Source organism: Lactuca serriola, chromosome 8, assembly GCF_051521515.1.
Source record: "Lactuca serriola cultivar US96UC23 chromosome 8, Lser_US96UC23_V15, whole genome shotgun sequence".
In the NCBI taxonomy this organism is placed as follows: Eukaryota; Viridiplantae; Streptophyta; class Magnoliopsida; order Asterales; family Asteraceae; genus Lactuca; species Lactuca serriola.
Window position 1 is genome coordinate 256,194,071 of NC_136415.1, and position 122,745 is coordinate 256,316,815.

At 37.0% G+C, this 122,745-nt stretch overlaps 1 protein-coding gene and 1 long non-coding RNA gene across 3 annotated transcripts; one reads left to right on the top strand and one right to left on the bottom strand.

Moving 5' to 3' along the window:
* Positions 1-41,788: 41,788 nt before the first annotated feature.
* On the bottom strand, positions 41,789-92,877 carry LOC145066210 (LEAF RUST 10 DISEASE-RESISTANCE LOCUS RECEPTOR-LIKE PROTEIN KINASE-like 2.1). 2 transcript variants are annotated; one of them, XM_079013421.1, is made up of 4 exons: positions 92,286-92,877; positions 91,995-92,201; positions 43,348-43,374; positions 41,789-43,162 (listed from the first exon to the last, which is right to left on the bottom strand). In XM_079013421.1, the coding sequence occupies exons 1-4, from the start codon at positions 92,806-92,808 to the stop codon at positions 42,009-42,011; spliced, it is 1,911 nt and encodes a 636-aa protein (XP_078869547.1). In that variant the 5' UTR covers positions 92,809-92,877; the 3' UTR covers positions 41,789-42,008. The 2 variants fall into 2 exon arrangements, with proteins under 2 accessions (XP_078869547.1, XP_078869545.1); XM_079013419.1 differs by having other exon boundaries at positions 41,790-43,162; positions 91,995-92,875.
* A 25,062-nt stretch (positions 92,878-117,939) lies between these two features.
* LOC145070658 (uncharacterized) lies at positions 117,940-119,654 on the top strand. The gene is made up of 3 exons (XR_013690029.1): positions 117,940-118,246; positions 118,348-118,640; positions 119,356-119,654. It is a non-coding gene; the product is annotated as an uncharacterized LOC145070658 (long non-coding RNA).
* The last annotated feature ends 3,091 nt before the right edge of the window (positions 119,655-122,745 follow it).

The window sequence follows — 122,745 nt, forward strand, 5'->3', positions numbered from 1 at the left end:
TAGTTTTTTATTTTTCATTTGCTAATGCATTATTAGATTCTAAACTATAATTTGATTTGTTTTCACAGAAGTTGATGCTTGACAAACGGACTACAAAATTGAAATTGATTCTTAACAACATTCTTCTTTTAGAATGTATTAGTGTCTTTGTTAGATTTTGATATTTTTTTCCCAATTTGAAAGTTTTTTTTAGTTTTATTCTTTAACAATAAATGTAATTCCTAACAATTGTTTCCCATATTCTATAAGAATTAATGTAATTTTTGTTTTTATTCTTCAATTGATGGTTCAAGAATTTGTTATTCTACATGAAGTTTTTAAAGTCACGATCAAAAAATAGGTTCAAGAATATTTATATTATTTTATGGTTCAAGAATATTTTTATTTTTGAATATACTCATAAACATATTCGGTCAGAATGTCCAAATTAAACGAATTATATGATAAAATCGGATTTTTTAAATTAACAGAATCTATGATCCCTTAAAACATGCAATTTTCCTTTATTAAATCTATATTAATTGACTAAAATACCATTGTAATTAAATTAGATGGTATTTTTCAATTATATTTAATTCAATAATATGTATTAATCACTTTCTTAAAATAAGTAAAATGATTGGCCCACAATCATTACTACATTCATAAATTAATTAGTTAGAATACAATAACCTAAGCCTATATATATATATATATATATATATATATATATATATATATATATATATATATATATATATATATATATATACACACACTAGTTTATAACCCGTGAGAAACACGGTTATAAAATTAATTAAATTTTCATATTAAAAAATTAAAATTATTAATCAGTTATTTTAAATAAATTATTACTTAAGAGATATTTTTTTGTTATATAAAATTATAATTGTTGATTTAAATAAATACTTGAAGTTATATCACCTTATAATCTGTATTAATTTTATTTTATTTTTCAATCTAATGTTATGAATTGAATATAATTAGAGTGGAAAATTTAAAATATAAAATTTAAAATTTAAAATGGATAACCAATTATTAATTAGTGTAATTATAGTGGAAATTAAAAATTGAAATTTAAATTGGATAATTAATAGGTTGACAAATGACATAATTTGTGATATATAACATTAATGAGGAACTCTAATTATATGACACTTGTCAATAGGAGATTAAACGTATTCTTTTATTAGAATAGGGATATATATATATATATATATATATATATATATATATATATATAAGAAATATTCCATTAATTTAATTAAAAGCAATTACATAGCTAAAAACCATATTAAATGAAAACAACACAAAATAAGACTAGTTGTAATATTTTTTATGTTATCCGATGTAGTCCTCAAAAACATATTGAGCTTGTTTCCAAAGAGAAAATCGATGTTTTTTGTTAAAAATTTTATATTGCGACTTTTTGTTTTTTTTTCATGCTCTTTGCTTCTCCTCGAGCTTGCTTTTTCTTCTCCAATTTCTCATTTTCAAAATTCAAACGATTTTTGAAATTCAAATTATAAATTCAAAACTACTAGGTAAATTTTGAATTTCATCTCCTCATCCGATTCCCGATGTATTCATCGAAAACCCTCTATTTTTCACCTTATCTCGATCCATCTGGCGAACTACCTCTTCAAGTTCGAGTTCACCCTCTTCATTCAAAACAAGCCCAAAATGTGCATTTGATGAAGTAGTGTAACTTGTCTTGGAAATTTTGGTTCTTTTCGAACCACATTCTTTGCTACCATACTTTTTTACAAGGTTGTCAAGATCGAGATTCGACGTAGCATCCTTTTTGGGTTTGAAAGATTGGGATCGTAATATCAAGATCAGGATCGTAAGATCCACAAAATAAAACATAATTATAATTTATAATTTTAAAGCATAAAAAAATTGATAAGTTTTAAAATAAACTAGAAGATCGATTAGATCTTTGTAATAGGTAGTGCGAAGAACATAAAACAATAAACAAAACAAGATTGAATCACAATGTGTCGAATGATTAAATCAAACAATCCTCAGCAGAGCTCGACTAAGAACTTCCGTTGTAGAGGATTTAGGGTTACAAGAACGATAATAAACTTCTAAATAATGCTCTGATCAATCTGTTCTATCGTTACTATCGTTAACCTAAGATGCATGCAAGCACCTATATTTATAATAAACCCTACTATACTCACGGATGGACAGGCCCATACCGGAGATACAAAACTGGACTAACTAACGAGCCCAATAGACGCAACATACAAAACACGACCCAATAATCTCCCCCTTTGCGTCAAATTGGAGCGAGACTACTTCTTCTTCTTGCTTGGGCCAGCAGCGGGAACTTTCTTCGTGGTATCAAACAGACGAGAGATTAGCGCAAGTATCGTCTGTCTGAACCGAATGTACCAATGTATCATGTCATCGAAGTACTTGACATCATCCGCTGTGTTTTGCTTGCATCTGTGGATGATCCCCAAAACATGCTCTAAGCAAGCAGTAGTGTATAGATGTTTGTCAGCCAAGGCAAAAAGACATTTCTGTCCTTCGTTCCTGGTGAACATGACCGAATTCCTTCTCGAGTCAATTTTCCCCATCTGCATTTGTTGAGATCACTGGCTGAGCCAACAGGAGATATTGTTGGTTTCTTCTTAAATACGCTCGCTATCTCCTGATCTATCAGTGCAACTTCCATGATGTAGCACACGAGCATCCTTTTGAAATGGTCAATTATCGGACCGTATTCAGCTTCGTTAGTGAGTAGGATGTTGTGCAAGGTTATCCAATCATGGGGATTGAGGTTCGGAAGATCTGCAAGAGAAATGGCATGTTCGGTTTTGGCAGATCCCCGAAGTATCTTGAACCGAATATTGATGAAGTTCCCTTCACTGTACGACTTCAAGACCCGGACGTTGACAATTTTCTGAGCTCTGCAAGTCTGATACTGAGGTTGAGCGGCCTTCAGATAAAAATTGATCAAGTCCCGATCAACCTGTGGATGAGGATGAGGGAACTCTGCAACGTTGGAGAAGGCGTGCAAGATGAACGCCTTTCGGGTCAGAGGCATGTCGAACTGAGAGTCGACAGTGTTGGAACAATCAAGTGAGATTACAGGTTCCATCCATAAGATACTCGGAGTTTCGATGGCTTCTTTTATCATCCTCTCGAGAGTCCAGGTAGGAAAAAGAGTTTTCCTACTCTCAAGAAGGTTGTGGGCTTCCTTCTGTTTTCTTTCAGCTTCTTCAGCTTCTCTAGCCACACGAGCACTGATATCAGCCGCATTGTTTCGACTTTTTCGCTTCAACAGCTCAGCGATAGTCTCTTTGTCTTCATCTTCATCCTCCTCAGCAATCTTCTTGCCTTTATCTTTCACACCAGAACCGGAGGCTTGGCCTGCTGGAGGAGGTTCGGTTGTGTGAGTTGCCTTTGAGGAAGGAGGTGGTTGAGACATTGACTCCTTCTCTCCCCCTTGTTTCGGAATGGACACGAAATCAAGTAGCCCTTCGATTTTGCTCAGCAGGGCAAGGGCGGGAGCGAGCTTCTCTGCAAGGTCGCGTCTCACAGTGTAGTTTAGGATGGGATCATGTGCTTCGAGGATGTTGGAGATGGCAGAGTGGACATCCGAAACACACGAATTTATCACCTCCCTTTCGGACCGAAGAGAGTCAATCTCTTGTTGAGAGTTGGAGAGTTGAACACTCTTGACCTTCAGAGCGGTGGTCTTCCTGGCTAGAACATCCATGAGAGAGTTCTCGGCAACCAAATCTTCTTGTAGCTTCGAGAGACGCTCGTCAATGGTTGCGCGAAATGCTGAGTTGTCGTCTGAAAACGTTTGACGAAATGAAGCGAAGGACTTCAACTCAATGGAGACAGATGTTGTCAACTGTTGAACAATTGGTTCCAACGTAGTCTTAGCAACATTTGCACTCTCCTGTAAAGACTTTAACAGGGCAGAGGCATCAGAAAATAGTTTATCGACTTTTTCGGTCGCAGCCTGACAGGCTTTTGTTGAGGCTTCGATAGCGTAGGTTGCAGAAGCAATGGAATCTTGCTGAGCCTTGGAGAAAGCATCAACAATCTTTTGAACTGCATCTTCAGAAAGTGATGACTGAGAAGTGGAAGAGGAAGCGATGAGCAAGTCAATCTTGTCATGGAGCTCCTTGAGATGTTTCTTTGTAACCGGAGCGTCATTATCATCATCGCTCTGTACTTGAAACGGACTATAGTAGACCGAGTCAAACGTCATATTCTCCCCACCAAGGAGTGGTTCTTCTCCCTCTGAAGCATGACTAGGAGAAGGTGGTGGTGGTGAAGCTGGTGGTGCAGTAGTATGGGTAGGTTCGGGTTGGGTTGTTTCGGGTGTTGGTGTGGGGGTAGGTTCGGGTGCTTTTGTGGTTTCGGGTGCTTGAGTGGTTTTGGGTGCATCAGTATGAACCCCCGTATCAGATACGTTGGCTCTAACATTTGCAGTGGATGTTGTGGTTGCGTCGGTGAATATTGGTGGTGGTATTGGGATTGAAGTGGGTGGTATTGAAGTAGTGGAAGTTATGGGGGGAATAGAAAAAGGAATGGTTTTAGGTGGAGAGAGAATTGGAGAAGTAGAAGCATGAACTTCTGGGGTAGGAGATCTGGGTGGAGTGTTGCCTCGTGGAGAGTCGTCAGAATCCGAACTCTCACCCTCAGACTCACTTGAGGAGGAAGCGATGATCAGTTTTCGCTTCGGCTGAGTTTTTCGTCGCTTTTGTTGCGGAGACTGAGCAGCCTTGGTTGGTTTCCTCTTCTTTGGAGATGGGCCTTTAGCTCCTTTTGCCACCTGTTTCCCCTTATCAGCCTTCTTGCCTCTTGGAGCAGGCTTGTCGGCGTCATGAATGGACTTCAACATATTCGGAGTGAGATCCCTCGGACCAGAACGCTTGAATTCTTTGTATGTCCTGATAATCCGACTATCAGCAGGAACATCGCCATACATAGTTTCCGGAATGGAACCGTTGAACGGAAACTTGGAAGCGTCCTAGACAATGATCTTCGTGGTATGGAATGTACAAATTGAAGACATTGGAGCACCAGTGACAATGGGGACGTGGTAATTGTCCATCACCCATTTCGTGATCAGAGTCCAGAACCTAGCGTATGAAATCTCTGAATACCTGGAAGTAGAGGAGAGACTCTGGATGAGTTGTTGCCATAGAACAGACCAATAATCTACGTTGATGCCATTGTAGATACCATACATTATGGATAAAAATAACCGACTGGCACCATCAGATCCAGCACTTCTTTCAGATAACCCTTTGAATAGAACAGTGAACATCCCTTTCCACTGTGGAGGTAGGCACGACTTTTTGAACTTCGTGACTGTAGTAAGCACCTCCGTATAACCCATGTTATAAAACATGTTGAACAAGTGCCCCATTGGAATCGTTTCAGGGTTAACCCTCGTAGAATCAGGTTCAAACCCTAACAGCGAGCAAAACCTTTGCTTTGAAATTGATGCCTTGTGCTGAAAAACATCAAAGAAGATTCTGTCAACGACCTTGTCATAGTGAGTAGTCGCAAAGATTTGCGACAAGAACTCCATCGGAACAGATTCAGCTCTTGTAAGTGCAGGAGCGATCGGAGAAAACTTCAAGCACTCGATAATGGCGAACATGAAGGAGTCGTAAGACTGAGGGGTTAAGTCGATGATTAGGCTTTGTTGTGGGCGAATGGGCAAAATGTGGGATGTTGCATGAACGGAAGATGAATCTGCCATTGTTTGAAGAAAGTGGAGAAGATGATGAACAGGAAAGGTTTAAGGAATTTTTGCTCTCTAGGAATTTTAATTGCGGTAAAGAGGTAAACAAAGGATTATGTTGCCTTTTATACTGGGGGTTAAGGAGAGAGAAAGATCTTCCCAAATCTTCGATTGAAAATCGAAGGGTTTTTCGGAGTTGACTGATGCGTGACAGTTGAGGTTGCCGATGATCACACATGAGAGAGAATGTCAGACCCCTAAGAACACGCCTCCCATCATGCGCCATTTGGATACGAACCGGTTCAGATTCACACGCGCCCCTCTTGCGCCATTTGGAGATGAGACGGTTCCGATTCGCACGCTTTCCCTTTTAGCGCCGTTTGAAATCAAATCGATTAGACTCCCGCCTGAGTCAGCAAGTCGTCACCTTATCCCTTTAAATTGTAACGACATCTTTTGAAGAATACTCCCACGTGGATTAAAATCAACCACAACCTTTAATCAACCATTAATCCAATGAAAATGCCTGTAATTAATAGATCCTGAATTTTGGAAAATCAAAGATTTTCGTGCTAAGGGTGTAAAAGAAAAGAAATAAAGCAATACTTTTAGGGAAAAAAATGTGATGTCAATAAAGACACGAAACAAATGATCCCGGGCACGAATCTCTTTCTTCAAAGTCAAGAGAGACCTTAAAGTGTTTCTGTGGTTTCCCTTTGAATAACGATCAAACACTTATTAAGAAGTGTTGAAAGGCTTCTTTTAACTAGGCTTATTAGGGTGGCTTGCGCTTCGATTCAAAAGTCCTAATCTTGACATAAGATAGAAAGTGAACGAAGTACTTGTGAGACCGGTGTAGTCTGTTGAACAAGTAGGTTGGGAATAATTTAATTTGGCTAGGAATATGAAATCTCAAAAAAAAAAAATTTAAAACTGGATCCCAAGGGAAGAAATGTTATTGGTTTTAACAATTTCATAGGAATCACACAAAAGAAAACTTTGAGATTTCATGAAGATACGTCCGTCAATTCAATAGTGAAAACTAGAGCAAATTAATTGTTCACCGTCAATTCGTATTGGGTATTGAATTTTGGGTTTCACTTAGCTCGTAGTGGCACGAAACTAAGATCATGAACACAGTAATTGTGTAACCATAAACGTCAGTGGTAATTTCTGAGAGTCTCAAGGGTTACGTTTGTGAAACGAGTGTGATGGAGAAATGTAATGTAGATGGTGTAAGAAATCAAAGTACCTCTGCTGTGAAAAATAGGACGAAGCAGAAAACTCTTATCTCATGTGAGAAGAGAGTTAGGTAGCTCATGATTAGAATAAATGTGATATCCTAATTGGGAAGACAAGGTTTGTGTATACCAAGTCATTAAGGCTATTATTCAGAATCAGGTGAGGCTTTGGACACATACAACAGTATGCTTCTAGGGACACTTAGCTAATTCAAAAATTTCCCCATAAACGAGCATACAAATAAAATTAAAGCCAAAAAGTAAATAAAGAACAAAATATTTTTGGAGTTTTTGAAGTTATAAAGAAAATATTTTTGGAATTTTTGATAATAAAAAAAATAAAAAAGAAATAATTAAAAATAAGACATAATAAAAAAAATACTAAAAAAAACTTGGAACCGAACCCGAGCGTTCGGTTTATTTCGGTTGTGAAAAACTTTGGAACCGAACCCGAGCGTTTGGTCTATTTCGGGTGAGAAATTTTTTTGGAACCGAACCCGAGCGTTCGGTATATTTCGGTTACCAAAGAAAATAGGTTTAAAAAGAGAATAACTTTGACAATAAGATAAATGAATTTAGAACAAATATACATAAGATCTACAACCAAGAAAACTACCTTTGATTGATGAGCGAAAAGCAGATTATTCAACCGAACCCGAGCGTTCGGTTCATTTCGGTACACTAGTACAAGACCCGAACCCGAACGTTCGGTCTATTTCGCTTCTTACTTTTGAGTTTGAGAGGTAATTTTTGGTACTGACTCCGATTCCATCATACCTAGCCCTTGTAGAATTTTGTTGAACGATGCTTCAGGAAGAGCTTTAGTGAAGATGTCAGCCAGTTGATCAGTGGTTCGAACAAAATGAATTTCGACGTTCTCATCTTCCACATGATCTTTAATGAAGTGATACCTCAGTGCTATGTGCTTAGTTTTGGAGTGTTGCACTGGGTTATGACAGATCCTAATTGCACTTTCAGAGTCACAATATAGTGGGATCTTTTTCATATTGAGTCCATAGTCCCTGAGTTGACTTTGGATCCAAATCACTTGAGAAGTACAAGAGGCAGCTGCAATATATTCTGCTTCAGCTGTAGACAAAGACACACAAGTTTGTTTCTTTGATTGCCAGCTGACCAACTTCCCGTCAAGGAATTGGCAGCCTCCTGTGGTGCTTTTCCTGTCTAGTCCACAACCTCCAAGGTCTGCATCTGAGTAGGCTTGAACGAAGAAGCCTGAGTTGGATGGATACCATAGGCCTAAAGAGGTAGTTCGCTTGAGATATCGGAGTATGTTCTTCACTGCAAGCATATGAGGTTCACGTGGATTCGCCTGAAATCTAGCACAGTAACAAACAGAGAACATTATATCAGGCCTGCTAGCAGTGAGATACATCAGAGAACCGATCATCTGGCGATATAGCGTAATATCAACTGCTGGCTTATCCAAGGATGGAGTGAGCTTGGTGCCGAACGCCATTGGAACTTTAACCTTTGAATCTCCCATCATGCCAAATTTTGCAAGGAGAGTCTTCGTGTAAGCTTCCTGTTTAATAAAGATGCCTTCTGGTCCCTGTCTGGTATTTAAACCAAGGAAAAAGTTAATTGGACCCATTGAGCTCATTTCAAATTTAGTCTCCATCAGCTTTCTGAATTCAGCCGTTAAGCTAGGATTCGTTGAGCCAAAGATGATATCATCGACATATATTTGAACAATCATAAGGTGGTTACCTTCCTTCTTACGAAAGAAGGTTGGGTCAACCGAGCCTTGTTTGAATTTGGACATCTTTAAAAACTTGGTTAGCGTTTCATACCAGGCTCTCGAAGCTTGTTTCAGTCCATATACGGCTTTGTCCAAAATGTAACAATGATTGGGGTACCTTTCATTTACGAATCCAGGAGGTTGCTCCACGTACACCGTTTCTTCAAGTTCTCCATTTAGAAATGCGCACTTGACATCCATTTGGTAGACCTCAAAGTTTTTGTGTGCAGCATAGGCAAGAAATATTCTAACGGATTCCAGCCTGGCTATAGGAGCAAAAGTTTCTTCATAGTCAATGCCTTCCTCCTGACAGTATCCTTTCACAACCAGACGGGCTTTGTTTCGTATCACGTTGGCTTCCTTGTCCATCTTATTTCTGAAGACCCATTTGAGACCAACAACTGAGGCATCTTGAGGAGTTGGAATGAGGCACCAAACTTTATTCCTTTCGAATTCATTCAGTTCGTCTTGCATAGCTTGAACCCAATCAGAGTGATCAAGAGCAGTGTTAACTGTCTTTGGTTCAACTTTTGAGACGAAGGAGTTAAACATACAGAATTCTACTTTTGAAAATAAGGAAGTTTGTTTTGCCTTAAGTTGTGATCGGGTCAGAACCTTTTCAGAGATATTACCGACAACCTGGGAGACAGGATGATCTCTGGTCCATTTGACAAGAGGAGGGTAATTTGGATCATAGGATGGATCCAATTCAGCGTTTACCATCTCTTCTAGTTCGGATTGACTGTCATCGTCATAAAGCATATCGACATTCTCCCCCTCGATAGATAAGCTTTCAGGTGTGTCTTGAGTTTCCGGAGCTACAGGGGTTTTGGGCGGTGTCGAGTGTTCGGGTGTTGATGCACCTTCGGGTGTTGTAGCACTTTCGGGTGTTGAAGTACCTTCAGGTGTTGTAGCACTTTCGGGTGTTGAAGTACCTTCGGCTGCTGCTGTTCGTTCGGGATTAGCTTGAGAACTGTTCTCCCCCTCAACATGTGAGCTCGGCTGTGATGAAGAAGATGGATCCTCCCCCTCAACTGAAGCATCGTGCTGTGGAGGTACGTTGGAACTTGATCCTCCTTCGTTCATTCGATTGGCAGCATCTTCGAAGAGTTGTTTCAGTTGATCTACTTTGTTGTCTGCTGCACTGACTTCCGAGAGAGTAGCCTTCTCTGGTTCATCGAATAACTCGACAAACTTCTCAAATAGGTTTGCGATCGAGGATGTGACTTGGCTTGTTTGAGAAAAGATTTCTCCAACTGTGTCTTCGTTGGCCTTTAGCTTTTTGACATAGCTATCATCAAAAGTCACGTAATAAGTCTCTTTTATTTTCCTCGAGCACTTGTTTAATACCCTGTACGCTTTAGAAGTGAGAGAATAGCCCAGAAATATCCCTTTGTCGGCTTTGACATCGAACTTGTTACGATGTTCTTTGGAATTGAAGATGAAGCACCGTGATCCGAACACATGGAAAAATTTGACATTTGGCTTCCTGTTGTTGATGATCTCATAAGAAGTGAGAGTGAATCGCTTATTGAGATATGACCTGTTCTGCGTAAAACAAGCTGCAGCAATAGCATCAGCCCAAAAATATAAAGGTAAAGAAGCAAAACTTAGCATGGTTCGGGCCGCCTCACACAAAGATCGGTTTCGTCTTTCGACAATTCCGTTTTGGTGAGGGGTGTAGGGAGCTAAGAATTCTTCGAATTCTTTATTTTTGAACTCCAGACCATTGTCGCTCCTGATGTTGCGAACAACTTTCTTCAGCTGTACTTCAACCTGCTTGATGAACACCTTTAGCTTGAGAGTCGCTTCAGATTTATGTTTCAGAAAGAACACCCATGTAAAACGCGAAAAGTCATCAACAATGACAAGAATGTACTTGCTACCGCCAATGCTTTCGATAGATGATGGACCACACAAATCAATGTGAATTAACTCTAGTGGTTCAACAACTTTAGTGTTTATAATTGATGGGTGACTTTGACGACTCTGCTTCCCCATTTCACATGCAACACACAAATGTTCTTGATTGTACTTGAGAAATGGAAGACCTCGAACATGACCTCCAGTGAAAAGTTTGTTGATGTCCTTAAAGTTGAGATGAGAGAGCCTTCAGTGCCACAGCCAGCTTTCGTCAGATTGTGCTTTGGATAACAGGCAGATAGCTGGATTCCCTTTGATGGGTTTGAGGTTTAGGGGAAACATTTCGCCTTTGCACTCTGATTTGAGAATAAATCTTTTCGTTTTCTTCTCAATTATTTCCGAACCCTCATCATCGAATGAGACCTTGAGACCAGTACCTCCAACAAGCTGAGATACACTGATGAGGTTGTGCTGTAGTCCTTCAACGTATGCAACCTTCCTAATCGTAAAATACCATTTGTTATCATTCCATAGCCTTTTATTGTGCCGAATGAGTTGTTCCCGAACTTGACATTTCCACCATTTGAAAGAGACCGAAATTCCCTCAGCTCTTCCTTCCTTCCTGTCATGTGACGTGAGCAGCCACTGTCAATATACCATTCTTCGTCAAACTGCTCGTCACTGATAACCTGCAAAAATTAAGCAGATTTAGGAACCCAAAGTTTCTTGGGTCCACGTGAGCCTTTCACAGGAACAAGAGTAGTAAGAGAGATGTCAACAAGATATGTTCTTTTTGTTAACGTTGTTTCATCTTTCCTTTTAATGGTGAAAACCTTAATTTTATTGGGATTTGTTGCTTTCAGTTTGGATTCTGGTTTAGGTATTTGGACTTTGGGATGATTTTGATTTGTTTCAACTGATGAAACCTTTGATTTTCCTTTCAGATCTGTTGATGATTTAGGTTTTTGAGTGCGAACAGAATTGAATTTAGAATGTGGTTGAGAGGAATTAGAAGAATTAGTAGAAGAAGAACGAGAGAATTTAGACTGAGATGTTTTCTTGACTTGAGGTTCTAAGTGACCCTTTTGTTTTTGATCATTAGTGGGACCGAACCTAGAACTTTGGTTGCTTTTGCTCTCAGAACCGAACTTATGCTTTCGGTAGCTTGTGTTTTCTGAACCGAACCTTTGCCTTCGGTTGTCATAATTTTTAGAACCGAACGTATCCTTTCGGTTGTTATGACCTTCAGAATCGAACTTCTCCCTTCGGTTGTTATTACTCTCTTGTGATCTAACAATACTTCTCTTTGACTTTAAATTTCTGTCATGATAAGAGAAATGGGCGTTTTGAGATTGCCAAAACTGTTTTCTTTCAGAGAGATTCTTCTTGTATCTCTGATTCCTTTGCTGTTTTTGGTTTTTCACCTGCTTCGGCTGACGATGGATATTCGCTTTTTGTTTTTGTTTTCTGTCAGCTGGTTCACTTTGAATCAATGATGTATCGGTTGAAGGGGTGACTTCTTTTGCAGAAACGGGTTTTTCTTCAGGAACATCTTTCGTACCACTGGTACTTGGCACGTCGAAGCTACCAGGCTTGTTCAAAGGCTCTGGCACATATCTGCCTTTGGTTTTCCATGATGTCCTTTCTGATAGACCAACAGTTTCGTCAGCATTGTCGATAGGGGCTGACCAGAAGAACTCATCACAACCATCAGCATTATCTTCGTTTACAATGGCTGTGAGTTCGGCTGTCTGATGTTCTGTTATGCCTGTGACCTTATACACCTGATTTGGAGTTGTTCTCACTTTTTGGTATACAACAGTCTTTTCTTCAAGGATCGGGGACTTTTGTTGGGACAGACGAACAAACACCACAGAATTTTCTGAAATAAGATTTTTGTGGTTTTTGGGTTCGCTCTTGAAAAACTCTGAGCAGTCAACTATGTCCTCTACAGAAATTTCACTCATATCATCGTCCTCATTAAGCTCAGATGCATTTTCAACATCAATTTTATTTTCTGAGCTCAAGTTGGCATTCAATGAGTCAAACTTTTGTATGGTTTCGGTTCTTAGTTTTAGTTTATCATTTTCATCCAAAAGATTTTTCAGTATGTCCTTATGGTCCTTGGACTTTATGAAAGATTCGATTTTGTCTAGACCATACATATATGTCGGATTAACATCCTCAGACGAAACTACACTTTCACAATTATATGCTTCAGCGTCAATTTCATCCTCCTTAAACTCAAGGAAGGGTAAAATCATACGATGAATCGTTTGTCCTATTTCACAATCCAAATGAAGCTGAGTGATATTAGTGTAAAGACGTTTAGCAATCAAACAAAAAACATTTCTCTGTTTTAAAAGCTTTAAATTGTCTCTTTGCAAATAAATGTTTTCATCTTTTGTTTTGATTAACTCCGACTCCTTCAGTTCGATCCACATCCTCCGTTCCTCACTCTTCGAAGACACCCTGCTTAATTGGTCAGTTAGGTTAGAATTGGTGACTCGAGTTTGAGTTAAACTACTGTCTAGATGAGAGATTCTTGAATTAACACTTTTTAATTCTTTTTCGTATGAGCATTGTGGGACTTTGAATGAAACAAAAACGGATTGTACCTTCTTGATCAGTTCATCAAGCTCGTTGAACTGCACGCTGAGAGGTTTTGCTGTGAAGCACAAGTCCTCTCGCTCCTTTGTGTCTTCATTCCCACCATCTGTGTTGTATCCCCTCAACTGAGATACATCTGACACCATCAAACACTTTCCACCGCTCCCTTCACCTTTCGCAACATAAGCCTTTCCATGAGATGCCTTCCTGACTTCATCATCCTCAGAATCGGTTGACCAGACCTCCACGCCACCGAACTCATCATCCGCTACCGAACCCTGCACAATTAAAGCATTCATAGAAGGGTTAGCAGTAGATTTCTTTCTCTTGATCTCTTCCAGCTTTTTCAACAACACAGCTTCTTCATCTTTCTCCTCATCCTTTTCTGCCATTTTCTTGAGGACATAATCTTTTGCATAGTAGTTCTTTCCTCCACAATAATAGCAGCTCACACCTGAATCTCCTTCAGCTTTCGGTTCCTTCTTTGGTTCTTCTGCCTTCGGTTCTTCCCTGACCTTTTCAGAACTATAATTTCCCTGCCAATTTCGGTTCTTATTGGTAGGAAACCTTTTCTTGATGAACCTCTTGGGGTTTGACACCATCATTGCATAGTCTTAAGAGGTAAGGTCATAGTCCTCCAAGTTGAGGTCTTCATCTTCCATCACCCCTTTGCTTTTAGACAGAAGAGCCAATGATCCCAAGCTAGAAACCACATTTTTCTCCTGCAAGACAATCTTTTCTTGGGATTTCAAAATCCCTACCAGTTTTGCCAATGAGTAAGATTTGAATTGCTCATGTGCTTTAACAGTGGACACAACAGCTCTCCACTCAGATCTAAGACCGTTTAAAAACATAACCTTTTGTTCAATCAACTTCCTTTCAATATCATGTTTAATCATCTTGCTAAGAAGATGATTGAAGCGATCGAACGTTTGAGTTACAGTTTCTTCGAGACCCTGCTTGAATTCACCAAACTCGGACAAGAGTAAGGTTTGAATGGAATGCTCGAGATCTTTGTCTGTGGAATATAACTCTCGCAGCCTATCCCATATTTCTTTAGCAGTGCTGAACGAACTCACCAACCTGAAAGTATCAGATTGAAGAGCGAATCTGATCAGTCTCAATGCTTTAATATTGCACTGAAACTTATCTTTTTCGTCTTGGGCAATATCTTTAACGTCTTTCAATAGATCATTATACTCTTTCTGAGTTTTAATGATCCTTGAAGTTGCTGAATGAGCGAATGGTCCAGACACGATGGCTTCCCAGATGAGATATCCGTTGTCCTCAGATCCAATAACATAATCTTCAAAGTGATGTGCCCAGACTTCGTAATCCTGGGCGTAAAGGATGGTAATCTTCGTCGTTGATCCAATGCTGTTTGAGATGTTAATGGGATTTGATTGTGACTCGTCCATGCTAGATCGAATAACCTGTTTAAAAGATCAGACTTGTAATGTATTAAATTAGGGAAAAACGAATAAATGCTGAGTTACATCAATTATGGGATGACGGCTCAATAAATATTGATTAATGCGGAATAACCCTAATCGCAACCTTTTTCACAGAAAAGATGTGTATAAATTAAACAGCCTCCAGCTCTGATACCAATTGATAAGTTTTAAAATAAACTAGAAGATCGATTAGATCTTTGTAACAGGTAGTGCGAAGAACATAAAACAATAAACAAAACAAGATTGAATCACAATGTGTCGAATGATTAAATCAAACAATCCTCAGCAGAGCTCGACTAAGAACTTCCGTTGTAGAGGATTTAGGGTTACAAGAACGATAATAAACTTTTGAATAATGCTCTGATCAATCTGTTCTATCGTTACTATCGTTAACCTAAGATGCATGCAAACACCTATATTTATAATAAACCCTACTATAATCACGGATGGACAGGCCCATACCGGAGATACAAAAACAGACTAACTAATGAGCCCAATAGACGCAACATACAAAACACGACCCAACAAAAATATTTCAAACATTCGAATTTTCTTTCAAAAGACGTAAAATAGTAAAAAAAAAATTCATGTGCAAAAGAAAATAATAATAAATCAAGCGAAGGTAGGATCAGATTGGATCCCGATCCTATGATCCTACTATAACATCCATAAAATTTCATAAAATTTAAACTTCTCAAAACAACCCTTTTTCTATAGAAGTGTTTACAAAAACTGTTGTTCCCAAAACATTATTTAAAAATCAGAATCTCTTTCAACATAGTTTTTCAAAACATTCACATTATCAGAGTTTCCCAAAAATCATAAGTCCAAAATGCGAGGATGTGTACTGTCACGCCTTCACCTTTCCTCGATCCACTGAAGTACCTAAAACCATAAACCAAAACTATAAGCACAAAGTTTAGTGAGTTCCCCCAAAGTACCAATACCCAAACAAAAAACATATACAAATAACAATATGCATACAAAGCCTTCAGCATGTCTGGACCGCCTTACCGGGCCTACAACCTATCCAGACTACTCCCGAGCCTTTATTATGACTAGACCGCCTCGTTGGGCCTACAACCTATCTAGACTACTCGTCGGGCCTTTGGCCTGATTGGACCACCTCGCATGCCTTCAGTCTATCTGGGCCGCCCTGGGTCTATTGGCCTTTAGCACAAAGCAGGACCGCCTCAACCCAACCACAAGCACACACATGTCAACATATACATAACAATTAAACACATAACCAATCATCAGGCAAACAAACAAAATCTTATAGATCACTAAGCATGACATCATCCTATCTACCATGATACAGATCTAACAGATCATAACATCATAGCAACATCATATCTACCAGGATACCGATTTAACAGATCACCACAACATGGCAACATCCTATCTACCAGGATACCGATCTAACAAATCACTACAACATGTAAGCATATGATAAACATGATAATAATACAAAATGGCTGGCATTAGTGCCTTCGACCCATAAGCACAGTGAGAAAGACTCACCTCAAATGCAGAAGCTCCACGAAAGAAGGTCCTTAACTGCTGCCCTGCCGACATCCGAGCTATCAAAACCAATAACACACCCAATCAGAAATTGGATCCTACACCATAATCTATAATCCATACTTGGGGTAAAATGACCATTTTACCCCTGACCCAACATACACCAAAACTGAGGCCCAAAACCAAAAGATCCATAAAGGCCCACTAATGGCCAAAATTTCAGAATTGGGCCCAACCCCATATGGGTCTTATCCTAAGCCCATATTTCCTTAAATCCAAATCAAGTTATCACAAACACCCCTCGGGACAAACTTGGTCAAAGACATAAATCAAAAGTCAAATTCAATGGTCCAAATTGACCCAACTCGTCGAGTTGTCCTTTGACTCGTCGAGTTCTCCATCAATCTGCACAGATCGAGAAAAACCAAGTCAACTCGCTGAGTTCCTCTATCAATCTGAAAATGTCGGGAAAACTGAGCCAACTCGCCGAGTTTATCCAACAAACTTGCCGAGTTCACCAGAAACCTACCTCTTAACACAGTAAGCACTAAATCGGTTGGAACATGACTCCAAAACATAGTTCTGACTTCCTTGAGCTGGAAAACCACGTAAAGTTGCCAACTTTACGTTCATACATGTCTAAATGAAGCTCTTAAGCTTTGAATGGACTTAATAATTTATTTAATGCATGCATGACACCAAAATTCTCACAATGTTTGCACCATTAAGCTCAAAGGCACCAAAACCAACCCAAATCTAGAAGAACAACCCCCAAAATGACTTTACTCCATCATCATCCCCCAAAATAGGCCAAAACACCAAAAAAAACCCAAAATAAGGAGATGTAATCAAATATTAAGCAAGGTTAGGACTTTATACCCAATTTGTACTAGAAATGGAGCAACGAACCTAGATCTGAACGCTCCTACACGAACCACCACTTTGCACCATGCTTTTCTTCCTTTAATAATCTTCAAACACACTAAAACATACCCACCATGAGCTCACAACACTCAAGGAGGATCTAGGGTTTCAAGATTAGGGTTAGGGCTATGGAGCCTGGAAATAAGGCCAACACCTGGGACTTAAGGTGTTTAAATAGGGTGCAATACCCTAAAATTAGGGTTTCCTTCTGGGAGGCTAACTCACCGAGTTGAGGATCCTCAACTCGTCGAGTCTCATTAAATTTCACTGTCAATCCTACTTCTACTCATCGCGTTAAGGCTCCTCAACTTGTCGTGTAGACCCATTAAATCCTATGATTCTTCATCTTCAACTCATCGAGTTGGATTCACCAACTCGCCGAGTTTAACTTGAAATTAGCATAATTCCACAATTAACCTTCTAGATTACGGGTGTTACAACTCTCCCTACTTAAATTAGATCCCATCCTCGAAATCACTCCTTATTAATACTCATATCAAAATGACCAACCTAATGATCATAAATGGAAATTCTACGCCTAAGACAATCTTCCCATGGCAACCGGAACCCGAACCGAAACTTCCATCCCGAAGACAACAGTCAAAACCTCAGCCCATGCAAACCGCTTTTACCCTTCTAAGACCTGAAATCTGTAATGGTCTGACTCCCCAACAGACCACCCACACTGAAGCAACTCCATGCCAAGCTCTCGACGAATAACATACCAACCATAACACTTCCAACTCTGATCATACAATGGTCTATCCTAATCTACCTAAACCTTTCCTAAAATAGTTCTTCAAGCTCGATGAAGAACGAATCCTCAATCCTTTGAATACTAACCAATCTTACTTCTCTTGAGATCCGCAACCTAAAGTCTTAATGGTCTGACTCCCTGACACACCTCCCCCACCAAACTGTCACCAAGCCAACCTCATAGACTCTCACACCAAAAAAAAATGCTTCCAACACCTGATCACATTGTTGCTTTAAAGGGAAGCAAAGTCACTAACCATATATAAAGATAGTTCACTCATACTTGATAGAAGGCTCATATAATCCTTCGAGTAGAAGATTCATTCCTGGAATGGTTAGACCTAGATGAGAGCTGCGCAATAGGGTCAAATCAATTATTCTGAGATTATCTAATCCCATTACGACTGACTTATCATTTATGAAACACCCAAACTCTCCACGCATGCACGAAATCCCACGTCACTAATACAACCCGAAACACTGATACTGCTCAAAACACTGATGCTAGGAGCCTGGAACCTCATTACTAGCCCAACCTTCACAAACGCAGAACCATCCATTTGAATCTACCTCTAGTTCCTAACAGGGGCATGACCAGAACCATGAAGAATGATCCTCGAGACACACTGACCGCAAATCTTATCCAAAAACCAAAACATATAAAGAACCCAAAATCTTAACACCCTTGAATCTTTTCTATGACATTACCAACCACTACTTTGACCTACTAAAACACAACTAGGCACTAGTTTTAATATTAATAAAACCTAACTAATTTAACCTACTAAAACACAAATAGGCAGTGTACCTAGTCACGTAATAATAAAGTAAAGTAAGTAGGGTGTCGAACTCAGGAAACGAAAATTTCAACAAGAAAATAACTACTAGTAATTAAACTAAAGAAAATAAACTATGAAATGAGAGTTTTTATCTATTTTAGCAAGTTCAGAAAAACTTAAATATCAACTAAACATTTAACTAAGGTTATTTTAAACTAAAGCAAGCAAACAGAAAACCATTTTAAACTAGGATTAAAAAGCACTTTCGTTTAGCTCTGAGTCACCTTTACCGTATGGTTGATTTCTAATACAATTGATTATTTATGTGGTTATGAAATTATGAATTTATTAGTCATCTTGTTCCGATTTCGTAGTGTTTGATCAATTCATGAACTACTATTATAATAGTCATGCAACTAGTGGACACTAAATTGATTTTAAAAATATTTGTACTATGAATGAAAAGATCTAATGATTAACTATCTATGAATCACATAATATGGATAATTAATGCTCTCTAACACAATCATAATTACTAACTATTACCACCTAATTCTAGGATTTGTTTAATCACTAGATCTAGTACTTCAACGATCATAAATAACTAGATACCAAGTTCATGCGATTAGAATGGTCATCTAACTACACAAAACTTGTAGAATAAGTAATAAAGATTAGAACTTTAACATGCTAAGATATCGATCTATCAAACACAAGTAAAAACCAACATAAATTAATCCATAAAACACAAAACTTGTCACCCCAGACCTGCCGGTATAACTGTAGCTAACAGTTTAGGTGCAGGATTGTCAATCTCGTATAGATCTATACACAAGTATCACGCTTTCCCTCCAAGAGATTATGGTTTATAATACAGGACTTGAAATGCATACTAGAGAGTACGTTGAAGTTGAATATCTCATAACACTTAGTATAAATTGATTTACGATATTGAAGTCTTTGTATCGCTTCAGATGAAAGTATTTCGTTTTTCATGATGTTTACGTAAGAATGTGTGAATAACTCGCAAAACTATACCCATTATAGTTTTTCTGAAAATATGTTCCATTTGGTGAAAACAACTTGGTGAAATACTAACCTTTTACATAAAGTAAAATGCTGATATTGAATAATGATAAGATAGAAGTTGTATTTTTATATCTATATAAATCGATACGTTTTCTTGTATTGTACTTGTATCCCCCCCTAAAGCATGAAAAGACTTGAAAAGTAGGGGTATGAACTCACTTGTTCAGTTTGGAGAGAGCGGGACTAGAGTCGAGCAGAACTTCAACTGCAGAAAGTTGCGTCTTCGAGCTACTCGGGGATCTCGGTAGCGTAGAACCTTTGTCAGGGGCTCGGGTGTGGAACCGAGGGTGTCAGGATGGCCTCTGGTGCTTACAAGTGTGTGAGAGTGAGTGAGAGTTTGAGAAAAGTGTGCCAAAATCCAGAGTTCATGCTCTCTATTTATAGGGCTGAAGGCGTGAGTATGCTGGGCGTACCACCGGAGTACGCTGGGCGTACTTCGGTTACGCTGGGCGTAACTTTGCGTCATGGCTTACGACTCGGGTCTAGCTAGGCATAGAGCTTGCAGCCGATGGGACTCGACCCTGCACCTGAGTACGCTGGGCGTACTCTTGAATTACGTTGGGCGTAATCCCGACTTCAATCTTCTACATTCCGTAACTTTTGCGTACGGGCTCTGTTTTTCGGGTTCTTTATATTCATGCGTAGGTGAGACTATGCTCTACAACTTTCATTTAGACTCCGTCGGCTAGTTTTGAATTCATTTTTAATACTATGTTTTTAATAGACCGGGACTGCTAAAGTCCGTTAAAAATTCATAGTTTCTTTATCCGATGTCTGTTTTCGTTTGTCTTTTTATCATCTTACTCCTGTTGTGGAGACCTTCAACTCTTGTTTAGGTTGTGTTAGCTAAATATCGTTCGATCTTCAATTCGGGTTTTTAGCTCTCTACTGTTGTTACGAAACTTAGAAAATTCGTAACTTATTCATACGAGGTCCAATTTGGGTGATGTTTTTATGCACGTTCACACTTTAACGTAATCTACGATTTTTGTTTAGATACTTAAGGCTAAAATGCATTTTATTGAAATTTCTCTTTTTACGTTTAATAATGTCTTACCGGGTGTGTCATGAATATTTGAGTGGTCATAATCTTTTCATTATAACTCGGTTTTGAATGTTCTTTATGTTTTTGGAAACCTTGGCACGATATCTATCATTTGATGCATCCCAAATTTAGATTTTTGAACATTTTATTTTTGAGGTTAATTCCGTTGATTCCAAATAGTTTCGTTGTATTTGACTTTTGAGTGTTACATTGCTTTGGAAAACTATAGGGTTGTCACACATTATGAAAACATTTCCATATGTGCCGTATGACAACTCATTCTTAATAGAATCCTATCTATTTATAATAATGCCAATATGTTCCATTCAATACTTTACTTCCAACTGCCATCTAGCGACAAATCCTTAGCGAACCTTAGATTGTCCTTGATAGTTGTTTAATTATTTTAGTCGTATCCGGTTCTGGTCCTTTTTTCCCTCTTAATACCCTAGGCATTTGGAAAATAAGAACTGTCGAATTTTACATCATATGTAATTGATCCTATACCCGAAGCGTATGAGATACGATACATAATGTCTTTCATAAAGAGATGATATTTTACCAGTCTCTTGCTATAATATTGCCATATATATACAATTCCCTTATGTTGAACCTTTTCAATATAACATTCATATATATCCATGACTAAGTTTGATTAAAATTTCTTGATCTAAGCTCTTAGACTTGAACTGAAGTGTAAGTTCCTCTCCCATAAATATAGTAAAACAACTTCTTAACCTCTGCAACTTGGCGAATTGAAACTTTTTTTTTTCTATAATTAATATTCCTAACTCACAATACATAATAATCATGCTCCTACTAACATGATAATTATTTCCTTACTAGCATAACACTTATGCTCCCACTAGATTTGACATGTATTCAGAAATCAATTGGACTTCTAGAAATCAATACTTATTGACTTTCATTACCAAAGTTCATATTTCTGATACGAGATGCTTTGATAAGTCTTTATCTAAGTTTCTTAAACTCATACACATATCCTTAGATAACTTATATGTGTATCTGAACTAATTCAGAACTTAAAACAATAAGTACCAAATGTTTAGACTAATTGCCAAATCTCATAATTCGAACTATGAAGAGGGATGCTGTAATCATAATCGAATTTAAGAATGCAATTTACATAATGATGTTTCCTTAAAATCTTCTTAGTGAAAGAGTTTCCTCACAATCATTTTCATGAAGCAGAGAGAAACCTTATGACACTAAGATTTTATGGTGTATATGTTCCTATCCATGTGAATTTGTCATAACCATGATCGCAAGACAATGTTTGTGATAAATCCAAACTCATATGGACTGAACTTGTTCAATCTTTATTTCTTGCTGCCTGGCAGCACAAGGGCTTACCATGTCTTCTAGACCAGTCAGACAACTCATCAATACAGATCAGTGAACTTTCATTGATCTAGGTGCATTGCCTTTATGCATTTGAATGAGAACTCTTAGGACTCCCATGCATTGTCAACTCTACTGGAATGACATAGAAACAAGAATATGTTAACACAATAGGTTACAAACCTCAATTCGTGTGCTAGTGATAAACAATAGGTTTACTCTTGATTAGTTCTTGAAGCTTTTCAAGTTCATTCAGACTCCCACAGACCTCTTGACATATAAGATTCTCTTGTCAAGAAATATTCCTTGACAAACAAATATTCAATAGTTAGTACGGGTTCTTATCAAGACAAACACTTCACACAATTGGTCTTAGTTGGTCTTTGACTTATCCAAGACATCACAACTTACCAATTTCAAATGTACAAAAGTAAGAACCTTTTCTACTCCACATTTGATGAGTGTTATAAATCTTCTTAAGATGATGTCACTCAAATCACAATCTTCGAGTACGACTCTAAGACTTGATTTTGGAACGAAATATGATTCACCTTTTGATTTAATCATTCAATAATTTTCGATTCCTCTTCTTAGCCATAGTAGTGCACTAAGGTGTTCTTAGAGGATCACTTATGACATGGTTTCATAATCATAAGTTAGTCATAAAACACGATACTTAAGTAGTCTCCCTTCTTTTCAGATTGGAGAAACTTTTATCTTTCTGCCTAATTGATTCTTCTTATTCGTTCTGCTTTACATTGGGACCTTTTCAATGATTCAAAATTGCACTTAATCTTGTAAGAATAACCATATTTACTAAACCATTAGCAAATCATGATGAATATTCTTATCGTTCTTTGTGGTGGACTTGACCTAGTGCACAACAATGTATACTAGATCCCCTAGTCCTTCACTTGACTCACATACATTTGTGAACAAGGAATTAGTCTCAATTTACCAATTATGAAGGTTCTCATTCATAACACAACACAAGTCACACGATTCCAAGTTTCTGTCCAATTGAAACTTGGGTGATGAGAATCATTCCCTAATTGGTAAATTTTTGACACTACCATAAATAACATACTAAGAATCACATCTATTTTCAATATTGCTAACAATAGAAACATACAAACATCAATTTTCACAAAATTCATTGCAAGGATATATATAAATAAGACAAAAATGAAAATTTATTTTATTTATAAAAACGTGTAAAATACTTGTCATTATAACACAATTACATATGAAAACTATGTTATTGAAATGGTCCTAAGCAATCTATCATAACTCCTATGCAGCAGCTCAAAAATCTGATCATTGAACCATGCGATCGAAATCCATCTCTTCGCGATCAGACTCAACATACCTTTCCTTTAAGCTTCCTTTCTTTTCTTCGATCCTACAAAACATAAAAATGCAATCTTATCACATCATGTATTAAGAATCTTCATATAGGAACTTAATAGAGTTAGATAGTGAATTTACCTGAAGTAGAGTCAGACATCTTGACTTTTCCATCCTTGTGATCTTTCAGGTAAATATGGAAGCTTAGCATCCAATGCCCCTTCTCTTGGCAGTAGATACAAATGGACTCTTTTGGAACAATACATGGGGCAATCTAAGATTCATCATTTCTCTTTACCATCCTGTCAAACAGTTTGACCATGGCCAATCCCTTTCCATTGGGAAGAGAAGACTTTTCTGGACTTCCAATGTTGCCATTGTCAATGTACATGGAAGTTTGGGAGGTTGATCTACCAGTCAAATTTGCTTTACCAGTACGCTAAATCATTGTTGATTCAGCAGCAATAAGCAAATAGGTAAGATCAATGAGGGTCAAATCGTGGTCCATCATATAGTAATCTTTAATGAACTCACTATATGATTCGGAAAGTGATTGAAGAACCAAGTCAACAGCCAGCTTTCTTGATACATCGACACCTAACATCCCCAACTTGTCAGTATGCAACTTCATATCCAAGACGTGAGCACATATAGAATTTCTTTCTTCGTATTTGCTTTCCAATAGGGCTTGAGTGACCTTGAACTTTTCAAGTCTTCAAACATGTGGGTCAGGGAGAACTATTGGAGAATGTGGAGGAAGTGAAGCATGATTTTCGTTTCCATGATCCAATCGCAGAACATCATATTCATGTGGAAAGTTTTTCTAAAGGATTCGGGAAGACCATAGTTGTTAGATTTTGACATCTACAAAACGGGAGAAATTCAAGTTAGTTGATTCAACCCTTAATATAACACCCAAAGGAAATATTAAGGCTACAACCCAACACAATATTCAACAACTCAGAAGAGGGATGTCGTAATCCAGCTACAGAATATTTGAAGGTAGGTAAATGACAATTTACCAATTTTTACCATTAACACAAAATTTGAAAAAAATTAGGTTTTAAATAATTGAAACTCCTAGATCTTTTGACATTCATTGAACTTTTCAATGGCATGTTTAGTCTCGATTATACCCTTCAAGTTTGTGATTGGGATACCGAGGATCACAAACAAGGTGTGCGTAACCATGCAAATTAGATTAGTACTCTCGAAGACGTTTATCACCTGATGAATGTGTCGGTTAACCACACATGCTCCATTGATCAATGATAATCTTTGAGCTTCCTATTTCCATCCTTCATTGGTCCCATATTTGTGTGTCGGGTTGTTAGATTAGTGTCAAAGTCCATAACTATTTTGGTATGCACTTGACCCGATTATGAGCATGGTCCTTTTAGGTTGTCTTCACCATAGCAATATGTAGGATGAATTAAGGAGGGAAAGGTTTAATTATGATTTATTAATATATTAAAAGAATAATATATTAAAGGAGAAACCATAACGTTTAATTAATATTAATCAAACATTAATTAAGAATTAATTTTGTGGCTAAAAGAGATTAATTAAAGTTAAGGGACTTATTGTGTAATTATAAGATAATTACATAGATGGGCTTATGGACTCCATAGAAGGTGGAGTGGTTGAATTCTATGGGGAAACCCATTAGAAATCATCCAACGCTTCTAAAGAAGGAGTCCATGGGCTGCTTAGGGCTTAAGCAGTCAAATTAGGGTTTCCTTTTTAGATAACCCTAATTGTGTAACAGCCCGGAATTCCAGATATTGCTATAATTATCATTTTGGGTGTTTTAAGAGGGGACTCGGCGAGTTGGAGCTCAGACTCGCCGAGTAGGATCGCAGATCGGGTCGCGGGTTCGCGACTGGACTCGGCGAGTCGGCGCTGTTTAGCGAAAACCCTAACCGTTCAGGTTTGGGACGTATAAAAGGGACTTATTGGCCGTCATTGTTCATTTTAGCCTTCTGAGAGGAACCCTAAATCGATTATGTGCATCTGGAGCAAGGTTTAAAGGCCATTGGTGATTTTGAAGGAGTGGTTGTGCAAGGAAGAGAAGGGCTTGGCTAAAGGAACAGCAAGAGAGTCACGTTCTGAGGATTGGGGACACAGAGAGTACATCATCCAGGTAAGAATTCGAGTATACTCTGCTATGGTGATGTGTTTAGAGAATTAGGGTTTATGGAACCCCTTTTGTGGCTAGATTGAATGTTACCCTCGTCCCCCAAGCGATTGTAACCCTGTATTGGGACCTTTGGAGGTCCAGAATGTCCCATGCCTGTGCATTTCGGGAATTGATGAAGGTTTTGTATTGCAATCCTTATGCCTTAGGTCAATATGTAAATTATAAGTCTTGGGGTGTATCATGAGCACCAAAATGAGGACCTTACATGATGGACCAGTCTAGGAAGGCCAGACCTATGAATGGTCGGAGCAGTTCTGACCTTAGGAAGCAGTTTGAGCGGTTGCATGGCATGGACTCGCCGAGTCCGATGAACAGACTCGGCGAGTAGCTTGAAGAATAACTGGGACTCGTCGAGTTGTTCTTCAGACTCGGCGAGTTGAGTCGGGGTGGCCCCGTGACTCTTCCAGGAGGAACTCGTCGAGTCAAGGGGGGATACTCGGCGAGTTAGATCGCGGATTGAGTGAAGTTCTGAGTATGGGGACTCGGCGAGTCATAGGGTTGACTCGGCGAGTAGGGTCAGTCAAGGGTTGACTTTGACCTTGTCTTTGACCAAGGGTTGACCAGTGGTTCCAGGGGTATTTTGGTAATTGTTGATTACTGTTTGAGTTCAATGCATTGGTGGCTGTCCAGAGGTGGAGATCGTATCAGTGATCGGAGCAGCTTGAGCTACCTGTTCAGTCGGCAGTTTCGAGGTGAGTTATCCTCACTATATCGCTAGGGTTTATGGCACCAAGGCTGACCCTTTTGTCGGATGGAAATCCGGGTAGTTGTCATTGCATGTTATGGGCTGGAAGGCATTGCTATGTGGACCGGAAGGTCATGGCCTGGAAAGGCGTATGTATGCATTCAGTATGTTGACTGATTCGTAGGGTAATGTTATGCTAGTGACCGGCTAGACCGGTATCTTGATTAGAGTAATGCTACGTTATGTGATCTGTTGATCAATTGCTAACTGTGAACTGTTATATGATTATGTGTTATGCGTATGATTGCTAGATCTGGGGTGTGACCCGGTATGCAGGGTCGTTCTATGATTTGTTATGTTATGTATGCGTTTTATGCTATGGGCCGGAAGGCAATATGTTATGGGCCGGAAGGCAATATGTTATGGGCCGGAAGGCAATATGTTATGGGCCGAAAGGCAATATGTATGGACCGGAAGGTCGTGGCCTGGAAGGGCGTATATGTGGTTGGTATATTGGGGGTATCTCACTAAGCTTTCGGGCTTACAGTTGTGGTTTTATGTTTTCAGGTTCTCAGGAGTCTGTGACAAGGCAAAGGCGTGATCGTACCGTTCCCCGCGTTGGTGTTTTATGATATGAACCTGGGAAAATACTCTGTTTAAATATGTATTGAAAACCTTTTTGTAACAACGTTATTAAAATGAGTGGTTTTTGAAAAGTTTTAATTGTTTTGAAATTTTGGGCGTTACAAGTTGGTATCAGAGCCTTGGTTTGAGTGAATTGGGGAAACATTCGTGTGACCCCAGTCTCAAATCGAGGAGGATTTTAAAAAGAGAAATTAAAATGGTTTTCAAATTAAGTAAAAGGAGGATGCGGAGGTACGATCAGCCAGAGCCAGTAAGTAACCCCAAGATACCATACATGATATTTGTTTTATTTGAGCTTGATGGAACAGCATGCTAGAGTTAGGCTAGGGATCTTCAGGAATTCATGATATTGTTGCCTGATTTGTGATGCCTGTAGCCTAGGGTCCCTTATGGGAGATTCTCAGTGTTTCTTTAGTGGTGAGGGTTGATAGTTGTTATGCATGTTCTCTAGGGTATTGTGGTAGTACTTCATACAAATATGGGTAGGTGTGGAAGGTAGTATGGGCCCGTACTACTGAAAGCACAGGACCCATACGCGTATCAGGGAAACCATGATCTCTAGGGTAGGGTTGCGAGAGTTGGATCCCAGGATTGTAGGAAGTGTTTGGGATTTGGTATGGTGTTTTCGGTATGGAGATTTCGAGGCATGATGATAGTGGATCCGGATCAGGATCGGGAGCTGGAGAGCGAGTTCCGGGTGGATCGGTACCGTCTGAGGTTATCGATCAGACGAGCACGAACGAGTTGGACGCGAAGGTTCGCGAGATCCTGCGTGATGAGGTTGCTGCATTGTTACGGGCTGAGTTGCCGGAATTGTTTGGGTCGATCAGGACCGCCATGGTTGAGTAGTTTGATGAGCGATATGCGGCTCTCGCAGAGACGGCTTCCGCGGCGGCTACAACGGCTGTAGCAGCGACAAAGGGAAGACCTAACCGGGGTTTTCAGTATCGGGACTTCTATTATACGAAGCCTCCCACATTCGATGGAGTTCAGGACCCGATTGTTGCTATGAGATGGTTATCAGACATGGAGGGGTGTTTCTCCACGAGTTTATGCCCTGCTGATCAGAGGGTGAGGTGTGCTCTGAACCTATTGAGGCTCGGGGCGAAGGATTGGTGGAGATTGACCACGGGGTCATATTTCGATGCGCAGGGGGCTGCGGTTTCAGGGGATCGGTTCAGAGAGATGTTCAGTACTCGCTATGTTCCGCGAGATGAGAGGGGGAGATTGGATCGGGAGTTCCTTGGGCTGAAGCAGGATTCGGAGTCGGTGACTGAGATCACCAGGATGTTTATTGAGAGGGCGATGTTTTGCCCTGGGTTCGCTTCGGAGCAGGCTCAGATGTCCCGATATCTGAGTATGCTCAAGGGGGATATCAGACAGTTCGTGTCTGCGCAGAGGTGCGAGACCTTGTTGGAGTTGCAGGAGGCCGCCATGTGGCGTGAGTTTGAGGTTGAGTTGCAGTTGCGTGAGCTGAGGCAGGCCCCGATGCAGTCGCAGCCGGCGCCGAAACGGTCCAGGACCGTTGATGTTAGAGTGGGGGATCGGAGCGGCCACACTTGTGGAAAGTGTGGGAGGGGTCACACCGGAGTTTGCTGGTCCGGTGGTGCATGCCGCAAGTGCGGAAAGGAGGGGCACTATGCGCGGGATTGTCGGCAGTCAGTGCCGATTCGGGATGTGAGGATTTGTTATCATTGTCGGCAGGTTGGACATTTGAGGGTCAACTGTCCACGGCTTTCTGTAGGACCGGTGTAGGCTCTAGCACCGGCCACCTTGAGGAGTTCAGGAGGAGGACAGGATGGAGCGGAGCCCCAAGGGCTCAGAGTCGTGCTTATCAGCTTGCGGCAGAGGGAGACGGAACAGTGCCGGAGGCAGCTGCGGGTATGATGCCTTCTTGATGTCTTGATTATCTCGCGTTGATTGTGGCGTATTGTTTGTGCTGGTATCTTGTGTGGATTTCGATGCGGTATTCGTTATTTCGCGGGTTTGGCATGGTTATGGATTGGTGTTTCAGGTTTTCGCTTTGGCATTCGTTGTTCCCTGATGGTTTGGTATGGTTACAGTTGGTGTTTTGGTGCCGGTATCCTTGTGAGGTTTTCGATGCGATATTCATCCTTTTGCAGGTTGTGGGTTTGGTTATGGGTTATTGTTTGGGAATTCCGTTGGTTATCATTCGTGAGGATTGATAGTGGAGATGCGGCACTGAGTTGAATGTCGGGTAGCATCTGCAGTCGTGGAGTGGATGATTGAAAGACCGGATTCTTTTGAGCGGATTGATCAAGGGGAAGATGTGTTTTGCTGAGGGTTGCTTATGCTTGCGGGAAGCAGTCAGTGTGTAAGCGTTCTCTTTGTGCGGGGTTGTTCTTGAAGGTTGTTAATGGCGATCGGTGGCTGTTAGTCAGTGCTTTAAGTGGGGGAGAATTGGAGAATTCTCCGGGAGATCGATGAGTATGTGAGGGTGCTTAGCTGTTGGGATTCAACAGTGTTCTGTCAGCTCAGAGTATAGGCTGACAAGAGCGAGTGTCGGGTATGCGGGCGGGATACAGACCTAGGGCATTTGATTGTAGAGGCCTGGGAGCAGACCGGGATCAAGTTGAGTAGGTAATCGGGATTATGCGATTAGAGTATTTATATGCTTGATGTACGTGATGGGTTGTACTGCATTAATCCCACGGGATTTATGTTGTGCATGTTTCTAGAGTTGGAACCGGAAGGTTCCCAGAGTTAGAACCTGAGGGTTCACAGAGTTTGGGTGTACGGACCCACAGGGATATAGCCTCGAGTGGCTAGTGTGTGTTATGAGAGTTGGTCCAGTCATGCTGGGGACTCTGATGGTATTGTTGGATCAGTTTGAGATTTCGGATTTGATATGTTGCAGTGTGATTACATTGGAAGGTCTGGCCCCGGGTTAGTGATTTTGTTTAGTTGAGGTAGTGATTTGGTGGAGTGGAGAGAGTGCATGGGCTTGAGAGCCCTGCAATAAGAGCCAGAGTATGTGAATAGCGGTTACGCAAAAAGGGTGGTGTCGCTCGGGGCGAGCACCGTGGCACCGGTTGGAGTGGCATTATGGCCAAGAGGGTTCCTTGGAAAAGGAAAAGAGAAAGGTGTGTAACTCCGAAGGGAGTGCAAGTTCACGAAAGTGAAAGCTGCAGAGCAGAGTTATGGTTAGAGTATTTCGAGTATGGCCTTGAGCATCGTGTTCGCGACAGCGAAGTAGGAACCCATCCGGTTTGGGATGTCTGTTGAGGCTCAGAAGGGATGCAGGGGGAGAGAGAATCTTAAATTCTTAGTGTGATTCTGATCAGATTATAGGGTGGATGTAGTGGTTCATCTTGGGAGATGTCCGAGGATATCATCAGTGTATCGGGTCTTCCAACCTGCGGGCGTTGGGGCTAGTTCAGCATGTGTATGTGATTGCAAGAGGAGAACTCGTGAGAGTTTCTCTGAGAGTAAGAATGGGTCTCTCAGTCGGTCCGGAATGGACAAAGTGGGCTTTGGATCAGGGATCCGGTGGTTCATGGTTTCCTAACCCTTATGGGTCAAGTGATCGTTGAGATTTAGAGCAGAGTTGCATCTTGGGTAACTCTCGGTTCCAGAGAGTGATGGGCGGTACAGAGATCGTGCTTCAGTCGACAGAGCAGATTCAGCAAGTTAGACAGAGGTTATTGACCGCCCAGAGCCGACAGAGAAGTTATGCAGATAGACGCCGGTCTGAGCTTGAGTTTCAGGTCGGCGACTTCGTACTCCTGAAGGTCTCTCCTTGGAAAGGAGTGATTCGATTCAGGAAGAGGGGCAAGTTGGGGCCCCGGTATATTGGGCCTTTTCATGTGATTGCGAGGGTAGGCCGAGTGGCCTACCGTTTGGAATTGCCAGCGGATTTGAGACAAACCCACGACATTTTTCATGTGTCACAATTGAGAAAGTGTATAGCTGATGAGTCGGCAGTGGTCCCATTAGAAGACATTCAGGTGGATACGAGCCTGAATTATGCCGAGAGACCAGTGGCCATCAGAGATCGGAAGACCAAGGTTCTGAGGAATAAAGAGATACCTCTGGTGTTAGTTCAGTGGCAGCACCGGAAGGGATCGGAAATGACCTGGGAGCCGGAGCGTGAGATGTGGGAGCAGCATCCGGAGCTATTTTCAAAGTGAGACTTCGAGGGCGAAGTCTAGTCCTAGTGGGGGAGAGTTGTAACAGCCCGGAATTCCAGATATTGCTATAATTATGATTTTGGATGTTTTAAGAGGGGACTCGGCGAGTTGGAGCTCAGACTCGCCGAGTAGGATCGCAGATCGGGTCGCGGGTTCGCGACTGGACTCGACGAGTCCGGATATGGACTCGGCGAGTCGGCGCTGTTTAGCGAAAACCCTAACCGTTCAGGTTTGGGACGTATAAAAGGGACTTATTGGCCGTCATTGTTCATTTTAGCCTTCTGAGAGGAACCCTAAATCGATTGTGTGCATCTGGAGCAAGGTTTAAAGGCCATTGGTGATTTTGAAGGAGTGGTTGTGCAAGGAAGAGAAGGGCTTGGCTAAAGGAACAGCAAGAGAGTCACGTTCTGAGGATTGGGGACACAGAGAGTACATCATCCAGGTAAGAATTCGAGTATACTCTGCTATGGTGATGTGTTTAGAGAATTAGGGTTTATGGAACCCCTTTTGTGGCTAGATTGAATGTTACCCTGGTCCCCCAAGCGATTGTAACCCTGTATTGGGACCTTTGGAGGTCCAGAATGTCCCATGCCTGTGCATTTCGGGAATTGATGAAGGTTTTGGATTGGAATCCTTATGCCTTAGGTCAATATGTAAATTATAAGTCTTGGGGTGTATCATGAGCACCAAAATAAGGACCTTACGTGATGGACCAGTCTAGGAAGGCCAGACATATGAATGGTCGGAGCAGTTCTGACCTTAGGAAGCAGTTTGAGCGGTTGCATGGCATGGACTCGCCGAGTCCGATGAACAGACTCGGCGAGTAGCTTGAAGAATAACTGGGACTCGTCGAGTTGTTCTTCAGACTCGGCGAGTTGAGTCGGGGTGGCCCCGTGACTCTTCCAGGAGGAACTCGTCGAGTCAAGGGGGGATACTCGGCGAGTTAGATCGCGGATTGAGTGAAGTTCTGAGTATGGGGACTCGGCGAGTCATAGGGTTGACTCGGCGAGTAGGGTCAGTCAAGGGTTGACTTTGACCTTGTCTTTGACCAAGGGTTGACCAGTGGTTCCAGGGGTATTTTGGTAATTGTTGATTACTGTTTGAGTTCAGTGCATTGGTGGCTGTCCAGAGGTGGAGATCGTATCAGTGATCGGAGCAGCTTGAGCTACCTGTTCAGTCGGCAGTTTCGAGGTGAGTTATCCTCACTATATCGCTAGGGTTTATGGCACCAAGGCTGACCCTTTTGTCGGATGGAAATCCGGGTAGTTGTCATTGCATGTTATGGGCTGGAAGGCATTGCTATGTGGACCGGAAGGTCATGGCCTGGAAAGGCGTATGTATGCATTCAGTATGTTGACTGATTCGTAGGGTAATGTTATGCTAGTGACCGGCTAGACCGGTATCTTGATTAGAGTAATGCTACGTTATGTGATCTGTTGATCAATTGCTAACTGTGAACTGTTATATGATTATGTGTTATGCGTATGATTGCTAGATCTGGGGTGTGACCCGGTATGCAGGGTCGTTCTATGATTTGTTATGTTATGTATGCGTTTTATGCTATGGGCCGGAAGGCAATATGTTATGGGCCGGAAGGCAATATGTTATGGGCCGAAAGGCAATATGTATGGACCGGAAGGTCGTGGCCTGGAAGGGCGTATATGTGGTTGGTATATTGGGGGTATCTCACTAAGCTTTCGGGCTTACAGTTGTGGTTTTATGTTTTCAGGTTCTCAGGAGTCTGTGACAAGGCAAAGGCGTGATCGTACCGTTCCTCGCGTTGGTGTTTTATGATATGAACCTGGGAAAATACTCTGTTTAAATATGTATTGAAAACCTTTTTGTAACAACGTTATTAAAATGAGTGGTTTTTGAAAAGTTTTAATTGTTTTGAAATTTTGGGCGTTACAAATTGCCTACCTATTTAAGGATCCCCTAAACCCCAAAAACGTGGAGAATGATTTCCTTAGGGTTTCTGGACGATTTTGGGTGCTCCTCTCTCGTCTCTCATCATCCAAGTTGCTTAGTGGTGTTTGTGACTCCATTAGAGGTGCAACACTTGAAGCACCAAACTTTCTAAAGCCAAGGATTGATTGTTATTGCTATATAACAATCAAAGGTAAGATCTAAAACCTAATTTCAGTTATAGTTTCTTAGATCTAGGGTTTATGGCTTTGGATAATCAATTGCATGTTCATTAGATAAACTAGATCCAAAGCTATTAGGGTTTGTATGTACACCATAGGATTGATGTATTGCTCAAAACCCATCAGTGGTATCAGAGCCTAGGGCTGGTTGTTGATGAATTGATGCTTATTTGATAGTTTATTGGCTAAAATATCATTTTTTGCACCTTCTGCTTGACTGACTCGGCGAATCTGTAGGTGAACTCGACGAGTTAGGCTGACTCGGCGAGTCCAGTCTCTGACTCGGTGAGTCCAAGGATCTAGCAGCGATTTTTGGCGATTTTCTTGCTTTTTTGGCTTGGGATACTTACCATAAACGTTTTTAATTAATAAAATCCGATTTTTATTGATTTTTGGTGAATATCTTTACTAAAATAGAAGATAATTATCAATTAATCAAATAGTTATTGCCTTATAAGATAACCTTTCATTATTTGAGTTATTTGATGAATTATCTTGCAAGAAATTTAATTAGGTCAATTTTAGATAATTACCAATTATTTGTTTAAATTAATTATTTGTAATTTGGTCTAGATAGTTTTGAAAAGTTTCAAAACTTGCCCTCAAGTTTTGGAATTTAAAATTTGATTAAAAAGTTTAATTTTGAAATATTAAATTCTAAAACCCTAGTAATTTAAAAAGTTCAAATCACACCCTTATGGTTTTATTAATTAATTAAAGTGTATAATTAATAGAGATTCAGTAAACCCATAAACTTTTGGTTTATATTAACTAAATTAAAAGTATAATTTATTAAATTAGATCACCTTATATTTTAAAAGTGTAAAATACACCCTATATTATATATAACATTAAAAGTCTAATATTATATATATATATATATATATATATATATATATATATATGTATGAGCAAACAGTCAGTCTTACCGTTAGTAGGCCTCATTCACGAAGCTGGTCTATAAAGGGTGTTTAAGGAAATTGCCTATAAAATGGCGATTGAATGGGTATCCACTCTTACCCATCGCATTCTTGACAAGTGGAGGGTCGTTAGCCGAACGGGTAGGATAGGACAGAAACCTTCCATTATAAGTATAATGAAGTACAAAGTAACTACATGCTTTTACAAATTCCCAAATCTAGTTACTTTAGGCAAAATGTGAAATTGTATGCTAATCCATGGAATGACAATTTGTACCCTTGCCGAGACGTTAGTGGAGCGTGTGTGGTTAACCGGAACACTAACTTGGGTTTGGCATTGGTGCGAAGGGTGGCTCGATGTTTGTCGTAGATCAATGGAGCGTGTGTGGCTAACTGGCACATTGATTAGGTGATAGTAGCATTGAGTGCACCACGTAAATTCGTATGGTTATTCACACCTTGTTTGTGATCCTCGGTATCCCAGTCGCAAACTTGAAGGTAATAATCAAGATTAAACATGTCATTGAAAAATTTATTTAAAACTTAAACTTCATTTTCATTTATCATGGTGGAAATTGGTAAATCATCATTTACCTACCTTCAAATATTCTGCAACTAGATTACGGCATCCCTCTTCTAGGTTGTAGATTACGACATCCTCTTTATGGTGGAAATTGGTAAATCGTCATTTACCTACCTTCAAATATTCTGCAACTATTTGGTGTGTACTTGACCCGATTATGAGCATGGTCCTTTTGGGTTGCCTTCACCATAGCAATATGTAGGATGAATTAAGGAGGGAAAGGTTTAATTATGATTTATTAATATATTATAAGAATAATATATTAAAGGAGAAATCATAATGTTTAATTAATATTAGTCAATAATTAATTAAGAATTAATTTTGTGGCTAAAAGAGATTAATTAAACTTAAGGGAATTATTGTGTAATTATAAGATAATTACATAGATGGGCTTATGGACTCCATAGAAGGTGGAGTGGACGAATTCTATGGGGAAACCCATTAGAAATCGTCCAAGGCTTCTAAAGAAGGAGTCCATGGGCTGCTTAGGGCTTAAGCAATCAAATTAGGGTTTTCCTTGTTAGATAACCCTAATTGCCTACCTATTTAAGGAGCCCTTAAGCCCCAAAAACGTGGAGAATGATTTCCTTAGGGTTTCTAGACGATTTTGGGTGTTCCTCTCTCTTCTCTCATCATCCAAGTTTCTTAGTGGTGTTTATGACTCCATTAGAGGTGCGACACTTGAAGCACCAAACTTTCTGAAGCCAAGGATTGATTGTTATTGCTACATAACAATCAAAGGTAAGATCTAAACCCTAATTTCAGTTATAGCTTCTTAGATCTAGGGTTTATGGCTTTGGGTAATCAATTGCATGTTCATTAGACAAACTAGATCTAAAGCTATTAGGGTTTGCATGTACACCATAGGATTGATGTATTGCTCAAAACCCATCACAGTTAACCACACACGCTCCACCAATGACCAATAAGGTGCAATGTGTAATTTCATGGACTAACACCAAATTCAAATTTTTCCTAAAGTAACTAAGATTTGGGAATTTATAAAACTGTTTAGTTACTTCGTACTTGATTATACTTATAATGGAAGGTTGTGTCCTATCCTACCCATTCGGCTAACGACCCTCCACTAGTCAAGAGTGCGATGGGTAAGAGTGGATACCCAATGACGGTCATTTTACAGGCCGCTTTCTTAAACACCCCTTATAGACCAGCTTCATGAATGAGACCTACTAACAGTAAGACTGACCTTTTACTTATACATATAATATATTAAACTTTTAATTTTATATAGTATAAGAGTGTATGTTAAACAATTAAAATACTAGGGTTTTTTTTTAATTTTATTAAAATTTTCAAAAATTAAAACCATTTAATTTAAAATTTTAAAATAAAAAAAAAACTTTTGCTTTAATAATTATTCAAAAAATTAAACAATTAATTTAAATTATTAAATCTTAAAGGATTATTCATTAAATTAAATAATTAATTTAACCTAATCCGTTTATCCCCTAGATTTCGAAAATTTTGGGAAGGGATATTTCAAAATCTTTAATTATCCATTTAAACAATTAATAAAATAATTTCCAAAGATAACATTATCCTAATCCCTAAAATTTTCAAATCTAATCTTGGTGAGGAAGGTAGTTTCAAAAACCCTAGGGTTTACCAACCCTAAAATCGAAAATATGGGGCCAAGGAAAAGGTTCAAGAAACCCTAACAAATTTCGAAAACTAGGGTTTTAAAACCCTAATTTAAAAAATCCAATGCCTAGGGTTTATTTTCCATAAACCCTAATTTTTCAAATTCATACTTTTGTATCAAATCAAATTGAAAAAAACAACCCAAAGCTCTGATACCACTGTTGGGTTTTATACATAACAAATAATCATATGTGCGCATGCAATCCTAATTTGAGGATCTATGTTTTCACTATTAGATATAGAAGCATTGGACACAAAAATAGAAACCTTAGGATACACATGTAATTTTCGAAATTAACATATAATTAGGATTACGAGACATACATTTATTGTTATATTGTAATAACAATCAAATCCTTGAAGACCTTGAACTTTGGTAGCAAGCGCCACAAGTGTCGCGCCTCTAATAGTTCACAAACAAACCTAGCAACCAAGGATCACTATAGAGAGAGAGAGAGAGAGAGAGAGAGGAGAAGTGAAAATTCGGCTCTAAGCCTTTATTGGAGTGCATGGGACGAAATTTAACCCTATAGGGGTTTATATGGTTGATAAGGAAGGTTTAGGACAAGCAGGTGTATCTTAGAAAACCCTAATTCTTTAACTTCCTTCCTAAGGCTTCCATGGCACCCTTAGAGCCCAAGGAAACCCTAGGACACTCTAGATTTTGTTCCGAACCTCTAAGGGAGGTTCTATAATAATCAATGCTCAACTTTTGAACATCGTCACCTTTAGTCCCTCCAGGTTCAATTACTTCCTTTAATACTAAAATTAATTCCAAATTAATTTGAGATTAAATATTTATTAAACAATATCATTTCTAATTAATATATTATATCCATAATATAGGGGTGTTGAACGAGTAATTTTTTCGGGTTTCGGGTAATTCGGGTCGGGTAATTCAGGTTTTTCATGTTAGAAAAATTACCCATTACCCTACCCAAACTAAATTCGGGTAATTCGGGTTTGGATAATTCGGGTATCGGGTCGGGTTTGGATAATTCGGGTATTACCCGAAATATATGATTTTTTTTTAATTTCACCTAAAAATAAATTTAATGAAATAAATACGTCGTGCTTTATTAGTCTTGTTTATATAAACAAACGAGACATAAACGAAGTTACTCAAGCTTTGAACATTGAGATTTTCTAGTCAATAATACATGAGATATCAAGTAATTTTTTAACGACTTAATCTAATCTAATAAGATGTTAAAAAAACAAATACCTAAAGATCTTAATTTAAAAGTTTAAAATATTTAAGATAAATGTAGCCATAAGTTTTTCCATGTTTTAAAGTTTCGTCAAGATAATGAGTTTGTTAGTTATAATAAAAACTATAATCTAGAAAACAGTTAAGTTTTAAAGAACGTGATGATATATAAAAATTACTTTTAATATTGTTAGTGTTGTATTGTCATAATAAATATATTTATGTTTTACAATAATGATAGTTAGTTTAAGCGTGATCAAATACCTGCTATATAGTACAAGCTCTACAAAAAAAAAATAATAATAATTTGGGTATACTCGAAACCCAAAAAATGTAGCCTTTACCGAGCCGAAAAAAAATCGGGTAACCCGATTACCCGGAAAAATTTACCCGATACCCGATTTACCCGATACCCGAAAAAATCGGGCGGGTAATTCGAGTATCGGGTATTTTCGACAGGGCTACCATAATATATTAATAAATCATTTATCTTGATTTCAAATTAATTTATTAACCAAGTAATAAATTAATAATTCATTCTTCTCTCTCCAACAATTATCCTATTCAATTGTCAGGTTTGAAGGCAACCCAAAACGACATTGCTACTATCAATTAAAGTACATACCAATTATAGTTATGGGCTTAAACACCTAATCCAACAAATAGCTGGTGGTGATGGGGTGGTGGTAGTGTATGGTGTTTTGGTGGGTGATGGGGTGGTGTTGGTAGGTTTTAGTGATAGGTAGTATAGGTGGGTGGTGGTGGTTGGTGGTAGGTAGTGGAAGTCTTGTTGGGTTATGGGTGGGGATGGTTGTGGTGGGTGGCGGAGATGGGTGGTCAAGGCGGCTGGTGGTGATGGGTGGTGGTGGGGTGGATGGGTGAGGTTGGTGGTGGTGGTGGTGTTGTGGTAATAATAGGTAGTGGAGGTGGATGGTAGTGATGGGGGTAGGTGCGTAGGGTTGGTTGTAATAGGTGGTGTGGGTGGGTGGTGGTAGTGGCGGGTGGTGGTGATTGTTGTGAGTGGGTGGTAAAGGTGGGTGAGTGATGGTTGAGGTATGTGGTGGGGGTGCTAGTGGTGGGTATTAGGTCGTGGCTTTGGTGGGTCGTGGGTAGAGGTGATGGTGGCCGGTGGTGGTCATGGATGGTGGTGTTGGGTGGTGGAGGCGGGTGGTGGTGGCGGGCAGTGGGTGGTAGTGGAGGTGGGTGGGTGGTGGTTGTGGTGAGTGGTATGGGATGGTAGTGGGTGGTGGTGATTGTGGTGGTTGGTGGTTTTAGTAGGTGGTGGTGGTGATGGGTGGTGGTGGTTGATAGTGATTATGGCGGGTGGTGGTGGTGGTTTAAAGAGATTGGTAGTGGTGGTGGTTGGTCGCCATGGTTAGTGGTGATGATGTTGGGTGGTGGTTTTTCTGGATAGTAGGTGGGGGTGGTGGTGATGGGTGGTGGAGATAGATGGCGGTGATGGGTGGTGGTGGTGTTGTTGTTCATATGGTGAGTGGTGTTGGTTAGTGGGTTTTTTTAATTTTTTTTACTTATTATTTTTATTTATATTAATATTATTTGATGATTTTAATTTAAAAAGTGTGTGGTCCAAATTGTTCTCAAATGTTCTCGCAATAAGAAATGTTCTCGATTGAACGCTACACACACACATACACACACACACACACACACACATATATATATATATATATATATATATATATATCCAGATCTACTCACACTACATACATTCTTCCATGGTTATTTTCTTTCTCATCTCAAACTTGAAGAACACACAAACATTACTACCAGTTAGCCACTTGCAACCACCCTTGACTGCCTTTGCCTCCTACCGTCGGCGAACCGCCGCCGCCTCCTACCTCCGACGAACCACCGCCCTCAGATCCATAAGTTCCAGTTGGCACCAGATCTACAATTTCAGCTTCAGATCTACGATTTTCCTCTTCGGATCTACAATTTCAGCTTCAGATCTATGATTTCTCTCTTCAGATCTACAATTTTCGTCTTCAGATCTACTATTTTCGACTTCAGATCTTCGATTTTCTCCTCCGAATTATGAGCTCCGGCAACCGGTGATAACCACCACCTTCCTCCATCATTGTCGATCGCCATTTGGTTTCAGACCTGAAGTTAAGAAGTTGTTTCAGCTTCACTTTCTCTATCTAAAACACAAAGCATATCAAATCTGGTGCAATTTGGTTAGATCTGATAGTCGACCTTATCACTACCGACCACCACCTAATATCAGCTATTGTGCTTCGTTGGAACAACGAAAAACGTCACACTCTGCTCTGAAGTCCAGATCTAGTTCATCTCCAGGTCTTCGACATCCAGATTTGATGGAATATAAGAAAACTTCTCCGATTTGCTTCGCCGAAACAATAGATCTGACGGAAATTACCGCCAACAAATATGACATCCATATCTCATATTACCACCATCGATGTGACTCTACCTCTACAACAACTGACGTCGCACCATTGTTTTTGTTGCCTACCATCAATGCTCATGGATCTAAAGCAAGGGAACAATCTCTGGATATATGATGCATTGAAGGTGTTTGATGAAACGCTTCATCAAAAACAAGGTATGTTTTTAAACATTGAATAATATGAATAAGTTTCTGAACTAGTTTCTTAAGCTGGGAATAAGCGTTTTTTTTAATTTATTTATTTATTTATAATTGTTAAGTTGTTAATGCATGGATTTTATACATATATGATTGTTTCAACTAGAAAAAAAAATTAAGGTGTAAATGCATGATTTTTTATAAGTCTTAAGTTGTGAATACATGATTTTTTGTAAGTATTAATTTGTGAATGTATGATTTTTTATGAGTTTTAGTTGTGATTAAATGAATTTTTTATAAGTTTTAAGCAGTATATGTATGAATTTTTATAAGTTTTAATGTGAATTTAAATGTTTTTTTTATTATATTAGTATTTTCTCAAATAATACGAATTTATGTTTTTTAAGTTATGAATTGTGATGAATGTGTGACGTGAGTGTGTGAACTATAATCTAATATAACCTCCAAGCCCCAAACATCATCAGATGTAATTTTAAACCTATAAATATATTCTATTAAACTGTGAATTTGTGTATTAAATTATGAATTAAATGTATTAAGTTGTGAAATGAGTATATTAAGCTGTTAATTTTTTTTATGGATTTTATTTTTTCTTCTAAAATATAAGATGAAAGAAGCATTATATATAGATTTTATTTTCTCTAATTTTGAATAACATGTAAAATTTTAATTGTGGATATTATATAAATTAAAATTTGAAAGAAAAACATGCCTACATATCTGAATGTGTAAATATAACTACTAAGTACATAATATGGATGTGAATATATAGTTATTGTGTATTAAACTTTGAATTTAATATATTAAGCTGTTAATTTTGTGTATTGATTGTGTTAAGCTGTAATTTGATTAAATTAAATTGTGATTTTTTTTTTTTTTATGAATTTTATGTTAAAATATAAATATTTGTATTGATTTTCTTGTGAGTATTTTTTTTGTAAAGTAAATATGTAAGAATGTATTAGTTTTTATAATTGTTGCATTAAACTCTAAATTAGTGAATTAATATGTTTATTAAATTATGAATATAGTATTAAGCTAACAATGCATGATTTTATATACAAATTTGGTTTGAAAGAAATGATGGTTACAACGTTGACATAGATGGATGGTGCTGATATGTGGTAGTTGGTAGTGGTGGTAGAGTTTGGGGTTGGCTTTTCTAAATTAATGAATTAGTGATATTATGATTGTGTTAAATTGTGAATTTTGTTTACTAAACTATGAATGGATTGTATTAAATTTTATATTTTGTATAATTTTTGTGTTAAAACATGAATGTATGAATTAAAATATTAGAATGCAAAAATTATAATTTCACCCTTTACATACCAAAAATACAAAAAAAAAATCCGGATTTTAACATGTTTATTTACTTATAAAATTGGGTTCTTAGGATTACAACGATTAATTATAGATTTAATTAAAGCATGCTAAATAAAATTAAATATAACGTCCTACTTTTTTTCTTCATTAAAAGCCGATCCTTACATAAAAGTATAAAACTGAGAAGGATAAAATATGTTTTATAACCACCAAGTCTACAAATTGGACTAGAGAATAAAATTAAAAAGAACCAAAGATAAATGGCTTAATAACCTCTCAAAAAGTCTTTGAACAAAAGCTTACATTGTCAGAAGATATATCAATACCTAAAAATAAGAAATTTTTCATCAAACTTTATATCTTCGAAAAATATGAAACCATCATGCATGCAATGAGTGCGTTAGTATTTCATACTTCTTTTATACTACAGTGATCCATACTGACGTCCTCTGATGTGTTACATGTGGTGGCTTGTGATCGTGGAAGAGAAGAAAAGAATGGTTTTGGTGGAATTTCCAGTGACTCCATGTTTCCTTCTAACATTTCTATCACTCCATTGATGGATGGCCTTTGTTTCGGATCAGTTTGTATGCACCATAAGCCGACTATTGTCATTTTTCTAGCATAATCATTTTCCTCTATAGTTGTCAAACCATCTAATAAGATTTCATCTTTCTTCAGACGGTTGTAAATCCAATGAGGGAAATATATCTCACTCGTATGCCCAGAACCAACACCAGCATCAACATTTTTCCTTCCCCCAACTATTTCTAGTATTAACATCCCATAACTATAGACATCCGATTTATGGGAGACACCTCCGAAGTTTCTATTAACAACTTCAGGGGCAATATACCCAATAGTGCCTCTAGCCTCTAACATAGATACGATACTGTCTTTCCTAGAGTATAATTTTGCAAGCCCAAAATCTGCTATCTTGGGACAAAAGTCTTCATCCAGGAGGATATTATGTGGCTTTATGTCAAGATGCAAAATTCGAGTGTTGCAGCCACGATGCAAGTAGTCAAGGCCTCGTGCAATTCCAAGGGCTATCTCATATAACTTGTCTACACCTATGGGTTTGCTTGTATTTGGACAGACACGACCATATATAAACTTTTCTAACGATCCATTTGGCATGAACTCATATAGGAGAGCTCCTTTTTGATGCTCAAAACAAAATCCCAGAAGAGTAACAATGTTAACATGAGATGTCCTACCAATGCTTGCAACTTCGTTTATGAATTCTTGCCCAGATGCTTTTGATGAGTTCAAAACTTTTACAGCCACAAGACGTCCATCTGAAAGTTTCCCTTTAAACACAGTACCGAAACCTCCTTGTCCTAATTTAACTTCAAATGAGTTTGTCATGTCGTTAATATCAGCATATGTGTATCTTTTTGCACTCAACGATCCATATTGTATGACAAAGGCCTCAATGCTATTCTCGTCCGCAGTTGGATGATTAGATAAGACAACACAATTGCTTCTTAGTGAGGATTTCATACTGCAAATGCACATCAACACAATTGATAGTGATATTGCCGATAGAATTCCTAGAACTGCAAACAAAGAAAAAGTTACTGCCACAGAAATAGCCTTGAAAAAAAATTCTAATATTAATATTTATCACAAAATGCAACCATTGTCTTCGTTTTCCTTATCGCATTTAATTAAAGGAAACCTCCAATCACCACAACCTTTGGAAATTCAAATCAAATTATAACAGATAAGAGGATAAACGTACTCATTATCTTAACCCAAACGCCGGACCCTGCAATACCAACAAAAACTTGTATTAAATCTTGCTTACTACGATAGCCATGAAATATAGGAATCTTGAGTACACTAACCTTCTAATGAGCTTTTGAAAAAAAATAACCATTTTATTCAGTTCAACGATCACTTACTCCAAAATGCTCTATTTTGGATTTGATTTTCAAATTCCAAGAGGGTTTTTTTTTTTTTTCTTTCCAAAGAAAACTCTATACTTATATCTGAAATATCAATTTCGAAGTGTTTAATATCACCGTTTTTCAATCAAATTTATGATTTTACTCCTCTAATATTGAATATAATTCACATTTACTATTATCTGTTTAACTTTTGGGTTGTATTTAAGTAAAACACAATTTTTTTTCTCGAATTTTCGGAATTGACCATTGGATTTCAAACTTGTTTTTGAAATTATAAAGTTTTTTTTTCGAACTCCGAAATTTCTGTTCGGAAGCCAAAATGTTGGTTCGGAATCCAGAATGTTGGTTCGAAGTTCCAAAATGTTAGTTCAAAATGTACATTTTTGTCAGAAAAATATTTTTTATCTCGGTATGGAGTACTCATTCTGGATTAAGTGGTTATTTTTGTCGAAAACAATTTTTTTGGTTATTTGTTTTCAAATACACATTAAATTATTGTTAGATTCCTCAATTTCTCTTAAATGTAAGTTTCTTGATTCATTTTAGATGGTTTTAACTTACCTTTCAGAGGTTAAATTTTTAGATAGGTTTCATGTACGACTAGTCTATCCTCTCTCATTGACGCCTAAACTATGTGTGGCGTGTGCAACAGCTTGTGGCCTCATGGACTGATCGGGCCTAAGTTTAGCCTATAAGCATCTCCATTGAAAGCTTTTTAGAAACATAAAATATTAAGAATTAACCTATAATTTTTTTACCAAACGATGCTCTTTTAATTTAATTATAGGAGTATCATGGAAAAAAAAAACCCAAATGTCACATCTTTCCTATTGTTTAGTCATTGAGTCGATGACCCCGAAACATTTATACAAACAATAAATGTGTAACTGTGTAGTGATTAGATAATAGGGAATTATTTATATTCAAAGAGTATAACATAGACAATTAGTATATCATTTTGTTTCATTTTGTGTGTTACTTCCTGAATATTAATTTATTCAAAATTTCATAGTTATTCATATTTTTGGGAGTCCGTATTGATTTAAGATTGTGATGAAATATTTGTAGATTGTCCATGATGATTGGACATTGCATAGGGATTGCTGCAAGATTCATGAGTACTTAGAAAATATGAATTGATTGCTGGTTAAACTCACGCTTAGATATTACTTCATGTATTCAATCACGAGTAATTATAAGACGATAATATATTTTATTCTTCAAACGAAGATATATAAGTCATAGTTTCCAAGTCTGTTGTACACTGTTCTGCATCAACGCATTCGTAACAAGATGTCATAAAGTGTAATTCCATGTATGACATGATGAGTGAAAGGTATGATTGTATAGTCAAAGTTTATTCGTTCCTTTTACCTCAACAGAAAAGCTATATCTTTGGGCATCTCAATGATTTGTTGCTGATATCTGAAGTGTTTGGCCATGCCCATACTAAATTGATGTGTTTAATTAGTGGTCTGAATCTAGTCGTCATAAATCAGAAATCGGGAAATAAAATCTTGGGCTATGAGATTGATTTATATTCATGTATCATGTCCATATGATATCTTATAGATAGAAGGAATAGTTGATCGATTATATTAGGGCCAACGTCTATTTTAATCAGAGTTCGACAATGGCTTTGGAATGCACTATCTACTTGTTAGTTAGAGATTTATACTTGCAATTCTACTTGATGACTTATCCAAGTGGGAGATTGTTAGATTAAGATTTCTAAGGTCCTAACTAAATTAGTATAATGAAAAAAGTAAAGGCCTTCTTGGGTTGCTAGTAAGAGAGAGGTAAAAGATTTATTAATATATTAATTACAAATAGTAATAATTAATTAATAATTAAACATAATTAATTGGAATTAATATTTTAGAAATAATAAATGGTGCAATGCTTGAATTGCAATTGTTTAATAATTAAAAAAGGAAGGCAATTCTAGAACCCTCCATCTTATGGACGTTTTTAAAAAAAAGATTTGAATAGGTATAAAATAATATTAATGAAACAAGATTTGAATAGGTATAAAATAATATTAATTTATTATTCAAATCTAGGGTTTTAGTGTTATCTGACAGCTATATAAATGGTCTTAACCCTAAGCCAAAATCAATCCATCCTTCTCACATAGAGAAATCATTTTTCTCCCCTTTCCCCTCTCTCTTATTTCGATCTTAGGGTTTCCTAGGGTTTAGGAGTGATACATTAGAGGCTTCCACATTATTGGGGCTAGCATTCCAAAGAAGGGTTCTTCAAAGTTGGTTCTTATTTTCGATTATAACAAAAGGTATGTAACCTAAACTTTGTAATTTTTTATTTTAGCTAGGGTTATTTAGGTTTTCAAAGTACGTTGCTATTATTTGAAAATCCATAGAATTTCTAGGTTGCATGTGCCTATAATTGTTATGTGAAATTCTACAAGTACATAGAAGTAATCTCGATAACCCATCAATAATTATCATGTTTCTTGTTAGTGTATCCCACATAGGTGTGATAAGGTCTTATAAGTGGATATATATATATATATATATATATATATATATATATATATATATATATGTTGGAGTCTCTCTTCTCTGCAAAGGATCTTTTAGAGAGTTAATATGGGCTCCACATATATTTACATGGTATCAGAGTCGGTGTATAGCACCCCCGTGCCTCAGCACATCCCTTTTTATCCTCGTCGATCCTCCGAATCAAGATAGAAGTGTTATTGTATCCTACATTGGTGTGACATGGTCTTATAAGTGGCTATATATATGTTGGAGTCTCTCATCTCTCTACAAGGGCTCTTTTATAAAGTTAATATGGGCTCTACATATATTTGTATTTCTGAAGTTTTTTTAATTCATCTCAGTTAAATGTTGAAAGTAAACTAATGTAACCAAAAATTGTTTTTTTTTCTTGAGCATGACACCAAGGGGCATCGTGCATGAGGTCTCCTACACATATAAACACACAAAGGAAACATTAATACTACTTCTAACCTAGTTATCCATAATATATTAAACTCAAATTAGTTGTATAAATATTTTTTTAGATAAAAACGTTTTTATATTGTTGCTTTACAAAATTATGTCTTACATTGGTAGTTGTAGGTTGATGGTATAAAATGATTATATGTGTTTGAGATAGGTAACAAGGCATTCATTGGGGGCGATTTTAGCGACACTTAATCATTTTATGTATTGGACTTTATACATATTTCAAAGGGGATTATATCGTAGTTTTAATACAATGTTGGAGGTGTGGAGTGCACACTTGTATTAATATAGATTGATTTCGTTATGACCAAAATAGTTGGGGTCAAGGAGATTGTGCCACCCTTGTAAGGTTCCAAAGGACAGCACCCCGTGGCTGGCTAGGGAAAAAAATTCTAAATTACTAAGGGTACCTTGGTAGAAATTATTGAATTTTTGGGGGTTCTAAAAAAATTATGTATGCTTTTTTGTAATGCCGCAGATTCGGGCTAGTCAATTTAGAGACAATAAACGTCAAAAACGACTTTTGATAGAAGGTTATTTATAGTAAATAATCTTAACCAAGTTATAGCATATGTCACAAGGATTCCATACATATAAAGAATGCTGAAATCTAACTTGTAACGAAGAAATTATGAAGCGTCGAAGTTTTGCGACTAAACCGGCACGACGCTGTGTATCGTAAAAAGCGAGTTTGCGATAAAATACTTTTTAACCTTAGCGATCTAAATGTGAGTCTTAGTATACGTTAAATCGAGAGCATGCATATAGAGAACGTTCAGATCTGACTTTGTTAGACGAAGTTATGGTTTTTCTAAGATTTGGCATAGCAGTATGCAGCCCGGAAATTGAATTTTTGATCGATCAATTTTTAGCCGACACAACTTAAATGAGAACCGAAGATCTCGTTAATAGGAGCTCGGAGGTATAAAAATAGACAAAAACGAACGTCGGATGACAAAGTTATGAATTTTTAACGGATTTTATCTAAGCCTGTTAAAATATAACTTTAAAAAGAAAGTCAAAATTAGCCGACAGAGTCTAAAAAAAAGTTGTAGAGCACGTCGCTACCTACGTGTGGATATAAAGAACGTCAAAAACTTGATCTCGTATGTGAAAGTTATGGAATTTAGAAGTTAACTAATGTTTAGGATTAACCAACGAGTGATACGTGTTAAGATTTGGGCCAACCCTTCCTCCCCACGGCTTGGAACAAGATTGCGACACCTAGACAGAGTACGCCCATCGTAATTCAAAGTACGCCCAACATACTGCTGTTTTGGCTATTACGCCCAATGTATCCTTATGTACGCTCATCGTACGCAGGTGCTAGCAGCCTATAAGTAGCACTCGTTTTTCCTCATTTCTCCATACCAATTATCATCCACTTCTCTCTCAACACCCCCAAACCCTCAAGGCTTTTCCTTAGCACCTCCTAGGTGTTATATGCGAGTCCCTGAGTGCCAGAAGGCTCCGAGAAGAAGAGATTCCGACTCATAAGTTCTGCCCGCGCAGAGCCCAGTTTAATGTTCATTATCGTTATTATGAACCTAGAAACAATATTTATCCGTGATTCCAAGTCGTTATATTGATTGATCTACTTACAGGGATGATATATAAGTTGTGATTTAGTGAGGTGTTTAAAGTGGTATTTCCAAATAGTACACTACGTATACCAAACGGACTCTACCTCCAATATGATACTACCTGGTTGTTCTTTACTTGATTGATCTTAATAGTAGACTTTGAGTTAATAAGGAATCTATACTAACAATTAGCCGCAATAAATATTAGACTAAAACTTAGTGATAATAATGCTAGGTTACATCAATGAAAAAGACAGTTGCTAGAAGCGAAGCGCTGCCCAAATTTCAAGTCACCACTTTAACAGGTCAGTACATATTCCCTTTGATGAACATGATTTTAACACCAATATTAATAAAAGTATTAAATATATGTTGAAATTTTATATGTGAGTTATATGCTTCTTATCTGGAAATATGTGTTATATGTATATTTGATGATATACGTTATGCGAACCAGACATGGTTCTATATGTGTTGAAATATATTTAAATGATAATAATAATGGAAGTATTATAAAAGAGAATTTAAATGTATGTTAATGCTTAATACTCTGTATAAAATATTACACTAAGTTAAGATAATGTTTTCTTAACGAAGTTAGTATTCAAAGTTGATTATAAGCATTGTAGTCTCGCTTAGTGATGAAATAAGACTTAAAAGAGATACTTAGTTCAATTAAGTTTGGATATTGGGTAGTATCTTATTAAGGGTATGTGTGTGATCGTAATAGATAATAGAAACTTTGTTCGGCGAGATTGATGATCGGTGGAGTATCTCCTATGTACAAAAGTACTTTCTAAGTACCAAGTCATTTTCAAAGCTCTGTGTCTTAGGTGCTGCTTGTATCGGGGTATTATTACGTTCTTGGGTATGAGTCCTACTCATACCAGGGTACTATAATGTGCTCGAAGTACTATCATGTACAAAGTCCTTCTTTTTTTACACTATTGTGTGTCGGGGTACAAGAGTACTTTGTTAGTATTTCCTCTAACATTTTATTTTGAAGAGCTTTGGAGTCATCATTTCCTTTATGAAGTGATCAGACGAGCTTCATGTGTCAGCATTTCCTTTCACGAAGTAATTGAGGGAACTTCATAGATTGCCTAATAAAGTGGTTCAACAATAGACCACTACCAGGTATGTCTGATGTTATATTGCCAGATACGGTGAGTCTGTGGGTAAAATACATCATGGTTTCAGACCACTGTTAGGCAAAGTTTGATGTTGTATTGTCGGATAGGGTGAGTCTGGGGGTAAAATACCTCACAGTGTCAGACCATTGCTAGGCATAGGTATCTAGATAACCATCCTTGCCTAAATTGTCATGTTTTTACGAACGAAGGTTCATGGTGAAACTTTTTCCATTCCCCATATTTGATGTATTTATTGATCCTTGTTTGCTGCCACAGAATTTCCGAAGCAGCATTGTCAGATTGTTATTCATATTGATCCTTTAGGCTAGATCTTGTAAGATCGTTGTATAGGATCTATACGTGGAAATCGACGGGATGGGATAAGTTGTTGTACAGATATGATATATTTGTGTTAATGATAATAGTTGGATTCGCAGGTTTCAGATATACATTATTATCACATTGTGGGATTAAAATCCCTATGTACTCACCAGGTTTCCCAACCTGACCCACTCGGTTTATTGTATCACAGGCGACTATATGAAAGATACATGCTGCTGAGAGATACAAGGAGTATTAGGCCACAAGTTTAATTACTATAAGGCTTGTAATATTTTGTTGTGCTTATGTTTCTGTATTGATGATGACATCCCAATGTTTTAATATAAATAAAATACATTTCTTCGGAAATTCTTTGATAAGATCATTATCATGTTTTACGGGGAACAAATTTTGCAATACTATTCTTTAAAAAGGATACTCTGATTTTTAAATAAGCATAAACAAATCGGTCTTTTCTGGCCGTGAAAATGGAGATGCCACAGTTGGTATTAGGGCATTAGTTTAAGTGAACTAGGTACTTGTAGGAAATTTCTACACTTAAACTTAGAATGCTAAGCGATGATTGTGAGATGAGTCTCTGGTATATTTAGGATGTATGCCTGAATAGACACGAGCACTAGCTTATTTAGGGGAAGATGCCTAAATTTGTTTTATGCGCTAAATTATTTATGCTATAAGATGCCTTATATGTTTTATGATTCTATCGTTTGATCGGATCTATGCCTTATTGCTGACTAGATCTGGAAATTTTATGTGTTCAGATTTCTAAGCATTTAATTATGACATTAAACTGGCATCTAAATTTTCGGAGTAATAAGGAGGTTTTACACATCTAAACCTTCTCTATTAAATTTCTCATCTCGAACAACTATTACAGTGCATGGAACGTCATGGTGAAGACTCGTAGCGAATTGAGTAAATGGAGGAAATGAGAAGGCTTACGATAACGAATGATACCTATTGGAAGATATCGTAAGAGTGGTATATTGTTTTTATAATACATCATGTATAGAGGAGTACGGTACATCCAAATGTAAACATTTGATTGGTAGGATAATAGAATGATTGGTGTAATCCATGTAGTTATCCCATCGTCTGGCATTTCCACTACCAACTGAGTTGAAGTAGAATTGATGATTAAAGATATGCATAGAAGAAGTCCTGGTAGAGTCTAGGGAATTTTTATGATTATTTGGACACATTCATATGTGTTAAATCATTTTGTGATTTTAGGAAATAAGAACTTGGGGACTGCGAGTCAATACTAAGGAAACGTATGAGTAGGTGTGAAAGGTAGTAGAGGCCTATACTACATGACTCACACTTAGATCATGAAAAGTCATAAGGTTACCAAGGCACTAGTAATTGATTCTGTTTTATTCATGTATGTCATTACCATCATTTCGGTAATGACTAAGAAGATGATTGTTTTTCCGACCCTTGTGGTCATATCAAATCAAGTCCGGTTAAGATGAGTGTGTTACGTGGTTCAGAGAACCAAGTTCGATGTAACATTCGACTTAATCCAGAAGATTGAAGTAAAAGACAATCGAAGCGATCAATAGAAGTATCTCAAAAATTGTTAAGGTAAGAAGCTTGTAGCTAGAAGTGCTTCATGCTAGAATGTGATTATATCACATTAGAACATAAAGGAAGGTATATTTCGTTCTGGATTTTGACTCTAAAACCCCTAAGTCTAAGAGTTGCATCATGCGACATGAGGTCATTAGAACATAACCCATCGGTTTATTATGGTAATCGAAGCAAAAAAAAATTAGCTTAAGTTAAATAGGGTTAGATTGTAGCTTGAAGGTTATGCTTGAAAGTACAACATAGTACGAAGAGAGCTGGTGCAAGATTGAGCACCGCCAGTAGTTAAGAACTCCATGAGTTAGATACTCATTTGAAAGGATATAAGAGTTACAATTATTACCTAGGATGAAAAGATAACGTATGGAGTAATTATGCAAGCCCTGTCTTGTTGATGACTCAGGGACGTAATCATCCTAAGGGGAGATAACTGTAACGCTCACAGATTCGGGCTACTCAATTTAGAGACAATAAGCGTCAAAAACGACTATTGATAGAAGATTATTTAGAGTAAATAATCTTAAACAAGTTATAGTATATGTCACAAGATTTCATACATATAAAGAATGCTAAAATCTGACTTATAACAAAGAAGTTATGACCCATCGAAGTTTCGCGACTAAACCGGTACGACGTTGTGTATCGTAAAAAGTGAGTTTGCGATAAAATACTTTTTAGCATTAGCGATCTAAATGAAAGTCATAGTATATGTTAAACCGAGAGCATGCATATAGAGAACATACAAATCTGACTTCATTAGAGGAAGTTATGATTTTTCTAAGATTTGACACAGTAGTATGCAGCCCGGAAATTGAATTTTAGATCAATCGATTTTTAGCCGACACAACCTAAATGAGAATCGAAGTTCTCATTAATAGGAGCTCAGCTGTATAAAGACAGACGAAAATTGACTTCAGATGACAAAGTTATGAATTTTTAATGGATTTTAACTGTCTAAGCCTGTTAAAATATAACTTTAAAAATAAATTCAAAATTAGCCGATGGTGTCTAAACGAAAGTTGTAGATCACGTTGCTACCTACGCGTGGATATGAAGAACGTCAAAAACGGAGCTCGTTACAAAATTTAGAGGATAATTAATGTTTAGGATTAACCAGTGAGTGACACGTCGCAAGATCTGGGCCACACCTTCCTCCCGACGGCTTGGAACGAGATAACGAAACCTGGACGGAGTACGCCCAACGTACTTCTGTTTTGGCCATTATGCCCAACATACATGGGTGTTGGTAGCCTATAAATAGCACTCGTTTTAACTCATTTCTCCACAACAATTCTCATCCACTTCTCTCCCAACACCCCTAAACCCTCAAGGCTTTTCCCTAGCACCTCCTAGGTTTTAGAAGCGAGTCCCAGAGAGCCATAAGGCCTTGAGAAGAAGAGCTTTCGGCTCATAAGTTTTGCCCACGCAGAGCCCGGTTCCTCGCTAAACTCCTTTGTAAGTGAGTTATGCTTACCCTACTTTAAGTATAACTTATGTTTAAGTTCATTATCGTTATTATGAACCTATAAAAAAGATTTATTAGTGATTCCAAGTTGTTATACTAATTGATATACGTACATGGATGATGTCTATGCTATAATTTAGTGAGGTGTTTAAAGTGGGACTTCCAAACAGTATACTTCGTATACCAAACGGACTCTACCTCCGATATGATCCTACATGGTTGTTCCTTACTTGATAGATCTTGAAAGAAGACTTTGAGTTAATGATGAATCTAGACTAATAATCAGAATACATATTAGATTAAAACATAGCGATAATAATGTTATTTACGTCAAAGGAAAAGACAGTTGCTAGAAGCGAAGCGCTGCCCAAATTTCAAGTCATCACTTTAATAAGTGAGTGCATAGTCCCTTTCATGAACATGATTTTAATACAAGTATTAATAAAAGTATTAAGTATATGTTGAAAGTCTATATGTGAGTTATATGCTTATTATATGGAAATATGTGTTATATGTATACTTAATGATATACGTTATACGAACCAGACATGGTTTTATATGTGTTGAGATGTATTTACATGATAATAATAATATAATTATTATAAATGTGAAGATAAATGTATGTTAATGCTTAATACTCTATATAAAATATTAAATTAAATAAAGATAATGTTGCCATAACATAGTTAGTATTGAAAATTGATTATAAGCACGCTAGGCTCACTTAGTGATGAAATAAGACTTAAAAGAGATGCTTAGTTTAATTAAGTTTGGATATTGGGTAGTACCTTATTAAGGGTACATGTATGATCAGAATAGAGTGTAGAAACTCTGTTCGAGGAGATTTATGATCGATGGAGTATCTCCTACGTATAAAAGTACTTTCTAAGTACCAAATCTTTTTTCAAAGCTCTATGTCTTAGGTGTTTCTTGTGTCGAGGTATTATTATGTTCTAGGGTACGAATCCTACTCATACCAGGGTACTATAATGTGCCAGCAGTAATATCATGTACAAAGTCCTTTTTTACACTATGGCGTGTCGGGGTACGGGATTACTTTATTAGTATTTCCCCATACTTTTTATGTTGAAGAGCTTTGGAGTCATCGTTTCCTTTATGAAGTGATCAGACGAGCTTCATGTAACAGAGTTTCCTTTCACGAAGTAATTGAGGGAACTTCATAGAGTGCCGAATAGAGTGTGTCAACAATAGACCACTACCAGGTATGTATGATGTTGTATTGCCGGATAGGGTAAGTCTGGGGGTAAAATACCTCACAGTTTCAGACCATTGCTAGGTAAAGTTTGATGTTATATTGCCGGATAGGGTGAGTCTGGGAGTAAAATACCTCACGGTGTCAGACCACTTCTAGGCATAGTTATCTAGATAATCATCCCTGACTTAATTGTCATGTTGTTTTTATGAACGGAGGTGCGTGGTAAAACTTGTTCCATTCCCCTCATTTGATGTATTTATTGATCCTCGTTTGCTGCCAAGGAATTTCTGAAGCAGCATCGTCAGATTGTTATTCATATTGATCCTTTAGGCTAGATCTTAAGAGATCATTGTATAGGATCTATACGTGGAAATCGACAGGATGGGATAAATTGTTGTAGAGATATGATATATTTGTGTTATTGATAATAGTTGGATTTACAGGTTTGAGATATACATTATTATCACATTGTGGGATTGATATCCCTATATATTCACCAGGTTCCCCAAGCTGACCCACTCAGTTTGTTGTATCACATGTGACTATATGAAAGATACATACTGCTGAGAGATTCAAGGATTATTAGTCAACTAGTTTAGTTAATGTAAGGCTTGTAATATTCCGTTATGCTTATGTTTCTGTATTGACGATGACATCCCAATGTTTTAATATAAATAAAATACATTTCTTCGGAAATTCTTTGATAATACCATTATCATGCTTTACTGGGAACAAATTCCGCAATACTATTCTTCAAAAAGGATACTCTTAATTTTAAATAAGCATAAACAAATTAGTCTTTTCTGGCCGTGAAAATGGGGATGTCACACCTTTCAACCCAAACTACCTTATAAAGGTAGTTAATTTCGATTTCTGGATATTAGAATGGTCTCGCTCCTTTTTTTAAACATACGAAATTGACACACCATATTTTATCTAGTTCATGACTATCTTCTGTGCCTAGAATACTGATTATCCCTTTGAGGATTGTCCTGTGTTGAATTTCTCGTAACCCAGGCATATGGGAAAATATCGATATGGAAAGTGAACCAACAAGCTCCTTGGAGAATCCAATGATTATCATATTCTATTTCTACCTTATTTTCTAACATTCATGGCATCATTAAAAAGAAAATGAATTCAAGCCTCTTCATAGTTATGGCATTATCAATAAGAACACATTAAGTATGACACTATTTATTTAATAAATAAGATGGGTTGTTTATATGTTGCTTCAGTTTTACCTACCAAGAATATGCTCTTGTTATTCTCTAGGAGCAAAAAAAATATCTTTAAAATAACTTGCAATGTTCCTGACATGTTCTTGAGTCACAATGTTGCTATGTAGCCTCTTGGATGTCTGGTAGTAACCATGTCGTCTCTTTTCCTTATGCACAAACAATAAGGGATGTTGAAAAAGTAGACACATGCTAGGTTAGGAAGAGATACTGATGAATGGACCCCAATATTGCTCTCTGATGCCTAAATTAGATGTCAATTGTGACTTTTGCAAAATTTATTATCCAGGGAAAATTTCTACCTTTTTCAGTGTGTATCATGGTCTTTATATACAAATAAAAAAGTCCGAGTTCATGTTTCATTGACCGGTTTACACTTTTTCCCAAGGGTTACAAGGGTAACCTTTAATATAATAGTATTGCCTTTTTTGTGTTTCCTAGGATGTTGCATAGATGAATTTATTGCAATAAAATATTCCCTTTACCGACTGTACAGTTGATTTGGGCTGCTAAAGGTAACCGACCTGGTAAGCTATGGGCTTACGGTGCTGGTTAGGCATTCTTTAATGTTTTTTTTTCGACTTTATGTATGGGCTAACTCCCATACACCATTAATCCTCCCAACTTAATTGCTAAAGGCTGGTGCTCAACCGTTTTTAATATTTGGAATTTAAATATCCTTTAATTACCTAGGTAATGAATTGCCTGATGTTGGTTACACTCGCTTGCACACTCGCATAATTGTTGATGTCATTGGTTCCTCAGAAAATTGGCACTCCTGCCTCTTTTCCCTTATAAATATCTATGATATCAACTATTCTTCTATTTCTTTCTAGTTATTCTATTTCGCCATTATTTTTTTTGTCATATTAGAGATAAAGTCTTGACTTACCATGTCCATCTTACATTCTACAGTGTCTCGTGATCGGCTAGCCGAAGTTTCTCATAAATATCATCTCATTGAGTAGGATGGTGCCAAAATTTCTTGTGTGGGTGCCACTATCGATAATCCATATGCTGGTAAGAAGAGCTTTTATCTTTATTATCTTGAATCAAATTTAAGGGTTCCTTCGTCGCCCTCTTTGGTCAAGTGATTCAGGATTATAGAATCCATACTTGTCAATTGAAACATAATTTCATTCTAAGATAATTTGTTTTGAGTTATTGTGCCATGCGTGTCTTGTTTTTTCGACCGTGGATTTGTTATAGTATTTCTTGCGTATATGAAGTAGTGGTGCATGTATCTATTTTTGTTCCAGTGGAAAGAGCTTCATAGAGGGCCTTCCTAAATCCATCAAAGGGTGGAAAACGAGTTTATATGGATCACTGCTTCACTTTTTACTTATCCTAATTTTTTTTTCATCCCCTGGTATCATTTAAGAATAAAAAACTAAGTGATCTTCTAATCTTGGTCAAGATATATCCAAAATATCTAGATTGTGTTCGGTTACGAAAAAATTTCCTAAGGTGGCATTGGACTCGTATGAGCACTGCTCCTTCCTTGTATGTTCGGGGGCCAGGTATTTCCTTTTGTTCTTAAACCCTTGTTGAACTTTTAATGCTTGTCTATATTGCCCGCCAATTTTTTTAATGTTGTGTGCATCTTTGTCTATATAGATGATGCCTGATTTCTTTTTTGTTGTGTCACTTTCTTGAAGGCAAGAATTATGATCGAGGTATTGCCTCATTTGCTTTTGATTTACCTATAATGGATGACAACGCGAGTAATGATGAAGAAGCATGCAATAGTGAGGATCATAACGAGGAGCATGGTGAAGAGTCTCAGTCTTCTATTCATGTCCACGACTCATATGATTCACACTTGGGTAGTATTAATAAAACTTTGGAGATGTTGTTAGGATGATTATTGATGATAATGATGTTGATAACGAGGAAAATGATACTAGTCTGCTTTCCCGGTAGAGGGCTAGCGAGCAAAACCTCAGTTGCTTTTGCTATTGTAACATCCCCTATTTTTCAAAACCAATTTAACAATTTTGTTTACGCTTTTAAGTATTGAAAATGCGGAAGTTCCTAGTTAAATAAACATCTTTCAAATAACAAATGCCATTGTATTAAAACCTTTGGGATTTCATTCATTTATATCCGAACATACGTTACAACATAGATAAAAAGGTCCTAAAGTTAATAATTCAAGCATATCCTTTATTTCACTCAGCATCCTAACTAGGCAATTTCAACTTTGGCTCCACTACCTATGATGCAATAAAATGAGTGGGTTAGGTTTGGGAAACTTGGTGAGATACGTAGCGTTTTTAAGCCCATACATTTTAATGATAAAGTATCATTCCTCTAAGACATATATCAGGTGTAAATATACAACCTATCCTAAAACCATCTACCCAGTCCTAACCGATCCTCACATATCCTAATTTGACATCAATTGGAAGAATCACCTTACCGGATGAACTATCTAAGCAACTTTTTTACTACATCTGCTAAGGAGTCCTTGGCTAGTGTATGTCATATAAGGCAACCAATGTTCACACATTCTGATGAATATGACTTCTCATTTCAACTACGTCCATGGGTTGTAAACTCATGCTAGCAATGTAATTCACAAGACCGCCAAAAATAGTCAAGTGTTGGTGATCTACTCTGGTCGATGACCATGACAAAATCGTTCGGTTGTCTGATCGGGACCCACCATTTCTAATCATCCTAATATGGGGAGGATTACAATCCAATCTAGTCCCATCCCTAACCCAACTACGAGACCTAATCGATTTCAAGCCTATTCGAAACTAACAAATTCGTTATAAGTATTATTCCTAACCTAAGGCAAGACCTATATCTAAAGATAATTGATTTTTACAACAATTCCTAATCCAAATGTTACTATATTATCTTTATAAATAGCACATAACACATATAATACAAAAAAACATTTACTATATGGCTTTTTTAAGTTAAGATTATGTTCTTGATAATAACTACACACTCACTTGAAAAGTGTCTGGTGATTGGTGAATCGGGCAAAGCTACGCCTTACACCTTTCTCGAAAGACTAAGATGTACATAATACTATGTCGTAGTCTAGTTTTATACTATGTGGAACTATTATCTTAAGAGTTTAGATTCCTCAACAATTCCAAAGTCTACTTCAAGATCAAACAAGTAAGGATCGGTCAGGCGGGACAGTCAGGATGCAAGACCATTTCAACATATAGTCTTTCTGAAATCCAACAACTAAGCCGACATGACCATTGTAGACACATATCATATAGTAGATTAATAAACATGACAACGTGGAATCGTAGCTCACTTAAAAAGTAAAATAGATGAGAATCAGGATCTAAACAGTCAGAATACCGACTTACGTCCTTCCTACATGAAGATTATGGAAAGTTGAGCACTTGAGGGTGTCGTAGGGCTTCGATGCAGCTAGAATGAAGAAAAATGGGCTATCAAAATTTTCAGAGAAATACCGAGTGTGTGGGGAGGAGTGAAAGAATGAGCTGGTATTTATAGGTGAGTTTGGAGTTTTGTGCATTGTGCAATAGGAGGCGCACCGTGCATAAGGGTGACGTTGATCCATTAGGCTGCCGACACGTGGAAGGATCTGGGAGGGGCTACATGGTTGACTTCACGTGCAAGCTAAGCATGATTTGCGTATACGTATGACGTTTTCTAGATTTTCAAAATTGCATAACACCTTCATAAGAGCATTGTTTTTAACCTTATTTATATCCACGGAAAGCTCTCAACGAGATCGACAACTTTCCTTCACACTTCATCAGCTAATTCTGATTTATTTTATTTATATAGGCTTCGCCTATTAAATCCCATATAAAATGCATAACTCTAACATCCGACGTCCATTTCCGATGGGTTTTATATCATTGGAATCTTAACAACGAGATCTTCAACTCTCATTTAGATTGTTTTTTTCTAACAATCTATCGATCTAAAATCTGATTTCGGTGTCCACACTGTTACGCCAAATTTTAGAAAAATCATAACTTCCTCTAGTGAATTCAGATTTAGACAATACATATACACACAAATTCACTTTTAAGATATCTATGAATTACCTTTATACTTCCTAAGCTAAGAAGCACTCTAACCGAGATTCATTTTTTACGCTATCTGTAGTCGTGTCGGTTTTATCGCGAGACATTGGCGCTTCTTAACTTCTTTGTTCTAAGTCGTACCGAAGCGCTCTAAATATGGTACATGATCCTAATTACGATTACTATAACTAGGTTGAGATTATTTTCCCTAAGCGATCTTTTGTTTTTTTACGTGTATTTTAAATCTTATTTATTTTATTGTATAATATATCTTAATATCATATTAAAACACATAAGCACATAATATATTAATAATCATGTCTTATTCATTCACAAAATAACTACATGACTTGACCATAAAGGTTACATGCTTGATTACTAAGACTATCTGGAAACACGGGTGTTACATTTCTCTCCCCTTAGGATGATTCCGTCTCCAGAATCATGTGTCAGCAAATTGATGTGGATAGTGACTCTTCATTTCACTTTCTGTTTCCCAGGTGAGATTTGAACATCTTCGGTGTTTCCATCGCACTAGCACTAAGTCCATCATCTTACGACATAACTTCTTTGTCTTACGGTCGACAATTTCTATAGGCTCTTAAACCAGCTGCCTATCTTCGTCAATCCTTAACTCTGAAAGTGAAAGCATATCCAATTCTTCTCCCGATTAGTTCCTCAAATAACAAATGTGAAAGGTATTATGGATACCTTCCAGTTTGGATGGCAATTCAAGCTTGTAAGCTTGATTCCCTACCCTTTGAAGTACCTTGAATGGTCCTATTAAATGAGGACCCAACTTCCCATGCTTTCCGAATCTAATCAGTCTTTTCCATGATAAGACGTTAAGTAACACTTGATCACCCAAATCAAATGTTATTGGTCGTCATTCTTTTTTGTGTAGGTCTTTTGATGACTTTTGCCAGCTAACTTCCTTTCCCTAATGACTTTATGCTTCTCGGCGGTTTCATGTACTATATCCGGACCCACAAAATTTTTCTTTCCCACTTCTGGCCAACACGACGGTGTTCGACACTTCCTTTCATATAGTGCTTTGTAGGGAGGCGTCATGATGCTTGAGTGATAACTATTGTTGTAGGAAATTCAGCCAAGGATAGATGGTTATCCCAACTACCTAGAAACTCTAAGGCGAATGTCTGCAACATATCCTCCAAGGTTTGGATAGTTCTTTCTTTCTTTCTCTCTCTCTCTCTCTTTCTCTCTCTCTGTCTGTCTGTTTACGGATGATAGGCAGTATTCAAACACAACTTCGTGCCTAACTCCTCATGCAGATTTTTCCAAATTTTGGAGGTGAATCTACCGTCCCTATCTGACATGAAAGATAAGGACTCTCCATGAATCCTTATGATTTCCCTTACCTGCCAACTTCTACATAGACCAATCCTCCCGTGCTGTTATAAAATTTTCACTCTTTGTAAGTCGGCTTACTACAACTCATGTCATGTCATGACCTCTCTTTTTCTTCGGAAACTTTGTTATGAATTATGTGGTAACAACATCCTATTTCCCTATGGGTGCTGGTAAGGGTTCTAGACTCCCATATGGCTTCTGATGTTGTGCCTTCACTCTCTGACAAGTTATGCATTCCATTACGTAAGTTGTTACCTCGACCTTCATTATCGGCCACTAATAACAAGGCTTCATGTCTAAGTACATTTTGGTGTTGGCTGGGTGTATAGAATACACAGTCTTATGAGATTCTTTCTTGAGAAGATCCCGTATCCCACCTATCTTTGGCACCCAAATGAGATTCTTAAACTTCTTAAACCTTTTTTTGTCTTCTTAAAACATGAATGTCTTGCCTAGGCATTCTTCTTATAGATCACTCTCAGCTAGAGCCCTCGTCTGAGCTTTTTTGATCTTCTCTATAATCATTCAGATTACTTCAAGCTTCAACGATGTAGCTCTCTTTCTTTCAGGAATCACCTTTCTACTCAGGGAATAGGCTACAGTATTTGCTTTTCCCGAGTGGTAAACTATCTCACAATTGTAGTCCTTGAGTAGCTCCATACATCGCCTTTGTCTCATATTCAACTACTTCTAAGCAAAGAGATATTGGAGGCTCTTATGACCCATATAGAGTTTGCATTTGATTCTGTAAAGATGATGCCTCTATATGTTTAGGGAAAAAAACCACTAATGCAAGCTCTAGATCATGAGTCCGATAAATTTACTCGTGGGACTTTTGCTGTCTTGAGGCATAAGCTACTACTTTTTCCCATTGGGTAAGAACACATCCTAATCCAATCTTAGAAGCAACACTGAAAACTACAAAATCTTCAGATCCTTCTAGTAGGACGAGGATTGGTGCCTCGCACAATCTCTTCTATAATTCACCAAAATCTCTTTCTTGCTTCTTGCTCCAAGTATAGACAACTCCTTTTTTTTGCCAAAGCAACAAATAGAGCCGTAATAGAAGAGAAATTTTGGATAAATATTCGATGTGGGATTCTTTGGTTTCTCCCACTTCCTTACAACTTCTTTCTTTGCTAGGTCAACCATAATACCTTCCTTGTTAATTACATGACCCAAGAACTGAATCTCCAATATCCAGAAGTCGCACTTTGAGAACTTTCCATAAAGTTTCTCCCTCTTAAGGACTTCCAGTATTTCTTGAAGATGTTTTCTATGATCTTGATTGTTCTTGGAGTAAATCAAGATGTCTTCTTTGAGCACTATTGCTAAATTATCATAAAAAATATTTGCAAACTCGATGCGTCAAATCCATCAAATGTTGCTAGGGCATTTGTTAATCTGAACAACAAAATAAGGAATTCATAGTGTCCATATCAGGTTCTAAAGGCTGTCTTGTCGATATCTGCTCTCTAATCCTTAACTGGTGTTAACCTGACCTGAGATCAATTTTGGAGTAAACAGTTGCTCCTTGCAATTGATTGAACAAGTCATATATCCTAGATAAAGGATACTTATTCTTGATCGTAGCTTTATTTATCTCCCGATGTCAATACATATTCTCATAGTACCATTTCTCTTCTTTACGTATAGTACTGGAGCTCCCTAGGGTGATGAACTAGGTTGTAACATTCTAAATTTGGTATGTTTCCGTCTTAACCCCTTAATGCAAATTTCTATCTTTTTGGTCCCCACCTAGTACGCGAGATATACTCTATGAGTACGCTAAGCGTGCTAGCACATTTCTGGACGCGGGATTCACCCACATACGATGGGCGTACGTGGGAGTATGTTGGGCGTATGGTAACCGGGGGAAAACCCTAATTTTTAGGGTTTGTGCCCTATTTAAGCAACTTATGTTGCCTTGATTGCATCTTTTAGCCAACCTTTACTCCATAATACCCTAAGTACGAAACCCTAAGTGCCTTTTCTATGTTTGAGCTTGCATGTGAGATTTTGTGTTGTTTTTAGTGATAAAGAAGAAGAACACTTGTGTAACATCCGGATTCCCAGGTATTATATTTTATTCTCTTATTTTTGTAAGTTGTGAGGAGACTCGGCGAGTTGGTGTCTAAACTCGCCAAGTATGGTCGCGGATTCGTATGCGAGTTCATAGCTGGACTCGGCGAGTTCACGAGTGGACTCGGCGAGTCCACGCTGTTTAATGAAACCCTAATTTCTAGGGTTTGGGACCTATTTAAAGGCCCTTAGGGCCGTCATTTGCGGCCACCAACCCCCCAGAGAGAAACCCTAAGAGATCTAGAGCGTTTGTGAGGAAGGAGAGGCCATTCTTGATCCTTTTGTGGGTGTTTTTGCAAGAAGGAAGTGACCAAGGCAAGAAAAGGCTGAAGGAGGTGCGATTTTGGTGGTTTTTGAGTTCATAGAGATTGTATTGAGGTATTTTTCTCGGACCTTCTTCAGTTTTGGTGTTGATTCTTAGTGTTAGGGTTTTCTAACCCTTTTAGAGGTTGATTAAGTGGAGCATTTGGTCCCTTCTCGAGTTTGTGTCTTGGATCTGGACCCAAAGAGGTCCAGAGACCTTAATCCTTGGAGCTTTATGAGTCATTTTGGGAGCCATGAGCTTGGGATGTCATTTTTGGGGCTAAATCACCAAGTTAGACCATTTTGACGTTGTATGAGTGTCAAGGTCTGAACTTTACATGATTATCATGCTTGGGAAGGCCTGATCTATGAATGTATGGAACAGATCTAATCTCAGGAGTTGTATGGAGTTTGTGCATGGCATGAACTCGCCGAGTCCGAAGAACAGACTCGGTGAGTAGTATGAAGGTTTTTCGTAAATCACTCAGTGAGTGGATTTACCGAGTTGGGGAATAACTCGGTGAGTCAGGGAGAGTCAGGGGGGCTGAGTTCAAGATGGAACTCGCCGAGTTGTTCTTGAGACTCGGCGAGTTGAGTCGAGGTGGCCCCGCGATTCATGCCAGGTGGAACTCGTCGAGTCAGGGGAAGTACTCGACGTGCCAAGAGAGGGTCTAAGAGAGTCAGTGGACACGTGTAGACTCGCCGAGTCGCCCTAGTGCACTCGACGAGTCGGGTCGAAGTTTGACCGTTGACCTTGTTGACTTTTAGGGTTGAGTACAGTTGTATTTATGAGAGTATTTACTTTATGTGATTAGGTGGAGGCTAGATCACATTTCTACCGAGTCAGACACTTACTGAGACACCGAGGTGAGTCTTCTCACTATAAGTTACCTAGAGTGGTATATTGTGTGGACCAGAAGGTCTTATGTGTTATGTATGAGATTATGTGCTATGTGTTATATGTATGTTGTATGATGTTATAGACCGGACCGAAGGGTCCAACGATACAGACCGGGCCGGAGGGCCCAACGAGCTATGACCGGACCAAAGGGTCCAACGAGCTACGGGACTGGAGGGTCCCGCTGAGACACATCGACCGGAAGGTCGTATTATAGCCTCGAGTGGCGTATATGTTGTATGCGGCATTTTCGGGAACTCACTAAGCATTTATGCTTACAGTTGTTGTGTTATGTGTTTCAGGTACTAGTGATGTGTGCAGGAAGGCGCCGACATGATTTGTACACACACACGCATTGGAGTTTATGTTTGAGATTCTGGGGAGACGTTTTGTGATGATAACATTTGATACAATATGTTTTGACATTATTTTATGAGAAAATGTATGTTTTAAAAATGAAAAATTGTTTTGAAAATTTACGTTGTTAGAAGTTGGTATCAGAGCCTTGGTTTGAGGGATTCGGATGCATCTTTGGGCGTATCTGAACTAAAACTGAGGATTTGAGGAAAATTTTGATAATGAAGTAAAATTTTTGAAAAGAGTAAAAAGAGTTTTGAGACAAGCAGAGCAGAGTCATGTGTACGATCAGCCAGCACCCGAACGGTGAATCCCCCAATAGTACCCTTACATTATGTGTTATGAGATATGTTATGTTACATTATGCATGCTAGAGTAGGCTAGGTATACATATTAGGACTAGAGTGGCCTGATTTGTGATGCCTTAGCCTAGGAGATTTCTGCTACTGAGATGCTTTGAGAGCGAGTAGATAGCAGTTAAGAGCACATGAGAATAGAGTACTTGTAATCCAAGATCCAAGGAGGAGGACTTGGAGTGAATGTTGATGCGGTGTGGTCAGTAGTAATGGGCCCGTACTACTAAAGACACCGAATCAGTAGGCATTCCAAGTAAGAATCTTTTGGACAACGGAGGACAATTAGGGTTGCGTCATCGAGTATGAGTATGCTCGATCGAGTCTATGATAATTTTTGTTGTATTTGAGAGGCATCATGGTTGGGACTCGACACACACCTGAGAGCAGTGGTGTCAGCGACGAGGAGATCCGTCGATTGATTCACGAGGAGGTGGCTGCTGCCATCCGGGCTGAGATTCCTGAGATGTTTGGGAACATCAAGACCACTTTGATTGAGACTTTTGATGAGCAGTACGCAGCGTTGACTGAGGCTGCTGCAGCTGCAGCTACTGCTGCTATTGCTGCTGCCAGACCTTAGGGAGGTGACTCGTTGTTGTTCCGGGAGTTCAGCAACACGAAGCCACCAGAGTTCGACGGAGCGCAGGACCCGATTGCCGTTATGAGATAGATCTCTAACATCAAGGGATGTTTCTATACATGTTCTTGTCCAGAGCACTTGAGGGTTCGGTTCGCCTTGAACCAGCTCCGCCTGGGAGCGAAGGATTGGTGGAAGTTCGTGATAGCGAACTTCACTTCGGCTGAGATTTCCGAGGTGAACTGGGAGAGGTTCACCACTATGTTCAGAGAGGAGTATGTTCCCCCGGTGGAGAGGGAACGGTTGATTCAGGAGTTCTTGACCCTCAAGCAGGGTATTAATTCTGTGGCAGTGATCACCAGGAAGTTTCATGAGAGGGCGATGTTTTGCCCTGAGCAGGTGTCTTCTGAGCAGGCTCGTATGAGCCGTTATCTAAGTGTTCTGAGTAGAGATATTCGGGAGTTCATGGCGAACTCGACTTACCGGACATTTGCTGAGCTCCAGGAAAATGTCCGGAAGAGGGAGATTGAGTTGGAGACTCATGCCAGGGAGGAGGCCGAGTCACAGAGGGCGGATCGGCGACCGGCTCAGTCTCAGCCGGCAGCCAAGCGGGCTAGACCCGCTGATTCGAGATCTGGGGGCGCGAAGGGCCGCACTTGTGGGAAGTGCGACCAGAGACACGAGGGGTCGTGTAGGGTTGGGGTATGCTACAAGTGTGGGAAGGAGGGGCATATCGCGAGGGATTGCCCCAAGGGATTTTCGGTTTGCTTTCACTGCAACCAGACCGGCCATCGGAAGGCCGAGTGCCCTCAGCTTCTTCAGGGGTCATTGCAGGGATCTGCGCCTGCTGCTAGGGCTACCGAGGTTTGGCCAGTGAAGGCCGAGGCCCCGAAGGCTCGTGGGAGAGCATTTCATTTGACTGCGGAGGAGGTCCGTGCAGCGCCCGATGTTGTGGCTGGTATGTATTCTCTTTTCATCTTTTATTTGAGTTGAGTTTTTATGTTTATATGATGATATGAGTAGGTACTTTTCTTGTGAGTTCTATGCCTGCTCTGGTTTTATTTGACTCAGGTGCGAGTCGGTCGTTCGTTTCTGTAGCTTTTAGTCAACACATTAGTATCCGTCGAGAGGCGTTGGATCGACCTCTGCAAGTTTCTATAGCTGATGAGCGAGCAGTGTATGTTTCAGATGTGATTCGAGGATGTGTCCTTGAGATCTTCGGCGTGGAGTTCCCGATAGATCTGGTTCCGATCACGATGGGGGACGTGTGTGTTATAGTGGGTATGGATTGGTTGAGCTGATATGGAGCTGTGATAGACTGCGAATGTCAATTGGTGACGATTCGAGACCCTAGTGGGGGAGTTCTTACGGTGTACGGCGAGGGTACACGTACGGGGTCAGCATTTTGCTCGGCCGCCAGAGCGAGACAGAGTCTACAGCAGGGCTGTAGGGGATTTGAGGCATATGTGATGGATGCGAGGGTTGATTCAGAGAGACCGAAGTCAGTTGATGAGGTCCTGATAGTGTGTGAGTTTCCGGATGTGTTTCCAGAGGAGTTGCCGGGTGTGCCTCTGGAGAGGCAGGTAGAGTTCGGTATTTAATTAGTTCCGGGAGCTGCGCCTATCGCCAAGGCGCCTTATCGCCTTGCGCCTCTGGAGATGCAGGAGTTATCCTCGCAGCTCCAGGAGCTGCTGGGGAAGGGGTTTATCAGGCCGAGCAGTTCGCCATGGGGGGCGCCTATTCTTTTTGTCAAAAAGAAGGATGGTTCGCACCGGATGTGCATTGATTATCGTGAGTTGAATAAGCTAACAGTCAAGAACCATTACGCATTGCCAAGGATTGATGATTTATTCGATCAGTTGCAGGGAGCATCTTGGTTCTCCAAGATCGATTTGAGGTCTGGGTATCATCAGGTGAGGGTGCGGGAGGAGGACGTCCAGAAGACAGCATTCCGGACTCGTTATAGGCATTACAAGTTCGTGGTGATGCCTTTCGGACTCACCAACGCACTGGCGGTGTTCATGGATCTCATGAATAGGGTGTGCAGACCGATGTTGGATCGCTCAGTAATCGTGTTCATCGACGACATATTGGTGTATTCGAGATCCAGAGAGTAGCATGAGGAGCTTTTGAGGGAGATCCTCAGAGTTCTGAGATCGGAGAGGCTTTATGCCAAGTTCTCCAAATGTGAGTTCTGGTTGCGAGAGGTTCAGTTTTTAGGGCATCTTGTTAACCAGAATGGGATATTGGTCGATCCGGCCAAGATTGAGGCGGTCATGAGGTGGGAGGTGCCGAGATCAGGAGTTTTCTGGGTTTGGCCGGCTATTATCGGAGATTTATTAAGGATTTCTCCAAGATCGCCGTGCCACTCACCAAGTTGACCCGGAAGGGTGTTGCGTTTTCTTGGGGTCCGGAGCAGCAGACCTCGTTCGAGACACTTCGCCAGAAATTATGCGAAGCCCCAGTGTTAGCCCTTCCGGAAGGGATGGAGGATTTTGTAGTATATTGTGATGCATCGATATCCGGATTGGGAGCGGTGCTTATGCAGAGGGGGCATGTGATAGCATATGCATCGAGGCAGCTTAAGCCTCATGAGTCGAGATATCTCACTCATGATTTGGAGTTGGGAGCGGTAGTGTTCACTCTCAAGATCTGGCGACATTATCTGTATGGGGTTCGGTGTACGATATACACGGACCACAAGAGCTTGAAGCATTTGATGGATCAGCCTAACCTGAATATGCGCCAGAGGAGGTGGTTGGACGTGGTCAAGGATTATGATTGTGAGATCATGTACCACCCGCGCAAGGCTAATGTTGTAGCCGATGCACTGAGCCGTAGGGCGGAGGGCGCCCCAATACAAGGTGTTTATTTGAGATTGACATTGATGACCCGGTGTTAGATGCTATTCGTGAGGCCCAGGCTGAGGCTGTGAAGCCAAAAAGCCAGAAGAGAGAGCGAGTTGTCGGGCTGGTATCAGAATTAGTTACCGATAGTCGGGGGCTTATGACATTTCAGGGTCGGATATGGGTACCGTTCGTGGGCGGAATGCGTACCATTTTGATGGAAGAGGCTCATCGATCGAAATTCTCGATCCATCCCAGGGCCACTAAGATGTATGTGGACCTGAAAAAGGAATATTGGTGGCCTGTATGAAGAGGGATGTCGCATGGTTTGTAGAGAGATGCTTGACCTATCGCAGGGTGAAGGCCGAGCACCAGCATCCACATGGTAAGTTGCAGCCATTAGAGATTCCCGAGTGGAAATGGGAACAGATTACCATGGACTTCATCACCAAATTGCCAAGGACCGCGAGGGGTGTCGATGCAATCTGGGTGATTGTGGACAGGTTGACGAAGAGTGCTCACTTCCTGGCCATCAGTGAGAGCTTTTCCGTGGAGAAGTTGGTAGAGATGTACGTGAGAGAGGTGGTATCGTGGCATGGATTGCCGATCTCGATTGTATCAGATCGAGATGTACGTTTCACTTCCAGATTCTGGAAGAAGTTTCATGAGGAATTGGGTACGAAACTGCATTTTAGTACCGCATACCACCCACAGACTGATGGGCAGAGTGATCGGACGATTCAGACGCTCGAGGACATGCTCTGAGCATGTGTGTTGGATTTCGGCGGGAGTTGGGACACGTATTTGCCCTTGGCGGAGTTTTATTATAACAACAACCATCATTCGAGCATTGGCATGCCGCCCTTTGAGCTGTTGTATGGGAGGAGGTGTCAAACCCCTATTTGTTGGGGAGAAGTAGGGTAGCACCGAGATTGTGCTTCAGACGACAGAGCAGATCTAGCAGGTCAGACAGAGGTTGTTGACCGCTCAGATTCGTCAGAAGAGTTATGGGGACAGACGCCGGTCCGAGCTCGAGTTTCAGGTCGGCGACTTCGTGCTCCTGAAGGTCTCTCCTTGGAAAGGAGTGATCCGATTCAGGAAGAGGGGCAAGTTGGGACCCCGATATATTGGACCTTTCAGGGTGATCGCGAGGGTAGGCAGAGTAGCCTATCGTTTGGAGTTGCCAACAGAGTTGGGTCAGATTCATGACACTTTCCACGTGTCGCAGCTACAAAAGTGTATAGCCGACGGGTCGGCAGTGGTGCCATTAGAGAATATTCAGGTGGATGCGAGCTTGAATTATGTTGAGAGACCGGTGGCGATCAGGAATCGGAAGATCAAGGTTTTGAGGAACAAGGAGGTGCCTCTGGTACAGGTCCAGTGGCAGCATCGGAAAGGGTCAGAGTTGACTTGGGAACCGGAGCGTGAGATGCGGGAGCAGCATCCAGAGTTGTTTGCAGAGTGAGACTTCGAAGGTGAAGTCTGATTCTAGTGGGGGAGAATTGTAACATCCGGATTCCCAGGTATTATATTTTATTCTCTTATTTTTGTAAGTTGTGAGGAGACTCGGCGAGTTGGTGTCTAAACTCGCCAAGTATGGTCGCGGATTCGTATGCGAGTTCATAGCTGGACTCGGCGAGTTCACGAGTGGACTCGGCGAGTCCACGCTGTTTAATGAAACCCTAATTTCTAGGGTTTGGGACCTATTTAAAGGCCCTTAGGGCCGTCATTTGCGGCCACCAACCCCCCAGAGAGAAACCCTAAGAGATCTAGAGCGTTTGTGAGGAAGGAGAGGCCATTCTTGATCCTTTTGTGGGTGTTTTTGCAAGAAGGAAGTGACCAAGGCAAGAAAAGGCTGAAGGAGGTGCGATTTTGGTGGTTTTTGAGTTCATAGAGATTGTATTGAGGTATTTTTCTCGGACCTTCTTCAGTTTTGGTGTTGATTCTTAGTGTTAGGGTTTTCTAACCCTTTTAGAGGTTGATTAAGTGGAGCATTTGGTCCCTTCTCGAGTTTGTGTCTTGGATCTGGACCCAAAGAGGTCCAGAGACCTTAATCCTTGGAGCTTTATGAGTCATTTTGGGAGCCATGAGCTTGGGATGTCATTTTTGGGGCTAAATCACCAAGTTAGACCATTTTGACGTTGTATGAGTGTCAAGGTCTGAACTTTACATGATTATCATGCTTGGGAAGGCCTGATCTATGAATGTATGGAACAGATCTAATCTCAGGAGTTGTATGGAGTTTGTGCATGGCATGAACTCGCCGAGTCCGAAGAACAGACTCGGTGAGTAGTATGAAGGTTTTTCGTAAATCACTCAGTGAGTGGATTTACCGAGTTGGGGAATAACTCGGTGAGTCAGGGAGAGTCAGGGGGGCTGAGTTCAAGATGGAACTCGCCGAGTTGTTCTTGAGACTCGGCGAGTTGAGTCGAGGTGGCCCCGCGATTCATGCCAGGTGGAACTCGTCGAGTCAGGGGAAGTACTCGACGTGCCAAGAGAGGGTCTAAGAGAGTCAGTGGACACGTGTAGACTCGCCGAGTCGCCCTAGTGCACTCGACGAGTCGGGTCGAAGTTTGACCGTTGACCTTGTTGACTTTTAGGGTTGAGTACAGTTGTATTTATGAGAGTATTTACTTTATGTGATTAGGTGGAGGCTAGATCACATTTCTACCGAGTCAGACACTTACTGAGACACCGAGGTGAGTCTTCTCACTATAAGTTACCTAGAGTGGTATATTGTGTGGACCAGAAGGTCTTATGTGTTATGTATGAGATTATGTGCTATGTGTTATATGTATGTTGTATGATGTTATAGACCGGACCGAAGGGTCCAACGATACAGACCGGGCCGGAGGGCCCAACGAGCTATGATCGGACCAAAGGGTCCAATGAGCTACGGGACTGGAGGGTCCCGCTGAGACACATCGACCGGAAGGTCGTATTATAACCTCGAGTGGCGTATATGTTGTATGCGGCATTTTCGGGAACTCACTAAGCATTTATGCTTACAGTTGTTGTGTTATGTGTTTCAGGTACTAGTGATGAGCGCGGGAAGGTGACGACATGATTCGTACACACACACGCATTGGAGTTTATGTTTGAGATTCTGAGGAGACGTTTTGTGATGATAACATTTGATACAATATGTTTTGACATTATTTTATGAGAAAATGTATGTTTTAAAAATGAAAAATTGTTTTGAAAATTTACGTTGTTACAACTTCGAAGTTTCTTGGGAGTAGCTTGAGCTTGTAGATCCAAAGTCATCTTCATCTTAGCAAGTCATTTGAGGTAAAAAGCTCCCATCTTGATGTTCTTTATGCTAGACCCAACTTAGGGCGTTATTTATGCATTTTAGGGTCTTTTGAGCTAATGTTGATTTTATGATCCACCCCAGACACCATGGATGTTAGATCTTAGCTCCATTGAGGTCCCTTGTCCTTACAAATGTAATCTTTATGAGAGATAGAGGTCCATGCATGAGTTAGAGCCCTTATTATGGATCTTAATGGAAAACATTGGGTTTTAAGGTCCCATTAAGAGATGCAAGATGATGAAGTTTCCATCTTTATGCAACAAGGCTTTGAAATGAAGTAGATCTGAGGTTAAGAGCTTAAGTGGTTAAGTCAAAGTTGGCCAAAAGCGACTCTGACCAGCGTGTGGGGCATAATCCCTGGTACGTTGCGCATACTAGGTTATATTCTTGTCTCCAAGTTAACGCTTGTACGCCACGCGTACGGGAGTACGTTGAGTGTACTCGGTATAGTGGGCTTTGACGTTTGGGCTTTTGGACTCGGGTTTATTTTGCGCGTTTAGGGTTTGGCCATGTAAGGCTATTGGATATCTGAACTTGCGCCAAGGATAGACTAAGGGCTTTCTTGGGTTTAGTTCCATGATTGTTTTGGGCCCAATTTTGAAGTTGGGCCATGATGCACCTTAGGATGTCATTAAGGATTTTGGGCCTTTTGAGTAAATGGGTTGGGCCTTGTTTTGGGCCAAGTAAGAAAAAAGGTAAAATGGTCTTTTTACCATGGATATTGGACAAGTAACTTAGATTCTTGATGATGGGTTGAGATCTAATAATTAATTGGATACTATTTCATGATGTTAGCGTGGGGATTTTCCATACTAGCAGACTGAGATTTTATCTGAGAGATTCTACATCTTGAAGTGAGTTTCCTTAGTGTGTATAGTGGGTCGAAGGCACCAATGTCGGCCCATGGTGGTTATGTTTTGGACACTAGTTGTCTATGTGAATCTTGCATGTGTTATGTAAGTAATATTGTTCTGCAAATTAGTATGTGTATCTACAAATAAAACTACTTGTGTTTATATGAACCTTGTTGTAAGTCTCCAACCTAAAACTAAAATGTAAGTGATGCGCTTTTGGAAAATAGTTTTAGTAAGATTTATCTTTTTGTGAAACTATTAAGTGTACTCTAGCCCATAAACCAATATGTTCTGTAAATACTCTAATGTGAGTTATCATAAGCATGCTAACGACTAGTTGGTCTGCTACGACATTCTTCAGGCGTCGGAACTGGAAGACATTGGTCACCCTAGACTGGCTGGTCTAACTATAGAAAAAAGCTGAGGTATGGGGTTGTCAATCCCGTATAGATCGATACACAAGTGTCACGCTCTCCTTACAGGAGACACTAGTTATAATTCAGGACTTATGTGTGTACTCTGGTTGGTATGGTGAAACTAAATGTCTCACAAGTTTGTTTGAACTCGTTTACGTCTATTGTACTGAAAAATCGTTTTCTTGTAAATGAAATAATTATATCATTAAATAATTATATGATTCTTCTAAAATGAAAGTGTAGTTTTGTGAATTCACAAACTATACCAATTATAATTTATTATGTTTGTTTTTCAAGAACATTTATATAATCATTTATATAAATATGTAGTAATTATCTTGTCTAGTTTCAAAATGTAAGGTCAAAACACTATATTTTGGGTTGTAACCCACAAATTAGTGAACTAACTAGAATGTACTCCCTTGGTTATAAAAGTTATATTTTAGTAAAAAGCTTCAAAAACCATGTAGTTTTACAAATCATAAATTTTCTTATGATTTTATAACATAAATTATGTTTGTTTTGTTAGTTTTGCATTTCAAACTAGTATATATCACAAATAATTATACAAAACTAGTATTAACCATATATTATGCAAATAATATCTTATCTTTAACATAAAGATGAAAACATGTAAATATTTGTGTTATAAACAAAGTTTTACTTGTATCCCCCCCCCCCCCACCCACTAAAAACATGAAAAAGCTTGAAAATGTGGGGGTATGAACTCACCTTGAGTGGATTTGTGGATTGTTTGAGAAGATGATGTGAAGATTACAAGCCTAAACTCTTGTATGGAGTTGATGAACTTCTTTGGAGGTGATATTATCCTAAGTGTTTAACACATAATATTGTGTGTAACTAGGATGAAACTTACAGAAAAATATATGAATACTCTAGATTAATAAGAAAATCTTACCAAATTACTAAGAACAAAACTTGAGAAATAAACCCTTTGAGGCTTTGTACTTAATCTTGAGATAGTTTAGAGTAGAATGAAGGAATGAAAAATGGTGGGGAGTTTGTGGATAATGATCTCGTATATATTATAGGAGGGAAGTGTGATAGGAAGTTTGTCTAGTTACATATTGGTTAAAGCATGGATATTTGTTGGTTAATAAACTGCATGGGAAACTAATGATGTATCTTATCACCAAAGTCAACTATTCTTATCTGTTTCCTTCCCTAGACCAAAATCACTAAGGAAAAGAAGTCAAATGGGTGTTTTCCACCATACATGACCGAAATCACCTTGTTCCCTTGGTGATTTCAGTCCTACACCTCCACTAAGTGTTGTTTTTTGCCTTAATGGATCCCTAGCATGTGTTTTCGGTCTTAGTGGGCTTGTATTGTATTGATTTCGATCTTGGGGTCACTCATGGAAGGGTTTTCGGTCTTTGTAGGTTACTTGGCATAGTATTTTGATTTTTGGAGTTATTCCTTAAAGTGTGCTTTCATTTCTAGTTTGTTGATCCTCAAGGTTAATTATAACAAGGTTTTCTAAGTACATATTATATTAACTTATACAAACAATGCCTTCTTGGTTTGTAATATTTTATTGCATCAAATTATGTTGTGAAGTTACTTGCATATGGTTACAATTTAGACCTTGCTTGATCCAAATTATTCGAGTTGTCACAGTTGTGACGAGTGATGCAAGAATGTTTAAGGGGGATAAGATGATATTGGAAAGCAAGTTGGCTGAGAATCATTGTTTCGAGGAACAAGTTATGCTCTTGCAGGGTAAACTATCTTCACTGGAATTGGAGAAGATTGGTAATGTGGATAAGATATCAATATTGGACATGGGTGTCCGAAAGCTCAAGGGTGATCTCAGGGTTGTAGTGTTTCAGAACACCGATTTACAAGCTAGTTTGGCTGTGTTAACCAAAAGAGTTCAGAAGTTTGAAGAGGATGTGATGTGGGTATTGTCTGAAGAGATATGTAAGGTGGTTGATAAGGTATTTCCTGATTTGTCATTTTATAATGCAAACCAGACATTTAAGTTAATATGTATTCACTTTGTAAAGAGACAAGGTTGTGAGATAATGAACCATGAACACTCTTTTGGTCTTGCTGAAGTTGGGGTAGCCTTTTATGCCTACCCGCTTATAGAGGATGGAAGAAGCTTTTTCAAATTTATTTTGTGGGGATTTCTTTTTGGAGTTTGGTTATCCCGTTGATTTGATTTCCTATTTAAGATCTTTTATTTCCGGATGTACTGGGGGTGACACGTCTATAAGTGGTTGTGGTAATGAGGGTGTGTCATAGGTTATTACGGTTAATTAGCATTGGTATTGTTATGATGGTAGTGGTGTTGATTTTTTTAGAGATCGACTTTTTCCACCTTGTCCGGTTGCTTTGTTTTTTGTTGAATTATGAACTGATGTTTCTTGATGTTTTCTTTTCCTTTTCAATGTAAAGTTTCTTGTTTTTCTTCCTTTTTGGTTTTGCTTTGTTGCTCTAGTCTTTTGATTATTTTCTTTAGTGAAAATATGGTTTTGGGTTTTTATTCTCTAGGATTTAACACGCCTATCTGGTGGAGGTGGTAGAATATGTGGTTCACTATCTTTTTTCCGTCATAGCCGAGTGGTTTTCTTTTTAAGTCATTTTGCATAACACTTGTTTCTTCTTGTATCGAGCGTTGCGATTATGATTAGCATGTGGCTATTACTAGAATTTGTGAATGTGTTGGTTACGAACATTTGTGTGTCTAATTAACCGAGTAACTGTGGTTATTAGTTGTTGCAAACCAAAACTGCAAAACAGTCAGTTAATCAAGCTATAGTTAGATAACTATTGCGTCTTTATTGGTAACCGGGTTGCTTTGATCAATTTGCAATTATCAAAATTTCTAAGTAGTCGGCTGATCGAGATACAACTACAAAATTGTTATCACTTAGTTGGCTAACCAGGTACCCTTGGTCAAAATATTGAATGACCAAAATTTCTAAGTTTTCGGCTAACCGAGCTATGATTAGAAAATTATTGTTGCTTAGTTAGCTAACCGTGTGCCCTTGGTCAATATATTGAAATGACCAAAATTTATATGATATCAGCTGACCGAGCTACAATTAGACAATTATTGCTACTTAGTTGGCTAAACAGGTAGCCTTGGTTAATATGTTCCACTGACCAAAAATTTTAAGTAGTCGGTTGAACGAGCTACAAATAGACAATTATTGTTTCTTAGTTGGCTAAACAGGTACCCTTTTCAATATGTTGCAATGACCAAAATTTCTAATTAGTCGACTGACCGAGATACGATTAGACAATTATTGTTGCATTGTTGGCTAAACGGGTAGCCTTGGTCAATATGTTGTAACTACCAAAATTTCTAAGTAGTCATTTGACCGAGCTACATTTAGACAATTATTGTTGCTTAGTTGGCTAAATGGGTAGCCTTGGTCAATATGTTTTAATGACCAAAATTTCTAAGTAGTCGACTGACCGAGTTGCGTTTAGACAATTATTTTGCTTAGTTGGCTAAACGGGTAGCGTTGGTCAATATGTTGTAATGACTAAAATTTCTAAGTAGTCGGCTGACCAAGCTACGATTAGACAATTATTGTTGCTTAGTTGGCTAAACGAGTAGCCTTGGTTAATATGTTGAAATGACCACTATTTCTATGTAGTCGGTTGACCTAGCTACGATTAGACACTTATTGTTGCTTAGTTCCCTAAACGGGTAGCCGTAGTCAATATGTTGCAATGACCAAAATTTCTAAGTAGTCGGATGACCGAGCTACATTTTAGAATGAATGGTGCACTAATCATTTCTTCAACGAACCATCATTACAATGATTAAAAGGACATTCACTTTGCTTATACATGTCCGCATAGGTATTGTTCAACGCTTCAAGCTTACTTTGGGATGTTTCCACAATGTATTGCATATAATTGAGGTTGTTCCTACCTAGGCATACATGCTTTGCTTTTGAGGCTCAAGTTCATGTGATTGTCCTGGTTACTTAGGTCCTATTAGTCTGCCTTTTCTTGTTTACCCATGAAACAAGGCGCCTTAGCATGGTACTTCCTTTCCCTGTTTCCTGCCATCGACATCTCCTTTGGTGCCTTGCTTGACGGCCATGCTATAGATGGCCCTTAGACGGTTTTTTTTATGGCTTATGCTTTCGTTTGCTTTTCCTCTTATCAATTTTGATTACTAGCTCATCTCTCTCTACTATTATAGGGTTTTGTACTACCTTGTTATCCTTAATGAGCAGCGATATTTCTATTCTCTTTTGAATGCCTGCTACTTCATCCCTCTTTTATCTTCAACATCTTTGTGTTATCATGTTTTTTGTTTACTTTCATTTTCATGGACCATGTGAATTCTCCTATGGTGATTAAAACATCTTGCACTTGTATTGGGAAAGTTTTTTTCTTCCCATCATCTCGATTTCCTTGCGTAAATTGCTATTTGCCTCTGAAATTGTTGCTTTTCCATCTACTTGCTTGTTTTTCTCTTTTTTCCAATCTTCATTTTCTTGCATGATTTCCTGCGTAGGAGTTGGTGTTGTGTATCTTTGGTGGCATGCGATGCTATAAGGATTACCAACTTTGCTTTCATGATTGTGATCTTGCTCTATTTTCCTTGCTTTCTTCTGCATAGGTATTGTGCCCACTCCCGACATGGTGTGAAATTTGACCACTCAATATGTTAAAGACGTTATGACCCTAAACTTGTTCATTTCCGACCTCCCAAATATGATGTTGTATGGTGACGACCCAAGTATGATTACAAACCTTATTAATTAGGTACCAATTTTAAAGTTGTTGTAGTCCACTAGCGTTAGCGACAATCTGATTGTACCTTATGGCAATACGTTATTGCCTACGAAACTTAATAGGTGAGTCTCTGGTGGTTCCATTTTCCTTTGCAACTGACTTAGGGGTTGTCTATAGAAGTTTTTATACATGACATTTGTAGAACTACCACTATCCATGTATATGAAGTTTATGTACTTCCTTCCTATTAACGCCCCCAATTACCAGTGGTTCATCTCCTCAATGATTTCCGATGTGGCAATCCCATTAATCAAATATGAATTTGTCTCATCCTACTCCTAGATAACTTCTAGATGTTCTGGTTATCAAAACATGAAAATTTTTCTTTTCTTGGAACTCCTGACTTTGGGTTCTCTAGGGGAAATGCTTTATAGTTGCTTAGACCAGAGTTCTTTTATTAGGTCACTTAACTACACATCTTGCATTTTGTTTTCCAACACTCTCTTGAGCTTGGTGCATTTAATTGTATCTTGCCTAGTGGAGTCATGGAACTTGAAATATTTGCTATGTTATCTACCACTTGAATGGTACCCCACTTTTGTCCCACTGCTCCTTTTTCCCTCACCTATTACTTCCATTTCATTCCTTGCCCTATTTCTTGTTGGTAAGTAGCTTTGGCTTCGCTGTACAAAACGGGTTTGTCTTTGTGTCCTAGTGTTGCCATATCTTTGATTCTCTTGAGTCGGAGTGTTTATGTAAGGCATATGATTATCCTTATTGATGTAAATCCTTTCTCCCTAATCACTTTCAATCTTCTCAGATGCTACCTCTTCTTGCCCCATAAAATGGTGGACCCTTTCCATCATGTCTTTCCTTGCCTTGGGCTGCTTGCGAACTAGTTTTTTGAACAAAACTCTTTGACATAATCTATAAGTGAAAGTGGAAATGACCATATTGTCTGTCCCTTCTGAGGCATTGAGATTCACTTTATTAAATTGGTATAAGAAAGCGTGCAATGATTCATCTTCTTGCTACCTACATCCCAAGATAGCTTGGGTATCCGCTGTGTACTTTCTTTTATGTATGAAGTGACCCACAAATTCTATTCACAACTGGTTAAAATCATGTATACTTTCCACCGGCAAGCTTTTGTACCATAATCTCGGTGGTCCGGACAAGGTAGTTGGAAAAAAGACTCACCAATAACTCTTGTCCAAATAATAGGCATCCATTGTCCATTTGTAATTTCCGAAGTGATCATCTGGGTCACTTGACCCGTCGTATTTCAAAATTTCAGGTAGGTTCATTCCTATAGAAAACTGGTATTCCCTTATACATTTTATGAGGGTAATTTATCTGACCATAGGACACGTCAATGGTTAAACATTTATGTTTCTTTCCACATGTTCTTCTTTATTTGTTGTCATAGGCACCCACTAGATTTGTAACAGCATTTGGTTTCCAAAAATGGTATGAGGCATGTATGTTGGCTAGGACTGTGCTAGCCAAAATGCTTGATATTGTGCATATGGTAATGGTGGTGGCATTAGTACTTACGGCTGTACATTTTGTTGTGACGATGTTGTTGTTGTTCATAAATGTTGTTGTAACAATGGTGATAGGACTTGCACAGTTAGTTTGTTGTTCTTATGGGTTGATTTGGATTACCTATTGCATATGTTTGGCTCTCTCATTCTAGAACTTCTTGTTGTTTCTATGGTGACAGACCTTTCTTGCCTTGTTTTCCTTCCTTTTGCGGGTGATTGTCCGTTCAACCATTCTGCAGTCTGCACATTTGTCTGAGCAGGGTTATGTGTTGTTGGTAGAGATGGGGTTATCTTCAGTGGTGTGGTGGTTGGTGTTGTTGTTGTATTTGGGGTGAACACTGGGATTACACTAATCGAACTAAAAGGTGAGTCTAATGAAGGGCACGAGGTTTGCTAATTTATTTGTATGGTTATTACGGATGGTGCCAATGTTGCTATATAGCCTCCTAAGGAAGATCCACTTCTACAGATAAAGGAAAACAATGAATCTTCTACATGGGTAAAGTCTCATCCATTGTATATTCGTTATTCTTAATCAATGTCTCATATGGTACATGATATCTTCCATGAAATGTAACTGTGATGCGAGCCGCAGAGTACAAACCTCTGAATCACGCATCATTGCTTATGACCTCCACTTGATCTCTAACTTGAAACTCCATTTTTCTAAAGAACGTATTGTATGAAAAATGAGCTTTGCCTTGTGAAAATGACATTTGTTATAGATGATCCATCAACCTATTCTCCAATACTCACAAAAAGTGAATCCTAAAAGGTAATTGCATCTTAGGTAAAGAAATCCTTCTATCATTGAAAACAAAACTCAACATCCCTTTGAATTCCAATAAACCATTCAGTGTAAGTGCTTTCATTTTAAAATTAAATTCCATTAAATATTGAGCATCAATGTGAATATCCACTAATGACCAAATACCATTCACTTATAGTATATTACTTGAATTGATGGTGAACCTTCAAGTTCTAGATTGTTACTAATGAGATCTCTTCTCACAAATCTCCCAAACATTAGTCACTCTTATCAGTTGAAACATCATTAGCCACCCTTTTCAAACAATTTATCCAATAACAAAGCTTATTGTTTAGTTAGAAGAATTCTATCTAGTTCCCATTGAAAAAATTACAAAAAGAAAAGGGTGCAAAACAACTAGCGTTATCCTTAATCACATATTTTTAATACCCAAATTTTTTCCTTCTCTTGCACAAATTCTCAATATCTCAAGTTTAAAACAACATGCTATATAGATTCAAATCTCTATATGAATGATCTTTACAATTGGTAACATAATTTTTGTGAGATAGCAAAATCCATTTCCCAAGTGTCAACAATCTTATCTTTCAGAAACATAGTCTATGTAAAACATAACATTCCCTAATGTCATTGATCTTTACTATTAATTATCAACATAGTTTATGTGAGACACCAATACTCTTTCATATTTATTTTTTCATGAACGAATAAATGCGCTAGAAGCATGGTGACGAATGTGTATGTTGGATTAGGTGTCTAAGCTCATAACTAAAATATGTATATATTTGAATTGATAGTAGCATAGTCCTTTTGAGTTTCTCTGAAACCTAGCAATTGGACCACGATGATTTTTAGAGAGAGAGAAATTAATTTATTATATGGATAATAAATTAAATAAATGCTTTATTAATGTGTTATGAAAATAATATATTAATTAGAAATCATATTATTTAATTAATATTTAATCAAAAATTAATTGGAACTAATTTTGTGATAAATTTGATTAATTAAAAGTATATGGACTGTTTGGTTATTTAATGATAGTTGAGAAAGAAAGTCTCTAGAACCTCATGGAATGAGGTGGACGAAAATCTATAGGGTAAGCCCAGGAGATTTCGTCCAGGGCCCTTGTATTAGGGATTGGGCTTCTTGGTCACCAAGCAAAGGGTTCTAAGTCATATCCCTTAAACCCTAGCTTTGGCACCAAGTTTCCTCAACTATATAAGGAGCCTCCTAGCCCCTTAATTTCGTGACTCCTTGTCTTCCCAAGGCTTGGAAAAAATCTTGCCTCCCCTCCCCTCTCTTTTATATTATCCTCTTGCTATCTTGGGTGCGATTCTATTAGAGGCACGACACTTGTGGTGCTACCTTCGAAGAGATCAACAAAGAGTAATTCTAGTTGTTTGTTATAACAACCAAAAGGTATGTAATCCTAAAACCCTCTCATGTTAATTTCAAAAATAACCTAGGGTTTCCAGGTTTCTTTTTGATGTTCTTTGTTATAGGTTCAATAGAGAAAACATAGATCATATTTAGGTCCCATGCAAACTTAAGGGTTTTAATTTTGTTTGTTTCCTAAATTCTATCAGTGATATCAGAGCACTTGGTTTTTTTTCTATTGAATAGATATAATAAAAGTATAGATCAATCCGGATTTATTGAAATTAACCCCTAAAAGGCCATAATTTCGACTAGGGCTAGGGTTTTAGAAACCCTAGCTTCCACCCCTTGGATTTCGAAATTAAGGACTAGGATTTTGAAACCCTAGCTTTCCTCCCCAAGTAATTTCGAAAATGGCAGGCTTATAGGGTTTCTATATTTTGATAATTGTTAGTTTAATTCATTTAAAAAGGATCATTATAAAATTGGAATCCTTTACCCTTATTTTCGAAAATTAGAGGGTAATGATTAAGATTAAATTATTTGACAAGTTTAATTAGATATTCCTAAATTGATTTAATTTATGTAAATGCTAATAATTAAATCATTATTAATTTATTTTAAATTTAATTAATTAAATATTAATTTTGAAATTAAAATATAAACCCTAGTATTTTGAAAAGTTTAAAATACACCTTATACTATATGTAAAATTAAAAGATAATTATTAATATATGTATATAACTAAAGTCAGTCAAATCGCTAGTACGCCTCATTCATGAAGCCATTGGGTATCCATTCTTACCCACGACTCTATACAATGACCACCATTGGGTATCCATACTTACCCACCACTCTCTTGTATGGAAGAGGGTCGTTAGCCGAATGGATTTGATAGGACACTAATTATCATTAAAAATATAATGCTATTAAAAGTACTAGAAGCTTTTAAATCCCAAATCTAGTTACATTAGGAAAAATGTGAAAAGTATGCTAATCCATGAAAACTCACATCATGCTTTATATGTCATTAGTGGAGCGTGTGTGGTTAATCGGCACACTAAAAGGGACTATAAAGAGATATGACGGACATCTTGAAAATTATCATTGCTAATGGAGCATGTGTGGTTAAGCGGCTCATCAATGTGAGATGGTAAATGACATCATAGGTGTCAAGAGGGTTTGCATGGTTATTCACATCTTGTTTTTTTGATCCACAACATCCCAGTCACAATACTAGGGTTTTAAAAAACTAGGAGTTTCATATTTTAATTTTAATTATGCAATCCTAAAACCCTAAAACCCTAGGAGTTTTGGAGCATGTGTGGTTAAGCGTCTCATCAATGTGTGATGGTAATTAATTAAAGATTAAACATGCCATTTGATAAGAATCAATGAATCTCAAAAGATCTAGGAGTTTCATAATACTAAAATTGGTAAAAGCCTTACCTACCTAAAATAGATTCGAAGTTGATTACGACATCCCTCTTCAAAGTACGAAATGAAAATATGGATCTTAGCCTAAATTTAAAAAATTATGGGTTAATAATTAAGGATTAAAATTAACTAACTTGAATTCTCTTTTCTCCCATTATAGATGTCAAGACAAGACAATAATGGTCTTCCTCATTCTTTTGTAAATTGTTTTCCTCTTCCTTCTGAAGATGATCTTCCACTTTCTAATCAAGGTTAAAATGTTTTCTCCTCTTCGGGAAATGGTGGAGCTTGACATCATGCTTCTTCAACTCTTCCACCTCCTCCTCCAGTGACTCTCCCAACGTCATGTTTTCCTCAAGTTTAAAAGTATGAAGCTACTCAAGCCCTCTTGGCATATAGACATCTAGATGGAAATTCTATGTGTGCATATGTTATGGAAATGAAATCGTACATTGACAAGTTGGATAGAATGGGTGTCGTTTTCCCATGGGAGCAAGCCATTGATTTTGTTCTTCTTTCGCTTACAAAGTCATATGAACAATTCATTGAGAACTTTCTTATGATAAACATCGACATGACCCTAATTTATCTGACCCAAATGTTGATTGTTGCTGAAGCTGAAATGCTTAAAAGCACATCTAAAGCAGAAATGCTTATTAGGTCTAATTCCAAGGTTTTCATGGACATTGACAATAATGACAATGGTGGTCCATAAAAGATTCCTCATCTCAATGGAAAGGGGTCGGCCAAGATCAAGTAGTTTGATCATATGGTAAAGAAAACTAGTTATAGGATAGATCCATGTGTTAAACCCAAGGAGTCCATATGTTTCTATTGACAATTGAAGGGACATTGGTTTCGAAGCTGCCCAAAGTACCTAAAAGATCTCATAGATAGTGAAGCCAAGCTGTGTAACTCTACTTCAGGTACATCCATTACGTAACTCCATTGTTTTAATAAGTTCCTATTCATGGACTCTTAATACATGATCTGATAATCATATTTTGATATTATTGCAGGATCTAAGAGAAAGAAGGAAGATTAAGAAGAGTGAGCTAAATCTGATCATCAGAGATGGACTTCTATCAGATACTCCGTGATCTGAATTTGGAGCTACTACTTAGCTGTTAGGATAATTTAATAGATTGCTATTACTCTTTGGAGATGTCCAGAAACATTGTTTTTCATTTTATGCGTTGTAAGGACAAGTTCCAATTTTTCGTTTACTTTTAATAAAAGTGAAATTTTGGGTTTATCTGGTTGCCTCATTTTATTTACATTTCCTTGCAATGACATTTACGAAAGTGTTGGTTAGATTTTTAATATTAGAAATATTAATTGTGGATTGGATTCTTATAATATTGCGTGTGGTATTGTCATAATTAACTAAGTGAAAAGAAATCTTATCACCAACTAGGACAGATACCTGATGTTGTATAAGTTATATTGTATAGTATATGAGAATTTTGTTCATTGGAAAATTATGACTAATTCATTGATCACATGTTTATGTGAGCCAAATGAAGAACTAATAGATCTAGTACATATTTATATGGACTATTCAGATCCACCATAAAGGACAATAACTATATTCGTCATGATTACTGATGTTTCAGTAAATACGGTTGTGTTTATAAGATTAAGCATAATTCTGATACTTTTAAAAGCTTCAGAGAATAGCAGAACGAATAGAATAATCAATTAGGCAGAAAGTTAAAAGTTTTTCTAATCTGTGAAAGGGAAGGAGAGTACTTTAGCATCATGTTTTATGATCATCCTAATGATTAGGGAATTATATCAGAATTGATCCTCGAATAACATCTTAGTGAAATTGTATGACTAAGAAGAGGAATCGGATTTTGTTGAAATGGTTCAATCAAGAGATGAGTCATACTTCGTTTCAAATCAAGTTGTAGAGCCATGCTCTAGTAACTACGAATCGTATCTTGAAACTCATTTTAAACTAAGAAGGTTGAAAAGCACCTCAAAATATGTGGAGTAAAAAATGCTCTTCTTACATATAGAATTGTAGCTATGATGTTTTTGTTAACTAAGAAACAAAGGATAAACTGAGCCCTATTCTATGAAGTGTTTTCTTGTCGAGGACCCACACAAACTTTTGAATATTTGTTTTAGATCATCAAGGAATGTTCCTTGAGAGAAAAATCATATGTCAAGAAGTTAGTAGGAGTCGTATTGATCTTGAGAATTTTAAGAGTCAACAAACAACCAACATTTTAGTTATCACTAGCACACGACCTGAGATTGATAACCTATCGTGTTTGGTTGAGCCATTCTTATTTCTATGCACCTTCCAGTTGAGTTGGAAATGCTTATGAGTTCTATGTTTTCATTTAACTGCAAAAGCAAGAGCTCGTTGGTCAGTAAAAGTACATTGATCAAAATGGGTAGGCCGCTAACAATATGGAAGCATTGGTAGGCCCTTGAGCCACCAGAGGGCAAGAAATTTAGAAATGCAAAGTTCAATCCATGATGGAAAGTTAAATTCCAATTTGTTTATGTCCTAAACTTTATTTTGTGATTGTACGTTGCAGATGATAGATTCACATGGATGGGAACATATCACCTTGAAATATATGTGGTAAAGATTCACTCTAATTCATGAAAATGATTATGAGGAATCACTTGCGCCAGTAGATTTTAAAGATCTGATAAGGATCAACATGGGTATTAATGTGTTAATTACATTCTCAAATTCATAATATGATTACAACATCCCTTTCATATTTTGAATTGTGAGGAATGGAAAGGAATTGTTTGAAATTTCCATACTTATAATTATGAGTTATGAAAGGGTTTGAACATACACATATTCTATCTAATGAAGGTGTATAAGCTTAAGTAGTCTAGTTGGAGACTTATCGAAGCATCGCATAACAAAAATATGTACTTTAGTAAGAAAGTCAAGGGTATTGATTTCTAGAAGTCCATTTGATTTATGGGTACATGTCAGAGCTAGTGGGAGCATAATTGTTATGCTAGTATTGCATGTTTACAATATTGTTCATAGGGAACAAAGTTCTCAATTTGCAAATCACAAAGTTTGGGAATTTTTTCGCTATGATAGACATAAGGGAGAGAGCACTCATAATTTTTTTTCGAATCTAAAGGATTAGATTGTATATAACTTAGTCATAGATATATATGAATGCCATGTTGAAATAGTTCAACATAGGAAATTCCATATATGAAAATATTATAGTAAGAGATTGAATAGACATCGGATATACTGAATCGAGTCCCATACGCTTCAGATATAAGATCAATTACATATGTTGTAATATTCACTTATTCTGATTTTTCCAAATGCCTTGAGCATTGAGAGGAAAAAGGATTGGAATTTTTGTATGACTAGATTTGTTAAAGAATTGTCAAGAACATTCTGAGGTTCACTAAAGATCGGTTGCGTGTGGATAGTTAGAAGTATGGTATTAATTTGGATGGACCATAATGACATGATTCTGGATTAAGATGATTCTTGATTAGAATTGATCATCATATGGGAATATGGAAATGTTTCCATAATAAGGGTTGATTATTAAATCAACATGTGAGTTGGAAACTTAATTGCAAGAGAATTGTTCAAGGAGTGTACCTTGAACTTGAACCTTCATTATCATTGAATTCTTTCTAGTAACAAAGTTCCAATGGGACAATCTGTAATGTCTGTAATATGGTTGGCTCAGTCTCTGTGACTTTGAAGCCTCGACATCATAGGAGGTCAGTGCATGTAAGGTTGGAATTCTAATACATTTTAGACAGTGACAATAATTTAGAATTGTGAAATGAGCATCTTTGCAATAGTGTCTAGTTGATATGTTCACAAAGGAAGGACCATAGAGAGACATGGTATGCATGTTTATAACATGGCATGACTGATGTTATTTAATTCAAGTGGTTAGTTGATTATTCGAAACATTATACAATGAATAAAGTCTTAATTCTTATGATGATTAAATAGTAAGAGTTTTATTTATATTCAATAAGTTTTTAGACCATAGTTAATTAATTTATTATTGTGTTTCACTTTGCATGTTTTACTTCCGGAATAATTCGATTATTCGAAATTCCACAGTCACTCATACTTTTGGAAGTAAGTAGTGAATTAAGACTGTCATGAATTGAATTGTAGATTGTCTAAAGAGTTTTAGACATAACAATGGTATTTCTACAATATTCATGAGTACTTTGAAATTAAGATTTATGTATTGGATAAACCTATGCTCAAAGAATTTCTTTATGGAATTTATCACGAATAATTCTGAGACGGTAATATCTTATAATCTTAAAATAGAGAGATATATGAGTTGTAGTTTACAAGTTGATTGTGCATTGATAATACGTAAGTGCATTAGTACCTTGATGTTCTAAAACATATTGTCATGCATAATCTGATAAGTAAATGGTGCAAGCATATAAGTCAAAGTTTATTCGTTCCTTTTGCCCTAACACGAAAACTGATATCTTTGGGCTCCTCGTAGTTTTGGTGTTGACTTATAGTATTGGGCCCAGCAAGGACTAAATTGATGTGTTAGATTACAAGTCCTATAGCATCACAAATCAGAAATCGGGAAACAAAGTCTTGGACAATGAGATTGATTATATTCCATGTCTCATGTCCGAATGATATATAGTTGAACAGAAGATTATATGATCACTTATCTTAGGGCTCGTAACTGACCGTGTCAGAGTTCGGCAATAACTTTTGGAAACTACAATTTGCTGATCGATTCAAAAGTTATACTAGCAATTATAGTTATAGACTTATCTAAGTGGGAGACTATTAGATTAGGTGTCTAAGCCAATAACTAAAAATCATATATACTTGAATTGATAGTAGCATAGTCCTTTTGAGTTGCCCTCAAACCTAGTAATTGAACAGTATGATTATATATATATATATATATATATATATATATATATATATATATATATAAAGAGAGAGAGAGAGAGAGACAGAGAGAAATTAATTTATTATGTGAATAATAAATTAAATAAATAGTTTATTAATGTGTTATGAAAATAATATATTAATTAGAAATCATATTATTTAATTAATAATTAATCATAAATTAATTGGAATTAATTTTGGGATTAATTTGATTAATTAAATGTACAGAATTGTTTGATTATTTATTGATAGTTGAGAAAGGAAGGCTCTAGAACCTCATGGAATGAGGTGGACGAAAATATTTAGAGAAAGCCTAGGGGATTTTGTCCAATGTCCTAGTATAAGGGATTGGGCCGCTTGGTCACCAAGCAAAGGGATCTAGGGAATATCCCATAAACCCTAACTTTGACAACAAGTTTCCTCAACTATATAAAGAGCCTCCTATCCCCTTGATTTCGTGACTCCCTTTATTCCTAAGGCTTGGACGAAATCTTGCCTCCCCTCTCCTCTCTTTTATATTATCCTCTTGCTAGCTTGGGTGTGATTTCATTAGAGGCACAACACTTGTTGTGCTTGCGTCTAAGAGATCAACAAAGAGGAATTCTAGTTGTTTGTTATAACAACTAAAAGGTATGTAATTCTAAAACCCTCTCATGTCAACTTCGAAAATACCCTAGGTTTTCCAGGTTTCTTTTTGATGTTCTTAGTTATAGGTTTAATAGAGAAAACATAGATCCTATTTAGGTTACATGCAAACTTAAGGGTTTTAATTTTGTTTGTTTACCTAAATTCCATCAGTGTCCTATATCTCATGATCCGCTAAATCATTTGAGCATAACCCGTAAGCTAATACTTATAACAATGTTTATGGTTGACTCATATATATATTGTCAGGTTTGTGTTTCTAGAAAGGGTTATTTTTTTCGTTTAGTATATATATATATATATATATATATATTATCGATGGTTATCCAATCTCATTACTACTAATGAGAATCAGTGGCTATGATAAGTTTCATCACCTTACGAACCACTAACAATGACAGTGGCAACATCATTTCTTCTCCACTGATCTCTACAACCACTGACGACGTTTTATTTAACACTGAAGTTGTGCTATAGACCGATATGACTCTTGAATTATCAACACATAGTTTAAAATAGCCCCTTGAAAGCTATCACACCATTTTTGTACTCATTAACTACTTGGGCAGCTACAACTTAATCAACGAATGAGATTAAACTTATCTTATTGGGAACCCTAATCTCTCCGTCTCCTTTAATTTAAGTTTTTTGAAGTATCAAAATTTTCACAATTCCTTAAAGAATGTTTGGCAATCTTCGCAATAACCCCTAAGCGAACTTCTACATGGCATCCTTCTCTTATCTTACAAAGTCAATCTTAATCCCTGCTTCAATAACACCTCTTGCTCCAGTCACCATCAAGAATTCCAACGAAACTCCAAACGTTGAAATACTTTCAACAGTTGTTGGCACCTTATTCGAAGATCTTATTTAATATTTCTAATCCACTCCCCTCACCATGACATTAACGAAGAAATCTATTGGCATCAATGAACATGACCTATGTGAACATGTTATAAACATTTTTTGATACATCTCTTTGTAATTAATCAAACAAGGATGCATTTCATGTGTGTCCACTACATCACTTGGACGGGGTTTTTAACGGTCGATTGCCTCGACGGCCTATGAAGGAGGAGTTTTTAGGATTGGTGCCCAAGTTTGATGAATTCCATAGGTATCATCTTGTTATTTTTTAAATATAATTATTAATCCTTTTATGTATGGAATTATGTATTTTTTTATTAGTTTTGCAGAGATTCTTGGGGCAGGATAACTTTGGGAACACTTGTACTGCAAATAAACACAGTAACTGGAACTCTTCATTAACTTCTTTATCTTGTCAAAGTAAAAAATCCAAACCACAAAAGTTAACATATAGACTAAGCGGATTTTTATTTTCCTTTAAGGTGGTAGTGCTTTTTATAGCAATATTATCTTCTTAAAATTTTATTTTTTTTCTAATACTATGATACATAATTTTGTCAAATATAGAGTTAAAGAATTTTTCCAGTTAGATTTTGTTACATACCCGACAACCAAATCTGATACCCCAAGCCATTGCATGGTCTAAGCTTACTCAGTTACAAAATAATCAGTGCATCAAGTATATAAATTTTCCATTTTCAGCACTATGTATCATCATGTTAATAATTAATTTAAAATTATATTAGGGGTAATCACCCTATAGAAAAGATAGAGTCGACGCTAGATAAGAGTCGTTCTTCCTGGTGGTCTTATATCTTCGTTTTGATTTAATGTGACGATTTACATCGGTCACCCATTCCCACGACACCATCTTTTATACCATCACATCATAGGTCACCTCATTATAAGCGCTACAAAGGAAGACACAATGAGATGATAACAAAAGTTCATATCCATCAGTCCCACAACCACCACCAGAAACATGACGCGCTATTAATAAGGATAAAATGATACTAGAGTTGCAAAAACAACTTCAAGAATATAAGAGGATGTTGCTCGCACATGTCATGCGTATATATGGCATGAAAAAACAATTAGGGCTACTTGTAGACACTTTCATAGGGAAGTATGATACACCCTATAATAAGGTTACCACAGATGATGATGACACATTCCATAGGTTAGAGGTACATTTTTAATTTTATTTATCATATACTGATTATTGCATCATTGATTATTTAATAGTATGAAACGGTTACCTTATTAAAGGCGACACAGTGCTCGTATATATTGGATTTCCATAGATGGCCATGGTATGTCAAAGGATGACTGTTGGTCACACAGGTTTAAGGTACATATTTAATAAGATATGTGATATATATTGATTGTTCTATTGTTGAATGTTAAATTGTAGATAACCTTATCCTTATGTAGGGTGTCATTGTTAATCCAGAGAAACTACATGATGAAGGACCTAAGTGTACGTCCATGTCTGATTACCAAAAGCCACCATTAGCATATAGGCATATGCAACAAGCGACATATTTTTCTCGATATGGTTGAAGTATGTATAGATTTAGATACAAAGGAAAGACGTCACATTTGTATGCACACCACTATTCGATTGTAAAGATGATAACATTAAACCATGATGCTTCGTTATTTTTTGTTCACCGATTTCTCATATATGAATCGATGATGGAGTTTTAGATGGATAAATATGAGGAATTTGACAACAGTAGGTTGAAATGTGTTGTAGTTTTATATGTATGCTATCATTACATACTAAACATTTAGTTATGTTACTCTATTAATTACATGTGTTGATCAGCAACACATCATGCTCTGGATTTCGATGCTTCTAGAGTGAAGGACATATCATGCTCGATGGACATTTCTTCAAACTTTCAACATGGATGTAAAGGATTGGTATGACTTGGATGATATATGCATTTACGTACGTAATAGTCACTTATAACAAAATGTTACATGATGATTTGTTATTTTTGATCTTTTGTGCAACTATACATCCCCATTAGTATAACGATTACACACTAGTTTTTAGGGGTTTTGGATTTCCGGATGATCACTATCACTATGTACGATAATTACTTATCTACCTGCTATTTTCAAAATATTTATTTCATTTATAGATATGTGATCCTGTATCCACAAACTCCTAGTGGCTATCAACTATTGGGGTACTAAACTAATCGATGTAATCCCCCTCAAGAGTTTTATACTCACCCTTGTGAATGTCAATGACTAACCACAATAGTCTAACGATAAAGTGATTGTGAAGTTTTCTTATGTTGGTGTTTGGAGAGGTTGATCACTGGTCACATCACGTGAGCATAGATGGTTGCACCAAGACCTGGACCAACTCATATCGAAGGCAATTTGCAAATATTCCATAGAGTATATGTCAAAAGTAAGTGTCTATTTGCACATTTATTATTATTTGAACACATCTGAATTTTTATAATTATTATTTTTTGTAGTGTATATTTTGTTTCATGACATTCCAAAGTTATTTGTTTTTGCAATACAAGTTTTGTTTCATATGGAAAATACATTGTCATTTAAGTTATCAAAATGATCTTAGGCCTAGTGGTAAGAAATAATCATCTTAAATAAGAGGTCATGGTATAAAGTCTCATTAGGAGACATAGACGTTGTTAGAAATAGTTTCTCGTTTCAAAAAGAAAATTTTAATTATAATAATTATAAATAACAATAAAACCAACCATTAATTGAAATTAGAATAAAAACATAAACACAAAATAACCAAATAAACATAAAATTATAAATAAACGACCATGAAAACATAAAATTATAAATAAACGACCATGAAAACGAAAAGAAACGATAATAAAATCATTTAATGTGAACTATATATTGACCTTTTAAAATAGGCTATTGACTATCCCCATTTCAAAGTGTGCTCTGAAATCTTAGCTTATATTAAGTTGTTCATTTTACAAAAATAAATAAATAAAATAAAAGTTACTTTTGTCGAAACGAATTGGTTAATTTATTTAATTTTCTTAAAAAATATTATACTAAGCAACTATTTTTTTTTTTTTTACTTATGAAGGCAACCAGTTATCCACGACTTCTAATGTGCCACCCCTTCACTATTTTAACTTTCCAATAGTTGTAAATTTGCTAAAAAGAGGGGCAAATGTGATATTTAACTTGAAGATAGTAGTCTTAAAAATCGTACCTTCACAATGACCCAAAGTAGTCGTGCCGCCGGAGCAAAAACACATTAACTCCGTCGTATTGCTATTGTAACCGCACCGCCCAAAGGAAGTTTCACACTTTTTGCAATTCCCCATTCTCTCCCATGCGAGCTCGAATCCTCCCCTCAAGGCTTCGATGAACTCTATCCCCAGCAATCTTTCTGGGCCAAGTTCATCCAACACCGTCGCTACAACAGCATCGTCATCACATGAGTACTCATCCCAACTGAAATTCGCTGGCTCGGAGTTTACTTTATTAACGCACGACTTACTACTCGCGGAACTCAGACACGGGATTTCATGTGCAAAAGGCGGAACTCCGGTACAATTAAAGTGAACACGTAGGTTAACATTCTGATCCGTAAAAAGGAAAGGCAAAGTTCCGATTGAAATGTTATGGCGCACCATGGGGCAGTCGACGATCGGGACGGTGGCAGAAACGTCGTAGTCTACAAGGACAATAGTCTTTGGTTCGTAGAGTATATAAGGGAATTCCAGTATTTGATCACCGTAAAATATATTTTGGATATAGTAAGAATCGTTTCCCAAATTAATAGTTGGAATATCCTGTTGATCACCGTCTTTAGAGCAATTGATTCCAAAACCAGGGTAACCGCAGAACTGGGTGGAGGTTTCACTGCCGATCCTCCAAAAAGGGTAGCTGATATTGATGTTCCCGCAGTTGTATGAAGGGCAGCTGGGGTAAGTTGAATAATTGAACTGAGCAGCCATGGAAATGAACAAGAAGGGTAAGAGGAGGAGAGACAGTGAAAGAGAGTGGAAAAGGTCGGACATGGTTATTGGAATGTTGTAACAATAACTAAAAAAAACACTGGATTATATTTATAACAAATCATATACGTAATTGGCGTTCGACAAAACACAAAATAAAAGTAGTCGCATAATAACTTTACTAGATAAAAAGAAAACGCTCCATCGTTTAAAAAAAAAAAAAAAAAAAAAAAAAAAAAAAAAAAAAAAACTCATTTAACTTAAAATATTATATTTTGAATTGTATAATGATCATGAATAACTTTATTTTGTGAATTATAGTATATGTACTCTCAGCAAACATGGTAGTCATAAGCTTCGTTTACGTTATGAATATGGTTTTTTTAAAAACTTTTTATCGTTACAACTAGATGAGATTTATATGGGCGTCATGTAGTAGGCCTTGGCTGTTTTAACATTATTTTTAAATAAATCCATGATTTATATATACTATAATTTAATTTTAAAAAGTGGAACCTTATTTTTTTCAAGTTTATAAGTTGACGTAGATTGTATACAAAAAAAATTACAACGAAGAGTGTGCCAGTGAGAACCATGCTAAATAATATTTGACCAAAAAATTGGATGCATAATAAATATCTCACTCGTATTAGGCAAATGAAGCCGTATTCTTTACTACATATAATAAAGTATTTTGAATTAGAAGTATTTCCTATAAGAAATCAACCTTATCGGAAGCCACGTGTTACAGACAAGACCAAAGACTGAATAATAAGTCTTCTCCCAAATTCTTATTGGTTTCTCGGAAACCACATGTTACAAACAAGATAAAGAGTGTGAATAATAAGTCTTTCTCCCAAATTCTTCCTTGCTGTTTTCTGTACGACCACTGTTTACAAGCAGTTTAGGTAAATTATTTTTTTATTTAAACTCTTTTACTCTTTCCTTAGAATCTGAAAATTTTTTAGTTGAAATTATGAATAAAAATAAACATCAACTAAGAATTAAAAAGCTCTATAACCAATTATTTTCCATAAAACAATGACGTTAGCATCATTTTAAATTAATCATCGTCCATATAATCTATTTTCATACAAATTTATGTTACACATTATAAAATATTCAAGTTATCGTTTGAACACCTTAATACAATCTACCATTGACTAAAGACAAAACCAATCAATATAATAGTAGGATAGGTGAGGCTGTACGGATTATAAAGAATAATATGAGTTTTATCAATAAATTTTAAGCATATATGAAAAATTCCTCTATTGATCAATTACCTTACATGTCGATAAGTTTGTATTTTGAAGCTCCTAAACACCTAGATAACATAGTGTTTTGGAGCTCCGAAATTTAAACTTATTGACATGTAAAGTAATTGATCCATGCAGGAATTATTCGTATATGCTTAAGATTTAACGATGAAACTCATATTCTTTTTATAATTTGTATAATTTCACCTAACCTATTATTATATTGATTGGTTTGTTATTAGTCAATTGTTTCTTATATGAACATAACTGTTGGTTTTCCTTTAACTTATTGTTAGGTAGATTGTACTAAGGTGTTTGAAGGTTTGTATTAATCAGACACAATCAAGTATAAGAAACAACAAACAAACAAACGAAGTAAAAATTAAATAGAAAAAGTAAAGAACACAGAAATTTCTCCAAATTGTCTTTCACCAAGAAAACGGGTTGTCACAAAGACGGTCACCAAGACATGACGACTCAAGGCTGTTTTACATTTGGGTTTCACCCTAAGTATATATACCAAACTAATCTAGTGAATCCCTTGATTAAAATAATTGTATATAATCTACATATAAACAAATCCTTATCACCAAGATATCGGTTATGTTATCTATTCTATATTTACAGAGTATAACTACCTAATATTCAAACAATATCTTCCTATAATATACAAAGATCACTAAGATCATGAGATCACGCTGATGCTGATCATTCTGGAACTGATGCTAACGTTTGCGTTGGTCAGCGTGTAATTATGTTTGACTCATCAGATCATAATATGTGACCTTACAATCTCCCCCTATCCGATGATATCAAAACTAATCTTCAATGAAAGTTTTTGGCTCGTGCTCCCACTGAGAGTAAGAATGAAATCTTAACTCTTGCAATTTTGACCAATGCTCGCCCTACGAAGATGAATGACACATCAAACATTTATAAATTGCAGCAGACGACGGACGAATAGATAATGAGCTTGAGCTAAGCTGAAAACGTTGGCATCAACTTGTGTAACGACCCAAAAGGTCTTTCTTTAACGATGTTAGTGTTTTGTTACAAGATTATTAAGCGAAGTAAAGTTAGTTCGATTCTAAGAGTGTAGAATGAAATAAATTTAATAAAAAATGGTGTTATTTAATATCTATATGAATTATTCTATATTTAAGAGGAATGTAAGTTAATTAAATTAATTTAGGGTAACTTCTAGTTATAAAAGGTGTAAATGGTATGGAGGGGCTAAGTTCTCAATAAAAGAAATTTAATTTGCCAATAATCTAGAGTTAGGGAGAATGGAATACAAAGTTGGGTATGTGAGGGGTTTAGTTGTAAAAATGGAATGTAACAGTCTTGAGTTTGATCGATTAGGCTTTCCTTGCGTTTGTTTTCCTTGGCTCCCACGGTCAAAGGTAATCGGCCTAAAGTCTTTGGGGTTGTGTCGCGCATCAAAGGCAAAGCCAAAAAAGGGGCAATGCAGCGTACAGGTTGAAGCCCACACATGATCGTTATCATATATGGTGCTCGACGTCCGACAGCAACAAGGTAGGAGGTAGCGATGACATGAAGGAGGAACAAGAGAAAAAAAATGATTGAGCAAGGAGGAGGATTCATTGGAGGTGGTGGAGGTTTATTTATTGGAATAAGTGGATGTAACTGATTACTTCCAGATGGTGATGGGTATGGATTATTCCTACGAAGAGGAGGGTGTTGATCATCACCTGGAGAGCTAGGAGGAGTGTCTTCAATCATCATATAATCATCATTTACCAGAGCCATTATACATTTGATGTCAGCCATATCTTTGGTACTTTGATCAGTCTTTCTCCAATAAATTGAGTCATCTGAACCAATAAGGATAGCTGGGAGAGCACAATAGTTTTAAGTTGGAATTAGACTTCCCCTGAAAGGTAGCATAAGTAGGCATATGAATTGGCATTTGGGGAACAGTTGCAGCTTAAGGGGAAGGAGACGTTGATCTTGGAGAATTTGCATCTTGAATCAGTGGATTAGTAGTTTCTAGTTGAGGTGGGTTTGATCCACATTCTACTATATCTTCTGCATAAGGAGTTGTTGATGAAGTTAAAAAAATAAAAAAAAATAAACAAACAAATGACAAGAATAGTTCAACATACTAATAAAACCTTGAATTTTAATATATGATGAAATCACAGGGATGGGAGGGAGGCGAGGAAGAGGTAAACTTACATGTTCCCTGTTGAGTTTTATGTACTATAACACTCTTATGGTGAACATTAAACCCTACATGCTTTGGATCTAAGTTTTCCCTAGTTATACATGCAACGAAAATTATCCAAAGCATGAAACCTATAACTAGCATACAACATAGATATTTGAAACATAAAAACTAGTTAAAAGATTACCTCTTAGTTGTAGCTTGTGGAATTTTGGCCTTTCAAGAGCTTAGCACCTCAAGTGTGATGCCTCAAACAAGTTACAAACACCATGAACAAGTGAAGGATAATGAGAGAGAGGCTATGAAGCATACAAAATCGGCTAGGGTTTAACCGTGGAGTACTAGTGGCCAATTTTGCAAGCTTAGGGGTTCAATATATAGTTTTGAATTCCTAGGGTTTCAACTTGTAAACCCTAATTCACTTGGTTGGGCCTTTAATCCAAAAATCAGCTAGGGTTTAACCGTGGAGTAACAGTCTCCCACTTAGACAAGTCTAACAACTATAATTGCCAATGTAACTTCAAAATCCGATTAGCAATCGTAGCTCTCAAAAAGTCGTTGTCGAACTCTGACCTAGTCAATGACGTGTCCATTAGATAAGGGATCATATCTTCCTCCATTCTAGATATCGTATGAATTGAGACATGGATTATAATCATTCTCTCTGTTCATGTGTTGTTTCCCGATTTCCGATATATGACGACTGACTAATTCAACAAATCAAATCAGTCCAGGCTTCGCCAAGCGCTTAGGGTTCTTATCACTAAATCATCGAGGGGCCCACAAATATCGCTTGTATCCCTCTTAGGGTAAATGGAACGGATAAACTTCGACTCATATACTTGCTCTATTTACTCATCAAAGTAAGGACCATAAGTAAACACCAAGTTACCAGTGCGTTTACATATCATCAATGTGCAACCGACTTGTAAACTACGACTATATGTCTCTGTTGCAAGAATATAAGATATTATTATCTCACAATTACTCATGATAAAATCCATGAAGTGATTAAATGAGTGTGGGTTTAATCCAATACTCAAATCTTATTTCAAGAGTACTCAAAAATGTTGTAGCAAACTTTTGTTATGTCTAACACCTTAGACAATCTTACAAAAACTCATTCATGATAGTCTTACCTCATTACCTACTTCCAAAGTATGATTGACTGTGGACGTTTGAATAATCTTATTATTCGCGAAGTCAAAACGTGCAAATTGAAGCACAAGAATAATTTAATCCAATATGGTTTCAAAACTTTTGAATATAAATAAAACGCTTATTATTTAATCACCATATTGATTATACATTACTCATTGTATAATGTTTCGATTAATCAACCTAATACTTGAACTAAAAAAATAGTTATCCCATTCTCTAAGCATGCAAACTATGTTTACCTATGGTCCTTACTTTGTGAAATAGATCAATTGAAAACATTTCAATGATGCTTATTTCACAATTTCAAATCCTTACCTAATTCTTGCCACTATAAGAGTGTGTTAGATTCTAAACTATCATGCAATGATTCCTTTTGTAATATCGAGGTACAAAAGTCAAAGAGACTTTACGAACGATATTATAAAGTATTCCTTTGGAGATTGTCTCAAGAACAATTCCATGGAAGTGAAGTTTCAAATTCAAAGTACATTCCTTTGAACATCCTTCTTGCACAAAATTTTTCTAACCTACACATAGATTCTTAATATCCAACTCCCATTATGGAAACATTTCCATATTCGCCATATGACAACTTATTATTAATAAAATCTTGTCTATTCATAATAATATCAATATGGTCCATCCATTACTATACTTCCAACTGCCCACAAGCGACCAATCCTTAGCGAACCTTAGATCGTTCTTGATAGTTGTTTAATTCTTTTGTCATATCCGGTTCTGATCCTTTTTCCCTCTTAATTCGCTAGGCATTTGGAAAAAACAGAACATGCAAATATTACAGCACACGCAATCGATCCTATACTTAGAGTATATGGGATACAATTCAAAATGTCTTACATAAAGACATGATATTTTACCAGTCTTTTGCTATAACATTTCCATATATAGATTTCCCATGTTGAAACATTCCACCATGGTAATAATATATGTCCATAACTAATTCTAATTAATATTTCAATCTAAGCTTTTAGATTCGAAATAAAGTATGAGTATCCTCCCCCTTACTATAGCGAAACAATTTTTCAAATTCTGCAAATTTACAAAATTCTTAACCTTTGTTTCCTATAACCAGTATTGCTAACTTGCAACACTTAACATAATAATCATGCTCACACTATCATGATAATTATATTCTTACCAACATAACCCTTATGCTCCAACTAGCTTTGACATGTACCCAGAAATCAGCTGCACTTCCAGAAATAAATACTTATTGAATTTCTTACAAAAGTTTAGATTTCTGGTACGATATGTTTTGATATGCCTTTATCTAAGCTCATACACCTTTTATTAGAAAGCTTATTTGTGTGTCTAAACTATTTCAAAACTTACAGCAATAAGTTCTGGATGTTCAGACTATTTGCCATTTCTCACAATTCAAACTATGAAGAGGGATGTCGTAATCATAATCAAATTTGAGAACGCAATTAATACAACTTCTATCTTCTCATAATCTACTTAGTGAATGTATTTCCTCACAATCATTTTCATGAAGTAGAGAGAAACCTTATGTCACTTAGATTTTATGGTGTATGTGTTCCTATCCATGGGAATTTTTCATTATCATAAGACAAGGTCTTTGAAAAAATCAAACTCATATGGGCTGAACTTACTCAATCTTAATTTCTTGTCACATGGCAACACAGGGGCCTACCATGTCTTCCAAGTTGTTGAGCAGCTCACCCAAACTGATCAATGAACTTTTAGTGATCCATGTGCTTTTCCGTATGCAAACAATTAAGAACTCATAGAACTTAAATGCATAGTCAACTTTAACTGGAATGAACACAGAAACAAGAATATGTCAACACGATAGGTTACAAACCTCAAGTCGTGTGCTAGTGATAAACGATAGTTTTATTTTTGATTAGTTCTTGAAACTTATCAAGATCTTTATGACTCTTACTGACCTATTGACATATAAGATTTTCTTGTCAAGAACCATTCCTTGACAAAGAAATATCCAAGAGTTAGTGCAGATTCTTATCAAGAATGACACTTCATACAATTGGTCCTAGTTGGTCTTTGTCTTAACCAAAATATCACAACTACTAATTTGAAATGTGTTATAAACCTACTTAATATATTTCACTCAAGTCACAATCTTGGAGTATGACTCTAAGACTCGATTTTGGAACGAAGTATGATTCATCTTCTCGATATAACCATTTCAACAATTCTCAATTCCTCTTCTTAGACATGCAAATGTACTAAGGTGTCCTATGAGGATCAATTGTGATATGGTTTTCATAATCATTAAGATGATCATAAAAAATGCTACTCAAGTACTCTCCTTTCCTTCCAGATTGGAGAACCTTTTATTTTTCCGCCATCTTGATTCTTCTTATTCGTTCTGCTTGTACTATGAAACTTTTCAAGGTATCAAAATTATACTTAAACTTGTAAGCATAATCATATTCACTAAACTCTTAGTAAGTCATGACAAATAGTGTTATTTTTCTTTGTAGTGGATCTGATCAGTGCACAACAATGTATATTAGAACCCCTAGTCCTTCACTTGACTCACATCTATATGTGAAAAAGGAATTAGTCTTAATTTCCAAAAAATGAAAATTATCATTCATCATACAATACAAGTTGCATGATTCCAAGTTTCTGTCCAATTGAAACTTTGTCACACTCCAAAACCGGAACGACAGAAACGTTCTGGGGTGGATGATGTCATGTCAAGTATCACAACATATGCAGTATAGTAATCAAAGTACAACAACCATTGCATTAATAGTAATAGTTTTACATAAGTTACATTATATAGAGACATCAAAGTAATACAGAAACTAGTATAGATGCAGCTCGGTTCTAGGCTGACTTCGCAAAAGCTCCCGGGTGTACCTGTCTATCGTTGACCTGAGAATACAAGTTATTTTGAAAGCGAGTATCAGCATTTTTATAAATGCTGGTGAGTTCATAAGTATTTAGTGTCATTTGTGTAAGTAAGCATTTTTATTCAAAATAACTTTATGAAAAGTAGTAGTTTAGAATATGCGGTGTATTAGCGTCCTTTCCAGAAAATCCTATATTTTCTAAATAAAACCAATCTTCTACCAAGACCCGACAGACTCATGCTATAAGGAGTAATTTTCCCCAAAATACTATCATTATCAGAAAACAGTATTTACTTTAAATAATAATCAGAAAATCACAAGTAAAAATACCAGGGGAAAAATAACATATGCCTCAGCAGTAATACTGCTGATGAAGGCAAAAGAAATCATAGACTCCAGGAGAATATCGAATGAACGATACGCCTGGCTCAGTCTAACAAAAGGAAGCACAGACTCCAGACAGTATAGAATGAATGATACAGCTAGCAAAGTCTAAAACAAGAGAATACAGACTCCAGACAATGTCAAATGAACGACACAACTAGCAAAGTCTAAAACAAGGAAATACAGACACGGCTAGCAAAGTCTTAAACAAGGAAATACAGACTCCAGACAGTGTCAAATGAACGACACAGCTAGCAAAGTCTAAAACAAGGAAATACAGACTCTAGACAGTGTCAAATGAACGACACAACTAGCAAAGTCTTAAACAAGGAAATACAGATTCCAGACAGTGTCAAATTAACGACACAGCTAGCAAAGTCTAAAACAAGGAAATACAGACTCCAGACAGTGTCAAATGAACGACACAGCTAGCAAAGTCTAAAACAAGGAAATACAATGATAAATCTTGTTACCTTAAGGCCATGAATTATAAGGTAAACATGAAGATACTCGTAACCATACTGATTGACAGTAGAGAACTTGACGCCCTGCAAGCGTTGGAATGAATGTAACATTTGTCACCCATTGGCTTAGTAGGTCGGGGACTGTAGCTAGCAGTCAGGGTGTGGGAGTGTCAGTCCCGTATAGATCTATACACACAATGCCCGCTCTCCCTCCAGGAGACTCTGGTTACCAACTCAACAACGGGGAGATCCGTGTCTCGAAGATGCATCTCGTATTCTGAAATCTATTGTAAGTACTGGAATAATGATACAGACTTACGAATGAACTGACTACTTTGGAATTCTCGTACTAGAAAGAGTAAATAGCGTCTCCTAACTATTCCTATAATAGTTACTAGTGTCTCTAGTCTATGAACGGTGACTGGAAGGATGCCCTTGCTACCCAAGGGAAATGAACTGGTCGATAGAAACCTTTATGTCTATAAATGTATACATAATATATAACTAATGTTTGAATGACCTTTGGATGGATAACTATTACCCACCAGACCACATCCCAATGAGGAAATGGAAATAGGGCGAACTATCCTTCCTAAGTCTTTCAAACATTATTTATATAAATATACAAATACAGGCATGCATTTAACGAAAGATCTATGAATGATGAATGGAAGAATGCCCTTGCTACCCAAGGGAAGTGAACTGGTCGATAGAAACCTTTATGTCTATACGTGTATACATGATATATAACTAATGTTTAAACGACCTTCGGATGGATAACAGATACCCACCAGACCACATCCCAACGAGGAAAAGGAAATAGGGCGAACTAGCCTTCCTAAGTCTTTTAAACATTTTAACGAAATAAAAATATAGAAGAAAACTCTGATGAAAACCTTGGAAAACCTTTACACATAAGAAGATTTACGACTTGGTGTTAGTTTGTAAAACAAGTTTTGAAAACCTTTGGAATCCTTTGAAAAACCTTTGGAAAAACCTTTAACAAGAGTTGAAAGCGAGATTGGAACATCAGCAAAATCTATTTTGCTACAGTTATTAATCACACGAGATTTATCTAATAACTATACAGTTCAACTTGTATTCCCCCTATAAAAGCAGTCAAAATCATTTAAAAGGTTAATTCAGGGGTATGAACTCACCTGTTGTAAGTGGATCGGATGGAGGTGCCGGTTGGGTGCTCGGTGTCAAGTAAAGACTTGAACACACTTAGTGACCTATTAACATATGATGACATATGTTTATACACAATTAGTAATTATAATACTAATTAAACACGTATAAGCATCCTAGTGTGCGGAAAACACTTTGGTCAAGTGTTAGGAGGCTATAGGATTGAAATAAGGGGGGTGTATGGCCTAGTTAGGGAGTTTACTCTTCAAGAGTAAACTCTTTATGGAGATTTCGGCCCTAAGACCATATCCCCATGAGTTTACAGCCGTAAACTCATGGGTGGTGTGCTCTTGGATGCTAAAAGGTCTTATATCACTTGTAGAATTAGGCTAGGTTCACTTTTAGGGCATAAGAAGGGTTTAAGGCTCCAAATGGGCCATTTAAGGGAGTTCACGGCTGTAAAACTAGATTTACGGCCCTAAACTCTCTCTTGGTCATTCCCTTCATGAATTAAGGTCTTAAATGAAAGAGTATAAAGTTCTATACATTTTTCCAAATCAAATGAAGAAGTTAGGGCATCATTTGGCCTCATTATGGGAGTTTACGGCCCATGGACCAATCCTTGGGGGGTTTACGGTCGTAAACTCCTAGGTCCTTAGTTTCTTTGATGTTTAAAGCACCTACTTCATTTGTGGTTGGTTCTAGACATTTACCCAAGCCTTTGGAGGTGTTTAAGGGAAATTTTAACACCTTAAAAGGTGTTCACGGCTCATGAAAAGGGGTTTACAGTCCAAGAGTGTTCTTGGGCCATAAACTCATGTTTACTCTCCGTATGATAAGGTTTTGGTGTTCTAAGCTCATATATGCAAGTCCACAAGTCGCATCTAAGCCCTAGGAGTGATTTAGAAGGTTTTTGGGGCTTCAAAACCCCACTTATGGGTGTTTGCGGTCCAAGAGTTTTCTTGGGCCGTAAACACATGATTTTGCCACTTTTGGATGTCTTAAACACGAATTTGCATGTTAAATGAGCTAAACAACAAGTTAGGGTAGATCACTTACTAGTTTGGGGCTTGAAAGAGGCGTTTTCAGATCGAAGGCAACTTGTAGAGAAAGGGTGGAAAGTTTTCAAATGGAGTCCACTCACCCTTATATAGGGGTTGAGTTTGTGGCTCGGTGAAAATCTACCCGATACTGACGTTAAATGGGGCTTTAGGTCGCACCCGATTAAATGGTCGTAACTGACTTGGTTGTAACTAAAATTTTCCAGGGAATATTGAGAGTGTTTCTAATTTGTTCCAACCCTTATGAAGTCATAAAAAGTCCCAATTTAATTAACCTATTCCAAAAGGTTAATGGATAATTTAATAAAGCGGGTTTTATTAACGGAAGGAGGGGTTAAAATGACGGGATAAATTTCGGGTTGTCACAAACTTGGTTGATGAGAATCCTTCCTTATTTGGTAAATTATGACACTACACAAACGAAAGAATCAAATCCATATTGCTAAAAATAGAAACGTACAAACATCAATTTTCACAAATGCCATTGCAAGGAAATATAAAATAAGATAAAATCAAAAGTTTCTTTATTTATTAAATTGAGCGGAAAAACTTGCCCTTTACAATGCAATTACAAATGAAAACTATGTTACTACATATTTCTAAGCAATCTATCATAACTCCTAAGTAGTAGGTCAAAAATCCGATCATCGAACCATGCGATCGAAATCTATCTTTTCGCGATCAAACTCAACATGCTTTTCCTTTAAGCTTCCTTTCTTTTCATCGATCCGAAAAAACATCAAAATGTGATCTTATCACATAATGTATTAAAAATCTACAAATGGGAACTTAATAGAGTTGGATAGTGGACTTACCTGAAGCAGAGTTATACATTTTCACCTTTCGTGATCCTTCAGGTAGATACGGCAGCATCTCATCCAATGCCCCTTCTCTTGGCAATAGAAACAAATAGACTCTTTCGGAATGGCACACGGGAGAATCTCTGAGTCTTTCCCTTTTCATTGGGAAGAGAAGACTTTTCTAGACTTCCAATGTTTCCATTGTCAATGTCCATGGAAGTTGGGGAAGTAGATCTTCCAATCAAATTTGCATTACCAGCGTGCCAAATCATTGCTGATTCAGCATCAATTAGCAAATAGTTAAGATCAATAAGGGTCATGTCGCAGTCTGTCATATAGTAATATTTAATGAACTCATTATAAGACTTAGGAAGTGGTTGAAAAACCAAGTGAACAACTAACTTCCTCGACACAACGACTCCTAACATTCCCAACCTGTCAATGTGTGACTTCATCTCGAAGACATGTGTACACACAGACCTTCCATCTTGTTGTTTGCTTGCCAATAGGGCTTGAGTGACCTTGAACTTCTCAAGTCGACGAACATTTTGGTCAGGGAGAACTATTGGAGGAGGTAGAGGAAGTGAAGTATGATTTCTAGGAACATCATCTTCATGAAGAAAGCTTTTTCCATAAGATTCAGTAAGACCATAGTTGTCTGAACTAGACATCTACAAGGGAGAATTTCAAGTTTAGTTTATTTAAATCCTTAATATAACACCCAAATGAAATCTTAAGGCTAGGACCCTCCACAATAATTTACAATTCAGAAGAGGGATGTCATAATCCAATTGCAAACTATTTGTCAGTAGGTAAATGATGATATACTAATTCCACCATGAAAACGAAATTTTTAAACGTATTAAGCTTTAAATGAAACTCCTAGATCTTTTGAGATTCATTTAAATTTTCAATGACATGTTTAATCTCGATTATGCCCTTCAAGTTTGTGACTGGGATATCGATGATCATAAACAAGGTGTGAGTAACCATGTGAATTAGCTTGGTACTCTCGAAGTCATTTATCACCTAATCAATGTGTCGGTTAACCATACACGCTCCATTGACGTATGACAAACTACGAGCTACCCATTACCGTCCTTTATTAGGCCCATATTAGTGTGTCGGCTAACCACACACGCTCCACTAACGACCAATAAGGTGCAATGTGCAATTTCATGGATTAGCATCAAATTCACATTTTTACTAAGTAACTAAGATTAGGAATTCATAAGGGTTTAGTTACTTTATAATTCATTATACTTTTAGTGAGGGTTTAGTGTCCTTTCCTACCTATTCGGCTAACAACCCTCCACTAGTCAAGAGTGCGGTGGGTAAGAGTGGATACACATTCAATCTCCATTTTATAGGCAATTTTCTTAAACACATCTTATAGACCAGCTTCGTAAATGAGGCCTACTAACGGTAAGACTAACCTTTTACTTATACATACATAATATATTAAACTTACAATTTTATCTAGTATAAAGGTGTATTTTACACATTTAAAACACTAGGAGGTTTAGCCTTTTAAATAAAGTAGACTGTTAATTTAATTGAACTTAAACCATTTAATTATAGATTTATTAATACACTTTTAATTAATCTTTTAATTAACTATTAACAAAGCCGTAATTAAAAAGCTTTTAATTCTAAATTTAGGTTATGAAGCGAAAAGGTTCTAAATATAAAAATTCAAAATTAAAACTATTTAATTAATTTTTTTAAGTTATGAAACCAAGAGTTGAAACTTTTGAAATCTTTTCAAATTACTAGATGTTTTAGAATCCAATGTTTCATAAAAGAGACTTTCCAAATTCCAAAACTTGATGACATGTTTTGTAACTCTTCAAAAACTTTTGAATTCCAAAACTTGATTACAAGTTTTGTAACTCCTTAAAAAACTTTTGAATTTGATGACAAGTTTTGTAACTCTGTTTAGTTATAAAAGAGATTTTCCACGTTCCATAACTTGATGGCAAGTTATGAAACGTTTCAAAGTCATTTAGATCAAATGTTAAATGTCACACCCCCAAACCAAGGATGGCGGAAACGTCCAGGGGTGGAGGACTTCATGTACAGTATCACAACAACATGTATAATAGTGCTCAAAGTAAATACAACCATCATAAATATAATTGAAAAAAAGTTACACCAAAGTATATGTTCACATGTTTCAAAATCAATTACATTGTGATGACAAAAATAAATTGTTGACGGTTTAACGTCCCATCCTCAAAGCGCTGAAGTTTTCCTGTTTCACTGATTTCCTGAGAATACAAGTAGTTTTGAAAAGTGTCAACAATTAAGTTGGTGAGTTCATAAGAGTTTTGTTTGGAGTAGAAACCGTTTTTCTTTTTAAAATCGATAGAGTTTGATCTCCAGAAAATCCAATATTTTCTTAGTTAAGTGTAAACAGAATATTCCTATATGATGTGTTGATGAACCCTAGATTGACCCGTAGATTTCCTCTATAATCATCCAGCGTATATAAGTTATATAAGATTTAAGTTAGATAAAACGTTGAATGTAGTGGGTCTGCCCTAGGTCTACAACCCAACGAGGAACAGGAGATGAGGCGGGCACCACCAATTCTAAGCCAATCCAGACTAAATTCTTGTATGACTCAAGCATATACGCTCAATGATTATAGTTGAAGTCTAACAATGCGAACCTTTAATGTGAATATAACCTATACATATCATAGTTCACCGGGGAGTGATAGAGATTAGTGGACCTGAACTATGCATATGATAGCTTATCAAAGTGGTGGTGATTGTGAATATAACCTATACATATCATAGTTCACCGGGGAGTGATAGAGATTAGTGAACCTGAACTATGCATATGATAGCTTATCAAAGTGGTGGTGATGGTGAATGTAACCTATACATATCATAGTTCACCGGGGAGTGATAGAGATTAGTGAACCTGAACTATGCATATGAATAGCTTATCAAAGTGATGGTGATGGTGAGTGTAACCTATACATATCATAGTTCACCGGGGAGTGATAGAGATTAGTGAACCTGAACTATGCATATGAATAGCTTATCAAAGTGATGGTGAATTCCTTTCTTGTAATTAAGTTCCTAGGGTAGATGAAACATAAACTATAACTATTATAGTTTATTACTTTGTTTGTGATATGTATTTACCATAACTATACCGACTATAACTAGTGCGTTCGTTTACGGCGGTATAATGGCTTAACTATACTTATTATAGTTTATCTTAATTGTCCATAGTGGCAGTAAATCTTTTGTATGTGTAAAACCTTTAATAATGTGTTTGTTATATAAGTAACCCTAAACTATACTTATTATAGTTTATCAATTGTTTGTGTGGGTAGTGAGCATAGGCCTTACTTGTCATAATTTACCAATGTTTATATTTTAATGGATATAGCCTCGTAATATCATATATATATATATATATATATATATATATATATATATATATATATATATATATATATATATATATTTGTCATACTTGTGGAGGTGTAAATCCATTTGTTTTCTGATGTATGTCTATGTAAGGATATAAAATTTGTCATATATTGCAACTACACATAATCACATAACGATGTATGCCTTGCTCAACATGTTACAAGGTGAAATGAAATTTATAGAGTTTTTCTGTTAATAACATTTTCTGTAACTGTTATTGGAAAAATTGTAGAAAAATCATAAAATGTCCAATTCAAGTTCTGTAACTTCTGAGAGTTTGGAAAATGAGTCTAGTTTGTTCATAATTTTTATTATAATTTTTAATGACTTCTTACTTATGTGAAAGAGTCCATAATCACAGACTGGTCCGGATTGATGTTTGAAATGATAGGCAGTTTTGTAAAAATCACCATAAATTGTAGAAAAATCGTATGGAGATGTGCAAGTAGTCATTTTAAAGCTAAGAAGTGGATCTACATGCACCTAAAACAGTTTTGAAAACAAAAATGTTTAAGATGTCCAAAACAGTCCGTGAATGGAGTTGAACTTTTCTGATGAAAGCTGTTAGAAAAATGTAGTTATGTTCTTAGTGTTTTAACTTGTATTCCCCCCCTAAAAACTTGAGAAAACATGAAAATGTAGGGGTATGAACTCACCTTAAGTGTTTTCAGTAGGTAAGTGTTGAAGAAGAGAAGTGTTCAACCCAAGAACACTTGAAGAATCACTTGAAGATTCGAAGCTCTAACACAAATATATTGGAGTTTGTGTAAGATATCCATGATTTGAGTGGAAATAATTGAGATAATCATAAAGAGAATGGATTATGCTTACCAAATGTGGAGGAAAGACTCAAGATCAGCCCTTGAATCTCGAATTTCTAGAGAGAGAAAGTGAGAGAGAAAAAGAGTTTGATCTTCTTGTGAAATGAGAGCAAATGAGAGAAAATGAGGAGACAGGATGATTATCCAGCTCTCAAAAACGTGGGGATGGCTTGTGAGGGAGGTAAAAGGTACAAGGTATGGTGGAAAGGAGTATGGGTTGTCATGGAGTGGGTATGGGGGTTGCTTGCGTCATAAAATAAGGTAAAGTCAACACTCTACCTTTGTACTTTACCTACTCTTATTTGGATACTTTACCTACTCTTATTTGGATAAGATTTTACCCTTAAAATATGATTAAATTATTAATTTAGGGGTCTTATATTTTAAAATAAAGTTTTGGGTGAAAATCTCATGTTAAAACAATTAAAAATGGGTCTTAAACGCAAAATTACGCGAAACCGGGTGAAAAATGAGCTTTCCAGCGAGACCCTTCGGACCTAGGCCGAGGTTCGGTCCCTAGGCCGAAGTTCGGTCAGACGGGTGCAGGGTTCGGAGGAGAGAGACGCGAGCCAGAAGCGAGAAGCGAAGCAAGGATTGGTCCGAGGCTCGGTCCGAAGAAAAGTCAGAAGCGAAGTCAGGCGGTTCAGTCCGAAGGGAAGCCAGAACTGAAGGAACTGTTGTGAACAGTAATGAACAGTACCTTCGGGTTCGGTTCTTCCTCTTATGCGATGTTCGGCTCGGATGAACAGTAGTCTCGGTTCGGCTCATAAGTCAACACCTTGGTTCGGATTATGAACAGTACTCTCGGTTCGGACCTTCATGAATAGTACTTTCGGTTCGGTTCATGAATAGTACTTTCGGTTCGGAGGGTTCGTTTCCTTAAGTCCGTTTTTCGCGTAGACTTCTGTTTTTGGGCTATTTTCGCCAAATCCGAGGGTCGGGATGCCCCGAGTGATTATAGAAAGTTGGGAGAGATTTCGAGAGAGATTTGAGAGAGATTCCACATACTCAGAGAGATTTGGGAGAGATTTGACATTCTTGGAGAGATTTCACATACAAAGAGATATGTGGGAGAGATTTCACATACTTAGAGAGATTTGGGAGAGATTTGACATACTTGGAGAGATTTCACATACAAAGAGATATGTGGGAGAGATTTCACATACTTAGAGAGATTTGGGAGAGATTTGACATACTTGGAGAGATTTCACATACAAAGAGATATGTGGGAGAGATTTCACATACTTAGAGAGATTTGGGAGAGATTTGACATAAGAAGAGATAGAGTGAAAACGATTGAGAGAGGTTTCATTGGTGTCCTTTTTGAGTGTCCGGCTACGCACTGCAAGGTCCGTAAACCCCGTTAAGCCCTGTTTAGGGATCTTGCATACTCCCGATGAGTATGTAACATTGTTTTATCGGTTTGGCTCTCCACGTACCATCGTTTTAGGTTAAGGAGATCTAGGTGTACGCACTTTTTGATTTAGGATCTCTCGTTAGAATAGAGAGTTGTTTAGGAGTTACTTATCATAAGCTCTAGCACTTACGGCAAAATGAGTGGACCGGTTTGACTTGTTGACTTTCGTTGACTTTGACTTGACTGAAAATTGACGGTTGTCACATTAAACGAATAAAAAAATCATATAATTTTATCTTTTACTAATTTGGCCTAATTCCACTCATATGGCAAAATAATTTCAAATTCTCCAAATAATTAGTTTTTTCATAAAATCAAGTAATTATCTTAAAATTTGACAATCACTATGTTATTGGATGGCGATAATCATTACCATATTAGCAAAATCAAATTTTATGAGCCAAAACAGTTTGCGCTAATGATCCTAATCCAAAACTGGCCAAAAACTCAAAAAATGTGTCATCTGATTATCTAACTCGTCGAGTCGGATACTGGACTCGTCGAGTTCATCACCAAATGACTCAACTCATCGAGCCCACTCATGGGACTCGTCGAGTCTACTGTCCAGACATCAATTTTTTAGTTTTTTCAACTTTGAACAATTAACCAATGCATAAATATAACATAAAACACTCATGGCTCTGATAGCACATACAACCCTAAATCCTTTGGATCTAATTTTTCACTAGTTATACATGAACCAAAAATTATCCAAAGCATGAAACCTATAACTAGCATACAACATAGATATTTGAAACATAAAAACTAGTTAAAAGATTACCTTTTAGTTGAAGCTTGTAGAATTTTGGCCTTTCAAGAGCTTAGCACCTCAAGTGTGATGCCTTAAACAAGTCATAAACACCATGAATAAGTGGAGGATAATGAGAGAGAGGCTATGAAGCATACAAAATCGGCTAGGGTTTAACCTTGGAATACTAGTGGCCAAATTTGCAAGCTTAGGGGTTCAATATATAGTTTGGAATTCCTAGGGTTTCAACTTGTAAACCGTAATTCACTTGGTTGGGCCTTTAATCCAATAATCCATATAATAAACCCTTTGGACTAAATCTTCATGGACTCCACAAAGATTTAGTCCAAATAATCAACATGGGTCATTAGCCCAAACTATAAGTATCACTGATTTACTTAATCAATCCCCGTTAATTTAATTAGTCTCTTTTGATCACTAAATTAATTCCAAATTAATTCTTGATCAATACTAAATAAATAATATGATTACCCAATTAATATATTATACTTATAATATATTAATAAATCACAAATAACCTCTTATGCAAATATCCATCCTATTAAATTATTCTGATGAAGGCAACCTGAAATGAACCATGCTACTATCGGGTCAAGTACATACTAATTATAGTTATGGGAATAGACATATAATCCAACATTCCATTGGAGCAGATCCCTACTTCCCAACTGAACAAATAGGACAGCCTCCGGACACTCAAAACTATCAAACGTTAACAATTATCTCCGATGACGAACCATAGGAAGATCCGGAAAAAGATTTTGAGGAAGGATCGAAGGAATACATGGACGAGGATTCAGAGTCTAAAGAAGAAACATAGAAAAAAGAACCAGTAACCCATGCGACATCCACTCTATTGCCGCACCCGATGTGTCCCCACCACTCATGAGAAATCGCCTTGGCTTTGGGATGCATCGCACTAGGGGGATCGTTTGAAAATCCATTCAACCTTGCAAGAACATCACCAAGAAGACTCCAGATCAATTTCCCATGCCCAAGGAAAAAAAGTTCCATACAACCCCTTCCGGAAATATAAAACAAACCACTATTGGAAAATCGTAAAAAAGAAAGGAAGAAAGGTTCTGAGATCAGACAGCCCTCAGGAACCAAGCCCCAGGACCCTACATAGATTGAATCTCTGTCACTACTATTTGATCGCACCATCCATTTAGGTAACCAACTTAAGATGGGAGTGATGACATAAGTATCGTGGAAAACAATAATGAGAGGCTCACCCGATGGATTTAACAACTGAGAACTCTAAGAACCCAAGACTATAATGTCATAAGGGGAGATCGTGATATAGTCATGGCCACCTATAACTATATAAATACCCAAGAGGCACTCCGACATGAATCTAAGGGACTGATGTGGATGACAATGGCCAAGGCTATTGAAGTGGATGAAAAATCCTGGGGAATGGAACAAAGAATTTGAGCTTTGGAAGAACAATTCCAATAAATGTTGAAATCATTGGCTCATAACTTGTGTATAGACCTATACTAGATTGACCATCCTACACCTTGTTGCTAGCTACAGTGGGACCTGCAGGTCTATGGGTGACAAATGTCATACCATTTCGACATCTTCGAGCGTCGTGCTTTACTAGTCAATCAAGCATGGTTACAACAATATCACATTATACCTTAATTAACAATTGGTTTAAGGTAGTTAGTACAACACTAATTACTATATATACAATACTACAGTACATCATCAATTTTCTCATTGCATTCACATTGTGATCTTCTCAAATAACGGTAATGTAAACTATATTTTGATAATGATAGTCATACTTGGGAAAAACACTCACTTTTACAAACAAACAACATACAAAACATTCAGGTCTTGGTAGAAGGCTACATTTCTAGTAGAAAATATAAGATTTTCTAGGTCATACAAACATTTACTACAAACACTTACAAACATTTACAAAAAACATTTGCAAACACTTTCTTCATACTTATACAAACATCTGACATTAAAATACTTATGAACTGACCAACTTAAATGTTGATCCTCTCTTTCAAAATAACTTGTATTCTCAGGTCACCAGTAGACAGGTACAAATGATAGGTTTTGAGAAGACGGAGCACTTTCAGATTCGTCTTTTATATATATATATATATATATATATATATATATATATATATATATATATATTTGGTGTCTTACATTTACATTCAGAACACACATGTATAAATTATACTATTAATGCAATGGATGATGTTGTTACTTTTTTTACTATTATGCATTGTTATGATACTGTACATGACGTCCTCCACCCCCGAATGTTTCCGCCAATTCGGTTTAGGGGTGTGACAGATTGGTATCAGAGCATTGTTTATAGTGAATTAAGTATATCAAACCATAAAAGATATACAAATTATAAACACATCGGGATTAAAATACTCTAACAAAGAGTTTATACTTTTAAATAAGAAAATATTTAACTAAAGTATACATACCTACATTCATACTAAAATCAGTGTCATACTAGGACAAAAAAAAGTATTGTGATTGTTGGACAGTATTAGTCGGCTTGGGGACATATAATCAGATCTGGGAGTGATATAGCCTGATTAACTATATCTTTCCGAGAGGTGATTAGCATGTGCCTGGGAATGGTTGTGGTGTTGCAACAACTCTAAAAACTTACCAATGTGTAACCGGAAAGCAAGAGCACCACCATGGCAGCCAACCATGGTGGTTGCCACCGGTTATAACTTTTCTGCCGCCGTGTACCACCATCGGCCACCACTAGGGTGGCTGTGTGTATGTATGTTTATGTTAGTATGTATGTGTATGTTATTGAGATTTGGGTTGTAAAATGTAATTAGCAAAAAGAATAATGAAAGAAACTCAAAACCACCACCGTAAGGTGGTGGCTGCTGCTGTGAGCTACCATTGACCATCACTACCCGAGGTGGTAGTGGGCGGTGCCCCACTAGCAAAACCCTAATGGGCTTAAGGACTTGGTTTTGGGCCTATTAGGCTATTAATGGGTTGGAAACCCTACTTAGGGTTTAGAAAACCCTGATTTTGGATATATGGACTTTGGATCAATCGGGACCACACTAGAATCGTTTATTAAATTAAAATATTAATTAATACCCATTTGCAATTAACCTAAGTCCATGTGAGACTTAATGGATTAATTCCTTAATGGGTTAAGTAGTGACACTTAACCCTAATTATCATTTTATGTGAAACAATAATTTCACTTGCACTTTGAGTTGGGCCTTCTTATTGGGCCTTGGTTATTAGGATAATAATGGACCATCCAAGAGCAAGCAAATGGACTTAGGGTAAATCCCATGTAAGGGGTTTGGGCCCTTTGGAAAATTGAGCCATATATGGGCCATAGTTTGGGCCTTGATGATTACGAGATTTTGGGCCATCAGAATGTCAAGTGTGGGACCAAGAATAAATGGTTGGGCCTTAAGGCAAGACCATGTAGAGGTTTGGGCCCAAATTGGAAAATTGGGCCATAGTTAGGCCTTGGTTCATTATTAGACTTTTGGGCCTTGAGCTTGAATGGGGTAAAGCAGTCTTTTACCCCAAGCATGGACTTATAGGTATATGTGTTAGAACCTAATTATTAATTGGGTGTTATTTTGATGATTGACAGATTCAGGAATCTGTTAACCAGTAGCTAGGGTTTTGTTAGCAGGACTTCAACAGTGTGAGGTGAGTTTTCCTCCAGTAGGAACGGGTCTAAGGCACCAATGTCGGCCCGTATATGTAGTTGCAATATGTCGGGATAAGCCCGATGCCGGGGTTAGCCCGATGCAGTTTATATGTTTCTGGACCTCGGTCTGATGCCAAGGCGATCCTGAGGAGTAGTTATGTATGCTTGATGTCTTTGTGATTCATGCATGTTTATGTTATGTGTTATATGTTCCAGGCTTCGGTCCGATGTCGGGCAAGCCTGATGCAGGATATATGATTATTTTATATGTTTATGTTTATGTTATGTTCAATTTATTTATTCTGTACATCGGTCCGATGCCGGGCGGGGCCCAAGTTATTCCAGACTTCAGTCTGATGTCGGGTGGGGTCCGATGTAGTGAGCGAGGCCCAAGTTATGCCGGACTTCGGTCCGATGCCGAGCGGGGCCCGATGCAGTGGGCAAGGCCCAATATGTGATATATGTGTTATTGTATGGTATGTAGTAGTTTGGGGGAACTCACTAAGCTTCGTGCTTACGGTTTTCAGTTTTGGTTTCAGGTACTTCGTTCTCAAATGAAATGAGCTGATCTCGATCGCAGGATCGCACTATGTTTTCTGCACATGAGATCTTTGGGATTACACTCTGATATGGTTTTATGATACTATATTTGATTGATGGCACTTTGGTTTTGACATGAGATATTATTATGAATGTTTTGTATACTGTTGGTTTTAAGTAATAACTTAACTAAAATGAAAATTTTAGTCTTAAATTTTGGGATGTTTCAGGGGCGGGTTATAAATGGAGCAGATCAGTGATGATCCATACCTGACCCTTTTAATATAAGAGTTACTAGGTATGGGTCGCTAGCGGGTAAACGAATCAAAAACTATGATCCAACCCATATAATTCTTAAGGGTTTGGATCAGATTATGGTTAATATCTGCTCCATTGACAGGTCTAAACAGAAGTAAATCCGATTGAATAACAACCCTACCTAAGCCACAAACCACTTGGGGGTGTTTGAGATTGTTTTTTAAAGTGAAAAGTTTTTTTACAAAAGAACTTTTTGATTTTAACTTTTAAGAAGACAAAAGTCAAAAATTAGTTCTAAAAAAAATGTTTGTCTAAATATTTTTGGACTGTTGAAGATAATTTACCTTATAAGAAGACAAAAGTTACAAAAAATCCCAATTTCTTATCTTTTGAAAAACCACCAAAGTTAATTCCAAAAGACTTACCAATTATTATTATTATTATTATTAGTAAGCTCTGGTCACCAATAACGGTATGAGGATTTTGAGCCCTTGGATTTCTTCAATTTTTTATCTCAACCGCATAAACTCCCTATTTACACTTTTTTTACAGTTTTTTTCTTGACAAAACTACACAATTGGTCCCCGTGGTTAGCTCAAAATTGCCACTTTGGTCCAAAAAAGTTTGGACTAGCACCACAGGTCCAAACTTATCATTTTATTGTGAGTTTGATCCAAAAATTTTGATTCATTTTATAATGACGGATTTGCCCTTTATTATTTTATTTTACATTTTTCTTTTATTAAAGTAATTAGAAAACATTTAAAAATAAAACAAAAATAAAATTCTCTCTCTCTCTCTCTCTCTCTCTCTCGTCAAACCAAAACAAGATCTGAGATATGTTTCTTCTTTAGAATTTTCTCCCTAAACACTCAAGGAAAGGAAAATAGAGGGAAGATCGGATAATAGAGAAATAAGAAAATGAAATTAGAAGACGGAATCAAATCGAGGTCATCGGTTCTCGGGTTCTTCATCTGAACACACACATGGTGATCTAAAGACGAAGCGACGGAGGACAAAACCTTGAATCAAAATCCGCCTCTTTGCCTCGAGAGTCTTCAGTCACGAGCTCAGGTCTCCGATATCCTCAGAAGAGAACAGATCTACGCCGGTGAAGTCTAAAAACTCTCTTCAGATCTATCGATCTGAAAGCCCTCTTCCTCTTCATATCTGAAAACCCATCCCACAGTGGTAGCTCGATTTTCAGGACAAAAACCCTAATCTATATGGGAAGGGTGGCGGAGAAAAAGAGAAACTAAAAAAAAATCCAAGCTTTGACCTTTACAATTTTGAAAGAAAAACCTATCGTCCTTTTTTCAAGATCTAAAGATGGTGGAAGCTTTGATGAAAGGGTTTCAACACCTTCGAACGACTCAGGCCATGTATTCGCTGCCAGATTTTTTTTTTGTCTTGGTCTTTCTAGATCCATATCAGCGTCGTGTTCGTCTTTCTAGATCCATATCAGTATAGATTTTTTTGAATTTTGATTTAAGAATGTTAAGCTTATACAAATCTGTCACACCCCTAAACCAAACGGCGGAAACGTCCGGGGGTGGAGGACTTCATTTGTAGTATCACAACACATGCATCATAGTAATCAAAGTACAAACAACCATTGTATTTAAAAGTATAATATTTACATGTGTTCAATCATTGTATATTGAAACCAAAACAATTATTTTCAACATGCTTTTCCTTTAAGCTTCCTTTCTTTTCATCGATCCGAAAAAACATCAAAATGTGATCTTATCACATAATGTATTAAAAATCTACAAATGGGAACTTAATAGAGTTGGATAGTGGACTTACCTGAAGCAGAGTTATACATTTTCACCTTTCCATCCTCGTGATCCTTCTGGTAGATACGGCAGCATCTCATCCAATGCCCCTTCTCTTGGCAATAGAAACAAATAGACTCTTTCGGAATGGCACACGGGAGAATCTCTGAGTCTTTCCCTTTTCATTGGGAAGAGAAGACTTTTCTAGACTTCCAATGTTTCCATTGTCAATGTCCATGGAAGTTGGGGAAGTAGATCTTCCAATCAAATTTGCATTACCAGCGTGCCAAATCATTGCTGATTCAGCATCCATTAGCAAATAGTTAAAATCAATAAGGGTCATGTCGCGGTCTGTCATATAGTAATATTTAATGAACTCATTATAAGACTTAGGAAGTGATTGAAAAACCAAGTGAACAACTAACTTCCTCGACACAACGACTCCTAACATTCCCAACCTGTCAATGTGTGACTTCATCTCGAAGACGTGTACACACAGACCTTTCAAATCCGGTAACATGGTGGAGAGGGAGAAAGAGGGAGAGATAGAGAGAGATGGAGGGGTTAGTTGGTTTTTTATTTTGTTATTTATTTATTTCATCAAAAAAATAATAGAATGAATAAGAAAACTGAAAAAGAAAAAAAAGGAGGAGAAGGGGGGGGGGCAAAATTGTCATTATAAAGATGTTCATAACAAATTAGATCAAATACTCAACAAAATAAAAATTTTGGACATGTACGGGGGTGTTTGGCTTAACTTTTGTGGAGCAAAAGTCCTTTTTGTAAAAGGACTTTTTGTAAAAGAACTTTTTACAAAAGTTATTTTTTAAAATGTGTTTGGATTAGCTTTTGAAGGGAAAAAGTCAAAAATTAAAGTGTTTGGTTTAATTTTTACATGTAAAATGACAAAAAAAAGACATGTTTAGGGTAGATGAGGGGTATATTGGTAATTTAATATTTTTAGCTGGTGAAAAGTTAGGAAAAATCAAGTAATCATGACTTTTTAAAAAGACTTAAATTACTCTATGGAAAAAGTCATTTACAAAAGTCATTTTCCCTTTGCCAAACATCTTTTGGGACTTTTTCTAAAAAATAACGTCAAAAATCATTTAAAAAGGTAAGCCAAACACGTATCGTAGTAGTGTAAGGTTAACCACAGGACCATTTGTTCAGTTTTGTCTTTTTTCGTTCCACTATTCATGTATTCCTGCTCCTTGAACTTCAACTGCTCCCGGCTCCATCTTCTTCGTCAACCATAGAAACCGCCATATCCACCCCACGTTCTTCCTTCATCGCATATCCTTCTTCATTGTGTAACTGTCCCGTCTACATAAGAGTTCAATCTCAACCTAATTGCTTCAATTGTTTCAACATTTGCTTCAAATTGCTTCAAGCTTCTCATAATCATGGACCACAAATCAACTGAGAACATTTTCCCCTTTGAATAAAAGCCATCCAATGTATGTTTTAATTTCTGTTTTCACAAATTTCTAGGTTTACTTCCACTTTGGATTGGGCTTTTCAACAACAAAACTCACTAGTTCTTCTCCATCATCTGCAGGATTTTTATTTTTTCTTTGAATGCACTTGGAAGATCCCAGACAACGATGGCCTCTTACTTCCATATACACTTTTCTATATGTAAATCTCATTGGACGTCCACTCACTTACTCAGTAAGTTTCAATTTCAGGTTTTTTATTTGTCAACTGATACTGATAATAGAGATGCTATTGAGGGAGAACGACGACTATTGTCTCATTCGAGGCCACCTGCCACTGCTGGTTTTGACGTTCAATTTTGGATTCCGGCTTGAACTTTACCAGAAGAAAAATAGCAGATTCCGTTTGACATCTGTAAGTTTCTCAAAATCCATCTCCATCCCTATTGATGCAAAATCAATTTAACGCTTTCTAAAGTCTTAATTAAAAACTTTCTAAGAAACTTTTATGATTCATAGCAAGAAATCAGTAATCTTGATTTGTAATTTTCCCCCTTTATCACAAATGTCTATAATTGAGGATGTTGATTGCATTTCCAAACGAATTCACACAAAATTAGGGTTATGTTTTTCTCTGCTTTTCACTCTATATTGGATGGCTTTAAGCTGGTAATTTTTTTGTTGTCATTAGTTTATAATCTTGAACCAGGTTTGATTTTCTGTTTGTTTTTCGGTTTTAGCCCTAAATCAATTTGTGTTGCTTGAACTAGGTTTGTTTTGTTTTGAATCATGTGTTGGCTAGATCTGTTTTAGCCATAAACCAATTCGTTTTACTTGAATGGGTTTTTTTTATTTTATTTATTTTTTTTTTTATCTCAAGTTTGATTCTTTTTACTGATAATGCTTTGTTTTTTTTCAACCTCTTCCAAAATTGATGGACATAATGGTTTGCCACACGACCCATATGGATCAATATCTGGTAAAATATTATGCATATTAACTATTTGACAAAATACCATGCTTATTCCATTTATGATCTTTAGTCCTTTGATCAATACTAAATTTGAAATTAGACATAAACCTGGATATGGAATTTTAATTTTTCTTACTTTTTTGTTGATGACAAATAGCGATGAATCAAATGTGAGTGGGCATGATAGCGAGGGTACATCTTGGATTTAGTGCTTTTGCAATATATGTGGGAATGAACTTTTCTGTGAAGTTGATGAAAATTACATCGAATATGATTTAACAACTTTGGTTTAAGCAACCAATGATTATGGTCTTGATTAGATTACTGTTTTGCTTCTCTTATTAGTTATTACATGAAAAAAAGGTTCGTCATTTGTGACTTTTGATAGTGAATAACAAATATAAATTGGGATTTATCGTTTCTACTTAAATCCAATAATCATCATTTGGGTTCTAATTTGTTGCTCTTTTGTGTATATGAACTTTCTTAAACTATAGAAAAAGTGGGGGGAAGAAGTGAAGTTTGACTTTAATAATGCAATAAACGCAGAGTGACTTTAATGATGTTAAACTATACAAACTACTCTCTTTAAGTGTTTGAGGAATCTCAAATATGACATTTTATAGATGTCGAACTTTAAAATTTTCTTATGTTTTTTATGTGAACTTTTAATTGCATTGATTTGTTTTGTTTATTGGTTTGATAGAGTATGCAACTGAATCAACATATGTTTTTTTTAATGTGAATATTCATCTTCTCTCTAAACTCTTGTCATTTTTTGGGTACTTATGACTTTATAATTGGTCTTTTAAGTCCATGTATAATAACCAATATGTCCCCATCTTCTTTATTGTTTTAATCCTTTCTATTTAATATTTTTTTTTTATAAAATATTTATTATTGATTACAATACATACTTATTCATAACATTGATTTGTGAGTTAGTTTTTCAGTTTGTGTATATGTAGGTTTTGCAAAATTATCTTATTTGTTAGGATTTAAAAAAAAAAGACATGATATTACGATTTATGATCGATGTTATTATTTCAAGTGTATCAAAATTTATATCATGGTATGTCATGATTTTACCATTAATCACGAGTTAAATAACATTGTTAACGTTTTTGAACCGTTTGATGTATTATTTATTGATAAAGTGATAGACTTAAGAAAAAAAAAAGTCAATGTTTCTTAGTTCTTACATATTTTTGTTTCTAAATATTTTAGAATTCAAAAGTGTTTTTCATTTTCTATTATAAATAGTGTACATTGAAAAATCTGTCCAATAAAAATATAATTTTTAACCCAAAATAGCAAAATATACTTTTTAAAGAATAAGATTGTATAAACATCGGATAGATATAACACTATTTATATTGTTCCAATTAATATATGTCAAACATTGAATGTGGACCAAAAACTTCCTATTTATTTACATTGTTCCATTAAAATTAGAGGTGAGCATGGTGCGGTTCGGTGCGGTTTTTGGCCAAAACCGAACCGAAAACCGCAACTTCGGTTTTTTGAAATTTAGAAATCGTACCGTTTGGTTTTATGCGGTTCGGTTTTTGCGATTTTTTATTGCGGTTCGGTTTTTTGTTAGTTTTTTTTGTTTTTGTTTTTCCTTTTTACTAAAACTCAAGTAACTCTGTGAGTTACTTTGACTCAAATAAGGAGTGCTAATCATTTATTGGAGATAAACCGATACCACCACCTCTTGGTTTGAAATCAAATTACATAACCACTCATCCAACATGTTTGTAATGTTTGAATATAATACGAATTTAATATAATATTTGTTTCACAAATACATACGATAATATCAATTAATGTATTCATAAAAATGATACTTATCACTAGTACTCTTCATATTTAAATGTTAAAAAATGTCATAAACATTATTTGTTATTGTAAATACCACTGAATTTATGCTTAAAAATATACAATCATCATTCGATAGATAAAACAAATATTTATATTTATAAAAATTTTAATTGTCATAAGTTATTTGTTCTTACGAATATCAACATTTTATATATATATATATATATATATATATATGCGGTGCGGTTCGGTTTTTTGCGGTTTTTGCGTGACTAGAAACCGCACCGCACCGAGTATTTTCGGTTTTTACAAAACTAAAAACCGCACCATCAGTTTTCATTTCGGTTTCGGTTTATGCGGTTTTTTTGGTTTGCGGTTCGGTTTTTGCACACCCCTAATTAACATATGTCAACCAAAGAAAAATTGACATCAGCAAAAGCTACTGAAATATATAAATAATAATGGTTTTTATTTTGTGTTAAAATAAAAATATTTTGTTGTTTATATATTAAAAGTAAAAGCATGTTTAAAACAAAAATACATTGATAAAATTTATTTATTTATTATAAAAATACGCATAAATAACTTTATGTTTTGCTAATAGTTATTAAAATTGAAAAATAAATTGTTAAAATTTCATTATGGAAGGGAGGTAATGTAAATTTTATTTATATTAATTTTATTTTTAACCGGAAATAATATTTTGAAACCAAACATCAACATAAATATGATCGTAACTCCAAAAAAAAATGTCGTTTCATTTTTAAAGCAAAACAAAATCATAGTTTTATTTTTATGTCGAAACAAACTTTTGACAGAAAAGTATGGATGATCGTTTGGATGGATGGCTCGATCCAAACGATCAACTAAATCTAAATTGATTTTAGTTTCAAAGTATCGATTTGAATAATTCAAACTACATTCAAATCCAATCTATTATAACCAAATCATTATTCAGTTGGACCGATTTTTGCAATTCGGTTTTCAAGAGTCATGATATATAAAAATAAAACTTAAATATTAATAAATTATATAAAAGAAACTAACACAAATGTGAGAAATATGTTATTTTAGTAAAAAAAAAATGGATGTTCATTGCTTTTTAACACATTTAGCCATATTTGGGCTTATTTCAAGAATTAGTAATGGAAGTGCATTGTTATTTGTTTAGTTAACTCTCTAATGTGTTTGTACTTGAATTTACAGTTAGGTTAACGGCCAAAAAATAAGTGATACTCCTCTTATTGGTTTTATTGTTGATGAGTTAGTTAATAAGAGTTTATCGGGTTTGATTCTATATACATTTTTATCTTTTATATACTAATATACATAGGTATATTAACTATTTATCTAATATGTGTGTACGGGGGTTGTTTGTATGTATATTAATATGTTTGTCATGTTTTCTTAAGGTGACAATTATCCTAATTGGGTACAAAATTTTCTTATCGAAACCTTATGTGGTCATAAGGTCATTTTTACTATTAACGTTGACAAATTTAATATGTCACCAAATTACATGTGTCGTTTTATTGTAACTAAATACTAAGTGACAAAAAACATATTGATAAGGGATATAAGATTACTCCCACGATTAAGAGCAATACGGTGGTTTAACAAATGATGAAGATCATTATATAGTTATAATCGATGATGAAGATGAATGGTTGTCTAAAGTCCCTGAGTATGAATGAGAGCTCTCAAAACAAGCGTTATGGGGACC

Excerpts from the sequence above, each read along its gene's own strand:
- LOC145066210 (XM_079013419.1), bottom strand. The coding sequence starts at position 92,808 with ATGTCCGACCTTTTCCACTCTCTTTCACTGTCTCTCCTCCTCTTACCC. Across the intron at positions 43,375-91,994 it reads TACTTTGGGTCATTGTGAAG|GGTCCGGCGTTTGGGTTAAG; the intron begins GTACGATTTTTA and ends TTGGTATTGCAG. Across the intron at positions 43,163-43,347 it reads CGTTTGGGTTAAGATAATGA|TTCTAGGAATTCTATCGGCA; the intron begins GTACGTTTATCC and ends CTTTGTTTGCAG.